Here is a 144,179-nt window from a genome sequence, read left to right as displayed (position 1 = left end):
CTCAGCGGGTCTGTGCTCACAAAGTCGCCAGTGTGATGTGTTCTGGTAGGAGCAGGAACATGTTTATTCAATCAATGGACGCCTTCATTTATTCATTTCCGTGCTTCATAGGAAATCTCTTGTTATCTATTTTAAAAGCGAGAGTGTAAAATGCTGATTTCCTTTCAACTGATATTGAATATTCGGCTTTGTCATCTCCCCATAAAACTGCAAAAAAACGACATGTACTTTTCAGTAGAAATTATTTTGTTCTTTAATTTGAGAATATTGATTGATCCGGATCAGTAGTCACTCTGTTTACTGATAAGATGAGACTGTTTGTTGTTTCAAACATTCTAAGATTGAACCATATCCCCTTCCCCCTGTTTCCTGTAACAAACCAGTTCTCCAGTTTGTTCTCTTCCGACAAACAGCCTCAATTTAAGTGGGCGAATTTCCCCCCTTTCTGGAAGTGTTGTTTCATTGAAGCAGACTTGTCGCTGTTCCCACAATAATTCGCTCTGTTTGTCTTAATCAAACTCCTCATTGCCCCTCCTCTGTCACTCCGCCTATCGTTTGTCTCTCTGCCGACAGTTACGGCAGTTCAAGTGGAGATTCATTGTGCCAAGTATTTTCAAACGTTTCGAATTGATAGGGCAAACAATAAATACAAATATATATTATTGTCTTTCATTCATGCTTTATCCCAATTTAAATTCATTAAGTTTTGACCATAGTTACTGCCCCTTCAATTGTGACATGCAACAAATCAACTGACCCACAGCCAGTTTGTCTCCTCTTCAATCCTTGTCCTTGTTATAAGAACTTCCTGCTGTGACCCTATCTCAAAGTTCCTATTTACTGCGATAGTTTTCTGCTCCTTGACTAAAAATCCAGCATTAACTCTCGACCTTAGTTAGATTTGAGTCTTGTCAATGGAGAAATCGCTGCTTTGGTCGGATCATTTTCCTCGTGTCTGTTTTAGTTACAGATGTGCTGATCCCGGGGGGAATAATATCCACGCCGGTTGCCGTTTCCATCATCCTGGGAACCCTGTTGGTTTTTGTGCTGATTGCACTAACTGTACAACAACAGAGACAGTCATCAAGAAGAGGTACCTTTAATCTTAGAGCCTCGGTGATCAGCAGTTTTCTGTGTGTGTTAAGGGGCTGTAAATTGCTCGCTGTAATGCTCGATCCCAGTTGTGAATCAGTCACCTTCTCACACTTGAAAGTACATTCTATTTTGTGGTTTTGAATGGAACAAGACAGGGGTCATTTATTCGGTGGATTTTGTTCTGTTCCTTGGAGATAGCTGTCGGGAGGAGTCCGGAATACAATGAATGAAATATATCTGTTTTACTCCTAAACAGTGAAAAATCGTAGCTTCAGTTATACGATTTCCAGACCGGGTGAACCAATTTATCAAGAAATCGATGACATTACAGCTGGAAGAGGATCGCGTGAGTCCCACCCCATGACATGTTCTGTCTGTCCAGGTGTCGCTTCCCCCCAATAAAACTCCGCTGCATTGAATGTATTTGGGACCAGTCCCGTGATATTCGGCCCTGTTCACAGGACACCTCCTTTCACGGTGAACATGGTGCTGTCTGATTGTTCAGATTATTAACTGTTGTCAGCTTCATGTTTGATGGGATTTCTATATTTCTCCCTTTCCTGTCTTTTCACAGTCCTCCTAGTTTCTAATTCTGAAGCTTTTTTTTGAGTGTTTTTCCCTACTCTCATTCAGAAGATTGTGTCGATGTACTCTGAGCAGTCACTGTGCAGTTTATCACACTCTCCTTGCCGCAGAGGGCAATGATGCTCCGTGTTGCTCCCACAGGTGGGATCACTGAGAGCACTGCGGTTTAAGAGTCCATACAATGAATATGATCACACTTATTACAAAGGCTCTGAGGTGTGAAGACTGTAAATGTATTTTTGTCTTTGTATTCTGGTATCATACTAACTAATGATGGTATTTGCTGGCGATCTGAACAGTTGACAAGATTTCTGTATGACAGCGTTTGTGTATTTGAAAGAATTTAACAGCCTTAATTTACATTAAATGTTCTTCACCGTTCTCATTTGTTTTGACAGTTTATCGATCTAATAGCGGAGAGATTGATCTGGAATATTATACCAGTTCAAGTTTACATCAAACCGACCAGAACTCGCAGAATCCTGAAGGTATGTACTACCCAGAACTGTGTAATAGTTTGTGACTGTTACATTCCGCATCTAATTACTCAGATCTGTGTAATATTTTGTAAATGTCCTTTCGTTGTGTAATTACTCAGATCATAGAATTTTACAACACAGAAGGAGACCATCCGGCCCGTCGTGTCTGTACCGGCTCTTTGAAAGAGCTGTCAAATTTAGTCCCACACCCCAGCTTTTTCCCATAACGCTGTGAATTAGTCCCCTTCACGTACATACCGAATTGCCTTTAAAAGTTCCTATGGAATCTGATTCCACCGCCCTTTCAGGTAGTGCGTTCCAGATCTGAGAGAAACAATTTCTCCTCATTTCCTCTCTAGTTCTTTTGCCAATTATTTTAAATCTGTGACCTCTGTTTACCGACCCACTTGCCAAAAGAAACAGTTTCTCCGGACTGGCTCGATCAAACCCCCTCATAATTTTGAATATCTTTATTAGTTCTCCCCTTAACCTTCTCTGCTCCAAGGAAAACAATCCCAGCTTCTCCAATCTCTTCACAAATCTGAAGTCCCTCATCCCTGATATCATCCTGATAAACCTGCTCTGTATCCTCACCAAGGCTTTACATCCTTCCTAAACTGTGGTGCCCAGATTTGTACACAATACCCCAGCTGAGGCCTAACCAGTGATTTGTAAAGGTTCAACATGACTTCCTTATTTTTTATACGATACCTCTATTTACAAAGCCAAGTATCCCATATGCTTTCTTCACCACATTATCAACTTGCTCATTATATACTAAGATCTGAGTAATATTTTGTTCGTGACATTTGGTTTGTAAATACTTAGATCTGTGTATTATCTTATAAATATGACATTCGGTGTGTAATTACTCATATCTGTGTAATATTTTGTGAATGAAATTCGATACCTTATTAATCAGATTTTGTGTAATATTTTGTAAATATTATGATCGGTGTGTAATTACTCAGATTCTGTGTAATATTTTGTAAATATTATGTTCGGTGTTTAATTACTCAGATTCTGTGTAATATTTTGTAAATATTATGTTCGGTGTGTAATTTCTCAGCTTCTGTGTAATATTTTGTGAATTTGATAATTAAGCACCAGCCACTGCTTGAAACATCGACAAAATGATACACACAGGGTGACAAAGAGCCAGGAATAACTAAAATAGTTTCTCACGCACCCAGATCCCTAAACCGGTGATGGTGATTGTTTTGCCATCAGATTGTAATAATGGCCGTGATGTCAATCAGGAATCCAGGAGCTCCACCCGATGGGTTCCCTTGAATACTTGTCAGGACGTGTGCGTCATTAATTTAGGAAAACTCTGTTTAAATGGTCTGGAAAAGACCGCCTTGCGGCTCCACCGCTGTTCTCCGCTAAAATGAACATTTCCTTTTATAGATTGGACCAGAGAGCGCCTCAGTAAACAGGATTACGATGACACTGATTCTGGCCCATTGAATGATCAGACCCCCAGCGCAGAGGGTCCTGGTAAGTTAACCCCTGGGCTCGGAGGCTGCCGACTCATTCCTTTATTTGTAAACACATTTCTGTACAATTGCACCAGCCCAATGCCAATCATTAATCGCCATTCGTACAATTGTTTTACAATTTGTGTTGAAAGTTCCCATTGGATGACTCATGCCTGTTGCCCTAAAAAGCCCGAAAATTGCTGTTGGTGATTAAGCCGACGAACACTTAACCCTGTCATACCACACTCAATTACCGGCTATCATGACAACGAAATAAGTCCAGTTTAAAGAAATAAATCAAACTCAATGTTAAAATAGCGGAGAAAGCAATTTCAATTTTTTTCGCCAATACCTGCGGCAATAATTAACGCCTACGGTTACATGTTGGTGAAAAGGTTTCTCCTGAATTCCTTATTGGATTTACTAGCCACTATTTTATATTTATGATCTCCAGTTTTTGTCTCTCCCACAAGTGGAAATCTTTTCTCTACTTCTCCCCTGTCAAAGCCTTTTATAATCTTAAATACCTCGATCAGTGGGGATATAGCATTGCATATGTGAGGTCCCGCGTTCAATTCCCAGCATCCCCAAAGGCTTTAACTTGCACGGGCTCGATGGGCCGAATGGCCTCCTATTTTGTAACCATTCTATATATCACCCCTTTGCTTTCTCTTTTCTAGGACTGAGGATTATTCCATATTGTCGATGGTCCCAAACTGCTTCCTGTAGTTTGATGATTGTGTAAAAAGGGGTTTGTGTTTTTCTCTGAAGTACGTTTTAAAACTCCTTCTCTGATTCCCAACAATCGTTTCCTTCCAGCACCAGTTCGGGGGAGTTGTGCCGATGTTGAGGGCGCGACCCCGAGCAGCACGCATTGTGACTCCTTGCTGGACAGAAGCTTCCGTCTCACACTCAGAAGGACCGCGGACCACCCCGCCACAGACTGTGAGTTCAATTCAGTAGAACGGCCCAGATAGTTAGTTCTCAGTAATCGACCGAGAGTCCATTAGTCTGTTTATTGACAGATCCCTGACCAGAAATATTCTATTATTAAAAAAGTTGGGGAGGAAAGTGCAAATTATCTTTCTGGCTTTCCACATGCAGCAATCTCAGTCTCTGTATCCCCTCCCTCTTTCTCTCCCTCTCTCTGTCTCTTGCTCTGTATCTCTGTCTGACTCTGTCTGTCTATTTATCCAGTTATATATATGTCGCTCTCTATCATCATTTCTATCTCTCTATCATCGTCTCTCTCAATCTCACTCTTCATCTATCTCCCTCCATATTTCTCTCTTTCCATCTTTCTACATCTATTTCTCTATCTCTCTACTTCTCCAGTTTGACAGAAGGATTTTCCAAACAAATCAAAAGAATAATATAGACTCAATTCTTACACTGAGACAATGGAGCAAAAGGCACTGACCCGAGGGGTCAGAAGACAAAATTCGGTCAGAGGGACTTCAACAGCTGCATATTGTTGCCAAGAAGATTGGCTGAGGCCAGGTCACCGGACTCGCTCAACAAACAGCGCAATGTTCAGAAGGTTCTTCATTTGGAAACAAAAGGGTGGTCGGTGGTCGTGAGGGATTGACAGTAACATTTCACGTCCGGGTTAAAGTTCAGCCCTGAATAGTGTAATGGAAGCGTCCCCTAGTGCGAGCTCTGAGTGAGTTCAGACAATATCAGTCCCAGTTCCAGATACAACCCAGTGAGCACTGGTCCACAGCAAAATTCAGCTTCAATTTGCACGAAACTGACAACTTTACTGAAGGATGAGTGTGGGAATAAGAAAACACCAGACTGGGGCAATGGCAGGGTTCTGTTGAGGTTGCAGTTATGTAAGGTTTTTGAGGCCGAATAAAGGCTCTGACTGTCAACCGTATTACATGTGATGAGTGAGCAGCTGATACCATCACTGATGCACACAATGGTGTCCATGTCCTGCCAACAGAAGCGTTCTCAGGTGCTTTCAAAGGGTGGGGTTTGGAAATGTTGCATGGAATCTGGGAAACACTTGGGGTCCAGACCGAGGACGTGCTCCAACATGGAGCTTGATGCCTAGGAGTGAGGAGAGTGAGATCTGTGCATTCAGGTGGAGAAATACAAAGGCCCACCGCCATCTTCTCAGGACAACTAGGGATGGGCAATAAACGCCGGCCTTGCCAGCGTCATCCCACATCCCGAGAATTAATTAAATACTGAATGCAAATGGGTGATTTGCGAAAGGTCAACATTGATAGTGGGGGGAGTGGAGTGGGGTGATTCACAACAGACCATCGTCAGAGACGTGGAGGGCGTGTGTTGGTGTCTGTGGTAGAGCAAGTTGCAGTGGTGGATGGTCCGGACATTGGAGGGATTCATAAACAAGCAGGAGAATTTCCTTTCAAAAGAAATGCGGGAAAGAAACCCGGGCACGGTCGGCCCCGGCCATAACCCAGATTGATTTGACTTTATTAGTGGACAGTTTTTAACAGTGAGGTGAGAGCTCCTGACCGGCCATCCACAATTGGAAAGATTTCCTCAGTCTTCTGTCCCATTGCCTCTTTATGCGGACAATTTGAGTTTCAATTTCATAAAAGTTATCAACTGTCTAAAATTGTCTTAAATTCATAAATTGCAAATGTCCCAGAGAATGTGAGACACATCAGTTTAAAATAAAGCCTGATCGTCACTGTCTGTATTTAGTCAATTTACAGAGTGGGAATGAGTTAATGAACTTCATTTACCAACATGTTTTCTTTTGTTTCGTGGCAGAATTTTGGTTGAAATATTCCAACCGGATGTGAATTCATCACCGGAAGTCCTAAAGTATTCGGCTCGATCATGGACGAATCTCGACTGACTGTCTCCACAGCCGTGGGTATTTTACATATTATCTCATGTTCGTTGCTAAGACAGCTTTATTTTCTGCTAAAATCCCTCCATGAAATTTGCCTTCTCAATCTATAGAATCTGATAGCGCAGAAGGAGGCCATTCGGCCCATCGTGCCTGTGCCGACTCTTTGAAAGAGCTGTCCAATTAGTCCCAATCCCCCGCTCTTTCCCCATTGCCCTGCAATTGTTTCATTTTCAAATATACAAAAAGAAAAAAAGACTTGCATTTATATAGCGCCTTACTCAACCTCCGGACGCCCCAAAGCACTTTACAACCAATGAAATACTTCTGAATTGGAGTCAATGTTGTAATATAGGAAGTGCGGCAGCCAATATGTGCACAGCAAGATCCCACAAACAGTAATGTTATAATATCAGATGATCTGTTTTCGTGATGTGGATTGAGGGATAAATATTGGCCAGGACACCAGGGATAACTCCCCTGCTCTTCTTCGAAAAAGTGCGATGAGATCTTTCACGTCCACCCGAGAGGGCAGATGGGGCATCGGTTCAACATCTCATTAAAAAGGACCGCACCTCTGGCAGTGCAGCATTCCCTCCGGACTGATCTGGGAGTGTCAGCCTAGATATTGTGCTCAATTCTCTGGAGTGGGAATGAACCCACAATCTTCTAACTCAGAGGCGAGAATGCAGCCAACCGAATCACTCCAATACATGCAATTCCCTTTTAAAAGCTACTATTGAATCTGCTTCCACCACCCTTTCAGGCAGAGCGGTCCAGGCCAGTAACAACTCCCTGTGTAAATAAAACATGTCTCCTCATCTCCTCTCTGGTTCTGTTGATAATTATCTTAAGTGTGTGCCCTTTGGTTACCGACTCTCCTGCCAGTGGAAACGGTTTATCCGGATTTACTCCCTATCAAACCCCTAACTATTCTGAGGACCTCTATCAAATCTCCCCTTAACTTTCTTTGTTCCAAGGAGAACAATCCCAGCTTCCCCAGTCTCTCCACATAACTGAATTACCTCATCCCCTGTACCATTCCAGTAAATCTCCTCTGCACCCTCTCCAAGGCCTCCACATCCTTCCTAAAATGTGGTGCCCAGAATGAGACACAATACTCCAGCTGGGGCCTCACCTGTGATTTATAAAAGTTTACCATAACTTCTTTGCTTTTTACTTTATATCTCTGTTCAATAAGGGAAGGGTCCCTTTTATTTTTAACAGGTTTATCACCTTCTTCTCTGTTACCTCCTCCAGCCTGACAACCCCAGACACCCAATTTTCCCCGCCCTCTGACTCGGATCTCTTCTAACTCTCCCTCCGTCCAATCTGCCATCAGCGCCTCGGCCTTCAGCCGGCGAGCTCCCATATTCTAGAATCACCCCGCTCCACTCCCCCGAGGATCAATTTCCCTCGGCCCGAGTTACACCCGGCTCTTTGATCAAGCTGCGTCTCATGCCTCCTCTTCCCTCTCCTTCACTCTGTGTTGCCTTTATTTCACATTCTCTTTGAAGCGCCTTGGGATTTTTTTCTACCTTAAAGGTGCCATTTAAAAAGCAAGTTATTGTTGTAAAATAAATAGATTTAATGTCTTTCTTCTATAAATAAACATGGGGAATTTTTTTAACTGATGTAATTCTGCGGAAAATGTAGTTTGAATTGAATTGTTTTATCAGCTGATGAACTTTGTATCGTTTTATGTCGCTGTTTTTACTCAAATGTTGTTAATGAAGAATATTAAAAATATCTGATGTAACAGACTGAGAACTGCGGTGCTTTGCTATTATTAAGTAAAATTGCTGTCCTCACCATTGCTTTCGTATCGGGATCATCCGTTTTAGTTACATTTTAATCAGACTATTGCGGTTCCAACAGAATCACCAACACACAAATATTCCAGTTTCTCTGAAAGCCTCATGGAACCAACGAGGGACATCGGTTTCAAAATGAAATATAACTCAATTTGGATTCTGCTTTTTGGAAAAAGTCCATCAGGACGTCACAGAAAAAAATCAGCCTGTTTGTGTCAGTCGAATCCCCATCTCACACAAGTTATTCCTGCGGCCGAGTGTGGGGTTTAAGGAAAACAGTTACCGATAATTCAAAGATTAAATGGTGCTCAGCAAAATCCAGTGGTCATTAAACATCTGCTCCTGCCCTTGATTTCTGTTAAATTTCTAACTGGCATAACGTCAATGGACAGTCATAATGTAAGAGTTCGGGTGGGAGATGAGGATCATGTGAAAGTTACGAGTGGGATGTCGAGGCTGATCAGAGCTCTGGGTGAGGATGTAGATCTGGGACCAGGATGGGGACTGCATCATACAGCAGGGATATTGAGAGAATAATGTCACCTCCTGCTGGTGTGTACTCCATCATACAGCAGGGATATTGAGAGAACAATGTCACCTTCTGCTAGTGTGTAATCCATCAGACAGCAGTGATATTTATAGAATATTGTCACCTCCTGCTGGTGTGTACTCCATCATACAGCAGTGATATTTATAGAATATTGTCACCTCCTGCTGGTGTGTACTCCATCATACAGCAGTGATATTGAGAGAACAATGTCACCTTCTGCTAGTGTGTAATCCATCATACAGCAATGATATTTATGGAATTATGTCACCTCCTGCTGGTGTGTACTCCATCATACAGCAGTGATATTTATAGAATGATGTCACGTCCTACTGGTGTGTACTTCATCATACAGCAGTGATATTTATAATATAATATCAGCCCCTGCTGGTGTGTACTCCATCACACAGCAGAGATATTTATAATATAATGTCACCTCCTGCTGGTGTGTACTCCATCATACAGCAGTGATATTTATAGAATAATGTCACCTCCTGCTGGAGTGTACTCCATCAAACAGCAGTGATATTTATAGAATATTGTCACCTCCTGCTGGTGTGTGCTCCATCGTACAGCAGTGATATTTATAGAATAATGTCACCTCCTGCAGGTATGTACTCCATCACACAGCAGAGATATTTCTAGTATAATGTTACCTCCTGCTGGTGTGTACTCCATCATACAGCAATGATATTTCTAGAATAATGTCACCTCCTGCTGGTGTGTACTCCATCATACAGCAATGATATTTACAGAATAATGTCACCTCCTGCAGTTGTGTATTGCTTCATACAGCAGTGATATTTTTTAATAATGTCACCTCCTGCTGGTGTGTTCCCCATTATACAGCACTGTTATTAGTTTCATAGAATCATAGAAAGGTCACATCACGGAAGGAGGTCATTTGGCCCATCGAGTCCGCGCCAGCGCTATGGATGAGCAATCAAGCTCGTCCGACTCCCTGCCCTATCCTCGCGGCCATGCAACATTTTTCCTTGCAAGTACTTATCCAGTTCCATTTTGAAGGCCATGATTGAATCTGCCTCCACCACCCTCTCGGGCAGTGCATTCCAGATTCTAACCACTCGCTGTGTCAAAATGTTTTACCTCATGTCACCTTTGTTTCTTTTACAATCACCTTAAATCTATGTCCTCCGGTTCTTATCCCTTCCGCCAATTGGAACGTTTCTCTCTATCTACTCTGTTTAGACCCTTCATGATTTTGAATACCTCTATCAAATCTCTTCGCAACCATCTCTGTTCCAAGGAGAACAACCCCAGCTTCTCCAGTCTATCCACGTAACTATAGTCCCTCAATCCTAGAATCATTCTCGTAAATCTCTTCTGCACCCACTCTGAGGCCTTCACATCTTTCCTGAAGTGTGGTGCCCTGAGTTGGACACAATAGTCAAGTTGTGGCCGAAACAGTGTTTTATAAAGTTTCCTCATGACTTCCATACTTTTGTACTCTATGCCTCTATTTATAAGTCTCAGGATCCCATATGCTTTTTTAACCACTTTCTCAACCTGCCCTGCCACCTTCAACGATTTGTGCACTTATACCCCCAGATCTCCCTGTTTTTGTACCCATTTTTGAATTGTGCCCTCTAGTTTATATGGCCTCTCCTCCTTATTGCTACCGACATGCATCACTTCGCATTTTTCTGGGTTAAATTTCATCTGCCACGTGTCCGCCCATGCCACCGGCTGTCTATATCCTTTTGAATTCGATCACTATCCTCCGGACTGCTTACTATCCTTCCACGTTTTGTGTCATTTGCAAATTTTGAAATTGTGTCCTGTACACCAAGTCCAAGTCATTAATATATATCAGGAAAAGCAATGGTTCCAGCACCGACAACTGGGGAACACCACTGTACACTCCCCTCTAGTCCGAAAAACAACCGTTCACCACTACTCTCTGTTTCCTGTCCCTTAACCAATTCTGTATCCATGTTGCTACTGCCCCCTTTATTGACAGAATAATGTCACATCCTGCTGGTGTTTTCTGCATCATACTGCAGTGATATTAATTGATTAACGTCTCATCCTTCCAGTGTGTATTGCATCATACAGCAGCGATATTTATAGAATTACGTCACATCCTGCCGCAGTGTACTCCATCTTGCAGCAATGAGATCTATCGAATAATGTCATCTCCTGCTGGTGTGTACTCCATCATAGAGAAGTGATATTCATAGAATAATGTCTCGCCCCCCGCTGATGTGCACTGCAACACACAGCAGTGATACTCAGATAATAATGTCACCCCCTGCTGGTGTGTACTCAATCATGGAGCAGTAATATTCATAGAAAAATATCACCCCCTGCTGGTGTGCCCTCCATCTTACAGCAGTGATATTTATAGTATAATGTCACCCTCTGCTGGTGTTTACACCATTATACAACAGTGATATTCATCGAATGATGTCACACCCTGCTGGTGTGTACTCCCTCATATACTCGTGATATTAGAATCATAGAGTCATTGAAAGGTTACAGCACGGAAGGAGGCAATTCGGGTAATCGGGTCGCGCTGGCTCTATGCAAGACGAATCAAGAAAGTCGCTCTCCCCCACCCTATTCCCGTAGCCATGCAACATTTTTCCTTTCAAGTACTTATCCAGTTCCATTTTGAAGGCCATGATCGAATCTGCCTCCACCACCCCCTCGGGCAGTGCATTCCAGATCCTAATCACTCGCTGTGTTGAAAAGTTTTTCCTCATGTATCTTTTGCAAAACAACTTAAACCCATGTCCTCTGGTCCTTGACTCTTCCTCCAATGGAAACAGTTTCTCTCGACCTACTCTGTCTAGACCCTTCATGATTTTGAATGCCTCTATCAAATCTCTTCGCAACCGTCTCTGTTCCACGGAGAACAACCCCACCTCCTCCAGGCTATCTACGTCATTTAAGTCCCTCGTCCCTTGAATCGTTCGAGTACATCTCTTCTACACCCCTCTGTAAGGCGTTTACATACTTCCTAAAGTGCGGTGACGTTATCCAATAAATATCACTGCTGCATGATGGTGTAAACGCCAACAGGAGGTGACAATATTCTATAAATATCAATGATGTATGATGGTGTACACACCAGCAGGGGGTGACTTTATCCTATAAATAGCACTGCAGTATGATGCAGTAATCATGGTTGACTTTAATCTGCATATCGACTGGCCAAACCAAATTAGCAATAATACTTGTTGTGCGGGGTCCTTAAGGGAAGAGTGATTCTAACATGATAGAATTCTTCATTAAGATGGAAAATGAAGTAGTCCATTCTGAAACTAAGGTGCTAAATCTGAACAAAAGAAAGTACGAAGGTATGAGGAGTGAGTTGACTATGATAGATTGGGAAGCTTCATTAAAAGGCATGACAGTGGATAGGCAATGGCTAACATTTAGGGAATGAATGCATGAATTGAAAGAATTATACTTTCATTTCTGTCGCAAAAACGCAGAAGGAAATGCGGCCCAACCATGGCTAACAATAGAAACTAAGGATAGTATTACATCCAAAGAGGAGTCATATAAAGTTGCCAGAAAAAGGAGCAAGCCTGAGGATTGGGAATTGTTTAGAATAAAGCAATAAAGGACCAAGAGATTTATTAAGAGAGGCAAAATAGAGTATGAGCGCAAACTTGCAACGAACATAAAAGTGGACTGTAAAAAATTATACAAATATGTAAAAAGAAAAAGATTAGTGAAGACAAATGTAGGTCCCTTACAGTCAGAAACGGGAGAATTAATAATGTAGACCAGGGAAATGGCAGAGCAATTAAACAAATATTTTGGTTCTGTCTTCATGGAAGAGGACACAAAAAAATTCTCAGAAATGCTAGGGAACCAATGGACTAGTGAGAAGGAGCAATTAAAGGAAATTAGTATTAATAAAAAATAGTGCTGGAGAAATTAATGGGACTGAAAGCGAATAAATCCCCAGGACCTGAAAATCTGCATCCAAGAGTACTAAAAGGTAACCATGCAAATAGTGGATGCATTAGTTGTTTTCGTCCTAAATTCTATAGATTTTAGAACAGTTCCTGCAGATTGGAGGGTGGCAAATGTAACCCCACTTTTTAAAAAAGGAGGGAGAGAGAAAACAGGGAACTACAAACCGGTTAGCCTAACATCAGTATTAGGGAAAATGCTGGAGTCTATAATAAAGGACATGATAACAGGACACTTAGAAAAGGGATTAAACAAAGTCAGCATGGATTTATGAAAGGGAAATCATGTTTGAGAAACCTACTGGAATTTTCTGAGGATGTAACTGTTCGAATAGATTAGGGAAAATCAGTGGATGTGGTGTATTTGGATTTTCAGAAGGCGTTTGATAAAGTCCCACATAAGATGTTACTGTGCAAAGTTAAAGCACATGGGATTGGAGGTAATATACTGGCATGAATTGAAAATTGGTTAACAGATAGCAAACATAGAGTCGGAATAAATTGGTCTTTTTCCGGGTGGCAGGCAGTGGTAAGTGGGGTACCGCAGGGATCAGTGCTTGGGCCCCAGCTATTCACAACATATATCGATGATTTGGAAGAGAGAACCAAATGTTAAATTTCCAAGTTTGCTAACGACACAAAAGTACGTGGGATCGTGAGTTAAGAGGAGGATGCAAAGAGGATTCAAGGCAAATTAGACAAGTTGAGTGAGTGGGCAAATACATGGCAGATGCAGTATAATGTAGATAAATGTGAAGTTGTCCACTTCGGAAGGAAAACAGAAAGGCAGAGTATAATTTAAATGGTGATAGATTGGGAAATGTTGATGTACAAAGGGATCTGGGTATCGTTGTACATCAGCCACTGAAAGCAAACATGTAGGTGCAGCAAGCAGTTATGAAGGCAAATGGTATGTTGGCCTTCATTGCAAGAGGATTTGAATAAAGAAGCAAGGATGTCTGCAGTTTTCGTCTCCTAAGCTGAGAGGCATATACTTGCCATAGAAGGAGTGGAGCGAAGGTTCACCAGACTGTTTCCTGGGATGTCAGGACTGTCGTATGAGGAGAGATTGGGTCGACTTGGCTTGTATTGATTGCAGTTCAGAAGAATGAGAGGGGATCTCATTGAAACATATAAAATTCTGATAGGGCGAGACAGACTGGATGCAGGGAGAATGTTTCCTCTGGCTGGGGTGGTCCAGAACGAGGGGTCACAGTCTCAGGATACGGGGGAGGCTATTTAGGATTGAGATGGGGAGAAATTTCTTCACTCAGAGGGAGTTGAACCTGTGGAATTCCCTACCACAGAAGGCTGTGGAGGCCAAGTCACTGAATATGTTTAAGAAGGAGCTCGATAGATTTCTAGACTCAAAAAAGTATGAAGGGGTATGGGAAGAGAGCGGGAATATAGTATTGAGATAGAAGATCAGCCATGATTATATTGAATGATGGAGCAGGCTCGAAGGGCCGAATTGCTTGCTCCTGCTCCTTCTTTCTATGTCTCTTTGTTTCTATCAGATTCACGAAAGTAAACATGGGTCCCTTGGAGACAGAGACAGGAGAAATTATAACGGGGAATAAGTAAATGGCAGAGGCGTTTAACAAATATATTGTATATTTCTTCAAAGAAGAAGACACAAAGAACGTATCGGAAATAGTGGGGAAACTACCTTCTAATGAGAGTGAGGAACTTAAAGTATTTAAGATTAGTAATGAAAAAGTACTGTAAACATTAATGGGTCTAAAAGCCGCCAAATCTCCCGGGCCTGATTGCCTACATCATAGGGTTTTAAAAGAGGTGGCTGCAGAGATAGTGGATGTATTGATTTTGATCTTCTAGAATTCCTTGGATTCTAGAAAGGTTCCCGTGGATTGGAAGGTAGCAAATGTAACCCCGCTATTCAAGAAAGGAGGGAGAGAGAAAACAGGCCAGTTAGCCTGACAATAGTAGTCGGGAAAATGGTAGAATCTTTTAATAGGGACGTAGTAACAGGGCACTTAGGAAATCCTAATTTGATTATGCACATGTAACACGGTTTTATGAAAGGGAAATCGTGTTTGACAAATGTATTAGAGTTTTTGAGGGTGTAACTATCAGGGTACAAAAGTGAGAACCAGTGGATGTAGTATGTCTGGATTTTCAAAAGGCATTACATAAGGTGCCGCACAAGTGGCTGTTACTCAAGATTAGGGTCATGGGATTGTGAGTAATATATTAGCATGGATTGGGGATTTATTGACGGACAGTAAACAGAAAGCCGGAATAAACAGGTCATTTTCGGGTTGGCAGGTTATAACTAGTGGGGTGCCGTGGAGATCAGTGCTTGGGCCTCAGCTATTTACAATCTATTTTTATGACTTAGATGAGGGGACCGAGTGTAATGTATCCAAGTTTGCTGATGATACAAAAGTAGGTGGGAAAGTAAGCTGTGAGGAGGACGCAAAGAGGCTGCGAAGTGATACAGACAGGTTAAGTGAATGGGCGTGAAGGTGGCAAATGAAGTATGAAGAGGGGAAATGTGAGGTTATTCACTTTGTAGGAAGAATAGAAAAGCAGAATATCGTTTAAAATGTGAGAGACTACGAAATGTTGCTATTCAGAGAGATGTGTGTGTCCTTGTACACGGATTACAGAAAGTTAACATGCAGGTGCAGCAAGCAATTTGGAAAGCAATTAGTATCTTGGCCTTTATTGCGAAGTGGTTGTAGTATGGAAGTCTTGCTGCAATTATACAGGGCTTTGGTGAGACCACACCTGGAGTACTATGTACAGTTTTGATCTCCTTACCTGCGGAACAATTGCCTTAGAGTTGGTGCTAAAAAGTTTGGCTGGATTGATTCCTGGGGTGAGAGGGTTGTCCTGTGAGGAGAGATTGAGTAGAATGGGCCGATATTCTCTGGAGTTTACAATAATGAGGTGATGTCATTGAAAAGTATAAAATTATTAGAAGACTTGACAGTGTAGATGCTGAGAGGCTGTTTTCCCTAGCTGGAGACTCGAGAACTAAGGGTTATCATCTCATGATGAGGAGTCGGCCATTTAGGACAGATATGAGGAATAATTTCTTCACTGAGAGGGTTGTGAATCATTGGAATTCTGTACCCCGGAGTGCTGTGGATGCTGAGCCGTTGAGCCGTTGAATATATTCGAAACTGAGATCAATAGATATTTGGGTGCTCAGGGACTCAAGGGATATGGAGATAGGTCGAAAGTCGAGTTGAGTTCGCAGATTAGCGATGATCTCATTGACTGGCGGGGCAGATTAGAGGGGCTGAATGGCCTACTCCTGTTCCTATTAGTAAAGTTGGCCGTTGGAAAGGCAGAACTTGCCAGCTGTTCCAAAATTTACAGCCTGAACAGGGACTTGATCCTCAGATCCCGACCTGTTTTAAAAGTCTGATGTGCTAACGACTGCGTTACCCAGGCTCGCTGTGAGATTAGATCCCATTGTACAGATTCATGGTAGTACTATAAATTATTCATTGTCGATGTCGAACGAGGGTGAGGGTCCGTTTTATAAAATTCTCAACAACGTGTTTATGAGAATCCTTGCTTCTGTTGAACATGATGGAAGAAACATGGACAGTGAACTCGTGAGTTCACAATTCTTTTTGTTTGTGCCAAATATTCTGTCTTCGTTCACACTGATTAAAAGAAAACACTTTACCCAATGGCTCAAAAGCTAAACTTGTTCCACACGGGAGCTGGAAAACGCCTCTTGACCTTTCCGCCGATCAACAATTGAAAGCTGAATAATTTCACCCGATACACCGTGACACCAGGCAGCAGATTTTCCTCCGGAATTTTCCCGACACGACACTTCAAACCGATGAATACCCACTTCACGGAAAGAAGAATTGTGTGTTTGGTTCTTTAGATTTAAAGATCTCGTGCCGGCCGCTTTACCATTTCAGCTGCCGCCAATCGCCCCCTCTTCCTCCTACAAACAATATAAATTGGAGGGCGCAATTCTAAAAGGGGTGGAGGAACAGGGGGATATGGGGATGTATGTGCACAAATCGTTGAAGGTGGCAGGGCAGGTTGAGAAAGCCATTAAAAAAGCATGCGGGGTGCTGGGCCTTATAAACTGAGGCAGAGAGTACAAAAGCAATGAAGTCATGATGAACCTTTATAAAACACTGGAGTATTGTGTCCAGCTCCAGGCACCGAACATTAGGAAGGATGTGAAGGCCTCAGAAAGAGTGCGGAGGAGATTTACTAGAATGATACCAGAGATGAGGGACTTAAATTTCGTCGATAGACTGGAGAGGCTGGGATTGTTCATCTTGGAACAGGGAAGGTTAAGAGGAGAATTGATTGAGGTGTTCAAGATCAGGAAGGGTCTAGGCAGAGTGGATAGAGAGAAACTGTTCCCTTTGGCGGAAGAGTCTAGAACCAGAGGGCATAGATTTAAGGTGATTGGCAAAAGAACCAAAGGTGATGTGCGGAGAAACTGTTTTTACACAGCGAGTGATTAGAATCTGGAATTCTCTGCCAGAGCGGGTGGTGGAGGCAGATTCAATCATGGCCTTCAAAATGGCAATGTGTAAGTAATTGAAACGAAAAAATGTGCAAGGCTACGGGGATAGGGCGGGGCAGTGGGACGAGCTGGATTGCTCATGCATAGAGCTGGCACGGACTCGATGGGCCGAATGGCCTCCTTCATTTCTGTAACCTTCTATGATTTTATACAGTAAAATGGCACCTGCTATTGCAACACAGTAGGCCAGAGGAGACTCAGTGCCCACATGGGAACACGAAGAAGTCGATGTGTTATGGAATATACTGTTTGAACTTTGAACTCTGGTCAAAATGTTCAGAAGCAAAAGGCTCAACTACTTTAGGTGAGGTTGAAACTCACAACCTCGGCATTTCTCGAGAGTATAATTGTTGTAGAAATAACGCGCGCTGACCGATTGCGCCACCAGAGCCGCGCACGGTCTGTGTCACCAGTGCTCCCATCAAACACCTTCCTCGTCGGTCTCTCAATTATCGCTTAGTGATGTTTTCCACACAGAAGCCTCCAACCAAGAGGCGCTTCGTTAAACATCCGCAGTGACCTTTAAAAGCCGTGGAATCTGAAATAAAACTCCAGAAGATAAGAACATTTAATTATATTATTAGTGACTTAAGGACAATCATGGTACTTCAAGGAGGATTTGGGGAAAGTGGGAGCTGAAACTAAGAAACTCTCTCTGGGCTGTCGGTTACTGAAGAGATGGGCGTTATTTCATTTCAAAATCGAGACTCTGATCTTTCTGATGGGGAAGTGTGACAGAAGATTGTGGTTAGTGGCAGTTGCCGGTGAGATCTAGAGGAGAGGGAGAAAAGACAAAGTCACAGCTGTGACAGCTCAAGTGCTCTGCTTATCTGTAATATTTAAAAAGTAATGTACAATACAGGACAAACCGATTTGGTATCGGTTATCAAAAATATTAAAAGACACGGGGTCAAATGGGGATTTGTGAAGAGGGAACAGATTTAACCGCCAGACCGAAATCATTCCACATGAATCTGAAGCGTCTTGCGGAAAACGGCAGTGCGAACTGTTATGTTCCTGTCATGACTTGAAAGACCCTCCAATTACCGACACTATCTTTGAACGAGTTGTGCAGCCAAACCGCGATTGAAGCCGCTTTGAATTTGTCAAACGTGCAGGTGACGATATTGGGGTTGATACGGGTCGATTTCAATTATTTGAAATCTCACCATCTGACCCGAAGATTGACCGCAGAATAGAGTTTTTCCTGTAAGTCCTGAATTGAAGGGAAAGGCGCAACAAGCAGGTCGGAGAAATGAAGAGCAGAAAATGTGGATGAAACGTGCACGAGTGAAAATCCCTGTATGTTGGAAGACTCAGTCCCCAGTGGTGGAGAGGATTGGGATTTCAAGCTGTTTCACAGCTCACACACACACCACTGGCTCATTTAATCACGATGTGGAGATGCCGGTGATGGACTGGGGTGGACAAATGTAAAGAATCTTACAACACCAGGTTATAGTCCAACAAATTTATTTTAAAATCACAAGCTTTCGGAGATTATCCCCTTCGTAAGATTCCTTACATTCATTTAATCACCTTCAACAACTCGATTACATCATCACTTAATCTTCAATACACAAGGAAATACAAACCTTGTCTGTGCAACCTGTCCAGCATAACTTAACTATTTTAGCCCCGGTATCGTTCTGGTGAATCTGCGCTGCACCCCCTCCAAGGCCAATATATCCTCCCTGAGGTGTGGTGCTCAGAACTGAATGCAGGACTCTAAATGTGGTCTCAGCAGAGTTGATATAACTGGAACATAACTTCCACCCCTTTGAATTCCAGCTCCATTGAGATAAAGGCCAACATTCCATTAGCCTTTTGGGTTATTTTTTGTAAATGTCCACTGACTTTTAGTGATTTCTGCACTTGGGCCTTTAAACATCTTTCCACCTCCACAGTTCCTAGTTTCTCACCAGTTAGAAAATATTCTAACCTATCTTGCTTCGGTCCAAAGTTCATACTTCCCCATATTGAAAGATTGAACAGACTGGGGCTCTTTTCCATCGGAGAGAGAAGGCTGAGGGCTGACCTCATACTGGACTTCAAGATTATGCAAGGGTTTGATAGGTCAGATGTGGATAAGGTGTTTGAACTTTTGGTGGTGAGGATTCCAAAACATGGGGCCATAAATAAAAGATTGTCACTAAGTAATCCAATATGGCATTCAAGAGAACCATATATACCCAGAGACTCGTTAGAATGTGCAACTCGCTACCTCAAGAAGTAGTTCAGACGAAAAGCATGGATGCGTTTACGGGGAAGCTAGATAAACACATGGAGGAGAAAGGAATATAAGGGTTTGCTCATAAGGTTAGATGAAGAGGGGTTCGAGAAGGTTCGTCTGCAGCATAAACACCGGCATAGTCCAGTTGGGCCGAATTGTCTGTTTCTGCGATGTACATTCTATGTAATTCTATGTAAGTTCCATCTGCCACAGTTTTACCAACTCACTTAATCTATCAGTTTCCATTATAAGTTTATGCTCCGACCTGCACTACTCACTGTGCCACCTAACTTGGTGTCGTCGACAAACTTGGATATACGGCTCTCATTCATTCATCTACGTCATTTATGCATATAGTAAAAAGCTGATGCCCCGGTACAGATCCCTGGGGGACACCACTAATCACATCCTGTCAATTTGAGCACAGATCCTTTATCACTACTCTCTGTCTCCTACCTCCTAACCAACTCCCCACCCATGTCAATGGGTTGTTTTAATTTCCATGTGCTCCCATTTGTGTTAACAATCTCTTATGTGGCACCTCATCGAATGCCTCTGGAAGTCAATATACATATAACACCCAGAGACACTCCATTATCTACCACGTTATTATATCTTCAAAAAGTTCAACTAGTTTCGTTGGACTTGACTTCGCCTTTACAAATCCATGCTGGCTCTCTCTGATCAACGCACTGATGGACACACAAAGATAAACACAGCCTGAAACGCCGGCAGTATCTGGATTCACAGGGAAACGGGCAAGCGAAATTGACAAAGATGGAACAGTCTGAACCCCCAACAGAATGTGGCGTGTGTCTGATAGATATTAAAGAGAAGAGGTTAAAAGCAATACCAGGAATTGGCTCCGTGGCTTAGTTGGTTAAAGCGCCTGTCTAGTAAACTGGAGGTCCTGGGTTCAACTCCCAGCGGCGCCTTTATGTAATTTATACTGTATGCGAAAACACACAGTGCGGTGTTTGTCCTTGTTCAGGAGCAAACACAGAACTGATCAGCATGCCTCTTCAAAAATGCCCTTTCATTCCACAAATAGACCTCTCATGGAATGTGACCGGAACACGTCAATGGAAGGACACCTTCTTGTCTCTGGGCTGGTTGAGGTCGGGGAACAATTCTCGATTCCAGAGTCACAGCCCGGAGATGCCTGAATTTAACCCTAGACTTGTGATTTTGACTTTTGCAAAGAGAGGAATGAAGTCCCCAAATCACTCCACCTGAATCTCAAGCACCTGCTGAAGAAGTTCAGTTTAAACAATCAGGACTTCAAAGGCACCTCAATGACCTGCACGTTCATTGAACGAGCTTTGCTTACAATTGCATTCGACCTTGAAACCGCTCTGGGCATTCATCTCACTGAAGCAGAGTGTGTCCGCTTTGTATCTGTGAGCATGTCGGTGACGAGGTTCGCTTTGATATTGGTCGCTTCCAATTTTAAAATTTCACCAAGCGTCAGGGAAAAGAAACCGAGAATCGAATTGTCCCTGTAAGTGATGAAGTGAAGGGATTGGTGCTCCAAGCAGACTTTGAAAATGCGCAGTGCAGTCGCTCAGGAGTTCCAAATCCACCCTCTCGCCACTGGGCGATTATATTAACTGAACTTTACTCTGGCCCAGTGTCACCGCGCTGAAATCGAGTATTTCTCCGGCACGTTTCTCTTAACTTCATAGTTGCTGATTTCAGAGTGAAGACCGGCTCGTTTGATTTTCACTCCTGCAAGCTTCAACCATTCATTTTGGACTGACAGTTGACAACTGTTATATTGGTCACTGCAACCTCAAAGTTCAGCTGAGTAAATTATTGGTTTCGTCGGTAAATTCTTCAACTGTCTCGTGGTGCTATCGGTTAACGCGAAGGTTTGATGGTTTGAGCCCTAATTTTATTTTCTCTAAGGTTTCATCGCCTCCAAGTTCCAGGGTTTCAATGTGTGTTTTGTCTGCAAGAAAATGTACCGTGATCATCGCCGGCTGAGCAGGGCTGATATTCCACCATTTACCCTGCGGTCGGAGAGCAGGCACATCAATCATATAAATGAATGGAACATTGGCTTCACGGAAATCACAATTCATAACCCATTTATTTTAAGCGGGTTTATTTTAAATGAGTTAACGCCTGCCTTAAATGGTCGATTCAGGACTGTCACACAAAGAGGTTAAATCTTCAGAGAATAATTACCACAGTCATTTTTAGACTGGATGCCGCACGGCCACTTTGCTATCAGTGAACAGAGACAAGAAAGACCAAAGTGCTGTTTGCCCCTCTCAGTGTGGCCCTGAAGGACTGTGTCCAGGTTGAAGTTCTGTTCCCACCGGACGATCCTGCCCCCAGATTGTCCTTTCTGAGCTCCGGTCAGGTGATGCTAAACACTCAGGTGGGAAAGACCAAAATCTACAACAAGATGTTTAAAACAAAGCTGATTTATTCAACAGATATCCAGAAAATTAAACTCCAGCCCAGTTATAGGGGTTATTAACATCAGAAGAAACAAACCCGAAATGTCAGAATGAAAATGGTTCAGTTCTGGATGGGATTAACAGCAGAATCTAACTCCTGCAGTCACTTTTGAACTCCCTGGTGTCTCAGCACGTGTGATGACTGAGTGATTCCCTTCCCACACACGGAATCATGGAATCATAGAAAGTTACAGAACAGAAGGAAGCCATTCGGCCTATCGTGCCTGTGCCGGCCGAAAAAGAGCTATCCAACTTAATCCCACTTTCCAACACTTGGTCCATAGCCCTGTTGGTTTCGGCACTTCAAATGCACATCCAAGTACTTTTTAAATGAGTTGAGGTTTTCTGCCTCGACCACCCTTTCAGACAGTGAGTTCCAGACCCCTAACAACCTGTCCGCTTTTGTGTATCCTGTTACTTTTTCACTGCTATCCGGAAGTCTATAAACAACTCCCACCAAAGTCTTGTATTCTATTCTGTTACTCATTTCCACGCAAAGCCTTTCTACTGCGTGCTCACCTTTACTGATATCTCTTCTTTCCAATGCAGTAATAGTATTCCTCATCAATATCGCTACTACACCGCCTTTTCCAATGTCCCTATCCTTTCCAAACGGCTTATAACTTGAAATATTTATCTCACAGTCATGCCCAGTTTGTCGTCAGGTCTCAGTGATGAGCACTACGTCATGCACTATAAGCTTAATTTACGCTTCTAATTCACTTGTTTTATTTCTTATGCTACGTACATTAGTGTATAGAACATTTAATTGGGCATTAGAACTTGTCCGACCTTTATGCCCTGATGTTGTGTTTAACATACTTGGTAAATAAGGTTGGTGAGCTGCAGACACAAGTGGTAACATGGGATTATGTTATAGTGTCGACCTGGCTCAAACAAGCGGAGGAGTGGCCACTTGGATATTCCAGGCGACAACGTATTCAGGAAAGGCAGGGGAAAAAAGGAGGGGGGGCGGGGCTAGAGGGGAGCAGGCACTATTGATCAAAAATACTGTTACAGCGGTAGAAAGGGTCGCCCTGCTTAAGGGTTCAAAGGCAGAATCTATTTGTTTAGAATTAAGGAACAATTGAGGAGCTATTACGCTGCTGGATGCATTCTATAGGGGACCAAATAGTGGGAAGGAGATAGAGGAGCAAATTGGCAGGTAAATTAGAGAAAGATGCAATAATTTTAGAGTAGTGATAAAAGGGAACTTCATTTATCCGAATATAGACTGGGAAATAGCAGTGTAAAAGTCAAAGAGGGCGAGCAATTCCTGAAATGTGTCCAAGAGAAATTTCTTAATCCGTATGTTTTCAGCCCAACGAGGAAGGAAGCAGTGCTGGATTTATTTAGGGGAAAGAAGTGGGGCAAGTGGAGCATGATTCTCTGGGGGAGCATTTGCAGCAGATTTAGTGTAGTTATGGAAAATGCAAGGAAAAATCAGGTATGAAAATACTCAACTGGGAAGAGCGAATTTCAGCGAGTTGAAAAGGGATCGGGTCCAGGTGGATTGGAATCAAAAATTGGCAGGTAAAACAGTAAATGAGCAATGGGAGGCTTTGAGTGAGGAGATAGTTCGGGTACAGACTGGATACATTCTTACTCGGGGAATGGTTGGGCATGGAAAACTAGAGCTCCCAGGATGAGAACAGAGTATTTGAGACAGCATTTTGTACATTCTGAATACCAATGTCCGGACAGGTGTGCCCGCGGTTATCAACCACAACCTCGTCAACTCCACGCTGACAGATAAAAAGCGGCCACATTCTGCTTCAGTGAGATGAAATCCGAGAGCGGTTTCAAGGTCAATTGCAATTGCGATTGCGAGCAGAATGCATTCAGAAGACGTGAGATCATTGAGATTCCTCCAAACACCCTGCCAGTTTGAACAGCAGCTCAAGATCAAAAGTCGGGGGGAAAAATGAGGGCTCGTCCGGGATTTGAACCCGGGATCACTCACATATTTCAAACAACAAACCCGAAGCGAGAATCATACCCCGAGACCAACGAGCCCGCTTGAAAAAAAAAGCAACAAGTAGTAGTTTCTGAGTATCAGCGGCCACTTTCCTCAAATCTCCCTTAAAGTACCGTAAATAATAATGTGTCCGTACATTAGTGAAGAATTATAAAGCCAATTTCTTCCTGTTGGGTTTTGTTTAGGGCTCCTGACGCTGATAAAGATGATTGGGGACAGTTGATGAGTTAACGGGTGTAACGGTGCAGATACTTCGGTGTAAGGGCGCAGATACTCCGGTGTGAGGGTGCAGACACTCCGCTGAAAAGGTGCAGATGCTCGGATTTAAGGGTGCAGATCCTCCGGTGTAAGGGTGCAGTTATTCTGGTGTAAGGGTGCAAATACTCGGATTTAAGGGTGCAGATACTCGGATGCAGGGATTTGTTGCCGCGACTGTAATGCGGCTTCGAATTGTTGTTCGTTTCCGAGGCAGCGCTGCAGGATCCTTTCATGATCTCTCCCAAATCAACTGAAACCCAACGGAATGTGAATACAATTTTGCGTTTCCAATATAAAAGGGAGTGACATTCATTGTGGAAACAGTCTGGTGTCGCTCACTGCAGAAATATCCATGTCAGAGTGAAGCGGCTCTCCTGCAACCTTCGGACCTTGTCTGTCCAGAAGAATTCTGATTTCCGCGAAGCCAATCACAGGTTGAATGGTGGAAAATCGGCCGTGTTCAGCTGGCCATCGAAACCGGGCATTTTGTTTTGCAGCCAAAACAAACATCAGAAACCAGGAAATACGAGACCATGAATATTAAAGTAAGAATTACCCTATCGTCCCTGGGTGGGCTCAAACCACCAACTTTTCAATTAACAACCGAACGCGCTAACCGATTGCGCCACAGAGACCACATACGCACTTGGAATTGAACCACTGATTCAACGAGCTAAAAATTCAGGTTGCATCGATCAATTTCACCTTTCTCGACGATCAGTTCACTTTTCCTAAATAAAGGGTGTGAAGCTTGCACGAGTGAAAATCTGTGCTCTATTATTCCTGAACATTAAACTCACCTTGCCATTAAACACCTGTGTGTTGGAAGACTCAGTCCCCTCGTGGTCGAGAGGATTGATTTCTCGAGCTGTGATTCGCCATTCTCTATTCCAGTAATATTCAGGTTTGCTGAAAATGAGATGAGATGAAATGAGCAGGTCAAACGAGCAGGTCTGTGAAACGACATTGATTTTACAAAGTTGTCTCTTGCACTTACAGTGAAGCGGACGGCAGTTTTCACTTTTAAACTAGTAACTATGATGTTAAGAAAAAAATGTAGCCGAGAAATACTCGATTTCAGCGCGGTGACACTGGGTCAGAGTAAAGTTCAGTTCATGTGATTGCCGAGTGGCGAGAGGGTGGAAAGGCGAACAAAACTAATTCAAAGAAAGTGCAGGTCATTGAGGTGCCTTTAAATTCCTGATTGTTTGCACTGAGCTTCCTCCCAAAGCGTTTGAGATTCACGTGGAGCGATTTCGGGACTTATTTTCCCTCTTCTCAATAGTTTCATCTGGAGATCAAGATCAAATGTCGAGGGCAGAATGAGGCGCCTTCCTGAAATTTGGGAAGTAGGGAAGCAGACTTTAGAACGAGGTTCTGTTTATTGAGAAAAAGCAGATAAAGCATTCATTCCGGAACGATCCAGAATCCTATCAGCTCTAAAAGTAACGGTTACCCGTGATTTGAACATTCTGGTGACGCAATGGTAATGTGGATAGAAGCAGGAACTGGAAAAGTGAAAATTGATGGATTAAGTGAGTGGCCAAAACTGCGACAAAATCGAGTTCAATGTTGGGGAGAGCGAAGTCATCCACTTTAAATCTAAGAAAGGTAAATCAGAGTATTTTCTAAATGGTGAGAAACTAGGAAATGTGGAGGAGCAGAGAGATTTCGGGGTCCATGTCCAGGAACCGCTACCAACTGGCGTACAGGTACAAAAATTAATTACAATGCTGAATGGACTGTTAGTACGTCCGGTTAGCTCATTTGCTTAAAGTGAATCACGGATTTGATTCTTGTAATTTACTTAATTTATTCCTGGTTTTTGTAACTTTTAAAATCGAAGCTTTGCAAATAAAATCCACGGACAAATTCACGGAGACAGTTCTTGAATAACATCCATTGTAACTTTGCCCCTGGGCCGGAGAAATAAATCTTTCTTCTTTGGCCTTTTTCATAATTGATTATATGGCGCAATGGATAGCGTTTTAGACTTCTCCTTGGTTTGTTTGAGAAAACCTTTAAAGATTGTGGGTTTGAATCCTACCAGAGTTGGATTTTCGTTTCGGGTTGTGTTATTAGGGCGCTGGGAAATGAAACTTTGCAGCAAAACCGCAACAGGGTCATTAATGTCCGTCACGGATGTGAAACCGCCCCCGACACTTCATCTTACACAAGTGGCTCCAGTGACGCTCGAATTAATGATTGGATTGACGAAACACTCTCAAGAAGGAGACTCGACATCTGCTCTAACAGAAAGTCAATCTGCTGGTCTTCCTGCTCTGTCAGACTGCATGTTCCTTCAGACAGGTTTCTAACTGGACACATGCATCCTGCTGCCGTGCGAATATTGGTGCTTGAGGGGTAGAATTGTTGCTTGCAGTAATTCTATTCCTGTAAAACTAGCTCCTGAAGTGTAGGATGGAAAGTATCCTGGCTGAGCGGTCAAAGGCACTGGTTTAAAGCTCCAGTAAAATCCCACGATTTGGAGATGGATCAAAATCATAGTTTGCGTCTCCAAAACCGCAGCCTCTCTCCTGTAAACAAGTAATACTAAACATCTCATCTGCTATTGCAAACAGCGTACTCCGGAGGAATCACATGGCAATACAAATAAGTAGATGCATTTTGGAACACACCAATTGGACCTTCAACTCCGGTCGAAATGTTCACCGGTAAAAGGTTTGTTTAATCTAGCTGAGACTCGAGTTAACAACCTGGCATTTTCCGACCTCATATATTGATCGATTGTGCCTTTGGAGCCCGGTCACTCTGATCACCTGTCCCACTCTGCTGGAAAGAATCTTGAGGTGAGTGGTCCTTACCTGTGCAAACGTGTCCTATCACCGTGATGAAACTAATATCTGCACTTTCACTTTCAGCTTCTTTCACGTCCTCTGCTCTGACGCACTACATTCGGGTTTTCTGTGAACAGGTCGAAATGAACTTTGCCAAAAATTCTGTCAGTGGTTAAATTTGAACCCAGAAACACCCCAGACATTGGATCCACGCGCCTTTGACCACCAGCTCACGCTTCCAAAAAACATGGCCACTGTTTAAAGGTCTGTTTAATGCTCAAATAAATGAATTGGAGCTAATTGACCACATTTACCCCGTGCTGGGGTTGTTCCCCTTGAAGCAGAGAAGGTTCAGAGGAAATTTGATAGAAATGTTCAAAGTCATGAAGGGTTTAGATAATGTAAATAGAGAGAAGCTGTTTTCATTGGCGGAAGGGTCGAGAACCAGAAGAAACAGATTTGAGGTGATTGGCAAAAGAACCAAAGGCAACATGAGGAAAAACATTTTTACGCAGCGAATACTTATAATCTGGAATGCGCTGCCTGAAAGGGTGGTGGAAGCAGATTCAATCGTGGCTTTTAAAAAGGAATTTGATAAATACTTGAAGGGGAAAAAATAACGGGCCACGGGGAAAGGGCCAAACTGAGTTGCTGTTGCAAAAGGCCGGCACGGATTCGATAGATCGAATGGCCTCCTTCTGTACTGTGTCCATTCTATGATTCTACAATAATTATTATTTTACAAAGAGTGAACTGCCCAACCGAAAAATACTGTCCCTCTGGAAAGCAGAGAGACACTTTACCGCCGTGTAAAATGCGATGACCCCGACGTGCTTCGAACACGCATCCTTCTGATCGAGAGTTACACGCGCTACCGTTGCGCCAGGAGGCTCACACCGAAAGGTTGCATCCGAATCCACAAGAGGGAGATCAGTGCCGACCGCTGCAGGGACTCACAGAGACGGAAGCAGCAACAGCAACAGCGCAGGAGCCCCGCTCTCTCATCCAGCCGCTGCCCGGTCCCGGCCTGAGCCCTGTCTGGGAGCCGCCTGCCGCTCTCTCTTTTACTGAACGGGACTGACCCAGTATCAGCTCACACACAGAGTCAGGAATCCCACTCCTGGCAGATTCACTTCTTTAAACCTTCTTTAGATTCAGTTAATTATGATTTAATTCAATCCTGATCTGCCCTCCCCTCTGTCAGTTCAGGACTTTATTTAAACCGATACTTGGAGTTCTGTTTTACAGGGTGCCGGCTGTTTAAGCATTTCTCAGTCCCACTACTCCCATTAATAACACTTTTTGCTGCTAACCTCTGCTTAATACAAAGTGCCCAGGAATGAGGAAATTTCGCCTGGGGACTGGGGAACTGACTCGGATTCGGCTCAACCCTCAAATCCCCAAAGTTATTGTCACTGCTGCTGCACAGGATTAAAGGAAGGGACCGATCCAGAAGCTGCTTAAAATTATTACTGGCAAATCAGGGCAAAAGGCAAAAGATACAGTCTGCTTCTCTGTCTGTCTATCTGCCTGTCTACCTGTATATCCGTCTGAATGCGTCTCTGCCTTATTCTCAGGCTTTTTGATTGCTGGCTGCAGGCCTCCCTCCTCGACTGAATTACGAAGTACCGGACCGTGTGTCGGAATGAATGACTTTGACTGACCGACTGTCTGCCTTTTTATGGACCCGCATGGCCACATTTCTGAGTTCCTGCCTTCGCTTTGTGTCTCGGGCCTGTTTCTGTATCTCAGGATGAAAATACACACACAACATTCACACACCGACTTTGACCACTGAACGCATCTTTCCTCTGCTGCAGTGTGTACCAACTACAAGATGCACTGCACCAACTCGCCAAGGCTTCTTCAACAGCATCTACCACCTGGAATGACAAGGACTGCAGGCTCATGTGAACACCACCATATGCACATTCCGCTCCAAGTCACACACTATCCCGACTTGGAAATGTATCGTCATTCCTTCATCGTCGCTGGGTTAAATCCTAGAACTCCCAACCTAACAGCACTGTGGGAGAACATTCACCACACGGGCTGCTGCGGTTCAAGGAGGCGGCTCACCACAACCGTCTCCAGGGCAATTCGGGATGGGCAATAAATGCTGGTCTCGCCAGCGACGCCTAAATCCCATGAATTAACATCTTAGTTCCTTAGTTAGTTCCTTCAGGTTTTTTCCTTTGTACCTTGTGAAATTTTGATCATTGAGATGTTTGTGAGGGAAAGCGTAAGAGGATTGCCGGCGTTTCGTGTGGGACAGAAGTGATGTTGTCTAACGGAGAAGCGACACAGTGCTATGAACTGAGCAAAGGTTTCTCTAGTTCAGCGGTCGACACGTTCGCCTCACACGCGAAAAGTCCCCGGTTAGAACCCAGGCGGTAACGTTATTTGGGAAGTTATCCTGATGACCGTCCAGGGCTGAGCTTCACCTGTGAAAATGTTTGTTCCTGTTAAATTTAACAACGGCTCTATCACAGTCCTGGTGTCATAAACACTGAACATTTTTAACCAGACTCTTAAAATACTGTCCGGGAAATGAGAACGGATGAAAGTTCGTAACATGCAAAGAACAAAGTTTCGCTGTCACTCGTTAACCATGCTAATATTTCCACCGGTCGGCAGCAGAAACTTATCGGTTCATTAATGAAGATTACCGTTATTCATCTTTCACAGAGAATCATCGGTTTCGTGTATTCAATTCGGAATGTTCATAATTGTTTTGTGAAAATTATTTCCTTGATCGAGAATCGAACCCGCAGCACGAAAACGAAACCATTACATCGTAAACTCAAGCTGCCAGCCAGCAAATTAAGTAACGCAAAAATTTCGGGAGATGAATCCCTGAATCTCTCTGCTCCTCCATACTCCCGAACTTCTCTCCATTTAGAAAATACTCTGATCTATCTTAGTTTCTCAGTGGATTATATCACACTTCCCCGCATTGAACTCCATCTGTCACAGTTTTGCCCTCTCAGTTAATCATCAATGGCCCTTTGCTACTTTCTGCTCCCATCTACACTATTTACTGCGCCAACTATCTTGCTGATATAAGGGTGAAAACTGCCCTCCGCTTCACTGTAAGTGCAAAGAGGCAACTTTGTCGATGCCGTGTAGTGTTACAGAACGGCAGGTTGGACCTGCTCGTTTCATCTCATCTCATTTTCTGGTAACGGGAATATTACTGAAATAGAACCTGGTCAAATAACAGTTCAAAAAACCAGTTCTCTCTACCACTGGGGACTGAGCCTTCAAACATACAGGCAGTTATGAGTCTAATGCTCAGAAATAATACAGCACAAATCTTCACTCGTGCAAGCTGCACACCCTTTATTTTAGAAAAGTAAACTGATGGTGGACAGCTGCTGTATTGGTCGCTGCAACCTCAAGCTTTAGCGCGGTGAATTAATGGTTTAGTACAAAGCACATAGTGTCTCTGTGGTGTAATCGGTCAGTGCGTTCGGCTTTTAATTGAAAGGTTGGTGGTTTAAGCCCGACCAGGATAACTTTTACCTCGGGATTTATTGCCTCACAGCGTCAGGTTTTCAATGTGTGTTTTGTCTGCAAGAAAATGCACGGTAAAAATTGCCAGCGGAGCACGGCTGATATTCCAGCATTGACCCGACGGTCCGATAGCAGGCACATACCAAAAATTTAAAAATCCGAGATTGGCTACACGGAACTCAGAATTCTTCTTCACAGACAAGGTCCGAAGCGAGGACTCAATGGTTGCCGGAGAGATGGTTCACTCAGATATGGATATTTGTGCAATGAGCGAGACCAGACTGCTACCTTGTTTCCACAATGAATGTCACTCCTTTTTTTGGAAAAGCAACATGGTTTGTACATTCCGACCGGTTTCAGTTGATTTGTGAGCGATCATTAAAGGCCCCTGCAGCGCTGTCTCGGCGAAAAACAGTTCTAAGCCGCATTTCAGACGGACAACAAAGCCATCAGTTTCCCGCTGTTCCCCAGCTCCCAAATTGAGAGAGGCTGCGAGAGCAGGATTTATGGAGATCCGGAGGGAGTGAAATTTTATTTGGGCTTCAGTGGGAAATCCAGTGAAAGTGAATAAGAGTTCCAGGATTTGAACCAGTGAAACTCCCTGAGCGGGAATCAGATCCAAAAAGCAACTGGCAACAGAGCCGTGCAGCCAATGTAAAATTTCGCTGCTACCCAGCAGATCAGCCATCCTTCCGGAACACTGTGCCCATCCAATCTCGCTTTCTTGTACAATGTACGATATACAGCGATATCAGATTCAACACTAATTATTTCAAGTGAACAATATTTTCCGCTGTTCACCAATTCGTTTTGAATGTACGACTTGCATTATAATGATGAGTTTGCAGAATGAATTGCTCTGAAGCTACATAGATGTGGAGACATTGGCTAAGAACTCATCAGCTGGGTTGTAACTTTACTTTTCCTACCGTCTCAGCCTGCTGGTGTTGCAGGTTAGATCAGCCTTCGCCATTCAAGGGAGTCTGAGAATTCTATCAGGGGACAAAGCAGAGAGACAAGAGACAGAGTCAGGGACGGATACAGAGATGCAAGTAAATAAACAAAGAATATAAATGCCAGGTTCTGCAAACTAGCAGAATTTAAGATGCTGATTGGGAGATATTCCTTCTCGTGTCTTGAAATCTTGCAAGTGAACATTGGGCGGCCGCCACGGTGGAATGTCTCTCCTGCTTTGAAAAAGGTAAATGGGGTCAATTAGATCCAGTTTATTCATTTGTACATTGAACAGATCGTTAAACCGTAACTCACCGAGTAAAATTCAAACCTGTGCAAGAAAGCCCCAGTGGGGTATGAGACTCACGCTTCAAACACTGGGCCATCGCAGCTGTACACAGCAGTTCTTGCACAGCTGTCGGTCAGACTGCGTAGGGTTATCACAGTACCTCCGTCAGACTGCATATGCTTTCAAACAGGATTCCAAATGGACACATGCAACAAATGGCCATGCGAGGATTGGTGGTATTGGCGTTGAATTCTTGCCAGCTTAACATGCGACTCGAGCTTGATACCTGGCCAATGCAGGATCGTTTTACATTCTGCACCAATGAGGAACACGGGAACAGGAGTGGGCCATTTCGCCCATCGAGTCTGTTCCGCTATTCAGTCCGTAAAAAGCAGGACAAATCGAATCCGGCCAATTGCCGCACCATCAGTCTGCTCTCAATCATCAGCAAAGTGATGGAAGGTGTCGTCGACAGTGCTATCAAGCGGCACGAACCCACCAATAACCTATTAATCGATGCTCAGTTTGGGTTCCAACAGGACAAACAGGCTCGAGATCTTATGACAGCCTTGGTCCAACCATGGACAAAAGAGCTGAATTCCAGAGGTGAGGTGAAAGTGACTGCCTTGACAGCAAGGCAGCATTTGACCGAGTGTGACATCAAGAAGCCCGAGTAAATTTGAAGTCAATGGGAATCAGGGAGAAAACTCTCCAGTGGCTGGAGTCATACCGAGCACAAAGGAAGATGGTAGAGTTTGTTGGAGGCCAATCATCTCATCCCCAGGACATTGCTGCAGGAGTTCCTCAGGGCAGTGTCCTTGGCCCAACCATCTTCAGCTGCTTCATCAATGACCTTCCCTCCATCATAACGTCAGAAATGGGGATGTTCGCTGATGATTGCAGAGTGTTCAGTTCCATTCGCAACCCCTCAGAAAATGAAGCAGTCCGAGCCTGCATGCAGCAAGACCTGGACAACATCCAGGCTTGGGCTCATAAGTGGGAAGTAATATTCGCGACAGACAAGTGCCAGTCAAGTGACTTTCTAACAACCTCGCCTTGACTTTCAACGAGATTACCATGGCAGAATCACTCAAACCAACATCCTGGGGGTGACAACATATCAGAAACTTAACTGGACCAACCACATAAATACTCTGGCGACAAGAACAGGTCAGCGGCTGGTTATTCTGTGGCGAGTGAATCACCTCTTCATTCTCCAAAGCCTTTCCACCATCGACAAGGCAGAAGTCAGGAGTGTGATGGAATAATCTCCACTTGCCTGGATGGGTACTGCTCCAACAACACTCAAGAAGCTCTACACCATCCAGGACAATGCAGCCCACTTGATTGGCACCCCATCCACCACCCTAAACATTCACTCCCTTCACCACCGGTGCACAGTGGCTACAGTGTGTACCATCCACAGGGTGGACTGCAGCAACTCGCCAAGGCTTCTTCGACAGCACCTCCCTGCTGGACTCCACTAGTCACATCCTGCCACTGTGAGTACCTACCCATTATCCCTACTCTCTGTCGCATTTCGCTCAGCCAACTTCCGAACCAAGTCCGTACTTTTCCTTCGATTCCATGGGCTTCTATCTTAGCTAACAGTCTTTTATGAGGGACCTTATCAAATGCCTTCTGGAAGTCCATATAAATAACATCCATTGACAGTCCCTTGTCCACTACTTTAGTCACCTCTTCAAAAAAATTCAATCAGGTTTGTCAGGCACGACCTACCTTTCACAAATCCATGCTGGCTCTCTCTGATTAACTGTAAATTCTCGAGGTGTTCAGTCACCCTATCCTTAATTATAGACTCCAGCATTTTCCCCACAACAACCCTAGTTTGTGTAATCTCTCCTCATAATTTAGCGCTTGGAATCCAGATACCATTCTGGTAAATCTATGCTTCACTCCCTCCAAGGCCAATATATCGCTCCGAAGGTGCTCAGAACTGATCACAGTACTCCAGGTTTGGTCCAAACAGGAACTTTGTATAGCAGAAGCATGACTTCCAACCCCTTGTATTCTCACCCTCCAGATATAAAGGCCAACATTCCATTTGACTTTTTCCTGTACCTGTCCATGACAGTTTAATGATGTATGTACATAGACCCCAAAGTCCCTTTGGACCTCAAGAGTTTCGAGCAATTCACCATTTATAAAGTATTCTGATGTAACATTTTTCGGTCCAAAGTGGATGGCCTCACACTTGCCAACATTGAAATCCATTTGCCACAGTTTTACTCATTCATTGAATCCAGTAATATCTCTCTGTGATCTCATTCTTCCATCCACACTGCTTCCAATTCTGTCATCGGCAAACTTGGACATGTGATTCTCGATCCCGTCATCAAATATCAATCAGACCGCTCAAACACGGGTAAATTCACATTCATCTTCAATCTCCACATCATCTTGAGACATTTTATTTACTCCGCGTGTGCTGCGCCTTGGAAACTTCCACAGTCTGTCCTCTGGAGTTCAAATCTCATAACTGCAAAGATGTCAAAATCCAATCGGTGACTTCTCACTCAGAAACAGTGATATAAAAGGGCTCGTCCGGGATTTGAACCCGGAACCTCTCGCATATTCACGTAGTTGAAACACCCGAAGCGAGAATCATACCCCTAGACCAACGAGCCACTTGACAAACAGCCAGTCTAACATTTCATCACCGTCTTCAGCAGATTGGCCATCCTTTCAAACCGCTTCTGTCCATCCAACCTCGTTTTCTATTCCGATGTGCAGCAATATCAAGTTGTACACTAACTATTTCCAGTCACCAATATTATTCTCTCTTTACTAAATTCGTTTCCAATGAACGAATTGTTTTATCAAATAAGACTTTTCAGAATTAGTTAATCTGAAGCTACATTGACATCTGTCTCGGCATCGTCATAGAATATAAGTTACCATCAGTGTACTTCATTTATAACGCGGTTTTCTTTCACTGTGAGGGCGAAGAGACATAAATGTGGAGACATTAGCTCCGAATTTATCAGCTGGGTTGCACCATTACTTTTCCTACCGTCTCGGTCTTTTTTTCCTTTACCTTTCCCTGCTGGTGTTGCAGGTTCGATCAGCCTTTACCGTTCCTGGATGCCTGAGAAGTCCATCAGGGGACAACATAGAGACAAGAGACAAGGAGAGATAGAGAGATTCATGGAAATAAAGTCGCTTATAAATGGGTGGTTCTGCAAAGTAGCAGAATTTTAGTTGCAGATTGGGCAAGATTCTTTCTTGTGTATTTGAATTTTGCAAGAGTACATTGGGCACCCAATTAAAAGCGCCGGCCACGCTCGAGTATCTCTCATGCACTGAGAGAGATAAATGAAGTGAGTTAGATCCAGTTCATTCATTTGAGCATTGAACGGATCTTTAAACAATAATTCAGCGAGCAGAAATCAAACCTGCGAAGGAAAACTCCATTTGATCTTGAATTTAACGCTTCAACCACTCGGTGATCGCAGCGGCACATGGCAGTACTTGCATGGCTGTCGATGTCACTTTAAACTGCCAGTTGCTTCAAACGATGCCCGATAGACCGGCGTTGTCTTGTAGCTTTCCCAGCAGCTTCATTTGATTCGGTGGGTCAAGTTTGGGAAATTGAATGATTTTCAGCGGCAGCTTGTGGTAGTATATTACCTCATTTTCATTACCGGTAATGAACCACTGCAGCCACTGCAGAATTCGGTGCCACCCACAGCCGATCGGCCATCCTTTCAGACCTCTTCTATCCATCCAATCACGTTTTCTATTCCGATGTAGAGAAATGTCGAGTTGCACACTAACTATTTCCTCCGTTCTCTTTCGCTAACATATCACTGAACCAAACTTCACAAGTCACTCAGGAAAAATAATTCAGTTCAAAATCATTAGCTTCCGAAGGACCTGCGAGGACAGACTGACCAAACCTGTGTTCAGTCGTGAAGCTTGTGGGTGTGTTGTGATCCGAAGGGACAGAGACAGGCCTGCGACACAGAGCGAAGGCAGGAACTCAGAAATGTGGCCATAAATGGGCAGGCAGTCAGTCACAGTCACTGATTCTGACACACGGCCCGGTATTGGTTCAGTCAGTCGGGGAGCGAGGCCTGCAGCCAGCAAACAAAAAGCCTGGACTGAGAATAAGGCAGAGCGCCAATCAGACGGATAGACAGACAGACATCTGACTCAACGTCAAAACGCAGCGTGATCGAATCACGTTGCGGTGATATCATTTTCACAGCAGCTCAGGGTCCTGCCCACAGGTTTTATAGCGGGGCAGTGTTTTATGGATTGGCTGTTGATTGTTAGTAAAATATTATTGATCGGAATTTAATTTGTTACATTAAAGTGCTCTTTGTTTGTTAAATTTGATCTACATCCTCGACAGTATATACAGAAACAAGTAACAATGTTTAAGGGATGTGGTTTATTCAATATTCGTTGCAAAACCCTGTCAGCTGGTGTAAAAATAAACACAAACTACCCAACAGGCGGGTAAGCCCATAAAGCTAAAATACATACGTGGCTGGTTAGCTCAGTTGGTTAGAGCGTGGTGCTAATAACGCCAAGGTCGCGGGTTCGATCCCCGTACGGGCCATAAAGTTCCTATTGCAATGCGTTGGTAACTTTTAAAAGTTTGGCAGACTTTGGAAACAAGCGAATCCACACAAAATGTCATGAGGTCAATTTTTTGGAGTAACATCAATTAATATGTTTTCTGATCTATCTTTTTGAGGTCCAAAGTGGACGGCCTCAAACTTGCTTACGTTGAAATCCATTTGCCGCAGTTTTGCCCATTCACTTAATCTAGTAATATCTCTTTGTAATCTCATTCTTCCATCCACACTGCTTATAATTCTGTCCATCTTTGTGTCATCGGCAAACTTGGATATGTGGTTCTCGATCCCGTCATCCAATATCAATGAGACCGCCTAAATTGGGGTAAATTCACATTCAGCTTCAATCTCCACATCATCTTGAGACATTTTATTTACTCCGTGTGTGTTGCGCCTTGGAAACTTCTGCACTTTGTCCTCTGGAGCTCAAATACAATTCAATTCGAACAACTGCAAAGATGTCAGAATGCAATTGGTGACTTTTCACTAAAATGCAGTGAGATAACAGGGCTCGTCCGGGATTTGAACCCGGGAACTCTCGCATATTCTATTAGAAATACGCCCTAAGCGAGAATCATACAACGAGACCAACGAGCCGCTTGCGGGAAAGCCCTGCAGCCGGTCTAAAATTTCACCATAGTCTTCAGCCGATCGGCTATCCTTTCCAACCGCTTCTGTCCACCCAATCTCGTTTTCTATTCCTTTCTACAGCAATATCAAGTTGTAGACTACCTATTTCCAGTCACCAATATTAGCCTCTCTTTACTAAATTCGTTTACAATGTACGACTTGTTTTTTCAAATAATACTTTTCAGAATTAATTAATCTGAAGCTACAATGGCATCTGTCTCGGCATCGTCAGAGTGTACAAGCTACCATAAGTATATTTTACTCACATTGCTGTTTTCTTTCACTGTGAGGGCGAAGAGACAAAAATGTGGAGACATTAGCTACGAATTTATCAGCTGAGTTGCAACTTTACTTTTCCGACCATCTCAGTCTTTTTTTCCTTTACCTTTCCCTGCTGGTGTTGCAGGTCAGATCAGCCTTTACCGTTCCAGGAAGCCTGAGAAGACCATCAGGGGACAACATAGAGATAAGAGACAAGGAGAGATAGAGAGATTCATGTAAATAAAGTCGCTTATAAATGGGTGGTTCTGCAAAGTAGCAGAATTTTAGTTGCAGATTGGGCAAGATTCTTTCTTGTGTATTTGAATTTTGCAAGAGTACGTTGGGCACCGAATTCAAAGCGCCGGCCACGCTCGAGTATCTCTCATGCTCTGAGAGAGATAAATGAAGTGAGTTAGATCCAGTTCATTCATTTGAGCATTGAACGGATCTTTCAACAATAATTCAGCGAGCAGAAATCAAACCTGCGAAGGAAAACTCCATTTGATCTTGAATTTAACGCTTCAACCACTCGGCGATCGCAGCGGCACATGGCAGTACTTGCATGGCTGTAGATGCCACTTTACACTGCCAGTTGCTTCAAACGATGCCCGATAGACCGGCGTTGTCTTGTAGCTTTCCCACGAGCTTCATTTGATTCGGTGGGTCAAGTTTGGGAAATTGAACGATTTGCACCGGCAGCTTGTGGTAGTATATTACTTCATTTTCATTACCGGTAATGAACCACTGCAGCCACTGCAGAATTCGGTGCCACCCACAGCCGATCAGCCATCCTTTCAGTCCTCTTCTATCCATCCAATCACGTTTTCTATTCCGATGTAGAGAAATGTCGAGTTGCACACTAACTATTTCCTCCGTTCTCTTTCGCAAACATATCACTGAACAAAACTTCACAAGTCACTCAGGAAAAATAATTCAGTTCAAAATCATTAGCGTCCGAAGGACCTGCGAGGACAGACTGACCAAACCTGCGTTCAGTCGTGAAGCTTGTGGGTGTGTTGTGATCCTGAGGGACAGAGACAGGCCTGCGACACAGAGCGATTTGGAACTCAGAAATGTGGCCATAAATGGGCAGACAGTCAGTCACAGTCATTGATTCTGACACACGGCCCTGTAGTTGTTCAGTCAGTCGGGGAGCGAGGCCTGCAGCCAGCAAACAAAAAGCCTGGCCTGAGAATAAGGCAGAGACCCAATCAGACGGATAGACAGACAGACATCTGACTCAACGTCAAAACGCAGCGTGATCGAATCACGTTGCGGTGATATCATTTTCACAGTAGCTCAGGGTCCTGCCCACAGGTTTTATAGCGGGGCAGTGTTTTATGGATGGGTTGTTGATTGTTAGTAAAATATTATTGATCGGAATTTAATTTGTTACATTAAAGTGCTCTTTGTTTGTTAAATTTGATCTACATCCTCGACAGTATATACAGAAACAAGTAACAATGTTTAAGGGATGTGGTTTATTCAATATTCGTTGTAAAACCCTGTCAGCTGGTGTAAAAATAAACACAAACTACCCAACACGCGGGTAAGCCCATAAAGTTAAGATGTCTGCATGACTGGTTCGCTCAGTTGGTTAGAGCGTGGTGCTCATCACGCCAAGGTCGCGGGATCGATCGCCGGAAGGGCCATAAGGTTCCTATTGCAATATTTTGGTAACTTTTAAAAGTTTGGCAGACTTGAGAAACAAGCGAATCCACACAAAATGTCATGAGGTCAATTTTTTGAGTAACATCCATTAATATGTTTTCTGATCTATCTTTTTGAGTTCCAAAGTGGACGGCCTCAAACTTGCTTACGTTGAAATCCATTTGCCGCAGTTTTGCCCATTCACTTAATCGAGTAATATCTCTCTGTAATCTCATTCTTCCATCCACACTGCTTATAATTCTGTCTATCTTTGTGTCATCGGCAAACTTGGATATGTGGTTCTCGATCCCGTCATCTAATATCAATGAGACCGCCTAAATTGGGGTAAATTCACATTCAGCTTCAATCTCCACATGATCTTGAGACATTTTATTTACTCTGTGTGTGTTGCGCCTTGGAAACTTCTGCACTTTGTCCTCTGGAGCTCAAATATAATTCAATTCGAACAACTGCAAAGATGTCAGAATCCAATTGGTGACTTTTCACTAAAATGCAGTGAGATAACAGGGCTAGTCCGGGATTTGAACCCGGGACCTCTCGCATATTCCATTAGAAAAACGCCCAAAGCGAGAATCATACCCCCGAGACCAACGTGCCGCTTATTAGAAAGCCCTGCAGCCGGTCTAAAATTTCACCATAGTCTTCAGCCGATCGGCTATCCTTTCCAACCGCTTCTGTCCACCCAATCTCGTTTTCTATTCCAAAATACAGCAATATCAAGTTGTACACGACCTATTTCCAGTCACCAATATTAGCCTCTCTTTACTAAATTCGTTTACAATGTACGACTTGTTTTTTCAAATAATACTTTTCAGAATTAGTTAATCAGAAGCTGCATTGGCATCTGTCTCGGCATCGTCAGAGTGTACAAGCTACCATAAGTATATTTTACTCACATTGCTGTTTTCTTTCACTGTGAGGGCGAAGAGACAAAAATGTGGAGACATTAGCTACGAATTTATCAGCTGGGTTGCACCTTTACTTTTCCGACCGTCTCAGTCTTTTTTTCCTTTACCTTTCCCTGCTGGTGTTGCAGGTTAGATCAGCCTTTACCGTTCCAGGAAGCCTGAGAAGTCCATCAGGGGACAACATAGAGACAAGAGACAAGGAGAGATAGTGAGATTCATGTAAATAAAGTCGCTTATAAATGGGTGGTTCTGCAAAGTAGCAGAATTTTAGTTGCAGATTGGGCAAGATTCTTTCTTGTGTATTTGAATTTTGCAAGAGTACATTGGGCACCCAATTAAAAGCGCCGGCCACGCTCGAGTATCTCTCATGCTCTGAGAGAGATAAATGAAGTGAGTTAGATCCAGTTCATTCATTTTAGCATTGAACGGATCTTTAAACAATAATTCAGCGAGCAGAAATCAAACCTGCGAAGGAAAACTCCATTTGATCTTGAATTTAACGCTTCAACCACTCGGCGATCGCAGCGGCACATGGCAGTACTTGCATGGCTGTAGATGCTACTTTAAACTGCCAGTTGCTTCAAACGATGCCCGATAGACCGGCGTTGTCTTGTAGCTTTCCCATCAGCTTCATTTGATTCGGTGGGTCAAGTTTGGGAAATTGAATGATTTTCACCGGCAGCTTGTGGTAGTATATTACCTCATTTTCATTACCGGTAATGAACCACTGCAGCCACTGCAGAATTCGGTGCCACCCACAGCCGATCGGCCATCCTTTCAGACCTCTTCTATCCATCCAATCACGTTTTCTATTCCGATGTAGAGAAATGTCGAGTTGCACACTAACTATTTCCTCCGTTCTCTTTCGCAAACATATCACTGAACCAAACTTCACAAGTCACTCAGGAAAAATAATTCAGTTCAAAATCATTAGCTTCCGAAGGACCTGCGAGGACAGACTGACCAAACCTGCGTTCAGTCGTGAAGCTTGTGGGTGTGTTGTGATCCTAAGGGACAGAGACAGGCCTGCGACACAGAGCGAAGGCAGGAACTCAGAAATGTGGCCATAAATGGGCAGACAGTCAGTCACAGTCATTGATTCTGACACACGGCCCGGTAGTTGTTCAGTCAGTCGGGGAGCGAGGCCTGCAGCCAGCAAACAAAAAGCCTGGCCTGAGAATAAGGCCGAGACCCAATCAGACGGATAAACAGACAGACAGATAGACAGACAGACATCTGACTAAACGTCAAAACGCAGCGTGATCGAATCACGTTGCGGTGATATCATTTTCACAGCAGCTCAGGGTCCTGCCCACAGGTTTTATAGCGGGGCAGTGTTTTATGGATGGGCTGTTGATTGTTAGTGAAATAATATTGATCGGAATTTAATTTGTTACATTAAAGTGCTCTTTGTTTGTTAATTTTGATCGACTTCCTCGACAGTATATACAGAAACAAGTAACAATGTTTAAGGGATGTGGTTTATTCAATATTCGTTGTAAAACCCTGTCAGCTGGTGTAAAAATAAACACAAACTGCCCAACACGCGGGTAAGCCCATAAAGCTAAGATGTATACATGGCCGGTTAGCTCAGTTGGTTAGAGCGTGGTGCTAATAACGCCAAGGTCGCGGGTTCGATCCCCGTACGGGCCATAAAGTTCCAATTGCAATATTTTGGTAACTTTTAAAAGTTTGGCAGACTTGAGAAACAAGCGAATCCACACAAAATGTCATGAGGTCAATTTTTTGGAGTAACATCCATTAATATGTTTTCTGATCTATCTTTTTGAGGTCCAAAGTGGACAGCCTCAAACTTGTTTACGTTGAAATCCATTTGCCGCAGTTTTGCCCATTCACTTAATCGAGTAATATCTCTCTGTAATCTCATTCTTCCATCCACACTGCTTATAATTCTGTCTATCTTTGTGTCATCGGCAAACTTGGATATGTGGTTCTCGATCCCGTCATCTAATATCAATGAGACCGCCTAAATTGGGGTAAATTCACATTCAGCTTCAATCTCCACATCATCTTGAGACATTTTTTTTACTCCGTGTGTGTTGCGCCTTGGAAACTTCTGCACTTTGTCCTCTGGAGCTCAAATATAATTCAATTCGAACAACTGCAAAGATGTCAGAATCCAATTGGTGACTTTTCACTAAAAAGCAGGAAGATAACAGGGCTCGTCCGGGATTTGAACCCGGCACCTCTCGCATATTCCATTGGAAAAACGCCCAAAGCGAGAATCATACCCCGAGACCAACGAGCCGCTTGCTAGAAAGCCCTGCAGCCGGTCTAAAATTTCACCATAGTCTTCAGCCGATCGGCTATCCTTTCCAACCGCTTCTGTCCACCCAATCTCGTTTTCTATTCCAAAATACAGCAATATTAAAAGTTGTACACGACCTATTTCCAGTCACCAATATTAGCCTCTCTTTACTAAATTCGTTTACAATGTACGTCTTGTTTTTTCAAATAATACATTTCAGAATTAGTTAATCTGAAGCGACATTGGCATCTGTCTCGGCATCGTCAGAGTATACAAGCTACCATAAGTATATTTTACTCACATTGCTGTTTTCTTTCACTGTGAGGGCGAAGAGACAAAAATATGGAGACATTAGCTACGAATTTATCAGATGGGTTGCACCTTTACTTTTCCGACCGTCTCAGTCTTTTTTTCCTTTACCTTTCCCTGCTGGTGTTGCAGGTTAGATCAGCCTTTACCGTTCCAGGAAGCCTGAGAAGTCCATCAGGGGACAACATAGAGACAAGAGACAAGGAGAGATAGAGAGATTCATGTAAATAAAGTCGCTTATAAATGGGTGGTTCTGCAAAGTAGCAGAATTTTAGTTGCAGATTGCGCAACATGCTTTCTTGTGTATTTGAATTTTGCAAGAGTACATTGGGCACCCAATTAAAAGCGCCGGCCACGCTCGAGTATCTCTCATGCTCTGAGAGAGATAAATGAAGTGAGTTAGATCCAGTTCATTCATTTGAGCATTGAACGGATCTTTAAACAATAATTCAGCGAGCAGAAATCAAACCTGCGAAGGAAAACTCCATTTGATCTTGAATTTAACGCTTCAACCACTCGGCGATCGCAGCGGCACATGGCAGTACTTGCATGGCTGTAGATGCTACTTTAAACTGCCAGTTGCTTCAAACGATGCCCGATAGACCGGCGTTGTCTTGTAGCTTTCCCAGCAGCTTCATTTGATTCGGTGGGTCAAGTTTGGGAAATTGAATGATTTTCACCGGCAGCTTGTGGTAGTATATTACCTCATTTTCATTACCGGTAATGAACCACTGCAGCCACTGCAGAATTCGGTGCCACCCACAGCCGATCGGCCATCCTTTCAGACCTCTTCTATCCATCCAATCACGTTTTCTATTCCGATGTCGAGAAATGACGAGTTGCACACTAACTATTTCCTCCGTTCTCTTTCGCAAACATATCACTGAACCAAACTTCACAAGTCACTCAGGAAAAATAATTCAGTTCAAAATCATTGGCTTCCGAAGGACCTGCGAGGACAGACTGACCAAACCTGCGTTCAGTCGTGAAGCTTGTGGGTGTGTTGTGATCCTAAGGGACAGAGACAGGCCTGCGACACAGAGCGAAGGCAGGAACTCAGAAATGTGGCCATAAATGGGCAGAGAGTCAGTCACAGTCTTTGATTCGGACACACGGCCCGGTAGTTGTTCAGTCAGTCGGGGAGCGAGGCCTGCAGCCAGCAAACAAAAAGCCTGGCCTGAGAATAAGGCCGAGACCCAATCAGACGGATAAACAGACAGACAGATAGACAGACAGACATCTGACTCAACGTCAAAACGCAGCGTGATCGAATCACGTTGCGGTGATATCATTTTCACAGTCGCTCAGGGTCCTGCCCACAGGTTTTATAGCGGGGCAGTGTTTTATGGATGGGCTGTTCATTGTTTGTAAAATAATATTGATCGGAATTTAATTTGTTACATTAAAGTGCTCTTTGTTTGTTAATTTTGATCTACATCCTCGACAATGTGTACAGAAACAAGTAACAATGTTTAAGGGATGTGGTGTTATCAACATTCGTCCAAAAACCGTGTTCGCCGGTGTTAAAATAAACACAAACTACCCAACACGTGGGTAAGCCCATAAAGCTAAGATGTATACATGGCCGGTCAGCTCAGTTGGTTAGAGCGTGGTGCTAATAACGCCAAGGTCGCGGGTTCGATCCCCGAATTGCCCATAAGGGTCTTATTGCAATATTTCGGTAACTTTTAAAAGTTTGGCAGACTTCAGAAACAAGCGATTCCACACAAAATGTCACAAGGTTAATTTTTTGGAGTGACATCCATTAATATGTTTTCTGATCTATCTTTTTGAGGTCCAAAGTGGACGGCCTCAAACTTGCTTACGTTGAAATCCATTTGCCGCAGTTTTGCCCATTCACTTAATCTAGTAATATCTCTCTGTGATCTCATTCTTCCATCTGCACTGCTTATAATTCTGTCTATCTTTGTGTCATCTCTCTCTATGTTGGCGGAATCAATAATGAGGGGTTTTAATCTTGAAATTGGAGACAGACCAATCCGGCAAGAAATCAGGAATTACTTTAGCATACAAAATACGGCCGAAAGCTGGAACTCTCTCGGCCAAAAGGATGTGGATTGTGGCTCAATTCAAATTTTCAAGACTGATATTGGTAGATCATTTCTCGGTTTGGGTTCCAAGGGATTTGTGTCCAAGGCGGGGAAGGAGAGTTGAGTTGCAGATCACGTCATGATCGAATTGAATGGCACAGCAGGAAGAGGGGCTGAATGGCCCTCTCCTGTTCCGATGTTCCTTTTCAGCTCAGCGTGGTGCTGAATGACGTGCAAAAGGCATCAGACTGACTCCAGAATGAAAATCAGGTGCACAGAAGGAGAAACCCTGAGATTGCAGAACGAACTGAACCCCTGCAGCAAAGCCAACAGCTGTCTCTCCACAATAATAGAATGGGAAAAATTTTAGCAACCAGCCCGGCTAGCTCAGTCGGTAGAGCATGAGACTCTTTATCTCAGGGTCGTGGGTTCGAGCCCCACGTTGGGCGATTTGTGTTCTATTTTTCACAATGGGTAATAAAATTTTCAAATTGCAACCTCTTTTCTCGAGTTCATGAAATCCAGTTAAAAAACAGACACAACACTGAGCTGTGTGAAATGAAACCTTGAGCGTTGCCAAATATCCAGTCCCTCCCGATTCGACCTTCTCATTCCCTCCAGATGGGACACGGCAGATTATCGGTTCAATCGGCTTCATTTATTGCTGTTATCAAAAATGTTGAAGGTTAGAAATTGTAATATTTAGAAGATGATATCTCTGGATCCATTAGCCTCTCTGATACATCCTGAGCCCCCCTTACCCTCTTTGATTCTCGCTGAGCTCCTTAACTTCTCTGATACACTCTGTCTCTGACCTCAGAGAGTCCATGATCATCTTTGAACCTTGTCAGTGTTCTTTCCCTTCTCGCATACCCACTGAGTGCCCCTTACACAGATCTGCCCTGAGCCCCCTTACACTCTCTCAGACTCGGCAGTCCTTCACCTCTCTCAGTTCTTAATGTACTCTCCGATGCCCTCTGACAGTCCCTTCCCTTCTCTGAGCCCCCTGACACTTTCTGATGACATCTGACTATCCCTTCCCCGCTCTGAGATCCCCTTGCACTCTCTGATACCCTCTGACAGTCCCTTCCCCTCTCTGAGATCCCCTTGCCCCGATGGATCGCCACTAAGAAGCCATTAGGCTCCCTGATACCTTCTCAGAAACCATTACCCTCCCTGATATCCAAGTGCGATGTAATTTTACAGGTGGATCGACCGGTCTGTGTTAAGGATGAGATCCAGAATTTGTTCGGTCGCTGCTACTTCGGACTCTCGGAATCTGAGAGCTCTATCGGCGATCGGTACCGATCTGCTACTATAAACTGGGTGTGGGTGTATGAGCGCGCTGTTGCTTTATAAACCGAATGAGTTTATATATGAGAGCGATGTTAATATATGAACTGTGGGTGTATATATATGAGTGCGATGTTTATATATGAACTGTGGGTGAGTATATATGAATGCGATGTTTATATGTGAACTGTGAGTGAGTAGAAATGAGCCACAGCAATGTGGTCGATTCTTAATTGCCCTCTGAAAAGGCCAAGCAAGCCACTCAGTTGTAAAATCTCGCCAATAAAAGTCATAATAAGAATAAAACCGGACGGACCACCCGGCATCGGACCACTAGGCACCGGACACGACAAAGGCAAACCAAGCCCAGTCGACCCTGCAAAGTCCTCCTCACTAACATCTGGGGACTTGTGCCAAAATTGCGAGAGCTGTCCCACTGACTAGTCAAGCAACAGCCTGACATAGCCATACTTACAGAATCATACCTTTCAGCCAACGTCCAAGATTCTTCCATCACCATCCCTGTGCATGTCCTGTCCCACCGGCAGGACAGACCGACCAGAGGTGGCGGTGCAGTGATATACAGTCAGGAGGGAGTGGCCCTGGGAGTCCTCAACATTGACTCTGGACCCCAGGAAATCTCATGGCATCAGGTCAAACAAGTGCAAGAAAAGCTCCTGCAGATTACCACCAACCGCCCTCCCTCAGCTGATGTATCAATCCTCCTCCATGTTGAACACCACTTGGGGGAAGCACTGAGGGTAGCAAGGGCACAGGATGTACTCAAGATGGAGGACTTTAATGTCCATCACCAAGAGTGGCTCGGTCGTATCACTGCTGACTGAGCTGGCCGAGGCCCGAAGGACATAGCTGCCAGACTGGAACTGCGGCAGATGGTGAGAGAACCAACACGAGGGGAAAAGTTACTTGACCTCGTCGTCACCAATCTACCTGTCGCAAATGCATCTGTCCATGACAGTATTGGTAGGAGTGACCACCGCACAGTCCTCGTGGAGATGAAGTCCCGTCTTCGCACTGAGGATACCATCCAACGTGTTGTGTGGCACTATCAGCGTGCTAAATGGGATAGATTCAGAACAGGTCTAGCAGCTCAAAACTGGGCATCCATGAGGTGTTGCGGGCCATCAACAGCAGCAGAATCGTATTCCAGCATAATCTGTAATATCTTGGCCCGGCATATTCCTCACTCTACCATTAATAAACAAGCCAGGGGATCAACCCTGGTTCAATGTGGAGTGCATAAGAGCATGCCAGGAACAGCACCAGGCGTACCTAAAAATTAGGTTCCAAACTAGTGAAGCTACAATTCAGGACTACATGCATGCTAAACAGCGGAAGCAACATGCCATAGACAGAGCTCAGCGAATCCACAACCAACGGATCACATTAAAGCTCTGCAGTCCTGCCACATCCAGTCGTGAATGGTGGTGGACAATTAAACAACTAACGGGAGGAGGAGGCTGTGTAAACATCCCCATCCTCAATGATGGCAGAATCCAGCACGTAAGTGCAAAAGACAAGGCTGAAGCGCTTGCAACCATCTTCAGGAAGAAGTGCCGAATGGATGATCCATCTCAGCTTCCTCCCGATATCTCCACCATCACAGAAGCCAGTCTTCAGCCAATTCGAATCACTCCACGTGATATCAAGAAACGGCTGAGTGCACTGGATACAGCAAAGGCTATGGGCCCCAACAACATCCCAGCTGTAGTGCTGAAGACTTGTGCTCCAGAACGAGCTGCGCCTCTAGCCAAACTGTTCCAGTACAGCTACAACACTGGCATCTACCCGACAACGAGGAAAATTGCCCAGGTATGTCCTGTCCACAAAAAGCAGGACAAATCAAATCCGGCCAATTACCGCCCCATCAGTCTACTCTCAATCATCAACAAAGTGATGGAAGGTGTCGTCGACAGTGCTATCAAGCGGCACTTACTCACCAATAACCTGCTCACCGATGCTCTGTTTGGGGTCCGCCAGCACCACTCGGCTGCAGACCTCATTACAGCCTTGGTCCAAACATGGACAAAAGAGCTGAATTCCAGAGGTGAGGTGAGAGTGACTGCCCTTCATTTCAAGGCAACATTTGACCGAGTGCGGCACCAAGTAGCTCCAGTAAAATTGAAATCAATGGGAATCAGGGGGTAAACTCTCCAGTGGCTGGTGTCATACTTAGCAAAAAGGAAGATTGTAGTGGTTGTTGGAGGCCAAACATCTCAGCCCCAGGACATTGCTGCAGGAGTTCCTCAGGGCAGTGTCCTCGGCCCAACCATCTTCAGCTGCTTCATCAATGACCTCCCCTCCATCATAAGTTCAGAAATGGGGATGTTCGCTGATGATTGCAAAGTGTTCAGTTCCATTCGTAACCCCTCAAATAACGAAGCAGTCCGAGCCGGCATGCAGCAAGACCTGGACAACACCCAGGCTTGGGCTCATCAGTGGCATGTAACATTGGCGCCAGACAAGGGCCAGGCAATGACCATCTCCTACAAGCGACAGTCTAACCACCTGCCCTTGACATTCAACGGCATTACCATCGCCGAATCACCCACCATCAACATCCTGGGGCTCACCATTGACCAGAAACTTAACTGGACCATCCATATAAATACTGTGGCTGCAAGAGCAGGTCAGAGGCTAGATATTCTGCGGCGAGTGACTCACCTCCTGAACCCCCAAAGCCTTTCTACCATCTGCAAGTCACAAGTCAGGAGTGTGATGGAATACTCTCCACTCGCCTGGATGAGTGCAGCTCAACAACACATAAGAAGCTCGACACCATCCAGGACAAAGCAGCCCGCTTGATTGGCACCCCATCCACCACCCTAAACATTCACTCCCTTCACCACCGGCGCACAGTGGCTGCAGTGTTTACCATCCACAGGATGCAGTGCAGCAACTCGCCAAGGCTTCTTCGACAGCACCTCCCAAACCCGCGACCTCGACCACCTAGCAGGACAAGGGCAGCAGGCACATGGGAACAAGACCACCTGCACGTTCCCCGCCAAGTCACACACCATCCCGACTTGGAAATATATCGCCGTTCCTTCATCGTCGCTGGTTCAAAATCCTGGAACTCCCTTCCTAACAGCACTGTGGGAGAAGCTTCTCCGCACGGACTGCAGCAGTTCTGGAAGGCCAATTAGGGATGGGCAATAAATGCTGGCCTCGCCAGCGACGCCCACATCGCATGCACGAATAAAAAAAATGCGATTTTAATATATAAGCTGTAGGTGACTATCAATGAATGCGCTATTTATATATGAGCTGTGGGTGAGTGTATATGAATGCAATGTTTAGATATGAACTGTGGGTGTTTATATATGCGTGCGATGTTTATATATGAAATGTGGGTATGTATATATGAGTGCGATGTTGATATCTGGACTGTGGATTTGTATATGTGGGTGCGATGTTTATATATGAACTGTCGTTGTATATATAGGTGTGCGATGTTTAAATATGAACTGTGGGTGAGTGTATTTGAGTGAGATGTTTATATACGAACAGTGGATGTGTATATATGAGTGCAGTATTGACATATGAACTGTGGGTGTGCATATATGAGTGCGATGTTTATATATGAACTGTGGGTATGTATATATGAGTGCGATGTTTATATATGAACTGTGGGTGTGTATATATGAGTGCGATGTTTGTATATGAACTGTGGGTATGTATATATGAGTGCGATGTTTATATATGAACTGTGGGTGTGTATATATGAGTGTGATGTTTATATATGAACTGTGGATGTATATATATGAGTGCAGTATTGACATATGAACTGTGGGTGTGTTTTATGAGTGTGATGTTTATATATGAACTGTGGGAGTGTATATATGAGTGCGATGTTTATATATGAGCTGTGGGAGTCTATATATGAGTGTGATGTTTATATATGAACTGTGGATGTATATATATATGAGTGCAGTATTGACATATGAACTGTGGGTGTGTTTTATGAGTGTGATGTTTATATATGAACTGTGAGTGTGTATATATAAGTTCGATGTTTATATATGAACTGTTGTGTGTCTGTGAGTGCGGTGTTTATATCTTGAACAGTGGATGTGTATATATGAGTGTGGTGTTTATCTATGGACTGTGGTTGGTTATTTAGTTTCTTCTTCTTTGGGTCGATTCTCGCATTTATTTGCAGTGAAATTTTATCCCCGACACTGAAGGATTGGGGATGGAACAGAGAGACATCAAGGATGGGAAATATTTATATCGTCTGCATTTGGTTTTTATTTCTCTGTTCCCTTCTGCCTTTTCCTCTTGGTTTTTCCTCTCTCGGTGCCGGGTGACCATTTGATTTGATGCATTTGTTCTAAACTGATCCTTTTTCCACATCTCGGGGCGGTCAGACCCGCTCTGTCTTTCTGTTGTTGCTGATGATCATTAATGGGAACAGGCCGCGAGTTAAACGTTTCTCTGCAAACCGGAGAAAGAAAAAGAAAAAGAAAGACTTGTTTCTCCGGCCCAGGGGTAAAGTTACAATGGATGTTATTCAATAAAATTGTCCCGTGAATTTGTCTGTGGATCTGATTGTAAAGCTTGGATTTTAAAATTACGAAAACCCAAAACAAAGGCCCTTATCAGCCCATACAGGAATCAAACCCGCGATCACGACATTGTGGCATGTTTTACTCCAGCAAGCTGTGCAACCAGTCTCCTAAAATGCAGTCTGAAAAGCGTTTCACATGCAAAACAAATCATTATTAAACTTGTGACTGTCACTCGGTAACCACGTTAGCGTCTCTTTCAGTCTGCAACAGAATGTTATAGGTTGGTTAATGGTGTTTACAGAAATATTCCTCTTTTCGTCGAGTTTATTTGGTTTCATGCAATTAATTATAGAGGTGTGAACGCCGAATCATAACCACGAGCCCACCAGGCACCTGTACGGACAGTTCACCCAATCCGGTTACTTTGATGATCTGCCCTACTCTGCTAGAAAAACAATAGGATGAACAGCCCTTGCCTGTGAAAAGGTGTCCTCTCCCCTTGATCAAACTAATATCTGCAATTGATGAACTGGAGTGAATTGCGCTCGAAGCAGATCTGGAAAATGCGCAATGCAGCCGCACAGGAATTCCAAATCCACTCTCCGTGGAGGAAAAGGAGTGACAGAAACAGAAGGAGATGCCACGTGAAAGATTTGGACCCGGACCTGCTGCATGAGACTTTAAATGTTGTCAGCCTTTAACTGTAGCTCACAGTGTCAGAACAGTCATTGTTATCATTTGCCTTTAAGGTATCTTCTTGTACTGCATCTCTTCAATATCCCCGGGTTGTTACAGCACTGCTTTCTTCAAATTAAATCCCATTGTGAAAACATACACGATTTCAAACCAAAGCGAGGTGTGTGAGATTGGAAGGAGAGTGTGAGTGGGGATCATGGGCTCGTGCGTGCGTGCATTTTGGAAATGGAAACAGAGACATCCGCTGCTTGTGGGAGTATTTCACCTCACTTTTCCATTTCACGCTCAGGCCTACCCACACTCGGTACTGACATGGCCTGAACAAGTCTTTCGTGTCCTCACAGAAAATGCCACTCTGTTCGAGCAGTTTGTCCGGACTGGGCTGCAATGAGGTAGGACACTGGGAGTATTCAATTAATGAAATCAGTACTTCAAACAGAAAACATTCTTCACTAACTCATCCTGATACATTAGGGTCTCCATACTTGAATTATTGTTCCATTCATTGGAACTTGGGAACATGAGTAGGCCATTCAGCCCCTCGAGCGTCCAGGTTAATACATCCTTCCTGAGGTGGGTGCCCGGAACTGAATGCAATCCTCCAGATGGGGTCTCGCTAGAGCTCTGTGCAGCTGTAACATAACATCCACCCCTTGTTTTCCAGCCCTCTTGAGATAAACGGGGAGAGTGAGAGCTCAAGAGAGAAAGCGAGAGTGAGCAAATGGGAGCGAGAGAGAGGACTATGCCTTGCACAAACCATCGCTGTGTCGATTTCTCAGGAGCGCTATGAATCCCCACTGAGCTGTTGAATAACTTACTGCACCGCAGCAAAAGTTCCCAAGCAGCATATGGGTAACGTGAAATAACCTAATCGATAGCCGATTTCTGGTAGCACGTGGGACTTCTTCAAATCACTGCAAAGGTTGTGTGTCCGAATCTCACCATCGTTGAATTTTAGTTCAGGGTTCGGTGATTTCGGCGCCGAGAAGTGAAATTTTGCAGCAAAACCGCAACAGGATCATTAATGCCCGTCAAGGAAGGGAAATAACCCCCTCCACTTCCTCTGATACAAGTGGCTCCAGTCCCACCCGAATTTATAATGCTTAATCCTCTCTGAGCTGGATTGGTGAAACACTCTCAAGATGGAGGCTCATCATCTGTTCACCGCAAAAGTCAATCTGCTGGACTTCCGGCTCTGTCAGACTGCATGTTCCTTCAGACAGGTTTCCAACTGGACACATTCATCCTGCTGCCTGTGAGCATTGGTGCTTGAGGGGTAGAATTCTTGCTTGCAGTAATTCTATTCCTGTGAAAGTAGCTCCTGAAGATCGCAAGATGGAAAGTATCGTGACTGAGCGGTCGAACGCGCAGGGTGAAAGCTCAAGCTAAATCCCATAATTTGTAGATTGATCAAAATCATAGTTTGCGGCTCCAATACCGCAGCCTCCCTCCTGTAAACTAATAACACTAAATATCTCATCTGATATTGCAACAAGAGGAACCACGTGGCGATACAAATAATTGATGCATTTTGGAACACTCAATTATACGTTCAGCTCCGTTCGAAATGTTCACACGGAAAAGGATTCGTTGCTCTCGGTGAGACTCGACTAACAACCTCGCCATTTCCCGACCCTGTACGGTCATATAAGGACCGCGCACTGACTGATTGCACTGCTAGAGCCCGGTCACTTTGATCACCTCTCCTACTCTGCTGCAAAGAATCTTAAGGTGAGAGACCCTTACCTGTGGAAACGTGTCCTGTCCCCGTGATGAAAATAATATCTGCACTTTCACTTTCAGCTTCTTTCACATCCTCTGCTCCATCGCACTATAATCGGGTTTTCTGTGAACAGATCAAAATAAACTTTGGCAGAAATTCTAACAGCAGTGGGATTCAAACCCACGCCACCATAGAAATTAAATTTAACAACTTCGACCGCGAGGCCGCGCTACCATAATGTCACAGTAATGTTTAAAGAGCTGTTTAATGCTCCAATAAATGAATTGAAGCTAATTGACCGCATTTACCCCGTGCTCGGGTTGTTCTTAGATCAGAGAACGTTAAGAGGTGATTTGATCGAAGTGTTCAAAATCATGAAGGGTTGGAATAAATAAATAAATAGAAACTGTTCCCATTGGCGGAAGGGTCGAGAACCAGAGGACACAGATTTAAGGTGATTGGCAAAAGAACCAAAGGCGATATGAGGAAACATTTCTTTCCCCAGCGAGGAGTTATAATCTGGAATGCGCTGATTGAAAGGCGGCTTTCAAAAAGGAATTGGATAAATACTTGAAGGGAAATAAATTCAGGGCTAACGGGAAGGAGCGGGGGAATGGGACTATCTTGATTGCTTTAACAACGAGCCGGCACGAGCTCGATGGGACGAATGGCCTCCTTCTCTGCTGTAACCATTTTATGATTCTATGATTCTGTTTATAATCTTTATTTTCTTTGCATGCATTTCTCTATCTCTCCCTGTCTCTGTCTCTTGTGTTGTCCTCTGATGGACTTCTCAGGCTTCCTTAAACGGCGATGCCTGATCGATCCTGCAACACCAGCAGAGAAGGTTAAAGAAAGGTTGAGACGGTAGGAAAAGTAAAGGTGCAACCCAGCTGCTGCAGTCAATGTCTACACATTAAGATCTCTTCGCTCTCACAGTGAAACTACGCATCAATTTGTTTAAAGTGTTCTTATGGTATAGTGTATATTATCACCATGCCGAGACAGACGGCAATTATATCAAAGAATCATAGAATCATTAAAATTTACGTTAGCGGAGGCCATTCGGCCCATCATGTTTGTACCGGCCGGAAAATAGATATCCAGCATCAACCGACTTACCAGCGTTTAGTCCGTAGTCTTGTAGGTTACGGCTCTTCAAGTGCATATTGATGTGCTTTTTAAACCCGATTGGTGTTTCTGCTTCTCCCAACCTCTCAGGCAGTGAGTTCCAGACCCTCACCACCCGCTGGGTGGAAAAAAAATCCCCTCTGCTCCACTCTAATCCTTCTACCAATTACCTTAAATCTATGACCCTTTTTATTGAACTCTCTGAGACGTGAATCAGGTCCTTCCTATCCACTCTATCGAGGCCCGTGATAATTTTATACACCTCAATTAAATCTCGCCTCAGCCTCGTCGGTTCCAGAGAAAACAACCTCAGCCGATCCAATCTATCCTCATAGCCAAAATTCTCCACTCTTCGCAACATCGTCGTAAATCTCTGTACCATTTCTAGCGTAGTCCCATCTTTCCTGTAATGTGGTGACCAAAACTGTACGCAATACTCCAGCTATGGACGAACTAGTGTTTTATTCAGTTCCAGAATAACCTCCCTGCTCTTACATTCTATGCCTCGGCTAATAAAGCAAAGTATCCTTTATACCTTTTTAACCACCTTAACCAACTCTCCTCTTCCCTTCAGGGATCTGTGGACATGCACTCCAAGGTCCCTCTTTTTAACGACACCTCTCAGTATCCTCCAAAGCAATGTAGTTTCCGAGCAACTAATTCTGAAACGTCTTGCTTGATAATATAAGTCGTAGAGACGAAACCAATTCAGTGAAGGGAAACTAATATTGGTGACTGGAAATAGTTAGTGTACAACTTGATATTGCTGTATACCGGAATAGAAAACGAGATTGGATGGACAGAAGATGTCTGAAAGGGTAGCCGATCGGCTATGGGTGACAGCGAAACTTTACACTGGCTGCATGATGTAAGTAACAGCGTCTGGCTGGTTTAGATGTATGATTCTTGTTTCGGGGGCTTTGTTTGATTAATATCCGAGAAGTCCCGGGCTCAAATCCCCGATGGGCTCTTGCTGTTCCGCTACGTTGAGTGTAAAATTCACCAATTGGCTTCTGACATCTTTTCAGTGTTCCTGTTGGTAGGATTAAAGTGCATGTTTGAGCTCCAGAGGACAGAGTGCTGAAGTTTCCAAAGTGCAACACATGTGAAGTAAATAAAATGTCTCAAGATGATGCAGAGATTGATGCTGAATTTGAATCTCCCCCTCTTCAGGCGGTCTCATTGATTTTAGATGACGGGATAGAGAGCGACATATGGAAGTTTGCCGATGACACCAAAATGGGCAGCGTTATAAGCAGTGCAGATTGTATAGGAATTGGAACACAGGAACTGGAGTAGGCCATTCAGCCCCTCGTGCCTGCTCCGCCATTTGATAAGATCATGGCTGATCTGTGATCTAACTCCATATACCTGCCTTTGGCCCATATCCCTTAATACTATCGCGACAGAGGTGATGTTCAGGCAATGACATCAGCAAGTGCAAGTCGGCATGTACATGAAATGGAAAGTGAGGTAAAATACGACCACAAGCTGCTGATGGACATGTTCCCGTTTCCAAAATTCACGCACCGAATGCAGCTCCTGTGAAAGCTGCAAGGGCACGAAGGTCCATCGGGAATCATTTGAAGCAACTGACAGTTTAAAGTGGCATCTCCTGCTGCTTCTTTGGGGAGTGAGAGAGAGGCACTGTCGGTATTTGCGTACAGTTTGATTTTGCACAGAACTGCACAGAGGAACAGCAAATATAACGGGGCTGTGAGATGTTCTATATTATTCATATTTAGCCACAGGAATATTCGCAGTCAGAAGCTGAAAAGAAGGAGAGATAAGAGGCCTGAGAATAAACACAGAGCTGAATGAATCATGAAAGAGCGAAAGAAAAACTAATGTCATCATTTCCACTTTCTCTCGTGCGCAATCTCGGGAGTTCCCCAATGGCTTCGTGGTGAGAATTCGGTCCTCTCACCGCCGCGAGGTTCGATTCCCAGTTAGGGAATTAACTTTAAAAAGAGTTAGGAACTTATAAAATTGATTACATGAAGCTAATTAAATCCTGTTCGTCGTTGAATCCCTGTTTTGATCACCATGAATCAATCGATAACTTTCTATTCCAGACTGAAGGCGATGTTGACGTGGTTACCGAGAGACAGTCAAAACTTTAATAAGATTTTATGCTTTGAATGTGATGATTTTTTTTCATTTTATAGACTGCATCTTAAGAGTGGGATTTAAAACGCAGTGGATTCGTTGTTAAATTTAACATTAACTGGCAATTGTCGCTGTTTATCACAGGGACGCCCGAACTGGTTCTCCGATCAAGGTGAAAGGAACGCAACGAGGAACATCTGATACAACAGGAGAGGCATCGGGCTATGACAAAAATCCCCACCGTTTTGCTTTTCCAAAATAAAGGGTGTGAAATTTATTCTCTGAACATAGGAACAGTCTGGTCTCACTCACTACAGAAATCTCCATGTCACAGCGAACCAGCTCTCCTGCTGCGAATGCGGCCTCCCTTCGGGCCTTTCGGGGGCTTGTCTGTCAAGGAGAATTGTAATTACCGTGAAGCCAATGTTCCATTCCTTTATATGATTCATGTGCCTGATTCCCGACCGCAGGGTAAATGGTGGAATATCAGCCCTGCACAGCTGGCAATGATTCCGGTACATTTTCTTGATTCCAAAACATGCGTTGAAACCCTGGAACTTTGAGACGATGAATCCTGAGGAAAAATAAAATAAGGGCTCGAACAATCAAACTTTCACGCTAACGGATAACACCGCCGAGAACAGGTGAAGAGATCACCTGCTAAACCAATAATTCACTGGGCTAAACTTTGAGATTGCAGCGACCAATATAACAACTGTCTGCAGTCAGTGAAAAATGAATGATTAAAGCTTGTCGGAGTGAAAATCCAACCAGCCAGTCTTCACTCTTGAACCAGCAACTATGAAGAAAAACATGCCGGAGAAATACTCGATTTCAGTGCGGCGACACTGGGCCAGAGTAAAGTTCATTCAATATGATTGCCGAGTGGCTGGAGGGTGGATTTGGAACTCCTGACCGATTGCACCACGCATTTTCCAGATCTGCTTGGATCACCAATCCCTTCAGCTCATCACTTAGAGGGACAACTCGATTCTCGGTTTCTTTTTCCTGACGATTGATGAAATTTTACAAATTGGAAGCGATCAATATCAAATGTAAAGACGCCACCGACATGCTCACAGATGCAAAGCGGCCACACTCTGCTTCAATGAGATGAAAGTCAAGAGCGATTTCACGGTCGAATGCAATGGCTAACACAATTCATTCAACGAAAGTTCAGGTCGTTGAGGTGCCTTTAAAGTCCTGATTGTTTCTATTGGACTTCTTCCCAAAGCATTTGAGATTCACGTGAGACGATTTGGCGACGTTATTTTCTTTTGTGCAAGAGTTTCAACTGCAGTTCAAGATCAAAATTCCTGGGACGACAGTTGTTCACAATTTATCGGTGCTGGGACCACTGTTGTTCACAATTTATAGGTGCTGGGACCAAGGTTGTTCACAATTTATCGATGCTGGCACAACTGTTGTTCACAATTTATCGGTGCTGGGACCACTTTTGTTCAAAATTTACATTCATGATTTGGACACGGGAATCGGAAGTACAATTTCAAAACTTGGGGACGACACCTAATTGCGAGCTGTAGTTAATACAAAGAAAAATGCGAATAATAAAGGAAGACATTAGTAAATTCGCAGAATGGGCGTGTAAATGGCAAATTAATTGCAATATTTGTTATGTACTCCCTTGCCTTTTTGCCCCCCCCCCCCCCCACTAAATGCATTACCTCACATTTCTTCAGATTGAATTGCATTTGCCACTTTTCTTTCCACCTGTCTGCTCTATGGATATCTTCCTGCAGTCGACAGCTTTCCTCCTCACTCTCAACCACAGGAACAATTTTTGTATCATCTGCAAATTTCTTCATCATGCCCCCTACATTTCAGTCTAAATCAATGATCTGTACCATGAAAAGCAGGGACCAAGTACGAAGCCGCATGGAACCCCACTCGAAACAGCCTTCCAGTCACAAAAGCACCCGTCGATCACAACCGCTTGCTTCCTGCTACTCAGCCAATTTTAGATTCAACTAGCCAATGTCCTTTGCATCCAATGGGCTTTTACATTTTTGACAAATCTGCCCTGTAGGACTTTGTCAAAAGCCTCGTTAAAATCCATGTTGATTTCATCAATCGCGATACCCTCATCGATCCTCATTGATACCTCCTCAAATAATTCAATTCAAACGACCATCCCTTAACAAATCCACGCTGACTGTCCTTGATTAATCCGTGCCTTTCTAAATGACGATTCATACTTCAGCTCGAGTTCAGGCCGACTGGCCTGTATTTACTCGATCTATCCCTGTCTCCCTTTTTCAACAATGGTACAACGTTAGCAATCCTCAAATCCTCCTGCACGACGCCTTTTGCCAGGGTGGATTGGAAAATGATGGTCAGAGCCTCCGCTATTTCCTTCCTTGCTTCTGTTAACATCCTGGGATATATTTCATGTGGGCCTGCAGATTCAGGTCGAGCGATTTGAGGACTTCTTTTTCCTCTTTGCAAACGTTTGTCCCGCAGGTCAAGATCACAAGTCTTGTTCCAAATTAGGATGTCTTCCGGCTTTGAACCTCAAATCGTGAATTATACCCCGATCCCAATGAGCCCAGAAACAAGAACGTGTCCTTAAATTAATGTGTTACAGACACATTCTCTGAGAGGTCTGTCTGTGGAATTAAAGGGCGTTTTTGAACAGTCATTCTGTTATCCGTTTCCTCCTGAAACCTGAACAAATACGAACACCACATTGTTATTTTGTCGCTTTATTCCATAAATTAGGTAAAATAACGAGCTGCACAAGGCACTGCTGGGAGTTGAACCCAGGATCTCCTGTTTACTAGACAGATACTTTAACCAACTAAGCCACAGCGCCAATTGATGACATGGGGCCCCCACCTCCTCACTAATATCTATCAGCGACACTTCAATGTTGGGGGTTCAGGCCGTTTTGTCTCTGTCCATTTCGCTTGTCCGTTCACCTGTGCATCCCGACACTGACTGCATTTCTCGCTGAGTTTATCTTTGTGCATCCTTCAGTGCGTTGATACATGGATGATTATGTGTGATTGTATTTGTGACATTAAATAAATCAGGGCTTCAGACAATTCTCGCTCTGACATTGGAGAACTATTGAGCCGAACTTTACAGCGGAGTGTTGTTTATTGTGGTGCTGAAACTAAAAAAATCGTAAGAGGAGCAAAAAGGGAAAAGGAGAAAAACTTATGATTTAAAATGAGGACAACTCTCAAGGTTTTTACGAGTATATTAAGAGAAAGAAGGGAGGCTGAGAGTAATGTGGGCTGCTTAAAGACAGATGGAGGTGATATTGTAATTGAAAATCAGGAAATGTCAGAGTTGCTAAATTTTTACTTTGCATCGGTCGTCACAGAAATGGATGACGCTATCATACCAGAGACACGAGGAAAACTGTTAATAAATCAAGGGGATTCAGTACAAGTAAAATGATGGCAATGGAGAAAATGAGGAGGCGAAAGATAGACAAATCTCCAGGAGCTGATGGTTTCCACCCCAGGGGATGAAATGGAACAGGTGAGGAAATTGTACATGCTTTAGTCATGATCGATCAAAACTCTCTTGATTTAGGAATTGTTATTTAACGAAGCGCATCTTGATTGGAGGCTTGTGTTTGAGAAAGATCTCGAAGTGATAATTGAGAACAATTTTACAACACCAAGTTATAGTCCAACAAATTTATTTGAAATTTGGAATTTAAAATAAATTTGTTGGACTATAACTTGGTGTTGTAAAATTGTTTACAATTGTCAACCCCAGTCCATCACCGGCATCTCCACATCATAATAATTGAGAGTCCGAAAATAAAGCTGTTTGGCAGGAGCGCTGATGCTGTCGGTTGTTCGCTGCTCTCGTGTTGCACAATTGTTAAGCGTGCGTTACTTATTTATAGCAGTATGGGCTCCAGAAATGACCAGGTTGTGAGTTCGAGCGTCTTATAAAACAATCAAATCTTTTACTCCGAACATTTTGATCGGAGTTCAAGGTAGAAATGGTATCTTCCATAACGCAACTTGTTAACAACCAGTCGTTTTTACAATACGCTCTTGTGGGAATTTGGGTTCCTCTGGCCTACCGTCTTTCAATAGCAAGTGCCAGTTTACTTGTTCACAGGGGGAGAGGGGGCTTTTAGCGGCAGCTCATATGGCAAAGGGGCCGGTACAAGATCTTTAAATCTAAAGAACCAAACACACAATTCTTCTTTTCTTTAATCCGATATTCATCGGTTGGAAGTTTCGTGTTGGGAAAATTTGGAAGAGAAATATGCTGCCTGGTTTCACTGTGTCACGGGTGAAATTATTCAGCTTTCAGATGTTAATACGATGAAAGGTCGAGATGCCTTTTCCAACTCCCGTGTGGGACAAGTTCAGCTTTTGAGCCGCTGGGTAAAGTGCTATTTTAATTGCTGCTAACGAATGACACGACATTTGGCACAAACAAGAAGAATTGTAAACTCACGAGTTCACTGTTCATGTTTCTTACATCTTGTTCAACAGAAACAAGGATTCTCCTCAACACGTTGCTGAGAATTTTATCAAACGGACCTCACCCTCGTTCGACGACTGCAGGGATAATTCAGAGATCTCCCATGAATATGTACGATGGGAGCTTATGTGGTATCGAGCCTGGGTAGCTCAGTCTGTAGAGTATCAGACTTTTAAAGTGGGCAGTGAGCTGAAGGTCCAGCGTTTAACTCCCTGGCCAGGCTCCAAATTTCGGAACAGCTGGCAAGCTGTGACTTTGTAGGGGGAACTGAGATGTGTTGTCAAAGTTTCGATAGTATCTTGTTTCCCAGGGATGGGCAGTAATGCGCCGTCTGAGGCGGTTCCCGATCAGGAATTCAACTTTACTGTATTAGTTCACTGTATTAATTTCGCAAAACTCATTCAACTCTGTAAAAAAGACGAATACTTGTTCAAATCGCCATTGATCAACCAGTAACTTTCTGTTTCCGGCTGAAAGAAATGCTGACTTTTTTATGCGTAAATTCACCAGGCCGAATTTAGGGAGGTCAGAGGAGAAGTGAAAAAGGAAATGAGAGGCAAAGAGAAATATGACGATAGACTGACGGCCAACATAAAAGGGAATCCAAAAGACTTCGACAGGCATGCAAACAGTAAACGGGTAGTCAGAGGAGGGGTGATGCCGATTCGGCACGAAAAAGGAGGTCTACTCATGGAGGCAGAGGGGATTGCCTGGGTACCAAATGAATACTTTGCATCTATCTTTACCAAGAAGCTGCTGCCAGAGTCTCAGCAAAGGAAGTTATCGTTGAGATTATGGATGGTCTAAAAATTGCTAAGGAAGAGGCACTTGAACGGCTGGCTGTACTTAAAGTAGATAAGCCACCCGGTCCGGATGGGATGCATGCTCAGTTGCTGAGGGAAGTAAGGGTGGAAATTGCGGAGGTACTGGCTATAATCTACCAACATCCTTAGATATGTGGGTGGTGCCAGAGGACTAGAAAATTGCAAAGGTTACACCCTTGTCCAAAAAAGGGTGTACGGCTAAACCCAGCAATTATAGGCCAGTCAGTTTAACCTCGGTGGTGGGGAAACGTTTAGAAACGATAACCCGGGACAGAATTAACAGCCACTTGGACGAGGGTGGATTGATTAGGGAAAGGCAGCACGGATTTGTTAAAGGCAAATCGTGGTTAACTGACCTGTTAGAGTTTTTTGATGAGGTAACAGAGAGGATAGATGAGGGCAATTCAGTTGATGTGGTGTATAAGGACTTTCAAAAGGTGTTTGCTAAAGTGCCGCATGGTGGGCTTCTCATCAAGATTGCGGCCCATGGAATAAACGGGGCAGAAACAACATAAATGCAGAATTGACGAACAGAAGGAAACAGATTACTGGTGAACTGTTGTTTTTCGAACTGGCGAGAGGTGTACAGTGGCGTTCCCCAGGGATCAGTGCTGGGACCACTGCTTTTCTTGATATATATTAATGACTTGGACTTGAGTGCACAGAGCACAATTTCAAAATTTGCAGGTGAAACAAAACTTGGAAGGGTAGCAAACAGTGATAAGAATAGTGATAGACTTCAAAGGATATGGACAGGCTGGTGGCATGGGCGGAGACGGGGTAGATGAAATTTAACGCAAAAAAATGCGAAGTGATACATTTCGGTCGGAAAAACGAGGAGAGGCAAAATAAACTCCAGGGCACAAATGTAAAAGCGGTAGAGGAACAAAGAGGGGTTTATGTGTACAAATCGTTGAATGTGGCAGGGCAGGTTGAGAAAGCGGTTAAAAAGCATACGGCATCTTGGGCTTTAGAAATAGATGTATAGAGTACAAAAGTATAAAAGTATAGAAGTCAGGATGAAACTTTATAACACACTGGTTCGAACACAACTGAAATTTTGTGTGGGGTTCTGGACACCGCACTTCAGGAAAGATGTGAAGGCCTTCGAGGGGGTGCAGAAAAAAAATACTATCATAATTCCAGGGATAAGGGACTTTACTTACGTGGATAGAACGGAGAATCTGAGGTTATTCTCCTTGGAACAGAGACGGTTTTGTCGAGATTTGATAGAGGTATTCAAAATCATGAAGGATCGAGGCATGGAAGATGGAGAGAAACTGTTCCAATTGGCGGAAGGGTCAAGAACCAGAGGACAGAGATTTAAAGTTATTGGCAAAATAACCAAAGGTGACATGAGGAAAAACTTTTTTACACAGCGAGAGGTTCGGATCTGGAATGCACTGCCCGAGGGTATAATGGAGGCAGATTCAATCGTGGCCTTCAAAGGGGAGCTGGATAAGTACTTGAAAGGAAAAAAAAATGCAGGGCTTCGGGGAAAGGCGGGGGAGTGGTTCCAGCTGGATTGCTCTTGCAGAGATCTCGCACGGACTCGATGGTGCGAATGGCCTCTTTCCGTGCTATCAACTTTCTATGATTCAATTCTATGTGTAGGTTGCAATACAAAGGGAACAGAGCGTGCCATAAATCGGCACGACTCTCAGTATCCTCACAAGCAATGTATTTTAAGAGCAACTAATTCTGAAACGTCTTACTTGATAACTCAAGTCGTGCACTCGAAAGCAATTTGGTAAAGAGAGACTAATATTGGTGACTGGAAATAGTTAGTGCACAACTTGATATTGCTGTCCACCCGAACAGAAAACGAGATTGAATGGATCGAAGTGGTCTGAAAGCATGGTCGATCGGCTGTGAGACGCAACCAACTTTCACACTGGCTGCACAACTAAAGTAACAGCGGCTCGTTGGTCTAGGGGTATGATTCTCGCTTCGGGAGTTTCATTGAGTGATATGCGAGAAGTTCCGGGTTCAAATCCCGGATGAGCTCTCATGTGTTTCTCCTTTTAGTGAAAAGTCACCAATTGTCTTCTCACATCTTTTCAGTTTTGCTGTTGGTGGAACTGAATTATATCCAGAGGATGTTTGAGCTCCAGTGGACTAAATGCCGAAGTTTCGTGGACGCAATACACATGAAGCAAATAAAATGTCTCAAGAAGATGAGGAGATTGAAACTCAATTTCGATTTTTCCCAATTCAGGCGGATATTAGATGACGGGATAGAAAGCCACATATCCAAGTTTGCCGATGACACCAAGATGGGCAGCATTGTAAGCAGTGCAGATGAAAGCATAAAATTACAGAGAGGCATTAATATAATAAATGGATGTGCAAAATTGTGGCAAATCGATATGAATTTCGTCAATGTGAGGTCATCCACTTTGGACCTAAAAGGATAAATCAGCGTACTTTCTAAATGGTGAAAAGCTCGAAACAGTGGAGGTCCAAAAAGACTGAGGTGTCCATGAACATACATCATTAAAATGTCATGGACAGGGACAAAAATAATCAAAAAGGTTAATGGAATGTTGGTCTTTGTATCCAGAGGACTAGAATACAAGGGGATAGGCATTATGATACAGTTATACAAAGCTCTGGTTGGACCACACCTGGAGTATTGCCTTCGGTTCTGGGCAACGCACCTTAGGAAGGATATATTGGCTATGAAGGGAGTGCAGCGTCTATTTACTAGAATGTTACCTGGACTCCAAAGTTGAAATTACGCGGAGAGATTACATAAACTCGGGTTTGCCTCGAATTCAGTAGATTAAGTGCAGATTTGATCGAACATGTCAAAATATTAAGGAGAACTGATGGGGTAACTAGAAAAAAAAAGATTTCCGCCCGTTAGCGTGTCTAGGACTCGGGGACGCAGCCTAAATATTAGGGTCAGGACTTTCAGGAGTGAAGTTGGGAAACACCTCTGCAAGCAAAGGGAGGGAGAAGTTTGGAATTCTCTTCCGCAAACTGCAGTTGATGCGAGCTCAATTGTTAATTTTAAAACTAGAAATTGATAGATTTTTGTTAACCAAAGGCGTTAAGGGATATGGGGCTAAGGCGATAATATGCAGTTACGTTACATATCAACCGGGATTTCACTGAATTGCGCATCAGGCTCGAGGGGCGAAATAGTATACTTTTGCTCCTCACTGTTACAGAATGATCCTGCATTGTATCGGGAATCGAACCAAGGTCTCCAGCGTAACAAGTAAGAATTCGACCCCAAGCACCATCAATGCGCGCGTTTGTAACAGCAGCATGTGTCCATTTGGAATCCGATCTGAATGAACATGCCGTTTACAGCTGCGGTGGCCGAGTGTTTAAAGCGTTGGACTCAAAATTCAATTGAGGTTTTCCTGCCCAGGTTTGAATTCTGCTCGCAGAGCTACTGTTTAAAGATCACTTCAGTGCTGAAATAGATTAATTGGAGTTCATTTTCCGCATTTATCTCCCTCCAAGAATGAGAGATTCTCCAGCGTGGCCGGTGCTTTTCATTAGTGTCAGATCTTCTCTTGCAAGATTTCAAGACCAGAGAAGGAATCTCTCCCAGTCTGTAACTTAAATTCTGGTAGTTTGCAAAACCAGACATTTATACTCTTTATTTTCTTTGCATGCATCTCTCTTTCTCTCCCTGTCTCTGTCTCTTGTCTCTCTGTGTTGTCCCCGATGGACTTCTCAGGCTTCCTTGAACGGCGATGGCTGATCTAACCGGCAACAATAGCAGAGAAGGGTAAAGAAAAAAAAAGACTGAGACAGTAGGAAAAGGAAAGGTACAACCCAGCTGATAAATTCATAGCTAATGTTTCCACATTCATGGCTGTTCGCTCTCATAGTGAATGAAAGCGGCAATTTGAGTAAAGTATACTTATCGTAGAGTGTAAACTATGACGATGCCGAGACAGACGACAATGTCGTTTCAGAGCAATTCATTCTGTAAAGTATTACTTGATAATAAAAGTCGTAGATTCAAAACGATTTTGATAAAGAGAGACTAATATTGTTGATTTGAAATAATTAGTGTAGAACCTGAAATTGCTCCACACGGTATATCGTACAAGAAAGCGAGTTTGAATGGCCATGATGTTCTGAAAGGATGGCGGATCGGCTGCGTGGCAGCGAAATTTTACACTGGCTGCACGGCTCTGTTGCCAGTTGATCTTTGGATCTGATTCTCGCTCAGGGAGTTTTACTGGCTCAAATCCCGGATGACCCCTGATGTGTCCCCGTTTTTGCTCAAAAATCACCAATTGGCTTCTCACATCTTATCAGCGATGCAAAAGGCAGGTTTGACTTATCTCCAGCAGAGCATGTTTGAACACCAGAGGGCAGAATGCAGAGGGTATGTCCACGAAAGACACGTGGACGAAATGAAGATAATCTTTCAAGAAGTTGTCCAGATTGAAGCCGGCACATGAATTTCATGTGCCGGCTTCAATCTGTACAACTTCTTGAAAGATTATCTTCAGCATGGACTTCAGCAAAGCATTTGACAAGGTACCGCATGGTAAGTTGTTACATAAGGTTAAATCTCATGGGATCCAAGGTGAGGTAGCCAATTGGATACAAAATTGGCTTGACGACAGAAGACAGAGGGTGGTTGTAGAGGGTTGTTTTTCAAACTGGATGCCTGTGTCCAGCGGTGTGCCTCAGGGATCGGTGCTGGGTCCGCTGTTATTTGTTATTTATATTAATGATTTGGATGAGAATTTAGGAGGCATGGTTAGTAAGTTTGCAGATGACACCAAGATTGGTGGCATTGTGGACAGTGAAGAAGGTTATCTGGGATTGCAACGGGATCTTGATCAATTGGGCCAGTGGGCCGATGAATGGCAGATGGAGTTTAATTTAGATAAATGTGAGGTGATGCATTTTGGTAGATCGAATCGGGCCAGGACCTACTCCGTTAATGGTAGGGCGTTGGGGAGAGTTATAGAACAAAGAGATCTGGGAGTACAGATTCATAGCTCCTTGAAAGTGGAGTCACAGGTGGATAGGGTGGTGAAGAAGGCATTCGGCATGCTTGGTTTCATTGGTCAGAACATTGAATGCAGGAGTTGGGATGTCTTGTTGAAGTTGTACAGGGCATTGGTGAGGCCACACTTGGAGTACTGTGTACAGTTCTGGTCACCCTATTATAGAAAGGATATTATTAAACTAGAAAGAGTGCAGAAAAGATTTACTAGGATGCTACCGGGACTTGATGGTTTGACTTACAGGGAGAGGTTCGACAGACTGGGAATTTTTCCCTGGAGAGTAGGAGGTTAAGGGGTGATCTTATCGAAGTCTATAAAATAATGAGGGGCATAGATAAGGTCGATAGTCAAAATCTTTTCCCAAAGGTAGGGGAGTCTATAACGAGGGGGCATAGATTTAAGGTGAGAGGGGAGAGATACAAAAGGGTCCAGAGGGGCAATTTTTTCACTCAAAGGGTGGTGAGTGTCTGGAACGAGCTGCCAGAGGCAATAGTAGAGGCGGGTACAATTTTGTCTTTTAAAAAGCATTTGGACAGTTACATGGGTAAGATGGGTATAGAGGGATATGGGCCAAATGCAGGCAATTGGGACTAGCTTAGTGGTATAAACTGGGCGACATGGACATGTTGGGCCGAAGGGCCTGTTTCCATGTTGTAACTTCTATGATTCTATGATTCTATGAATTTATCCCAATTCAGGCGATCTCATGGGTACAGATGCAAAAGTTAAAGGAAGCTGCATTGGCCTGGAACCAAACCCCTGGATTCGCCGTCGGCAGGCGAGGGTTCGACCCTGAACCACCAATCCACACACGGCTGCAGGCTGCACGTGTCGCGTTGGATACAAGTCTGGAACATGCGGTCTGGCAGAGTTCCTGTGATGAGCCTGCGCAGTCGACAACCGCGTGCTACCTGTGGGTGACCAAACGAGTGGGTTAAGCATGGCCTTGAAATTCACTGAGATTCGAAATCACTTCACACCGCCACTGTAAAATGGTTAAATCAATAAGAGCTGTAGTTACCAGGCAGTATTTACTTCTCTCAGAAATAAAGTTATAAACCAGCCTTACCTCCACCTCTAAGATTTCACGACATGCGAAGAATTTCCTTTAAGATGCAGCTTAAATTCTGTTCAATCACACAATTGGAGATTTATACTATTTTTCTTTTCATGTATCTCTCTATCTCTGCGTTTCTTCACTTTCTGTGTTGCTCCCTAATGGACTTATCAAGCTTCCTTCAACGGCCAGGTCTGGAAACCCCGGATGGGAAAAGGCTGTCGGATCTTCGTCCAATTGTTGGATTTCGACGGAATGAGTTTTGCTATTTTCCGTCTCCGTTTGCGGAAAATATAAACCCAGATGGGATTTCCCCTCCTCGGGTCCGGTCACCTTCGGGTAATGGGAATGAACCCGATCGATCACTCGGTCTTAATATCTGTATTCTCATTGTTTAACAATAAAATTACTGGGTTACAGTTATTTTCAGGACACATTTTAGAAATTAATACATAACAGACATATTCGAAAACTAGAAGCACGTGGGATTAAAGGGTCGGTGGTAACGTGGGCAAGTAATAGGCTGAGGGATGGGAGGCAGAGGTTAGTAGTGAACGGATGTTTTTCTGACTGGGGAGAAATATGCAGTGGAATCCCCCAGGGGTCGGCATCAGGACTATTGCTTTTCATGTTATATTTCAATGACTTGGATGTGGGAATAGGGAGTACAATTTCAAAGTTTGCGGATGATACAAAACTTGGCAACGGAGTAAATAGTGACGAAGATAATAGCAGACTTCAGGAGGACACAGACAGACTGGTGAAACGGTCAGTCACGTGACAGATTTAACGCCTATCAGTGTGAAGTGATGCACTTTTGCATGAAGAACATGGAGAGGCAGTATAATCTAAATGGAACAATTTATGGGGGTTCCAAGAGCAGAGGGACCTGGGAGTTCATATTCATAAAACAGGGCAAGTTGATAAGGCGGTTAAGAAAGCGTATGGGATACTTGGCTTTGTAAATAGGGGCATTGAATACAAAAAAGGAAATCATACCAATCCTTACAAATCAGTGGTTAGGCCTCAGCTGAAGTATATTGTACAGGTCTGGGCACTGCACTTTAGGATAAAAAGGCATTGAAGAGGATTCAGAGCAGGTTGACCTGGATGATACCAGTGATGAGGGACTTCGGTTATATGGAGAGATTGGAGAAGCTGGGATTGTTCTCCTTACAGCAGAGATGGTTAACGGGAGACCTAATAGAGATATTCAAAATAGTGAGGGGTTTTGAAAGAGCAAGTAGGGAGAAACTGTTTCCGTCTGGCAAGTGGGTCGGTAACCAGAGATCACAGATTTAAAATAATTGGGAAAAGAACGAGAGGGGAATTGAGGAGAATTTTTTTCACACAGAAGGTTGATAAGATCTGGAACACACTTTCTGAAAGGGTGGTGGAAGCAGATTCCATGGGATCATTCAAAAGGCAATTGGCATAATTGAAGAGGACTAATTTGCAGCATTATTGGGAAAAATCTGGGGTGTGGGTCTAATTTGGACAGGTCTTCGAAAAAGCAGACACTGGCACGACGGCCAAATGGCCTCCTTCTGTGCTGTAAGATTCTATGATTCTATGATTACCTTCTGAATCATTGCAATTGATGCTATTCAGCGTTGAGCAACCAAGAAAATTATAACCGTGATATTCGGATTCTCCATTCCCTTATGAATATCGCAGCTTATAATGTCCAGGCGGGGGTGGGTCTGAATGGGGGATAGAGTGCGGAGATTGGAATGGAAGTCCAGCAGAATGAACTTGGCCTCATCAGTTTTTGTTACTTTTCCAACCAGTTGCCCGAAGCAGGCGGTGAACCTTCTTCCCGAGAGAGGATCGTCATTTCAGTTCAGAAGGAAAAAGGTATCAAGAAAATCGGGTAAAACGCACACAGAATGATCCGGGACTGACAGCACATCCCTTTTAAACAGACACAGACACGGAATAATCCGGGACTTACAGGACGTCCCTTTTTAACAGACACAGACACGGAATGATCCGGGACTTACAGCACATCCCTTTTTAACAGACACAGAAACTGAATGATCCGGACATAAATTATCATGATGGTACATACGTTTCTCATAGGTTGAACATTAGATTTACTCTTTTTACAATGACACCACTGTACAATCTGATACTTCGCGACCTTACAATCTCAACACCAACCTGGAAGGAACTGTTGCTGATTTCAGCAAATAATGCAAAACCCTCTGTCTGCCGTTTCGAGAAGGATGGGACTTTGACCAGACCTTCTGTGTGGATTGAAGGAGAGAAACAAAACTTAAACACAATAACGACGAGGATGGGACTCAAACCCACGCGTGCACAGCACAATGGATTAACAGTCCATCGCCTTAACCTCTCGGTCACCTCGTCGCACGCAAAAATATGCGAAAGCCCCTTTATTCAAAATTAAAATACTGGCTATGTTGCCAACCTGAAATCAAAACTGTAAATGTGCATATCCTCAGCAGGTCAGGCAGAATCTTTAAACATAGAAACAGAGTTAACGTTTCAGGTCGATGGCCATCACATGATTATTCCAACTCACTCAACTTGCGCCTTATAGATGGTTGAACGGCTTTTGGAAATTAGAAGGTGATTCACTCGCCGCACAATATCCAGCCTCTGAACTGCTTTTGTAACCATAGTATTCATGTGGCTGGTCCAGTTAAGTTTCTGGTTAATGATAACCAATAGTATGTTAATGGTGGGGGATTCGGCGATGTTAATACCGAATCCCCACAGAAGAGATTTACTGTAAAAATTCCAGGGCTGAGGGGCATAAGTTTCATGGATAGATTGGAGAAGCTGGGGTTGTTCTGCTTGGAACAGAGACGGTTCCGAGGAGATTTAATAGAGGTATTCAAAATGATGAAGGATCTCGACAGAGTAGAAAGAGATAAACTGTTCCTATTGGTGGAAGGTTCAAGGACCAGATAACATAGATTTAAGGTGTTTGGCAAAAGAACCAAAGGTGGCATGAGGAAAAACTTTTCTACACAGCGAGTGTTTAGGGTCTGGAATGCACCGCCCGAGGGGGTGGTGGGGGCAGATTCAATAATTGTCTTCAATAAGGAACTGGATAAGTATTTGAAACGAAAGAAAATACAGGGCAACAGGGAAAGGTTGGGGGAGTGGGTCTGTCTGGATTGCACTTGCAGAGAGCCGGCACGGACTCGATGTGCCGAATGGCCTCTTTTCGTGCTGTGACCTTTCTTTGATTCAATTCTATTTGTCGGAGGCGATGCAAAGCGACCGGAGCGTGACGTAAATCGACCTGCTCATGTACATTCTCTGATAATAAATCTTAGTGTGATGCAAAGAAGAAATTCATAATTATGGTCCATATCTTTTATATTATGCTGACGAAAAAGAGGTACTCGGTTCACCAGGCCGCCATTGTGCACATTGGTTGAAACTTCACCTCGATCACCCCTTACACTCCCAACACCTCCGTGTAAGATACAGTTGGGTGGTAATCCAGACTTTGCTGAATTGTTCAAACACGTGTAAACCAGCAATGCGGAAAAGCACTTCTTACCAATGAAGGGTTTTTGGTGAGGCGGCCAAAATGAAAAGCTCTACAAATTTTGGCAGCAGTGCGATTCGCACCTACATAATTCAGAAATGGAAGTCAGCATCTTAGACAACAAAACTACTCACACACACGGCAAACCATTCAGTTCGGATGACAAAAGTCATCAAGCAGAAACATTACCTCTGGTTCTTTCTCCACAGGCGCTGCCTGACCTGCTCAGCGTTTTCAGCATTTTCTGTTCTCATTCCTGTGATTTCACAATGGCCATTTTCCTGAAAACACCCAATTTGACCCAAGGACAAAGCTCCAACTTCACTTTCCCCACGCGCTTAAAGTCTGCGGTTTCGGAACAAAATCACCTCCGCGACGAACATTCAAAGGACCTTTCGCTCACGGCCAATCTCCTGTAATCGACACTTTTTCACCATTGCCGCTCTTTTCATTTCTCCTCATTCCTTTACAATCGGACATTTACACAGACCTATTACGATCAAGCGGAACATTTCCGACTTTCCTGCACCGCCCAGATTGCTAAAAGTGCAGCTTTCATCCGTCTTTCGCAGCTATGTCGCGCCGGCCGTCTCTACCGCAAATCAACTGCTCGGGGAAAAGCGCGAACGACCATGGAAACAAAACCCAGTTCTTCTGTTAACATCCCCCGTGTCACAAGATACCCCATGGAAATTTCACGGAAAAGTATGCGCTCTCCTTCCGAATGCCAGCCCTGCTTTCTTTGAGCTTGTCTCTGGAGCATGTGCCCCCGAGAAACAGCGGTCGATGCAGTGCAAACTTAAAGGTGTAAGAATGTGAAAGTGAATGTTAGAGTAGGCAAGGCCGCAGGAAAGTCTCAATGAAATGGACCATGATTGTGGAACGAAGAAAAAGCTGGAGGCAGCGGCGGGTCTGAATTTTGGATCATCCAACAGAGACACATGAGAGAACAAAAACAGGATACAGACAAAGGTGCTGGCGCAGAAAGAAAAAGCACGAAATAAGAGGAATGAAATGATAGTGAAAGAAAGAATGGGAGAGAGGGAGGTGAAAGGAAGAAAGAGAGAAAGAAAGATAGAAGGGAGAGACAAAATCAAGCGTGCAATACTCAGCCCGCAAATGGGCGCTGCTCCCAATCGGCGACACTTCGCCCCACAGACCCTCATCCCATTCATACCGTCCTACAATACACTGTCAATGCTGTGCAGTGAAACAGAGAGTTTAAAGGTAGAAAGACACTCACACCGTCCTACAATACACTTTCAATGCTGTGCAGAGAGACAGAGAGTTTAAAGGTATAGAGATACTCACTTTTTTTTTCAAAAGTAGCACATCCCAGGAATAAGAGAGAGCGTGGGTTTGCTCTCCTGGTGTAGCTGAGGCTTGTCAGTCAAGAGTCCCCTCCTCCCAGTATTGGCTGTGGAGGAAGTACAGTGTAGATTTAATGGAATACCTTCAGCCTGACCGAGGTTATTCTGACTGGCCAGTAATTACTCGATCGATCTCTTTCTCCCTTTTAAACAACGGTACATCTTTAGCAGTCCTCCAATCCTTCGGCATCACACCTGTAGCCAGGGAGGATTGGAAAACGATGGTCAGAGCCTCCGCTATTTCCTTCCTTGCTTCTATTAACAGCTTGGGATATATTTCGTCAGGGCCCGGGGATTCAGGTGGAGTGACTTGGGAACTTTCATTTTCCAGTTTGCAAAAGTTTGCACCGCTGGTCAAGATCACAAGTCTCGGTCAGAATTAGGACTACTTCCGGGTTTAAACTTCAAATCGTGAATTATACCCCGACCCCAACGAGACCAGAAACAAGAACGTGTTACAGACACATTCAATGAGAGGTCTGTCTGAATAATGAAAGTGCGTTTTTGAGCAGTCATCTTGATATCTGTTCCGGCCTGAAACCTGAACAAATCCAAACACCACAGTGTTATTTTGTCGCTTAATTCCACAAATTAGGTGAAAATAATAAGTTGCATAAGGCACTGCTGGGAGTTGAACCCAGGATCCCCTGTTTACTAGACAGATGCTTTAACCAGCTAAGCCACAGCGCCAATTGGTAACAACTTGTTCACACCTCCTCTCAATAACATCTATCAGCGACACGTTATTGTCTGTTCGGGGTTCAGACCATTTGAATTTGTCGATTTCGCTTGTCCGTTTCCCTGTGCATCCCGATACTTGCTGCATTTTTTCGCTGTGTTTATCTTTGTGTATCCATCAGTGCATTGATACACCGATGATTATGTGTGCTTGTGTTTGTTACATTAAATAAATTAGGGGATCAGACAATTCTCTCTCTGACAGTAAATAACTAATGAGCCGAACTTTATTGCAAAGTATTATTTCTTGCGGTGCTGAAACTAAAAACCGGAAGAGGAACAATCAGGGAAAAGGAGAAAAACCTGTGAGGGAAAATGAGGCCAACAATCAAGATTTTTACCAGGACAGGAAGAGAAAGAAGGGTGACGAAGAGTAATGTGGACCCTTTAAAGACAGATGGAGGTGATATTGTAATTGAATATCAGGAAATAGCAGAATTGCTAAATATTTACTTCACAGAGAAGGATGAGGATAACATACCAGAGACACGAGGACAACTGTAAATAAATCATGGGGATTCAGTACAAGTAAAATAATGGCAATGGAGAAAATAATTAGATTAAAGATAGACAAATCTCCAGGACCTAATCGTTACCACCCGAGGGGACGAAGAGGAATAGGCGAGGAAATTGTACATGATTTCGTCATGATCGTTCAAAATATCTTGATTCAGGAATTGGTCCTTTGATTGAAACATTGTCAATGTCACTCCATTATTTAGGATGGGTAGCAGAGATGAAGTTGGAAATTATAGACCCATTAGTCTGACGTCCGTGGTGGGGACGGTACCAGTATTCGTTATTAAGGAAGGAATGCCTGAGCACTTGGATAAATATGAAGTAATCAGAGAGAACCAGCATGGATTTATAAAGGGTAAGTCAAGTCCAACAATGCGAGTTGAACTTTTTGAAGATATATCTAACGTGGTAGATAATGGAGTGTGTATGGATGTTATATAATATTGAATTCCAGAAGGATTCTATAAGGTACCACAGAAGATACTGTTAACATAAATGGGAGCGCGTAGAATTTAAAGCAACCAATCGAAACGGGTTGGGAGTTGGTTCGAAGGTGCATAAATGACGGAGACGACGGAATAGACTGCCGCATATTCTGGCGATTTGGAGGAGGGGACCGAGTGTAACGCATCAAAGTTTGCAGATGATACAAAGATGGGAGGGAAAGTAGAGAGTGAGGAGGACATAAAAAACCTACAAGGGGATATCAACAGGCTGGGTGAGTGGGCGGAGATTTGGCAGATGCAATGCAATATTGGAAAATGTGAGGTGATGCACTTTGGCAGAAAAACTCAGAAAGCAAGTTATTATCTTAATGGTGAGAAACTGGAAAGTACTGCAGTACAAAGAGATCTGGGAGTCCTCGTGCAAGAAAGTCAAAAAGTTAGTATGCAGGTGCAGCAGGTGATCAAGAAGGCCAACGGAATGTTGGCTTTTATTGCTAGGGGGATTGACTATAAAAACAGGTAGGTATTGCTGCAGTTATATAAGGTATTGGTGAGACCGCACCTGGAATACTGCATACAGTTTTGGTCTCCATACTTAAGAAAAGACATACTTGCTCTCGAGGCGGTACAAATGAGGTTCACTCGGTTAATCCCGGGGATGAGGGGGGTGGACATATGAGGAGAGGTTGAGTAGATTGGGACTCTACTCATTGGAGTTCAGAAGAATGAGAGGCGATCTTATTGAAACATATAAGATTGTGAAGGGGCTTGATCGGGTGGATGCGGTAAGAATGTTCCCAAGGATGGGTGAAACTAGAACTAGGTGGCATAATCTTAGAATAAGGGGCTGCTCTTTCAAAACTGAGAGGAGGAGAAACTTCTTCACTCAGAGGATAGTAGGTCTGTGGAATTTGCTGCCCCAGGAAGCTGTGGAAGCTACATCATTAAATAAATTTAAAACAGAAATTGACAGTTACCTAGAAGTAAAGGGAATTAGGGGTTACGGTGAACGGGCAGGAAATTGGACATGAATTTAGATGTGAGGTTAGGATCGGATCAGCCATGATCTTATTGAATGGCGGAGCAGGCTGGAGGGGCCGATTGGCCTACTCCTGCTCCTATTTCTTATGTTCTTCTGTTCTTCTATCCACGTTTGTCGCTGACACCAAGTTAGGTGTCACAGTGAATATTGTAAATGGAAGCATAGGGAAACTGAAAGATTAAGTGAGTTGGCAAAATTGCGGCAGATGGAGTTACATAGAATTACAAAGAATGTACATCACGGAAACAGGCAATTCGGCCCAACTCGATTCTGCCGGTGTTTATGCTGCAGACAAGCCTCCGCCAACCCCTCCTCATCTAACCGTATGTGCAGACCCTTATATTCCTTTCTCCTCCATGTGTTTATCTCGCGTCGCCGTCAACGAATCCATGCTATTCGCCTAAACTACTCCTTGTGGGAGCGAATTGCACATTCTAACCACTCTCTGGGTGAATGTGTTCCTCTTGAATGCCATATTGAATTAAATAGTGACTACCTTATAATCATGGCCCCAATGATTTGGAGTCCCCGCATTCACAAGTGCAAACACCTTATCTACGTCTAACCTATCAAACCCTTGCGTAATCTTAAAGTTCGATATCAGGTCACCCCTCAGCCTTCTCTTGCCCATTTTGAAAGTTTGAACAGAGCCCCAGTCTGTTCAAACTTTCAAAATGGGCAAGTGTGAGCTCATCTACTTTGGACTGAAGTAAGATAGATCAGAGTATTTTCTAAATGGTGAGAATCTAGGAACTGTGGAGGAGCAGAGAGATTTAGGGGTCCAAGTACAGAAATCGCTAAAAGCCAGTGGAATGTTAGAAAAATTAATTTAAATGTCTCATGGCATGTTGGCCTTTATTTCATGGAAACCGGGATTCAAAGGGGGAAGTATGTTACAGATAGAAATCCCTGCTGAGACCCCATTTAAAGTATTGCATTCAGTTCTGGGCACCACCTCTCAGGAATGAAATATTGGCCTTGGAGGGGGTGCAGCGCAGATTCACCAGAATGATACCGGGGCTAAAATGGTTAAATTATGAGGACAGGTTATGCGGAGGTCGGTCCTCATTTTTCTCTTATGAATCCGGCCCCGTCCGTTTACTGTTGACGGGAGCGCGTCTGATGCTAAGTCAGTCAGAATCGGATGCAAATCACATAACCGGCACAGCGGCTCAGGGACTGGCGACTGGTTTTACATTGAGTCTTTTTTAAGGGATAGGCTGTACATTGTTTGTATAATAATAATAATAAGTTTGATACAATTAAGGTTTTTTTTCGGTTATTTCCCATTTCCACCCTCACCAGTTTGACATAGTAACAGGTAACAATGTTTAAGGGATGTGATGTCCAGTGTTGGTGGAATCAGTGTAATTTAACTTGATACATTGAAGAATCTCTTGTCTATCCCAGGCTTTTACCTTATGTTTAGACCCTCACCTAGTTTAAAATCGGTCACTCACTGATATAAATAAACCAATAACAACCCCGAAACCTCAGCGGGTATATTTGTTCCGATAATTAGTGACGGTCGCAATTTCCATTGAAATTACAATCGGCAAATCCCAGAGGCTGTTTCGGGTTTGACAAACTGTGAAACAGATTGTTTTAAAAGCCGAAAAAAGGGAAAACCTGGTGGTAGATATAAAGTTTTAAACATTATCTCTTTCTGTTTCAGATTTACAATTTCTCTTTGTGTGTTGCTGACAGGAGCGGCTATAATGGAGCCCAGTGACTGGTTCATGAGCTGCACTGAGACATCGGCCTGTGTTACAGACTGGCTCGTTGGACCTGCTCATTTCGACTCATCTCATTGTCAGCAACGGGAAATTATTGAAATTGAGGCTGGTGAATAACTGCTCGAAATACCAATCCTCTCCACCACTGGGGACTGAATCTTCCGACAAACAGGGATTTTCAATCGTGCAAGTTTCATTCACCTATTCTGCTCTTCGTTTCCCTGATCTGATTGGTGCGCCTTTCCCTTCAATTCAGGACTGATAGGAAAAACTCGATTTTACAGTCGATTTTCGGGTCATGACCTATAGTGATATTTCAAATAATTGAAATCGACCTTTATCAATCACAATATCGTCACCTACACGTTTGACAAACGCAAAGCGGCTTCAATCACGGTTTTGCTGACACAACTCGTTCAAAGATACTGTCGGTAATTGGTGGGTCTTTCAAGTCATGACACGAACGTAACGGTTCGCACTGCCGTTTTCCCCAAGACACTTCAGATTCATGTGGAATGATTTCGCTTTGGGGGTTAAAACCATTCCCTCTTCACAAATCCGCGTTTGACCCCGTGTCTTTTAATATTTTTGATAAGCGATACCAAATCGTTTTGCCCCGTAGTGTACATTACTTTTTAAATATTACAGATAAGCGGAGCACTTGAGCTGTCACAGCTGTGACTTTCACTTTTCTCCCTCTCCTCTCGATCTCACCGGCAACTGTCACGAACCACAATCTTCTGTCACACTTCTCCATCAGAAAGTTCCGAGCCTCGGTTTTCAAATGAAATAACGCCCATCTCTTCAATCAACGACAGCCCAGGGAGAGTTTCCCAGTTTCGTCTCACACTTTCCCCAAATCCTCCTGAAAGTTCCATCAAAAATTGTCCCTAAGTTAATAAAAATATAATTAAAAGTTCTTATCTTCTCGGGTTTTGTTTCAGATTCCAGGGCTTTTAAAGGTCATTGCGGATATTTATTGAAGCGCATCTTGATTGGAGGCTTCTTGGAGAAATTGGAGAAAGATCACGAAGCTCTTGAAGCGCAAGCGGTCAGCGTGCGGCACTTTTATCAGCTTCAGAAATGCCCAGGTTGTGAGTTTCAGCCTCACCGAGAACAGACGAACATTTTACTCCGAACATTTTGACCGGAGTTCAAGGTACAACTGGTCTGTACCATAACGCATCTACTTCTTAGTGTTCCCATGTGGGCCCTTGGGTTCCTCTGGCCTACCATCTTGCAATAGCAGGTGCCAGTTTGCTTGTTTATAGTGGGAGAGGGGGGCTATAAGCGGCAGTTGATGTGCCAAAGGGCCCGGTCCGAGATCTTGAAATCTAAAGAACCAAACACACAATTCTTTTTTTCGTTTAGCAGATATTCATCGGGTGGAAGTTTAGTGTGGGGAAAATTTGGAAGGGAAATCTGCTGCCTGGTGTCACTGTGTAACGGGTGAAATTATTCAGCTTACAGATGTCGAGAGGCCGTTTCCAGCTCCCGTGTGGGACAAGTTTAGCTTTTGAGCCACTGGGTAAAGTGTTATTTTAATTGGTGCTAACGAATGACAAGACATTTGGCAAAAACAAGAAGAATTGTAAACTCACGAGTTCACTGCCCATGTTTCTTGCATCATGTTCAACAGGAACAAGGATTCTCCTCAACACGTTACTGAAAAATTTATAAAAGGGATCTTCACCTCAGTTCGACGTCTACGAAGGATAATTCAGAGTCCTACCATAAATCTGTATAATGGATCGCTTTTTAATGATGAGCCTGGGTAGCTCAGTCGGTAGACTACTGGACTTCGTTAAAGTGGCCAGTGAGTTGAGTGTGCAGAATTCAAATCCTTGTTCAGACAATGAACGTTGAAACAGCTGGCGAGTTCTGTGTTTGCAGCGAAGTAAGAACACTGTGGGACAGATGATGCCTGCGATGTGTTGTCAAAGCTTCGGTGGGAAATTGTTTCCCAGGGATGGGCAGTATTGCGCTGTCTGAGGCGGCATTTGCGGCCTTCCGCCAGCAACCTGTCATTGGAGGGAGCGGGGCCGGACAGGCGGCCTGAATGTCGTTGCTGTCGTGGCCTCACTCAATCCGGGAACTGGGGAATATCGAACATCGAAAAACGGATGTGTTTGTTGCCGCGGCTGCAACGCTGTTTCGAACTGTCGTTATTAACCGAGGCAGCTCTTCAGGGTCCTTCAATGATCTCTCACAAATCAACTAAAACCAGTTGCAAAGAGTCGCTTTGAGAGGGGATTTCTGCACAGTCAGGGCAGGAAACTGGAGTGAGGGAGAGACATTTTCGGTATCCGTGTAATGTTTGAGTGTGTGTAGAACTGGACAGAGAAAGGAAAATATACCGGATCTGTATTTTATTCATATTTCACCACAGAGTGATTTCTTGTGTTTTTTCATATTTATTGATTTTTAGTGGATTCCGTTTTGAAAATGTTTCCGCCCGGTTTCGAACCGGGGACCTTTCGCGTGTGAGGCGAACGTGATAACCACTACACTACGGAAACTCTGCTGTTCAAATGCTTGCAGGAAATGCTCGGAAGATAGTTGCCTTCTCCAAATGTTCTCAGTGCTGGGAGACGGGGCCGGTTCCCCTTCAGGGAATTAAATTTTACAAAATAGTTTGTTGTATCAATTTTGCAAAACTCATCAAACTCAATAAAAAGACAAATAGTTGTTCAAATCGCCATTATATCAACCAATAACTTTCTGTTTCAGACTGACGGAAACCCAACATGTTTTTCATTCATTCATTCACCAGGCTGAATATAGAAAGTTCAGAAGGGAAGTGAAAAAGGAAATGAGGGGCAAAGAGAGAGTGTGAGAATAAACTGGCGGCCAACATAAACTGGCATGTAAACATTAAACGGGCAGTAGGAGCCGTACTCTGAAAAAGGACCATAAAGGAGAGCTATTCATGGAGGCAGAGGAGATGGCCGAGATCCGATATAAATACTTTGTATACGTCTTCACCAAGGAAGAAGATGCTGCCAGAGTTTCAGTAAAGTTAAATACAGTTGAGATACTGAATGGGCTAAACATTGATAAAGAAGAGGTACTCGGAAGGCTAGCTGTACTTAAAGTGGATAAGTCACCCGGTCCGGATGGGATGCATCGTAGGCTGCTGAGGGAATAAGGGTGGAAATAGCAGGAGGTACTGACCATAATCTTACAAACATCCACAGATACGGGGGTGGTGCTAGAGGACTGGAGAATTGCAAACGTTACATTCTTGTTCAAAAAAGGTTGTAAGGATAAAGCCAGCATCTATATGCCAGTCAGTTTAACCTCAATGGTGGGGGAACTTTTAGAAACGATAATCCGGGACAGAATTAACAGACACTTGGACGACTGTGGATTGATTAGGGAAAGCCGGCATGGGTTTGTTAAAGGCAAATCGTGTTTAACTAACATGATAGAGTTTTTTGTTGAGTTAACAGAGAGGGTAGATGAAGGCAACGCAGTTGATGTGGTGCATATGGACTTTCAAAAGGTGTTTGATAAATTGCAGCACGGTAGGCTTATCAGTAAGATTGAGGTCCATGGATTAAAGGGGGCAGTAGAAACATGGATGCAGAATTGGCTAAGGGACAGGAAGCAGAGAGTACTGGTGATTGGTTGCTTTTTGGACTGGAGGGAGGTGTCCAATCGTGTTCCCCAGGTGTCAATGCTGGGACCACTGCTTTTCTTGATTTATATTAATGACTTGGACTTGCTTGTACAGGGCACAATTTCAAAATTTGAAGATGACACAAAACTTGGAAGGGTAGTGAACAGTGTGAAGGATGGTGACAGACTTCAAGAGGTTATATATTGGCCTGTGTCATGGGCGGACAAGTGGCAGATGAAATTTAACACAAAAAATGCGACATGATACATTTCGGTAGGAAGAACCAGGAGAGGCAATATAAACTAAAGGGCGCAACTCCAAAATGGGTATAGGCCCAGAGAGATCTGGTGGTTTATGTGCACAAATCGTTGAAGGCTTCAGAGCAGGTTGAGAATGCGGTTGAAAAGGTATACGGGATCCTGGACTTCATAAATAGAGGCATCGAGTAAAAAAGTATGGAAGTCATGATGAACCTTTACAAAACACTGTTTCGGCCACAACTATGGTATTGTGTCCGGTTCTGTGCACCGCAGTTCAGGAAAGATGTGAAGGCCTTACAGAGGGTGCAGGAGAGATTTACTAGAATGATTGCAGGGATGAGGGAATTTAGTTACTTGGACAGACTGGAGAAGCTGGGGTTGTTCTCGTTGGAACAGAGAAGGTTGCGGGGAGATTTGATAGAGGAATTCAAAATCATGATGGGTCTAGACAGAATAGATAGAGAGAAACTGTTCCCAATGTTAGAAGGGTCGAGAACCAGAGGACATAGATTTCAGGTGATTGGCAAAAGAGCCAAAGGTGACATGAGGAAAAACGTTTTTAAATAGCGAATGGTTAGAATCTGGAATGCACTGCCTGAGGGGGTGGTGAAGGCAGATTCAAAGGCAACTGGATAAGTGCTTGAAAGGAAAAAAAATGCAGGGCTACAGGGAAAGGGCGGGAGAGTGAGACTAGCTGGATTACGATTGAGTGGAGGCGAATGGCCTCCTTCCGTGCTGTAAACATTCTACGATTCTATGAGATTTGAGCGTCGCTGGCAAGGCCAGCATTTATTTGCCATCCCTAATTGTGCTTGAGAAGGTGGTGGTGATCCAGCTCCTTGAACCGCTAAAGTCCGTGCGGTGAAGGTTCTCCCACAGTGCTGTTAGGAAGGGAGTTCCAGGATTTTGAACCAGCGACAATGAAGGTACGGCGATATATTTCCTAGGCAGGATGGTGTGTGACTTGGAGGGGAACATGCAGGTGGTGTTGTTCCTATGTGCCATATGCCCTTGACTTTCTCGGTGATAGAGTTCGCGGATTTAGGTGGTGCTGTCGATGAAGCCTTGGCGAATTGCTGCAGTGCATCCTGTAGATGGTACACACTGCAGCCACGGTGCGCTGGTGGTGAAGGGGGTGAATGTTTAGGGTGGTGGATGGGGTGCCAATCAAGCGGGCTGCTTTGTCCTGGATGATGTCGAGCTTCTTGATTGAAGCTGGAGCTGCACACATCCAGGCAAGTGAAGGGTATTCCGTCACACTCCTGACTTGTACATTGTAGATAGTAGAAAGACTTTGGGGAGTCAGGAGATGAGTCACTCGCCGCACAATACCCGGCATCTGACCTGCTCTTGTCGCCACGGTATTTATGTAGCTGGTCCAGTTAAGTTTCTGGTCAATGGTGATCCCAAGGCTGTTGATGGCGGGGAATTCGGCGATGGTAATGCCGTTGAATGTCAAGGGGAGTTGGTTAGGTTTTCTCTTGTTAGAGTTGGTCATTGCCTGGCATTGAATGTTACTTGCCACTCATCAGCCCAAGGCTGAATGTTGTCCAGGTTTTGCTGCACGCGGGCACGTACTGCTTCATTAGTAGAGGGATTGCGAATGGAAATGTACACTGTGCAATCATCAGCGAACATCCCCATTTCTGACCTTATGATGGAGGAAAGGCTATTGATAAAGCAGCTGACGATGGTTGGGCGTCGGACACTGCCCTGAGGAACTCCTGCAGTGATGTCCTGGGGCGGAGATGATTTGCCTCCAACAACCACTACCATCTTACTTGGCGCCAGGTAAGATTCCAGCCACTGGAGAGTTTTCCCCCTGATTCCCGTTGACTTCAAATTTCCTAGGGCTCCTTGAAGACACATCGGTCAAAGGGTGCCTTGATGTCAAGGGCAGTTACTCTCACCTCACCTCCGGAATTTAGCTCTTTTGTCCAGGTTTGGACCAAGGCTGTAATGAGGTCTGTCGCCGAGTGGTCCTGGCGAAACCCAAACTGAGCATCGGTGAGCAGGTTATTGGTGAGTTAGTGCCGCTTGATAGCACTGTCGACGACACCTTCCATCACTTTGCTGATGATTGAGTGCAGACTGATGGGGTAATAATTTGCCGGATTGGCTTTTTCCAGCCTATTATGAACAGGACATCCCTGAACAATGCTCCACTTTGTTGGCTTTCCACCTTGGTTAACAAGTGACAGTCTAAACTTAAATGAGTTTGCTGTGTTTTCCCTGTGTTGAATTGTCACCCGTTCTCATTTTACAGGCGGTATTTTAGGACTTGGTTAAAAATGTTCCGTGCTTGTGATACAAGTAGTCTGGATTCCACCTTAGTAATACAGAAGGGCAACGGCTGCTCCACTCTATCATACAACCCCAACTAGTGCCGCCTCAGTTAAAGTACATTAACTAGTGCCCCCCACTCTTGTACAACCTCAAGTGAGTAGATACAAAGAGTGTGTGTTTGTTTGACTGTGATGTTTATGCAACAGCAGCCGCCATTCTTTCCGTTGCTATGGAAATTTTGTTCGAGACGAAAATCGAATCCCACCCTGACAGTCCTGAAGCATCAATGTCCGGACTCAGTGCACTCGGCCATGCTCTATGTCAGTGTTGTCCAAGAGAAATTACTGACTAGCCGCAGGTGTGGCTATGGTGGCATTGTTGAAGTCACATGAACGAATTTTAGCAGAAAACATCTTGCACGCGCACAATATACAGTGAGATGTACTTCACCTGTGTATATTTAACAACAAACATCTCCCACCATTCATTAACCGAGGAAGTAAAGGACTCACAACGATCAAAAACATTCGCACTCTGCTTTTCACCATTTTATCAACAACACACAAAAAGTTTAAAGTCCACATGCGAATATGAGTATTGAGACCATAGGCCTAAAGACCGTGTCCATGACTCATTTTTATTTAATAATCGCAATTGCAATGAGCCACATCTGGATTTCCATTTCGCCAGATGAGTCTCGTGGCAAAGGAATTGGAACAACTGGTCAATGCCACAATGGATTGATTCCACGGGCCGTGTTCTGATGACCCCAAACACTACACATTCTTACAACCAATAAAAACAAACCTGTCGGGGACGGATGTCGGGTTGGTTTTCTGGAAGTAGCAAATCAACTGTGCAGAAAAAAAAACACCTCCAGCCTAAGGCACAAGAAAGAATTTCGTACAAGCAAAGGACTGAATGTGAAGATTGAGGATTCAAAACCACAACACCAGGGAAACTGCGATCTGAATACAGCGACCTCAACCGCTGGCTCATCCTGACTCCAGAATCTCTAATTTACTGACCCCGATTTTCTCAGTGAGGCCCAATGGCAGTTTCACTCTCTCTGATTCTCGCTAAAACCTGCTGGAAGGCCGAGTGATCAGTATATAAACTCCCCGGAGTTTCCTCTGCCTGTGCTCGGTGTATGGGGACGTTTGGTCGGGCCGTGGTATCCAGTTTCCAGGGAAGGGCAATAATTCTCGGTCTGAGACTGCATTCGCTGCTTTCCATCGGCAGCCGGTGATTGGAGAGGGCAGGGCGGACAGGCGGCCTGAATGGTGCTGCTGTCAGGGTCTCGCTCACTCCGGGAGCTGGGGAACAGCAAAAAACTGATGGGATTGTTGCTGCTTCTGAGATGCGGCTCAGAACTGTTGTTGTTAACGGAGGCAGCGCTGCAGGATCCTTTAATGATCCCTCACAAATCAACTGAAACTTGTCGGAATGTGAATACCATTTTACTTTTCCAAAGTAAAGGGAGTGACATTCATCACGGAAAAATGGGAAACAGTTTGCCTCTCGCTCACTGCAGAAATATCCACGTCACAGCGAGACAGCTCTCCGGCAAACCGTGAGCATTCTCTTCGGATCTGGTCTGTCAAGAAGAATTCTGATTACCTTGAAGCCAATCTCGGTTTTTTATTTATTGTTCGTGTGCCTGCTCTCCGACCGCAGGCGAAATGTTGGAATATCAGCCGTGCTCAGCTGATAGCAGCACTTTAGAAACCCGGCAATGCGAGACAATGAATGTTAAGGTAACAGTCACCCTCTGTGAGTGGAATTGAACCACCAACCATTATTAATTAACAGGAACCAATTGCGCTATAGAAACACGACGTCTTGCGCACTGAACCATTAATTCACCGAGCGAAAGCTTCAGCTTGTCGTGATCAATGTAACAGCTGTCTTACCATCAGTTTACTTTTCCAAAATAAAGGGTGTGCAGCTTGCACGAGTGAAAATCTGTGCTGTGTTATTTCTGAACTTCAAACTCCCCTTGCCCCGAAATGTCTGTATGTCTGTATGTTGGAAGACTCAGTCACCCAATGATAGACAACATTGATTTTTCGAGCTGTTATTCACCATCCTTTATTTCAGTAACGTTCTGGTTTGCTGAAAATGAGATGAGTTGAAATGAGAAGGTCCAACGAGCCGGTGTCTACAAAGTTGTCTCTTGCACTTCCAGTGAAACGGACGGCAGTTTTCTCTTTTAAACCAGTGGTTATGATGTTAATGTGCCCGAGAAAGACTGGATTACAGCGGGTGACTCTGGGCCAGAGTAAAGTTCAATTAAAATTTATGATTGCCGAGTGGCTGGACGGTGGATTTATCCCATTTTGAACTCGGTGAAGTTACAAATCTAACGACAAGAGTTTGGGCTGGAGACGGAATAGACTAAATAAGCAAATTTAATTACGCTGATTCCATAAACATTGCACACCACAGCCCTTAAAAATTGAGACCTGTTTCTATATAAAACTGGAGAGGGTCTAAAGAGAAAGTAACAGAAAAAGCCATTCATTGTATGACACTGAATTATGCTGATTACACAAACTTTGCTCACCACACCCTCCAAACATTGATACCTGTTTCTATGTAAAACTGGAGAAGGTGTAAATAGAAAGTTACAGAAAAAACAACATTGAGGTATCAAATTTAATTACACTGATTCCACAAACATTGCTCAGCACATCCCTTAAATACTGATATCTGTTTCTATATAAAACTGGAAAGGGTCGAAACAGAAAGTAACAGAAAAAAAACATTGATGTATGAAATGTAATTTTGCTTTACTGCGCAAATGCTGAACAGCCAATCCCTCAAACGCTGTCCCGACATAAAATCAGTCGCAGAGCCCTGAGCCGCAGTGAAAATGCTGCGACCCAACGTAATTCAAACACTTAGTCTTCGGATCTGAAGTCAGATGCTGCAGTTCTGCCACCAGCTCCACAGGAAACTTGTGGATCCGAAATCCATATGGATGGCGATCGGTACTGACCACCACCGCGCTTCTGGGAGTGCAGGGGACGAAAGCAGCAGCCAACCACACTTCCTCACCAAAAGCGCAGGAATCCTACTCCTGAGAGATTCACTTCTTTAAACGTTGTTTGGATTCAGTGAATTGCGATATAATTCAATCTTTAATTGCCCTCCGCTCTGTCAGTTCAGGATTTTATTTAAACCGATAATTGGAGTTCTGTTTTACAGAGTGCCGGTTGTTTAAGCATTTCTCAGTCCCACTATTACCATTAATAACAATTTTTGCTTGCTAACTTCTGTTTGATACAAAGCACCGGTCCTGTGAAATTGATCAGCGGTTGCACCAGGTTACTGGTGTGATAAACACTGAGCATTTTTAAAAATACTTACCGTGTTGCGGTTTCTGTATTATCGCGATTATCACGTTTGCCTCACACGCAAAAAGCCCCCGATTCGATCCCGGGCAGAATTTTTTCATTATATTGGAACTTGCTCCAGATGTACCTCCAGGGGCGAGTTTCTTCTCCTGTGTTGATAGGTCGACAATTGGCTGTTCCTGTTCAATTTAACAACGGCTGCACCAAACTCCTGGTCTCATACACACTGAACATTTCCAAACAGTCTCCTAAAATGCAGTCGGAAAATCGTTTCAAATACAAAACAAATCATTATTAAACTAGTGAGTGTCATTCGGTAACCATGTTGGGGTTTCTTTCAGTCTGCAACAAAATGTTATAGGTTAGTTAATGGTGTTTACAGAAATATTCCTCTGTTCGTAGAGTTTATTTGGTTTCATGTAATTAATTATATCAGTGTAAGCGCCGAATCATAACCACGAGCCCACCAGGCACCTGTACGGACAGTTCACCCAATCCGGTTACTTTGATCATCTGCCCTAATCTGGCAGAAAAACAATAGGATGAACAGCCCTTGCCTGTGAAAAGGTGTCCTCTCCCCTTAATCAAACTAATATCTGCAATTGATGGACTGGAGCGAATTGCGCTCGAAGCAGATCTGGAAAATGCGCAATGCAGCCGCACAGGAATTCCAAATGAAGTCTCCGTGGAGGAAATGGAGTGACAGAAGCAGAAGGAGATGCCACGTGAAAGATTTGGACCCGGACCTGCTGCATGAGATTTTAAATGTTGTCAGCCTTTAACTGTAGCTCACAGTGTGAGAACAGTCATTATTATCATTAGCCTTTTATGTATCTTCTTGCACTGCATCTCCTCAATAGCCCCGGGTTATCACAGCATCGCTTTCTGCAAATTAAATCCCAGTGTGAAAACATATACGATTTCAAACCTAAGCAAAGTGTTTGAGATTGGAAGGAGAGTGCGAGTGGGGATCATGGGCCTGGGGGGCAGTGAGATCATCTCTGAATGCTAAGATATTCCGCAAAGCAAAGAAGCAGGGAGATGAGACATTTGCGTCTATTTTTCCCGGTATGTGCAAAATCCATCCCTTCTCAATGGCCAGCACCATCCTTTCCCTCTCCCTGCTGACCAGGTCAAGATGGGTTTCATGTATTCGCTGTGTTTGCATCAAGCATCTAATTCAACTGGCAGCTGGAGGTGCAGAGGAAGCAGGAAGGAAAGAAGATTCAGAAACAGGAGATTCCACGTGAAACGGGCCGAATCTTGTGTGTGCCAGTTGCTTCAAATGATCCACGGCAGCCCTGCGTCGCCTCACAGATTTCCCAGGAGCTGCATCGATTCGGCCCGTGCGTGTGTGTATTTTGGAAATGGAAACAGGGCCACCCGCTGCATGTGGGAGTATTTCACCTCAATTTTCCATTTCACGCGCAGGCCTATCCGCACTCGGTACTGTCATGGCCTGAACACGTCTTTCGTGTTCTCACACAAAATGCCACTTTTGCGAACAGCTTGTCTGGACTGGACTGCACTGAGCTGGGACACTGGGAGCATTCAATGAATGAAATCAGCACTTCAAACAGAAAACATTCTTCACTCACTCATCCTGATACATTCGGGTCTCCATACTTGAATTATTCTTTCATTTATTGGAACATAGGAACATGAGTAGGCCATTCAGCCCCTCGAACATCCAGGTTCATACATCCTTCCTGAGGTGGGGTGCCCAGAATTGAATGCTGTCCTCCAGATGGGGTCTTGCCAGAGCTCTGTGCAGCTTTAACATAACTTCTACCCCTTAGTATTCCAGCGCTCATGAGATAAACGGGGAGAGTGAGAGCTCAAGATGGAAAGCGAGAGTGAGCAAATGGGAGAGAGAGAGAGGACTATGCATTGCACAAACCGTCGCTGTGTCGCTTTCTCAGGAGCTGCTTTGAATCTCCACTGAGCTTTTGAACCACTTACTGCACCGCAGCAAAAGTTCCAAAGCAGCATATGGGTAACGTGAAATAACCTAATCGATAGCCGATTTGTGGCGCCATGGGTACCACGTGGGACTTCTTCTAATCACTGCAAAAGTTGTGTGTCCAAATCTCACCATCGTTGAATTTTAGCTCAGGGTTCGGTGATTTCGGCGCTGGGAAGTGAAATTTTGCATCAAAACCTCAACAGGATCATTAATGCCCTTCAAGGAAGGGAAACAACCCCCTACACTTCCTCTTATACAAGTGGCTCCAGTCCCACCCGAATTTATAATGCTTAATCCACTCTGAGCTGGATTGGCGAAACACTCTCAAGAAGGAGGCTCATCATCTGCTCACCGCAAAAGTCAATCTGCTGGACTTCCGGTTCTATCAGACTGCATGTTCCATCAGACAGGTTTCCAACTGGACAAATGCATCCGGCTGCCGTGCAAGCATTGGTGCTTGAGGGGTGGAATTCTTGCTTGCAGTAATTCTATGCTGTAGAAGTAGCTCCTGAAGATCGCAAGATGGAAATTATCGTGGCTGAGCGGTCTAACGCGCTGGTTTAAAGCTCAAGCTAAATCCCATAATTTACAGATGGATCAAAATCATAGTGCGTGGCTCCAATACCGCAGTCTACCTCCTGTAAACTGATAACACTAAATATCACATCTGCTATTGCAACAAGAGGAACCACGTGGCGAGACAAATAATTGATGCATTTTGGAACACCTCAATTATTCCTTTTTCTCCGTTCGAAATGTTCAAAAGGAAAAAGATTCGTTTATCTAGGTGAGACTCAACTAACAACCTCGCCATTTCCCGACCCTGTACAGTCATATAAGGACGACGCACTGACTGATTGCGCCGCTAGAGCCCGGTCACTCTGATCAACTGTCCCACTCTGCTGGAAAGAATCTTAAGGTGAGAGACGCTTACCTGTGGAAACGTGTCCTGTCCCCTTGATGAAAATAATATCTGCATTTCACTTTTAGCTTCTTTCACATCCTCTGCTCCATCGCACGACAATCGGGTTTTCTGTGAACAGATCAAAATAAACATTGCCAGAAATTCTAGCATCAGTGGGATTCAAACCCACGCCTCCATAGAAATTTGATGGAACACTTTAGACCGCGAGGCCACGCTACCATAATGTCACAGTAACGTTTAAAGAGCTGTTTAATGCTCAAATTAATGAATTGAAGCTGATTGATCGCATTTACCCCGTGCTGGGGTTGTTCTCCTTCGAGCAGAGAACGTTAAGAGGAGATTTGATAGAAGTGTTCAAAGTCATGAAGGGTTTAGATAAAGTAAATAAAGAGAACCTGTTCCCATTGGCGGAAGGATCGAGAACCAGAGGACACAGATTTACGGTGATTGGCAAAAGAACAAAAGGTGACATGAGGAAACACTTCTTTACCCAGCGAGTAGTTATAATCTGGAATGCGCTGCCTGAAAGGATGGTGGAAGCAGATTCAATCGTGGGTTTTAAAAAGGAATTCGATAAATACTTGAAGGCATAAAAATATCGAGCGACCGGAAGGAGCGGGGGAATGGGACGAACTGGATTGCTCTTGAAATGACCCGGCACGGGCTCGATGGGCCGAATAGCCTCCTTCTGTTCTGTAACCATTTTATGATTGTATGATTCTATTGAAAACCTTTATTTTCTTTGCATGCATTTCTCTTTCTCTCCCTATCTCTGTCTCTTGTGTTGTTGCCTGATGGGCTTTTTAGGCTTCTAATGAGACCCTAATGTATCAGGATGAGTGAGTGAAGATTTTTTTCTGTTTGAAGTACTGATTTCATTAATTGAATACTCCCAGTGTCCCAGCTCAGTGCAGTCCAGTCCAGACAAGCTGCTCGCAAAAGTGGCATTTTCTGTGAGTACACGAAAGACGTGTTCAGGCCATGACAGTACCGAGTGCGGGTAGGCCTGAGCGTGAAATGGAACAGCGACGGCTGATCGAACCTGCAACACCAGCAGAGAAGATTAAAGAAAGACTGAGACGGGAGGAAAATTGAAGGTGTAACCCAGCTGCTGCAGCCAATGTCTACACATTTATGTATCGTCGCTCTCACAGTGAATCAAATCACCAATTTGATTAAAGTATTCTTATGGTAGAGTGTATGTTATCACCATGCCGAGACAGACGGCAATCATATCAGAGAATCAGACATTCTGAAAAATTTACGCCAGTGGAGGCCATTCCGCCGATCGTGTTTGTACCGGCCGGAAAAGAGGTATCCAGCATCGCCCGACTTACCAGCGTTTGGTCCGTAGTCTTGTCGGTTATGGCTCTTCAAGTGCATATTGAAGTGCTTTTTAAATCCGATGAGGGTTTCTGCTTCTCCCACCCTCTCAGGCAGTGAGTTCCAGACCCCCACCACCCGCTGGGTGGAACAAAATCCCCTCTGCTCCACTCTAATCCTCGACCAATTACCCTAAATCGATGCGCCCTATTTATTGACCTCCCTGCTAAGTGAAACAGGTCCTTCCTTTCCACTCTATCCAGGCCCGTCATAATTTTGTACACCTCAATTAAATCTCCCCTCAGCCTCCTCGGTTCCAGAGAAAACACCCTCAGCCTATCCAATCTATTCTCATAGCTAAAATTCTCCAGTCCACTAAACATCGTCGTAAATCACATCTGTACCATTTCTCGTGCAGTCGCATCTTTCCTGTAATGTGGTGACCACAACTGTATGCAATACTCCAGCTGTGGCCTAACTAGTGTTATATTCATTTCAAGAACAACCTCACTGCTCTTACATTCTATGCCTGGGCAACACATGTAAAGTAAATAAAATGTCTCAAGATGATGAAGAGATTGATGCTGAATGTGAATTTCCCCAAGGTCAGGCGGTCTAATTGATATTGGATAACGGGATAGAGAACGACAGATCGAAGTTTGCCGATGGACCCAAAATGGGAAGCGATGTTAGCAGTGTAGATGAAAGCATAACATTCCAGATAGACATTAATATAATAAATGAATGGACAAAACCGTGGCAAATGGATTTCAATTTTGGCAAGTGTGAGGTCATCCACTTTGGACTTCACAAAGATAGATCAGAATACTTTACAAAAGGTGAAAAATTCGAAACTGTGGAGTTCCAAAGGAACTTAGGTTTTCCCTGTACATAGATCAATAACATGTCATGGACAGGTACAGGAAATAATTAAAAAGGATAATGGAATGGTGGCCTATATATTTAGAGGACGAGAATACAAGGGAATAGACATTATTCTACAGCTACAAAAAGCGCTGGTTGGACCACACCTGGAGTACTGTGTTCAGTTCTGGGCACCGCACCTGAGGAAGGATATTCTGTCCTTGGAGGGAGTGCAGTGTAGATTTACTAGAATGATGCCTGGGCCCGATGCGTTAAATTACGAGAAGAGATTACACAAACTATGGTTGTATTCCCTGCAATTTAGTAGATGTAAAGGCTGATGTGATCGAAATTATCAAGATATTATTAGGAACTGATGGGGTAGTTAGAAAGAAACTATTTCCGCTCGTTGGGGTGTCGAGGACTTGGGGGCATAGCCGAAACATCAGAGTCAGGACTTTCAGGAGTGAAGTTAGGACACACTTCTACAAGCAAAGGGAGGTAGAAGTGTGGAAATCTCTTCCACAAACGGCAGTTGATGCGAGCTCCATTGTTAATTTCAAACCCGGATTTATATATTTTTGTTAACCAAAGGTATTAAGAGATATGGGAGGAAAGCGGGGACAGGGAGTTCGGTTACAACTCATTGAGCAACGGAACAGGCTGGAAGGATCAAATACCAAACTCCTGTTCCGAAGTTCCTCCTTGGTGCAGAATGCAAAACGATCGTGCATTGGCCGGGAATCGAACCCGGGTCTCCCGCGTGGCAGGCGAGAATTCTACCCCTGAACCACCAATGCTGGCTTGTGTAGAATTTGCATGTTTCTAAATGGAATCCTGTCTGAACTAACATGCCGTTTCCAGCTGCGATGGACGAGTGGTTGAAGCTGTTGTCTCAAAACCCCAATGGAGTTTTCCTGCCTTGGTTTGAATTCGGCTCGCAGTGCTCCGGTTTAAAGATCTCTTCAATGCTCAAATACATAAATTGGAATTAATTGACCGCATTTACCTCTGTCCCAGCATGAGAGATACTTCAACGTGGCCGGTACTTTTAATTGGGCGTCCAATTTTCTCTTCCAAGATTTCAAGACCGAGAAGCAATATTTCCCAATCTGTAACTTAAATTCCGCTAGTTTTCAAAACCTGACATTTATACTCTTTATTTTCTTTGCATGCATCTCTCTATCTTTCCCTGTCTCTGTCTCTTGTCTCTCTGTGTGACCCCTGATGGACTTCTCAGGCTTCCTTGAACGGCAAAGGCTGACCGAACCTGCAACACCAGCAGAGCAGGGGAAAAAAATGGGCTGAGACGGTAGGAAAATAAAGGTGCAACCCAGCTGCTGTAACAAATGATTACACACTTATGTCTCTGCTCTCACAGTGAAACAAAGCACCAACTTGATTAAAGTATACTTATGGGAGAGTGGATGTTATCACGATGCCGAGACAGACGGCAATCATATCATCGAATCCTAGAAAGTTAGGCCACAGAAGGAAACCATTCTGCACATCGTGCTTGTGCCGGCCGAAAAAATCGATACCGAGCCGCATCTCACTATCCAGCGTTTGATACCTAATACTTTTAGTAACGGATCTTAACATGCATATTGAAGTTTTTTATTTTTTCAATGCGATGAAGGTTTCTGCATCTCCCACCCTTTCGCGCAGAAATTTCCCGACCCCCACCGTCCACTGGGTGGGAAAAAAATCTTCCTCTCCCCTCTAATCCTTCTACCAATTACCTTAGATCGATGTACCCTGATTATTGACCTCCCTGCTAAGGGAAATAGGTCCTTGCTATCCACTCAATCTCGGGCCGTCATAATTTTGTACACCTCAATAAAATCTGCCAACAGCCTCCTCATCTACAAAGCAAACAACCTCATCCTATCCAATCTAATCTCATAGCTAAAATTATCATGTTCTGGCAACAGTGTCGTAAATCTCCCCTGTACCATCTTTAGTGCAATCACATCTTTCCTGTAATGTGGTGACCACAACTATATGTTGCTTTCTTGCTGAGGCTGAACCATTGTTTTATAAATTTCTACCATAACCTCCATGCTTTTACATTCTATGCGTCAGCTAATAAAGGAGAATATCCTGTATGCCTTTTTAACCACTTTAACTACGTGTCCTCTTACCTTCAGGAATCTGTGGACATGCACTCCAAGGTCCCTCTTTTCATCGACACCTCTCAGTATCCTCCAAAGCAATGTAGTTTCAGAGCAACTAATTCTGAAACGTCTTGCTTGATAATAAAAGTCGCACAGACGAAACCGAATTAGTAAAGGGAAACTAATATTGGCGACAGGAAATAGTTAGTGCACAGCTTGATATTAGTGCACACCGGAATGGAAAACGAGATTGGATGCACAGAAGAGGTCTGAAAGGATAGCCGATCGGCTTTGGAAGACAACGAAACTTGTCACTGGCTGCACAAAGCAAGTAACAGCGCCTGGTTGATCCAAATGCATGATTCTCGCTTTGAGGCTTTAGTTAATTGAAGTCCGAGAAGTTCCGCGTTCAAATCCCGGATGAGCCTTGCTGTTCCACAACTTTGAGTGAAGAGACACCAATTGGCTTCTGACATCTTCTCAGTATTGCTGTTGGTAGGATTGAATTACATGCAGAGCATGTTTGAGCTCCAGAAGACAGAGTGCTGAGTTTCCCAAGGCGCAACACATGTAAAGTAAATAAAATGTCTCTGGATGATGAAGAGATTGATGCTGAATGTGAATTCCCCCAGTTCAGGCGTTCTCATTAATATTAGATGACGGGTTCGAGAACGACATATCGAAGTTTGTGGATGGCTCCAAAATGAGCAGCGTTGTGAGCAGTGCAGATGAAAGCATAACAATCCAGAGAGACATTAATATAATAAATGAATGGCCAAAACCGTGGCAAATGGATTTCAATTTTGGCAAGTGTGAGGTCATCCACTTTGGACTTCACAATGATAGATCAGAATACTTTACAAAAGGTGAATAATTCGAAACTCTGAAGTTCCACAGGAACTTAGGTGTCCATGTACATAGATCAATAACATGTCATGGGCAGGTACAGGAAATAATCAAAAATTCTAATGGAATGGTGGCCTGTATATTTAGAGGATGAGAATACAAGGGAATAGACATTATGCTACATCTACACAAAGCTCTGGTTGGAACACACCTGGAGTGCTGTGTTCAGTTCTGGGCACCGCACCTTAGGATGGATATACCGTCCTTGGAGGGAGTGCAGTGTAGATTTACTAGAATGATACCTGGACTCTAAGCCTTAAATTACGAGGAGAGATTACACAAACTATGGTTGTATTCCTTGCAATTTAGTAGATTAAAGGCTGATATGATCGAAATTATCAAGATATCAAGAGGAACTGATGGGGTAGTTACAAAGAAACTATTTCCGCTCGTTGAGGTGTCTTGGACTTGTGTCATCGCCTAAACATTAGAGTCAGGACTTTCGGGAGTGAAGTTAGGACACACTTCCACAAGCAAAGGGAGGTAGAAGTGTGGAAGTCTCTTCCACAAACGGCAGTTGATGTAAGCTCAATTGTTAATTTCAAACCCGTGATTTATAGATTTTTGTTAACCAAACGTATTGAGAACTATGGGACGAAGGCGGGTCCAGGGACTTCGGTCACAACTCAGCCATGATCTCATTGAGTTGCGGAACAGGCTGGAAGGACCAAAAACCACAATCTTGTTCCGAAGTTCCTCCTTGGTGCAGAATGCAAAATAATCGTGCATTGGCCGGGAATCGAACCCGGGTCTCCCGCGTGGCAGGCGAGAATTCTACTCCTGAACCACCAATGCTAACTTGTACAGAAATTGCATGTTTCTGAATGGAATCCTGTTTGAACGAACATGCCGTTTACAGCTGGGATGGCCGAGAGGTTGAAGCGGTGGTCTCAAAACTCCGATGTGGTTTTCCTGCCTAGTTTTGAATTCTGCTCGAAGCGCTCCTCTTCAAAGATCTCTTCAATGCTCAAATATATTAAATGGAATTAATTGACCACATTTACCTCTCTCCCAGATGCTTCAACGTGGCCGGTGCTTTTAATCGGGCGTCCAATCTTCTCTTCTAAGATTTCAAGACCCGAGAAGGAATCTCTCCCAATTTGTAACTTAAATTCTTCTAGTTTGCAAAACCTGACATTTATACTCTTTATTTGATTTGCATGCATATCTCTATCTTTCCCTGTCTCTGTCTCATGTCTCTCTGTGTGTCCCTTGCTGGACTTCTCAGGCTTCCTTGAACGGCGAAGGCTGATCTAACCTGCAACACCAGCAGAGAAGGCTGGAGAAGAGGACTGAGACGGTAGGAAAAGTAAAGGTGCAACTGAGTTGCAGCAGCCAATGTCTACACACTTATGTCTCTTCGCTCTCACAGTGAAACAAAGCACCAATTTGATTAAAGTATACTTATGGTAGAGTGTATATTATCGCGATGCCGAGACAGACGGCAATCATATCATCGAATCATAGAAAGTTAGGCCACTGAAGGAAGCCATTCTGCACATCTTGCCTGTGCTTACCGAAAAATCGGTACCGAGCCTCATCTCACTTTCCAGCGTTTGGTCACTAATCTTGTAGGTTACGGATCTTCACGTGCATGTTGAAGTTTTTATTTTTCAATGCGATGAGGGTTTCCTCCTCTCCCACCCTTTCAGGCAGTGATTTCCCGACCCCCACCGCTCACTGGCTGGGAATTAAATCTTCCGCTCCCCTCTAATCCTTCGACCAATTATCTTAGATCTGTGTACCCTGATTATTGACCTCCCTGCTAAGGGAAATAGGTTCTTGCTATCCACTCTATCTAGGCCCGTCATAATTTTATACACCTTAATTAAATCTCCCAAAAGCCTCATCAGTTCCAAAGCAAACAACCCCAGCCTATCCAATCTATCCTCATCGTTAAAATTCTCCAGTTCTGGCAACGTTGTCGTAAATGTCCTCTGTACCCTCTCGAGTGCAATCACACCTATCCTGTAATGTGTGACCACAACTGTACGCAGTATTCTGGCTGTGGCCTAACTATTGTTTCATACATTTCTTCCATAACCTCCCTGCTCTTTGATTCTATGCCTCGCAAATAAAGGAGAGTATCCTTTGTGACTTCACAACCACCTTATCCACCTGTTCTACTACCTTCTGTGATCTGTGGACATACACTCCAACGTTCCACTGTTCATCTGCACCTCTCAGTCTCCTCCCAAGCAATGTAGTTTCAGAGCAACTAGTTCTGAAACGTCTTACTTCATAATTCTAATCGTACAGTCGAAACCAATTTGGTAAAGGGAGACTAATATTGGTCACTGGAAGTCGTTAATGAACAACTTGATATTGCTGTGCACCAGAATAGAAAACGAGATTGGATGGACAGAAGAGGTCTGAAAGGATGGCCGATCGGCAGTGGGAGGCAGCGCACATTTTAACTGGTGTACGATTTCAATGTCAGCGGTTCGTGGGTCTCGGGGTATGATTCTCGCTTAGAGCTTTTGCGTTAAATGATATACGTGAGATCTCAGTTTCAAATTCCGCACGATCTTTCCTATCTCAGTGCTTTTCGTGAAAAGTCAGCAATTCGCTTCCGACATCATTTCGGTGTTGCTGTTGGGAGAATTGATTTTTTTCCAGAGAATATTTGAGCTCCAGAGGACAGGGTGTGGAAGTTTCCAAGGCGCAACACACGTGAAGGAGCGGGTGAGTGGGACGAACTGGATCGCTCTTACAATGAGCCGGCACGGGCTCAATGGACCGAATAGCCTCCTTCTGTGTTGTTACCATTTTATGACTGTATGATTCTATGTATTCTCTTTATTTTCTTTGCATGCATTTCTTTATCTCTCCCTGTCTCTGTCTCTTGTATTGTCCCCTGATGGACTTCTCAGGCTTCCTGAAACGGCGATGCCTGATCGAATCTGCAACACCAGCAGAGAAGGTCAATAAGAAATAGGAGCAGGAGTCGGCCAATCGGCCCCTCGAGCCTGCTCCGCCATTCAATAAGATCATGGCTGATCTGATCCTAATCTCAAATCTAAATTCATGTCCAATTTCCTGCCCGCTCCCCGTAACCCCTAATTCCCTTTACTTCAAGGAAACTGTCGATTTCCGTTTTAAATTTATTTAATGATGTAGCTTCCACAGCTTCCTGGTGCAGCAAATTCCACAGATCTACTACCCTCTGAGTGAAGAAGTTTCTCCTCATCTCAGTTTTGAAAAAGCAGCCCCTTATTCAAAGATTATGCCCCCTAGTTCTAGTTTCACCGATCCTTGGGAACATCTTTACCGCATCCACCCGATCAAGCCCCTTCACAATCTTATATGTTTCAATAAGATCGCCTCTCATTCTTCTGAACTCCAATGAGTAGAGTCCCAATCTACTCAACCTCTCCTCATATGTCCACCCCCTCATCCCCGGGATTAACCGAGTGAACATTCGTTGTACCGCCTCGAGAGCAAGTATGTATTTTCTTAAGTATGGAGAACAAAACGGTATGCAGTATTCCAGGTGCGGTCTCATCAATACCTTATATAACTGCAGCAATACCTCCCTGTTTTTATATTCTATCCCCAGAGCAATAAAAGCCATCATTCCGTTGGCCTTCTTGATCACCTGCTGCACCTGCATACTAACGTTTTGATTTTCTTGCACGAGGACCCCCAGATCCCTTTGTACTGCAGTACTTTCCAGTTTCTCGCCTTTAAGATAATAACTTGCTCTCTGATTTTTCCTGCCAAAGTGCATAGCCTCACATTTTCCAATATTGTATTGCATCTGCCAAATCTCCGCCCGCTCACCCAGCCTGTCTATATCCCCCTGTCGGTTTTTTATGTCTTCCTCCCTCTCCACTTTCCCTCCCATCTTTGTATCATCTGCAAACTTTGATATGTTACACTTGGTCCCCTCCTCCAAATCGTTAATATAGATTGGAAAGAGTTGGGGACCCAGCACCGACCCCTGCGGAACACCACTGGCTACTGGTTGCCAGTCCGAGAATGAACTGTTTATCCCAACTCTCTGCTTCCTGTTAGATAACCAATCCTCCACCCATGCCAGAATATTACCCCCAATCCAGTGATTCTTTATCTTGAGCAATAATCTTTTATGTGGCACCTTGTCGAATGCCTTCTGGAAGTTTAAATACACTACGTCCACTGGTTCCCCTTTATCCACCCTGCACGTTATGTCCTCAAAGAACTCAAGCAAATTTGTCAGACATGACTTCCCCGTCGTAAAGCCATGCTGACTTTGTCCTATTAAATTATGTTTATCCAAATGTTCCACTACTGTCTCCTTAATAATAGATTCCAAAATTTTACCCACCACAGATGTTAGGCTAACTGGTCTATAATTTCCAGCCTTCTGCCGACTACCCTTTTTAAATAAGGGTGTTGCATTTGCAGTTTTCCAATCTGCCGGGAACTTTGCCGAGTCCAGAGAATTTTGGAAAATTATTACCAAAGCATCCACAATCCCAACTGTCACTTCCCTCAAGACCCTCGGATGTAAGCCATCAAGTCCAGGGGATTTATCCGCCTTCAGTCCCATTATTTTACTGAGTACCAATTCCTTAGTGATTTTAATCGTATTTAGCTCCTCCCCCCCTCGAGCCCCCTGTTTGTCCAGTGTTGGGATATTCTTAGTGTCCTCTACCGTAAATATTGAAACAAAATATTTGTTCAGCATTTTTGCCGTTTCCATGTTCTCATCCTCGAAAGGGACCGACGTTTACCTTTGCCACCCTTTTTTCTTTTTATATAACTATAGAAACTCTTGCTATCTGCTTTTATATTTTTTGCTAATTTATTTTCATAATCTATCTTCCCTTTCATAATCAATCCTTTAGTTACTTTTTGCTGTCTTTTGAAGTCTTCCCAATCTTCTATCCTCCCACTAAGTTTGGCTACCTTATATGTCCTTGTTTTTAGTCGGATACTGTCCTTAATTTCTTTACTTAGCCACGGATGGCTGTCATTTCTTTTACACCCTTTTTTCCTCAGTGGAATATATATTTTTTGAAAGTTGTAAAATAACTCCTAGAATGAACACCATTGCTCATGTACCGTCTTACCCTTTAATCTATTTTCCCAGTCCACTTTAATCAATTCCGCTCTCATACCATCATAGTCTCCTTTATTCAAGCTCAGTACGCTTGTTTGAGAACCAATCTTCTCACCCTCTAATTCGATATGGAATGTAACCATGTTATGGTCACTCATTCCAAGGCGATCCTTAACTAGGACATTAATAATTAATCCTGGCTCATTACACAGGACCAGGTCCAAGGTTGCTTGGCCCCTTGTTGGATCAGTTACGTACTGCTCAAGAAATCCATCCCTAATACACTCAATAAACTCTTCCTCAAGGCTGCCCTGCCCAATTTGATTTGTCCAGTTAATAAAGAAAGATTGAGACAGTAGGAAAATAAAAAGTGCAACCCCGCTGCTGCAGCCAATGTCTTCACATTAATGTTTTCTTCGTTCACTGGATGTGGGCGTCGCTGGCGAGGCCGGCATTTATTGCCCATCCCTAATTGCCCCTTGAGAATGTGGTGGTGAGCCGACTTCTTGAACCGCTGCAGTCCGTGTGGTGAAGGTTCTCCCAAAGTGCTGTTAGGAATGGAATTCCAGGATTTTGACCAAGCGACGATAAACGAACGGCGATATATTTCCAAGTCGGGATGGTGTGTGACTTGGAGGGGAACGTGCAGGTGGTTTTGTTCCCATGTGCCTGCTGCTCTTGTCCTTCTCGATGGTAGAGGTCGTCGGTTTAGGAGGTGCTGTCGAAGAAGCCTTGGCGAGTTGCTGCAGTGTATCCCGTGGATGGTACACACTGCAGCCACTGTGCGCAGGTGGTGAAGGGAGTGAATGTTTAGGGTGGTGGCTAGGGTGCCATTCAAGGGGGCTGCTTTGTCCTGGATGGTGTCGAGCTTCTTGAGTGTTGTTGGAGCTACACTCATCCAGGCAAGGGGAGAGTATTCCATTATACTCCAGACCTTAGCCTTGTAGACGGCGGAAAGGCTTTGGGGAGTCAGGAGGTGAGTCACTCTCCGCAGAATACCCAGCATCTCGTCGCCACAGCATTTACATGGCTGGTCCAGTAAATTTTCTGGTCAATAGTGACCGCCAGGATGTTAATGGTGGGGGATTCGGCGATGGCAATGCCGTTGAACGTCAAGGGGAGGTGGCTGGACTCTCTCTTGTTGCAGATGCTCATTGCCAGGCACTTGTCTGGCGCGAATATTACTTGCCACTTGTCATCCCAAGCCTGGATGTTGTCCAGGTCTTTCTGCATGCGGGCTCGGACTGCTTCGTTATTTGAGGGGTTGCGAATGGAACTGAACACTGTGCAATCATCAGCGAACATCCCCATTTCTGACCTTATGATGGCGGGAAGGTCATTGATGAAGCAGCTGAAGATGGTTGGGCCTGGGACACTGCCCTGAGGAACTCCTGCAGCAATGACCTGGGGCTGAGATGATTGGCCTCCAACAACCACTACCATCTTCCTTTGTGTTAGCCACTGGAGACTTTTCCCCTGATTCCCATTGACTTCAATTTTACTAGGGCTTCTTCGTGTCACACTCGGTCAAATGCTGCCTTGATGTCAAGGGCAGTCACTCTCACCTCACCTCTGGAATTCAGCTCTTTTGTCCATGTTTGGACCAAGACTGTAATGAGGTCTGGGGCCGAGTGGTCCTGGCGGAATCAAACTGAGCATCGGTGAGCAGGTTATTGGTGAGTAATTGCCGATTGATAGCACTGTCAACGACACCTTCCATCACTTTGCTGATGATTGAGAGTCGACTGATGGGGCAGTAATTGGCCAGATTGTATTTGTCCTGCTTTTTGTTGACAGGACATACCTGGGCAATTTTCCACATTGTCGGGTCGGTGCCAGTGTTGTAGCTGTACTGAAACAGCTTGGCTAGAGGCGCAGCTAGTTCTGGAGCACAAGACCTCAGTCCTACCGCCGGAATGTTGTCGGGGCCCATAGCCTTTGATGTATCCAGTGCATTTAGCCGTTTCTTGATATCACGTGGAGTGAATCGAATTGTTTGATGACTGGCTGCGATGAATATTGGGAGGAGGCCGTGATGGATTCATCCACTTGGCACTTCTGGCTGCAAACGCTGACAGCCTTGTCTTTTGCACTCACGTGCTGGACTCGTCCATTACTTAAGGATGGGGATGTCTACAGAGTTCACAGAGCCTCCTCCTCCCGTTAGTTGTTTAATTGTCCACTACCATTCACGATTGGCTGTGGCAGGACTTCAGAGCTTTGATCTGATCCGTTGGTTGTGGATTCGCTTTGCTCTAATCTACAGCATGTTTAGCCCTGAGTTGTAGCTTCACCAGGTTGGCACCTCATTTTTAGGTACGCCTGGTGCTGCTTCTGGCATGCTCTTCCACACTCCTCATTGCACCCGGATTGATTCCCTGGCTTGTTGGCAGAGTGAGGAATATGCCGGGCGAAGAAGTTACAGATTGTGCTGGAATACAATTATGCTGCTGCAGGATGGCCACACAGCACCTCATGGAATGCCCAGTTTTGAGCTGCTGGATCTGTTCTGAATCTATCCCATTTAGCACGGTGGTATTGCCACACAACACGTTGGATGGTATCCTCAGTGCGAAGACAGGACTTCGTCTCCACGAGGACTGTGCAGTGGTCACTCCTACCAATACTGTCATGGACAGATGCATTTGCTACACGTCGATTGGTGAGGACGAGGTCAAGTTGGTTTTTCCCTCGTGTTGATTCATTCACCATCTACAGTCGGCCCAATCTTGCAGCAATGCCCTTCAGGCCTCGGCGAGTAGTGGTGCTACCGAGCCACCTTTGGTGATGAGCATTGAAGTCCCCCAGCTACCCTCAGTGCTTCCTCCAAGTGGTGTTCAACATGGAGGAGGACTGATATCAGCTGCTGAGGGCTTGTCAGTAGGTGGTTTCACTTACCCATGTTTGACCTGATGCCATGAGGTCCACAGTCAATGTTGAGCACTCCCATCCTGACTGCATATCACTGTACCGCCACTGTCTGGTCCGTCTGTCCTGCCAGTGGGACAGGACATACCCAGGGATGGTGATGGAAGAGTCTGCGGATTTTGGCTGAAAGGTATGATTCTGTGAGTATGGCTATGTCAGGCTGTTGCTTGACAAGTCTGTGGGATAGCTCTCCCAATTTTGGCACAAGTCCCCAGATGTTCGTGAGGAGGACTTTGCAGACTCGACTGGGCTTGGTTTGAGCCTTTGTCGTGTGCGGTGCCCAGTGGCCCGTCCGGTTTTATTAAGACTTTTTTGTTAATCGAGATTTTACAACTGAGTGGTTTGCCAGGCCATTTTAGAGGGCAATAAGGAATGAGCTTCATTGGTCGCTGTGGGTCTGGAGTCACATAGAGGCCAGACTGGGTAAGGAAGGCAGGTTTCCTTCCCTGAAGGGCATGAGTAAACCAGATGGGTTTTTACAACAATCCGGTAGTTTCATGGCCACCATTACTGAGACTGGTATTTTAATTCCAACTTTTATTTTTCATGAATTGAATTTCTCCAGCTGTCATGGCGGGATTATGAACTCGTGACCCCGGATTCTGAGTCCAGGTCTCTGGCTTATTAGCCACTTAACATAACCACTATGCTACTGTATCTCTTCGCGCTCCACTAAGTTACTCTCTTTTCATTTCTCTTATTTCCTGCTTTTTCTTTCTGCCTCCAGCACCTTTGTCTGTATTCTGTTTTTGTTCTCTCATGTGTCTCTGCTGGATGATCCAAAATTCAGACCTGTCGCTTCTTCCAGCATTTTCTTCCTTCCACAATCATCGTCCATTTCATTGAGACTTTCCTGCGGCCTTGCCAACTCTAACATTCACTTTCACATTCTTACGCCTTTAAGTTTGCTCCACATCGACCGCTGTTTCTCGGGGGCACATGTCCCGCTCGCACCAATGTTCATTTGTGCCTTGAAACCAATCGATACATTTTGATCTGCGTGACTGTTCCATAGACAAGCACTAAGAAAGCAGGGCAGGCATTCGGAAGGACAGCGGCATACTTTTCCGTGAAATTTCCATGGGGTAACTTGTGACACGGGGGATGTTAACTGAAGAACTGGGTTTTGTTTCCATGGTCATTGGCGCTTTTCCCCGAGCAGTTGATGTGCGGGAGAGACGGGCGGCGCGACATAGCTGCGAATGACGGCTGAAAGGTGCACTTTTGGCAATCTGGGCGGTGCAGTCAGGTCGGAAATGTTCCGCTTGATCTTAATAGGTCTGTGGAAATGTCCGATTGAAAAGGAATGTGGAGAAATGAGAAGAGCGGGAATGGTGAAAAAGTGTCGATTACAGGAGGTTGGCCGTGAGCGAAAGGTCCTTTGAATGTCCGGCGCGGAGGGGATTTTGTTCAGAAACGACAGACTTTAAAGCGCGTGGGGAAAGTGAAGTGCGAGCTTTGTCCTTGGGTGAAATTGGGTGTTTTCAGGAAAACAGCCATTGTGAAATCACAAAAATGAAAACAGAAAATGCTTGAAACACTCAGCAGGTCAGGCAGCGCCTGTGGAGAAAGAACCAGAGGTAAGGTTTCAGCTCTCTAAACTTTTTCATCAGCAGTGGATGTACTGGTAGGTAGGAGAGCATCTTAACTCTCTCAGATGCTGGATTCAATTTTTCGATTATGTAGGTTCGAATCCCATCTCTGTCACAATTCGTCGAGCTGTTTATTTTGGCCGCCTCACCTAAAAATCTTCTTTCCAAAGAAGTGCGTTTCCCCATTGCTGGCTTACATCTGTTTGCACAAATCAGCAAAGTCTGAATTGCCACCCAAAATGTTTCTTGCACGGAGGTGTTGGGAGTGAAAGGGGTGATCCAGGTGATGTTTCAATCAAAGTGCGCAATGGCCCCCTGGTAAACGAAGTATCTCTTATGGTGAGCATAAGATGAAAGATATGTACCATAATTATGTATTTCTTCTTTGCATCACACTAGGATTTATTATCAGGGAATGGACATGAGCAGGTCGATTTACGTCACGCGCCGGTCACTTTGCATCGCCCCCGACACACAGAATAGAATCATAGAAAGGTTACAGCATGGAAAGAGGCCATTCGGCACATCGAGTCCGTACCGGCTCTCTGCAAGAACAATCCAGCTAGACCCCACCGCCCCACCCCGCCCTTTCCCTCCAGCCCTGTATTTTTTTTTTCGTTTCAAATACTTATCCACTTCCCTGTTGAAGGCCATGTTTGAATCTGCCTCCACCACCCCCTCGGGCAGTGCATTCCAGATCCTAAACAATCGCTGTGTAAAAAACTTTTTCCTCATGTCACCTTTGGCTCTTTTGCCAAACAACTTAAATCGATGTCCTCTGGTCATTGACCCTTCCACCAATAGGAACAGTTTCACTCTCTCTACTCTGTCCAGACCCTTCATGATTTTGAATACCTCGATTAAATCTCCTCGCAACCGTCTCTATTCCAAGGAGAACAACCCCAGCTTCTCCAATCTATCCATGAAACTAAAGCCCCTCATTCCCGGAATCTTTCCAGGAATCCCCCACCATCATCATCCTGGTGGTCATCATGAACCAGAAAGCTAACTGGACTCGCCACCAAAATACTGTGGCGACAAGAGCAGGTCAGAGGCTGGATATTCTGCGCCCAGTAACTCACCTCCTGACTCCCCAAAGCCATCTCCTCAGCTGCAAGGCGCAAGTCAGGATTGTAATTGAATACTCATGTGATGGTCATCTACATGAAATGTTTACTCTGTTTCTATATCTAAAGATTCTGCCTGACCTGCTGAGGATAACCAGCATTCACTGTTTTGATTTCAGTTTGGCAACATAGCCAGTATTTTCATTTTGAATAAAGGAGCTTTCGCAAGTTTGCGCATGTGACGAGGTGGCCGAGCGGTTAAGGCGATGGACTGCTAATCAATTGGACTCTGCACGCGTGGGTTCGAATCCATTCCTCGTCGATGTTGTTTCTTTCATTCAGTCCATCCAGAAAGTCTGGTCAAGTCCTTAACTTCTCGAAACGGCAAACGGAGGTTTTTGCGTTGAAATCAGCAACAGTTCCGACCAAGAAGGTGTTGAGATTGTAAGGTCGCATATAATCAAAGTGCACAGTGGTGTCATTGTAAAACGAGTAAATCTTATGGTCAACGGAAGAGAAACTTATGTACCATAATTATGATTTATGTCCGGATCATTCCGAATCTGTGTCTGTTTAAAAGGGATGTGCTGTAAGTCCCGCATCATTCCGTGTCTGTGTATGTTTAAAAGGGATGTGCCGTAAGTCCCGGATCATTCCGTGTCTGTGTCCGTTTAAAAGGGATGTGCTGTCAGTCCCAGATCATTCCGTGTCTGTGTCTGTTGAAAAGGGATGTGCTGTCAGTCCCGGATCTTTCCGTGTCTGTGTCTGTTTAAAAGGGATGTGCTGTCAGTCCCGGATCATTCCGTGTCTGTGTCTGTTTAAAAGGGATGTGCTGTCAGTCCCGGATCATTCCGTGTCTGTGTCTGTTTAAAAGGGATGTGCTGTCAGTCCCGGATCTTTCCGTGTCTGCCTCTTTTTGAAAAGGATGTGCTGTTAGTCCTGGATCCTTCCGTGTCTCTATCGGTTGAAAAGGGATGTACTGTAAGTCCCGGATCATTCCGTGTCTGTGTCTGTTTGAAAGGGATGTGCTGTCAGTCCCGGATCATTCCGTGTCTGTGTCGGTTTAAAAGAGATGTGCTCTCAGTCCCGGATCATTCCGTATCTGTTTCACCCGATTTTCTTAATACCTTTTCTCTTCTGAACTGAAATGACGATCCTCTCTCGAGAAGAAGGTTCACCGCCTGCTGTTGAGATCAAATTCATCCTGCTGGGCTTCCATTCCAATCTCCGCACTCTATCCCCCATTCAGTCCCACCCCCGCCTGGACATTATAATCTGCGATATTCATAAGGGAATGGAGAAGCCGAATATCATGGTTATAATTTTCTTGGCTCCACAACACAGAATATTGTCAATTCCAACGATTCAGATGGATTCATAGAATCATAGAATCTTACAGTATTGGAGAAGGCCATTCGGCCATCGTACCTGTGCCGGCTATTTTTCGAAGCCCTGTCCAAATTAGACCCACACCCCAGATTTTCCCCATAACCCTGCAAATTAGTCCTCCTCAAGTACATGTCCAATTGCCTTTTGAATGATCCTGTGGAATCTGCTTCCACCACCCTTTCAGGAAGTGCGTTCCTGATCTTAACAAACCCTCTGTGTGAAAAAAAATCTCTTAGATTTCTCTCTAGTTATTTTGCCAAATATTTTAAATCTTTGCTTACTGACCCAGTTGCCAAGGAAACAGCTTCTCCCTGCTTGCTATTTCAAAACACCTCATTATTCTGAATACCTCAATACGGTCTCCCGTTAACCATCTCTGCTGTAAGGAGACTAATCCCAGCTTCTCCCATCTCTCCAAATAACTGAAGTCCCTCCTCCCTGGTACCATCCTGGCCAACCTGCTCTGAATCCTCTTCAATCCCTTTTCATCCTTCGTATAGTATGGTGCCCAGAAGTGAACAATACATTCCAGCTGAGGCCTAACCAGTGATTTGTAAAGGTTTAGTGTGATTTCCTTGTATTTAAATTCAATGCCCCCATTTACAAAGCCAAATATCCCATACGCTTTTTTAACTACCTTATCAACTTGCCCTGTTTTGTGAATATGCTCCCCCAGTTCCCTCTGCTCTTGCAACTCCACATAAATTGTTCCATTTAGATTATACTGCCTCTTCTTGTTCTTCTTCCAAAAGTGCATCACTTCACACTGATCGGCGTTAAATCTGTCACGTGACTGCCCATTTCCCCAGTCTGTCCATGTCCTCCTGAAGTCTGCTGCTATCTTCCTCACTATTTTCTACGTTGCCAAGTTTTGTATCATCCGCAAACTTCGAAACTGTACTCCCTATTCCTACATCCAAATTATGTATATATAACAAGAAAAGCAATAGTCCTGGTACCGACCCCTGGGGGATCCCACTGCATATTTCTCTCCAGTCAGAAAAACATCCGTTCACCACGACTCCCTGCCTCCTATCCTTTAGCTAATTACGTGCTCACGTTACCACCGGTCCTTTAATCCCACGTGCTTCTAGTTTTCGAATTAGTCTGTTATGTGTTAATTTCTAAAATGTGTCCTCAAAATAACTGTAACCCCGTAATTTTATTCTGAAGCAATGAGAATACGGATATTCAGACCGAGTGATGGATTGGGTTCATTCCCATTACCCGCAGGTGACGGGACCCGAGGAGATGAAATCCCATCTGGGTTTATATTTTCTGAAAACGGAGACGGAAAATCGCAAAGCTCATCCCGTCGAAACACGACAATTGAATTGAAGATCCGACAGTCTGGAAACCTGGGCGTTCCAAAAACCCGTCTGGAACGCCCAGGTTTCCAGACCTGGCCGTTCAAAGAAGCCGTATAAGTCCATCAGGGGGAAAGACATGGAGAGAAGAAACGCAGACAGAGAGAGAGATACATGCAAAGAAAAATAGTATAAATCTCCAAATTATGTGATTGAGCAGAATTTAAGGTACAGCTTAAAGGCAATTTGTCGCATGTCGTGAAATCTTAGAGGTGGACATACGGCTGGATTATATTGTTATTTCTTGGAGAAATAAGCACTGCTTGGTAATTACAGCTCTGATTTATTTAACCATTTTTACAGTTGCGGTGTAAGCAGACCTTAGTCAATTCTGCATTCATATTGTTACTGCCCCCTTTATTCCATGGGCCGCAATCTTGATGATAAGCCGACCATGCGGCACTTTATCAAACGCCTTTTGAAAGCCCATATACACCACATCAACCGAATTGCCCTCATCGACCCTCTCTGCTACCTCATCAACAAACTCTTACAGGTTAGTTGAACGCAATTTGCCTTTAACAATTCCGTGCTGGCTTTCCCTAATCAATTCACCCTCGTCCAAGTGACTGTTAATTCTGTCCCGGATTATCGTTTCTAAAAATTTCCCCACTACTGAGGTTAAATTGACTGGCTTACAATTGATGCTTTTATCCGTATAACCTTTTTTGAACTAGAGTGTAACCTCTGCAATTCTCCAGTCCTCTGGCACCACCCACATATCCAAGGATGTTGGTAGATTATGGCCAGTACCTCCGCAATTTCCACCCTTACTTCCCTCAGCAACTTCGCATGCATCCCATCCGGACCTGGTGGTTTATTTACCTTAAGTACAGCCAGCCGTTCAAGTGCCTCTTCTTTATCAATTTTCGACCATCCAGTATCTCAACGACACCTTCCTTTGCTGAGACTCTGGCAGCATCTTCTTCCTTGGTAAAGATAGATGCAAAGTACTCATTTGGTACCTATGCCATTCCCTCTGCCTCCATGAGTAGATCTCCTTTATCGTGCCTAATCGTACTCACCCCTCCTCTTACTACCCGTTCACTGTTTACATGCCTGTCGAAGACTATTGGATTCCCTTTTATGTTGGCCGTCAGTCTATAGTCATATTTCTCTTTGCTTCTCATTTCCTTTTTCGCTTCCCCTCTGAGCTCCCTAAATTCGGCCTGGTGAATGAGCGTATAAAAAAAGTTAGCATTTCTTTCAGCCGGAAACAGAAAGTTAGTGGTTGATTAATGGCGATTTGAACAAGTATTAGTCTTTTTTACAGAGTTTAATGACTTTTGCGAAATTAATACAGTGAACTAATACAGTAAAGTTGAATTCCTGATCGGGAACCGCCTCAGACAGCGCATTACTGCCCATCCCTGGGAAACAAGATCCGACCGAAACTTTGACAACACATCGCAGGTCCCGCTGCAAAGTCACAGCTTGCCAGCTGTTCCGAAATTTGGAGCCTGGAAAGGGAGTTAAACGCTGGACCTCCAGCTCAATACCCACTTTAAAAGTCTAATACTCTACTGACTGAGCTACCCAGGCTCGATACTACATAAGCTCCCATCGGACATATTCATGGGAGGTCTCTGAATTATCCCTGCAGCCGTCGAGCAAGGGTGAGGTCCGTTTGATAAAATTCTCAGTATTGTGTTGAGGAGAATCCTTGTTCCTGTTGAACATGATGTAAGAAACATGGACAGTGAACTCGTGAGTTTACAATTCTTCTTGTTTGTGCCAAATGTCTTGTCATTCGTTAGCAGCAATTAAAATAGCACTTTCCCCAGCGGCTCAAAAGCTGAACTTGTCCCACACGGGAGCTGGAAAAGGCCTCTCGACCTTTCAGCGTATTAACATCTGTAAGCTGAATAATTTCACCCGTGAAACAGTGACATCAGGCAGCATATTTCTCTTCCAAATTTTCCCAACACGAAACTTCCAACCGATGAATATCGGCTTAACGAAAAGAATAATTGTTTGTTTGGTTCTTTAGATTTAAAGATCTTGTACCGGCCCCTTTGCCATATGAGCTGCCGCTAAAAGTCCCCTCTCCCCTATGAACAACTAAACTGGCACGTGCTATTGCAAGACGGTCGGCCAGAGGAACTCAAGAGCCCACATGGGAACACTAAGTAGTAGAAGCGTTATGGAACATACCAGTTGTACCTTGAACTCCGGTCAAAATGTTCGGAGTGAAAGGTTTGATTGTTTTAGAAGACGATCTAACTCACAACCTGGTCATTTCTGGAGCCCATACTGCTATAAATAAGTAATGCATGGTTAACAATTGTGCAACACGAGAGCAGCGAACAACCGACAGCATCAGCGCTCCTGCCAAACAGCTTCATTTTCCATATCTCAATTATCACTTCGAGATCTTTCTCAAACAGAAGCCTCCAATCAAGATGCGCTTCGTTAAATAACAATTCCTAAATCAAGAGAGTTTTGATCGATCATGACTAAAGCATGTACAATTTCCTCACCTGTTCCTTTTAATCCCCTGGGGTGGTAACCATCAGGTCCTGGAGATTTGTCGATCTTTAGCCTAATTATTTTCTCCATTGCCATTATTTTACTTATACGAATCCCATTGATTTATTAACAGTTTTCCTCTTATCTCTGCCATGTTAGCCTCATCCTTTTCTGTGATGACCGATGCAAAGTAAAAATTTAGCAACTCTGCCATTTCCTGATTTTCAATTACAATATCACCTCCATCTGTCTTTAAGTGCCCCACACGACTCTAAGCCTCCCTTCTTTCTCTTAATATACTTGTAAAAACCTTGAGAGTTCTCCTCATTTACCCTCACAAGTTTTTCTCCTGTTCCTTTTTTGCTCCTCTCACGATTTTTTAGTATCATCACCACAATAAACAACACTTCGCTGTAAAGTTCGGCTCAATAGTTCTCCAATGTCAGAGCGAGAATTGCCTGAAGCCCTGATTTATTTAATGTCACAAATACAATCACACATAGTCATCCATGTATCAACGCACTGAAGGATACACAAATATAAACACAGCGAGAAATGCAGTCAGTGCAGGGATGCACAGGTCAACGGACAAGCGAAATGGACAGAGACAAAACGGCCTGAACCCCCAACAGTGAAGTGTCGCTGATAGATATTAGTGAGGAGGTGGGGGTCATATGTCATCAATTGGCGCTGTGGCTTAGTTGGTTAAAGCATCTGTCTAGTAAACAGGAGATCCTGGGTTCAACTCCCAGCAATGCCTTGTGTAGCTTATTATTTTACTTAATTTATGGAATAAAGCGACAAAATAACATTGTGGTGTTCGTATTTGTTCAGGTTTCAGGAGGAAACGGATAACAGAATGACTGTTCAAAAACGCCCTTTCATTCCACAGACAGACCTCTCAGAGAATGTGTCTGTAACACGTTAATTTGAGGACACGTTCTTGTTTCTAGGCTCGTTGGGATCGGGGTATAATTCACGATTTGAGGTTCAAAGCCGGAAGACATCCTAATTTGGACCAAGACTTGTGATCTTGACCTGCGGGACAAACGTTTGCAAAGAGGAAAAAGAAGTCCTCAAATCGCTCGACCTGAATCTGCATGCCCAGATGAAATATATCCCAGGATGTTAACAGAAGCAAGGAAGGAAATAGCGGAGGCTCTGACCATCATTTTCCAACCCACCCTGGCAAAAGGTGTCGTGCAGGAGGATTTGATGATTGCTAACGTTGTACCATTGTTGAAAAAGGGAGACAGGGATAGATCGAGTAAATACAGGCCAGTCAGCCTAAACTCGAGCTGAAGTATGAATCGTCATTTAGAAAGGCACGGATTAATCAAGGACAGTCAGCGTGGATTTGTTCAGGGAAGGTCGTTTGAATTGAATTATTTGAGGAGGTATCAAGGAGGATCGATGAGGGTATCGCGATTGATGGAGTCAACATGGATTTTAACGAGGCTTTTGACAAAGTCCTACAGGGCAGATTTGTTAAAAATGTAAAAGCCCATTGGATCCAAGGGACATTGGCAAGTTGAATCCAAAATTGGCTGAGTAGCAGGAAGCAAGCGGTTGTGGTCGACGGGTGCTTTTGTGATTGGAAGGCTGTTTCGAGTGGGGTTCCATGCGGCTTCGTACTAGGTCCCTGCTTTTCATGGTACAGATCATTGATTTAGACTGAAATGTAGGGGGCATGATGAAGAAATTTGCAGATGATACAAAAATTGTTCCTGTGGTTGATAGTGAGGAGGAAAGCTGTCGACTGCAGGAAGATATCCATAGAGCAGACAGGTGGAAAGAGAAGTGGCAAATGCAATTCAATCTGAAGAAATGTGAGGTAATGCATTTAGTCGGGGGGGGGGGCAAAAAGGCAAGGGAGTATATAATAAATATTGCAATTAATTTGCCATTTACATGCCCATTCTGCAAATTAACTAATGTCTTCCTTTATTATTCGCATTTTTCTTTGTATTAACTACAGCTCGCAATTCGGTGTCGTCCCTAAGTTTTGAAATTGTACTTCCAATTCCCGTGTCCAAATCATGAATGTAAATTTTGAACAAAAGTGGTCCCAGCACCGATAAATTGTGAACAACAGTGGTCCCACCACTGATAAAGTGTTAACAACAGTGGTCCCATCACTGATATATTGTGAACAACAGTTGTGCCAGCATCGATAAATTGTGAACAACCGTGGTCCCAGCACCGATCAATTGTGAACAACTGTCGACCCAGGAATTTTGATCTTGAACTGCAGTTGAAACTTTTGCACAAAAGAAAATAACGTCCCCAAATCGTCCCACGTGAATCTCAAATGCTTTGGGAAGAAGTCCAACAGAAACAATCAGGACTTTAAAGGCACCTCAACGACCTGAACTTTCGTTGAATGAATTGTGTTAGCCATTGCATTCGACCGTGAAATCGCTCTTGACTTTCATCTCATTGAAGCAGAGTGTGGCCGCTTTGCATCTGTGAGCATGTCGGTGGCGTCTTTACATTTGATATTGATCGCTTCCAATTTGTAAAATTTCATCAATCGTTCCTTGGAGCAGAGGAGGCTGAGGGGGGACATGATTGAGGTGTACAAAATTATGAGGGGCACAGATAGGATGGATACTAAGGAGCTTTTTCCCTTCGTTGAGGGTTCTATAACAAGGGGACATAGATTCAAGGTAAAAGGCGGGAGGTTTAGAGGGGATTTGAGACAGAACTTTTTCACCCAGAGGGTGGTTGGAGTCTGGAACTCACTGCCTGAAAGGGTTGTGGAGGCAGGAACCCTCACAACATTCAAGAAGCATTTGGATGAGCACTTGAAATGCCATAGCATACAAGGCTACGGACCAAATGCTGGAATATGGGATTAGAGTGGACAGGGCTGATGGCCGGCGCGGACACGATGGGCCGAAGGGCCTCTATCCGTGCTGTATAACTCTATGACTCTATGAAAAAGAAACCGAGAATCGAGTTGTCCCTCTTAGTGATGAGCTGAAGGGATTGTTGATCCAAGCAGATCTGGAAAATGCGTGGTGCAATCGGTCAGGAGTTCCAAATCCACCCTCCAGCCACTCGGCAATTATATTGAATGAGCTTTACTCTGGCCCAGTGTCACCGCACTGAAATCGAGTATTTCTCCGGCATGTTTTTCTTCATAGTTGCTGGTTTAAGAGCGAAGACCGGCTGGTTGGATTTTCACTCCTACAAGCTTTAATCATTCATTTTTCACTGACTGCAGACAGTTGTTATATTGGTCGCTGCAATCTCAAAGTTTAGCCCAGTGAATTATTGGTTTAGCAGGTGATCTCTTCACCTGTTCTCGGCGGTGTTATCCGTTAGCGTGAAAGTTTGATTGTTCGAGCCCTTATTTTATTTTATCCTCAGGATTCATCGCCGCAAAGTTCCAGGGTTTCAACGCATGTTTTGGAATCAAGAAAATGTACCGGAATCATTGCCAGCTGAGCAGGGCTGATATTCTACCATTTACCCTGCGGTCGGGAATCAGGCACATGAATCATATAAAGGAATGGAACATTGGCTTCACGGTAATTACAATTCTCCTTGACAGACAAGCCCCCGAAAGGCCCGAAGGGAGGCCGCATTCGCAGCAGGACAGCTGGTTCGCTGTGACATGGAGATTTCTGTAGTGAGTGAGACCAGACTGTTCCTATGTTCAGAGAATAAATTTCACACCCTTTATTTTGGAAAAGCAAAACGGTGGGGATTTTTGTCATAGCCCGATGCCTTTCGTCTTGTATCAGATGTTCCTCGTTGCGTCACTTTCATCTTGATCGGAGAACCAGTTCGGGCGCTCCTGTGATAAACAGCGACAATTGCCAGTTAATGTTAAATTTAACAACGACTCCACTGCGTTTTTAATCCCACTCTTAAGATGCAGTCTATAAAATGAAAAAAATTCATCACATTCAAAGCATAAAAATCTTATTAAAGTTTTGACTGTCTCTCGGTAACCACGTCAACATCGCCTTCAGTCTGAAATGGAAAGTTATCGATTAAGACAGGGATTCAACTACGAACAGGATTTAATTAGCATCATGTAATTAATTTAATAAGTTCATAACTCTTTTTAAAGTTAATTCCCTGACTGGGAATCGAACCTCGCGGTGGTGAGAGTACCGAATTCTCACGACCAGGCCATTGGGGAGCTCCCAAGATTGCGCACGAGACAAAGTGGAACTGATGACATTTTTTTTCTTTCGCTCTTTCATGATTCATTCAGCTCTGTGTTTATACTCAGGCCTCTTATCTCTCCTTCTTTTCAGCTTCTGACCGCGGATATTCCTGTGGCGAAATATCAATAATATAGAACATCTCACAGCCCCGGTATATTTGCTGTTTCTCTGTGCAGTTCTGTGCAAAATCAAACTGCACGCAAATACTGACAGTGCCTCTCTCTCTCCCCACAGAAGCAGCAGGAGATGCCACTTTAAACTGTCAGTTGCTTCAAACGATTCACGATGGACCTGCGTGACCTTGCAGTTTTCCAAGGAGCTGTATTCGGTGCGTGAATTTTGGAAATGGAAACATGTCCATCAGCAGCTTGTGGTCGTATTTTACCTCACTTTCCATTTCATGTACATGCCTACTTGGTGATGTCATTGCCTGAACATCACCTCTGTCGCGATATTATTTCGAACAGAAAATGCCATTTTGTGCGAGCAGATTGTCTGGCTTGAAAATGACCTGAATTACAAAGAGGCCAAGTAGGAAAGGCCGCGTTGCTCTGCTTGTTCGCAGCAAACAATTTTCAGCGTTTCCTTGGGGTTTAGTGTTTAGGATTCGGCGCTTTCATCACCACGGCAAAGGTTCGATTGTCGGTCTCAACATCCGCATATTATACACTCTACCATAAGTGTACTGTACTCAAATTGCTGATTTTTTCATTGTGAGGGGAAGAAACATAAACGTGTGGACATTAATTACGAATTCATCAGCTGGGTTGCACCTTTTCTTTTCCTACCGTCTCAGTCTTTCCATCTTTACCCTTCTCTGCTGGTGTTGCAGGTTCCATCATTCTTCGCTGTTCACGATGCCTGAGAAGTCCATCAGGAGAAAACAGGCAAAGTCAAGAGACAGAGACAGGGAGAGATTAAAACATAGAAATAAGTTGTATAAATGTCAAGTTCTGCGAACGAGCAGAATTTAGAATCGAGCTTGGGAGAGATTCCTTCACGTGTCTTGCAATTTTGCAAGAGACCATTGGGCTCCGAGTTAAAAGCGTCGTTGGCGATGGAGCACCTCTCTGAGGGAGCGAACAAGGTCCGTTCGTTCAAGTTCATATTAATTTGAACACTGAACAAACTTTACAAAGTAGCGCTGCGAATAGGATTCGAACCTGTGCAGGGAAACCCCATTGGATTTCAAGTCCAACGCCTTAACCACTCGGCCATCGCAGCTGCAAGCACCGATGCTGCACAGCTATAAATCAGAATGCGTAGGGTTATCACACGAGATCTGTGACACTTTGTTCTCTCAGACAGGTTTCCAACTGGAAACTTGCAGCTTGTTAATGTGCTGACTTTGCTGTCTCGGTGATAGAATTCTCATTTATCACGTGAGAAACCGGGGTTCGATTTCCGGTTCGTTTAGGATTATTTTCATTCTTCATTCATCCGATCGCGTGAATTGTGCGACATTCGCCCTCAGCTAAAATCTGCGCACCATTTGAGACATTTTCTATTCTCCACGTGTGTTGCGTCGAAGCTGGGTTGGAAAATCACATTGCAAGTCCAACTTCTTAATCATTGGGTCATCGCAGCTGCAAGCGACAAATCCGACACGGCTGCAGAAGAGAATGAAGAAGTTTATGACAGGAGAACTCTGAGACTGTATGTTCTTTTAGACAGGTTTCGAACTGAGCGCATGCCGCCGGCTGCTGTGTGGACTTTGTTGTTTCAGTCATAAAATTCTTGCTGTCTGCGTGGGAGGCCCGGGTTCGATCACCACCCAATAGAGGAGCATTTTTCGTTCTCCATTCATGAGGTCACGTGAATTGGGATACATTTACATTCAGCTTGAATCTGAACACCATCTTGAGACATTTTCCTTTCTCCATGTGTGTTGTCGTCGACAGAACCTCTGCATTCTGTCCTCCATGCACTGGAATTAAGACAATCCTGCCGACTACACCGCTGACAAGACGTGAGAAGCCAATTAGTGATTTTGAACTAAAAATGGTAACACCGCAGGGCTGGACCGGGACCTCTCAAATAACAATCAGCAAATCCCCAAAGCGAGAATCATACCCCAAGACCAACGAGCCACTGATAACAGAGGGGTGCAACCAATGCAGAATTCTGTGCCACCCACTGCCGATCGGCCACCATTCTGTCCATCCTATCACTTTTTCTATTCCGATGTACGGCAATGTGAAGACGTACATTAACTATTTCATATCAACAATATTAGACTCTCTTTACCACATTCGTTTCGAATGTGCGAGTTGTATTATCAAGTGAGACTTTGCAGAATTAATTGCTCTAAAGCTACATTGTTGTCTGTCTCGGCATCCGCAGATTATCCACTCTCCCACAAGTATAACAGTGACCACACTTCAAAAATACTTCATTGGTTGTAAATCGCTTTGGGAGGTCTTGAGGTCGTGAAAAGCGCTTTCTAAATACAAGACTTTGTTTTTATACTGGGCTGAAAGTACTGATGTTTTCACTATGAGGACGAAGAGACATCAAAATGTGGACATTGGCTGCGAATTCATCATCTGGGTTGGTCCTTTTCTTTTCCGACCGTCTCAGTCTTTCGATCTTTACCGTTCACTGCTGGTGTCGCAGGTTCGATGAGCTTTAGCCGTTCAACGAAGCCTGAGAAGTCCATCAGGGGAAAACACAGAGGGACAGAGACAGGGAGAGATTGAGAGATCTAAGTATAGAAAAAAAGCTTGATTATCAAGATAGCAGAATTTGAAATGAAGCTTGAGAGAGATGGACTCATACATTCATAGAATCGTTACTGCACAGAAGGAGGCCATTCGGCCCATTGAGCCTTCCCCGGCTCTCTTTAAGAGCAATCCAGTTAGTCCCATTCCCCCGTTCTTTCCCTGTCGACCCGCAAATATTTTCCTTCAAATACTTATCCAATTCCTTTTAGAAAGTCATGATTAAATCTGCTTCCACCAACCTTTCAGGCGATGCATTCCAGATTATAACTACTCGCTGATTTAAAACGTTTTTCCTCATATCGCCTTTGGTTCTTTTGTCAACCACCGTAAATCTGTATCCTCTGGTTCTCGACCCTTCCGCCAACGGGAGCAGTTTCTGTTTATTTACTTTATCTAAACCCGTCATGATTTTGAACACTTCTGTCAAATCTCCTCTCAACCTTCCTGCCCGAAGGAGAACAACCCCAGCTTCGCCAGTCTATCCACGTAACTGAAGTCCTTCATCCCTGGAACCATTCCAGTAAATCTTTTCTGCATCCTCTCTGTGGCCTTCACATCCTTCCTAAAGTGCGGTACCCAGAATTGGACACAATTCTCCAGTTGTGGATTATTGTGAAGTTTCCTTCACGCACCTTCAAATTTTGCAAGTGACCACTGGGCTCCCAATTAAAAGGCTCTGCCGCGGTGGAGGATCTGTCTGAGAGAAGGAAATGCGGCCCGTTATCTCCAGTTCATATTTATTTGAGCATTGAACAAAACTTGAAACAATAGCGCCGCGAGCAGCATTCCAATGTTTCACCGAAAGACCCTGTCCAGTTTTAGATCTAACGCCTGAACCACTCGGCCATCACAAGCAGCGAGTGCTAGTAATGCACGGCTGTAAATCAGAATGCGCAAGGTACTCAGAGGAGATTTGTGAAATTATATGTTGTTTTAAACAGGTTTCCAACTGGACACGGAGAGCCCGATACCATGCAAACGTTGCTGTTTCACTGGTAGAATTTGCACTTACCACGCGAGGGAACAGGGTTCGTATTCCCGACCAATTAAGGAGCATTTTTATTCTGCACCTCTGAGATCGCCTGAATTGGGATAAATTCACCTTCAGATTCAATCTGCAAACCGCCGTGAGGCATTTTACTCTCTCCGTGTGTCTTGCGTCGACAAACCGGATGCATTCCGGCCTCTGGACCTCAAATATGCTCGAGAATTAAATCAATCCTGCTTTCTGCAACGCTGAAAAGATGTGAGAAAGAAATAAGTGAATCTTCATTGGAAATAGTGAAACAGGAGGGTTCTGGGATTTGAACTGGGGACCTCGCACATATCAATCAGTGAAACGCCCAAAATGAAAAGCATAATCCTGGAACAAGGAGCCGTCAGTCACACAACCGGACAACCAGTCGGAAATTTCCCTGCTTCCCTCAACCGATCGCCCATTCATTCAGACCGCTTCTGTCCATCGAATCATAGAATGGTTACAGCACAGAAGGAGGCAATTCGGCTCATCGAGCCTGTGGCGGCTTTATATAAGAGCAATCCAATTAGTCCCATTCCCCGGCCCTTTCCCGGTGCTCTGTACTTTTCCCCTTCAAATTCCTTTTTTAAGTCACGATTGAATCTGCTTCCACCACCCTTTCAAGCAGCGCATTCCAGATCAGAACTATTCGCTGCGTAATTAAGTTTTTCCTCATATCGCCTTTTGTTCTTTTGCAATCACCTCAAATCTGTTTCCTCTGGTTCCCGACCATTCCGCCAATTAAAACAGCTTCTCTTTATTTACTTTATCGAAACCCTTCATGACTTTGAACACTTCTTTCAAATCTCCTCTGAACCTTCTCTGCTCTAAGGTGAACAACCCCAGCACGAGGCAAATGCGGTCAATCAGCTTGAATTAATTTGTTTGATCATTAAACAGACCTTTAAAGACTGGCCCTGTTTTGTGGAAGTCTGAGCTAATGGTTTAAATCGCTGGTTTCAATGTCTGGGGCGTTTCTCGATTCGAATTTTACCATTGACAGAATTTCTGCAAATATCCATTTTGACCTGTTCACAGAAAACCCGATTACAGTGCGATGGAGCAGAGGATGTGAAAGAAGCTGAAAGTGAAAGTGCAGATATTAGTTTCATCACGGGGACAGGACACGTTTCCACATGTAATGACGTCTCACCTTAAGATTCTTTCCAGCAGAGTGGGACAGGTGATCAGAGTGACCGGGCTCTCGCGGCGCAATCAGTCCTTATATTCGTTACAGGCTCAGGAAATGCCGGGGTTTTTAATTCGAATCTCAGCAAGATCAAACAATCCTTTTCCTTGTGAACATTTCGACCGGAGTTGAAGGTAAAATTGATGTGCTCCAAAATGCATTTAATTATCTGAATTGCCATGTGGTTCCTCCGGACTACGCGGTTGCAAGAGCAGATGAGATGTTTAATATTACTTGTTTACAGGAGGGAGGCTGCAGTTTTGTAGACACAAACTATGATTTTGATCCATCTTCAAATCGTGGGATTTAACTGGAGCTTTAAACCAGCGCCAGAGGCCGCTCAGCCAGGATACTTTCCATCTTACACTTCAGGAGCTAGTTTTACAGGAATAGAATTACTGCAAGCAAGAATTCTACCCCTGAAGCACCAATGCTCGCACGGCAGCAGGATGCATGTGTCCAGTTAGAAACTTGTCTGAAGGAACATGCAGACTGACAGAGCCGGAAGTCCAGCAGATTGACTTTCGGTCTGAGCAGATGATGAGTCTCCTTCTTGAGAGAGTTCCGCCAATCCAGCTCAGAATGGTTTAAGAATCATGAATCCGGGTGTGACTGGAGCCACTTGTGTCAGATGAAGTGCCGGGGGCAGTTTCACATCCTTGACGGACATTAATGATCCTGTTGCGGTTTTGCTGCAAAATTTCACTTCCCAGCTCCCGAACTAAAATCCAACGCCATTGCAACTCGAATCCACAACCTTTGAATGGCTTATCAAACAAAACAAGTAGAAGTCCAACACACCAGCCGTTGCGTCACAGGGTCAGTTGCCAAAAAAACCCGAATAAAAAGAAAGACGTGTTTCTCCGGTCCAGGGGCAAAGTGACAATGGATGTTATTCAAAAAACTGTCCCCTCGAATCTGTCTTCATTTTTTTTTTGTAAAGCTTCGATTTTAAAAGTTATAAAAAGCCGAAATAAATAAAGTAAATTATAAGAATCGAATCCATGATCATGGCGTTACAACACTCTAAGCAACTGAGTTAACCGGCCGTACTGACGGTCCATTAGACATTTTAATTAATTTCTGTACTGTACGCTAGTTGGTCGCGCTTTCTGTACTTGGACCCCTAAATCTCTCTGCTCCTCCACAGTTCCCAGTTTCTCACCATTGAGAAAACATTCTGATTTATCTTTCTTAGATTTAAAGTGGATGAGCTCGCTCTCCCCCACATTGAAGTATATTTGCCGCAGTTTTGCCCACTCACTGAAACTATCAATTCCCACTTTTCAACTTCCTGCTTCGATCTGCATGACTTATTGCGTCACCAGAAGGCTGCGTGTTCAAATCACGGGGTAACCGTTACTTTTCGAGCTGATCGGATTCTGGATCGTTCCGGAATGAATATTTCATCTGCTTTTTCTCAATAAACAGAACCTTGCTGTAAAGTCTGCTTCCCTGGTTCTCAAATTTCAGGAAGGCGTCTCATTCTGCCCTCGACGTTTGATCTTGACCTGCGGTTGAAACTTTTGCAAAGAGTGAAATGAAGTCCCCAAATCGCTCCACGTGAATCTCAAACGCTTTGGGAAGAAGTTCAGTGCAAACAATCAGGAATTTAAAAGCACCTCAATGACCTGCACTTTCTTGGAATGAGTTTTGTCCGCCATTGCATTCGACCGTGAAATCGCTCCCGGCTTTCATCTCACTGAAGGGAAGAGTGTGACCGTGTTACATCTGTCAGAGTGGAAGTGACGGGTTTGGGGTCGGTGTGGGTCGTTTACAACTTTTGAAATCTCACCAAACAGCAGAGAAAAAGTAACTTAGAATCAAATTGTCCCTGTCAGTGATGAATTGAAGTGAATATCGCTCCAAGCAGATCTGGAGAACTCGCAGTGCAGCCGCACAGGAGTTCCAAATCCACCTTCTCGCCACTCGGCAATCGCATGAACTGAACTTTACTCTGACCCAGTGTCACCGCACTGAAATCGAGTATCTCTCGACCACACTTTTTCTGAACATCATAATTACTGGTTTAAGAGTGAAAACTGCCGTCCGCTTCACTGTAAGTGCAAGAGACAACTTTGTAAACACCGAGTCGTGTCACAGACCTGCTCGTCGGACCTGCTCATTTCATCTCATCTCATTTTTAGCAAACCTGAATATTACTGGAATAGAGAATGGCGAATCACAGCTCGATAAATCAATCCTCTCGACCACGAGGGGACTGAATCTTCCAACATACAGGTGTTTAATGGCAAGGTGAGTTTAATGTTCAGGAATAATAGAGCACAGATTTTCACTCGTGCAAACTTCACACACTTTATTTTGGAAAAGTAAACTGATAGTGGAGAGAGGTTATATTAATCGCTGCAACCTGAATTTTTAGCTCGTTCAATCAGTGGTTCAGAATCAAACGTGTACTGTCTCTGTGGCGCAATCCGTTAGCGCGTTCGCCTATTAATCGAAAGGTTGGTTGGTCGAGCCCACCCAGGGGTGGTGGGATAACTTTTATCTTCATGGTCTCGCATTTCCTGGTTTCTGATGTTTGTTTTGGCTGCAAAACTAATGCCCGGTTTCGATCGCCAGCTGAGCACGGCCGATCTTCCACCATTGAACCTGTGATTGGCTTCGCGGAAATCTGAATTCTTCTTGACAGACAAGGCCCGAAGGTTGCAGGAGAGCCGCTTCACTCTGACATGGATATTTCTGCAGTGAGTGACGCCAGACTGTTTCCACAATGAATGTCACTCCCTTTTATTTTGGAAACGCAAAATTGTATTCACATTCCGATGGGTTGCAGTTGATTTGTGAGAGATCATGAAAGGATCCTGCAGCGCTGCCTTGAATAATAACTGTGAGGAATCTTACAACACCAGGTTATAGTCCAACAAATTTATTTTAAAATCACAAGCTTTCGGAGATTATCTCCTTCGTCAGATGAATGAATGAAAAGGTTCTCAAATCGCATATCTTATACGATGTTGGGACAGCATCACACCAATCAAAAGGTGTCGTTGTTATTCAAACAGGCCAGTCACGGAGAACAGCACGTCCCAGTACACTCGATATACATTGTGTCTTTTACACAGGCAGGCAGAAAGAAACTAAAAATGGCAGAGAGAGAGAGAGAGATTTTAAAAAACATATAAATTTTTCCCCCTTTTTGCTGGTGGGGTTACTTGTAGCGTGTAAAAGACACAATGTATATCGAGTGTACTGGGACGTGCTGTTCTCCGTGACTGGCCTGTTTGAATAACAACGACACCTTTTGATTGGTGTGATGCTGTCCCAACATCGTATAAGATATGCGATTTGAGAACCTTTTCATTCATTCATCTGACGAAGGAGATAATCTCCGAAAGCTTGTGATTTTAAAATAAATTTGTTGGACTATAACCTGTTGTTGTAAGATTCCTTACATTTGTCCACCCCAGTCCATCACCGGCATCTCCACATCTTGGATAATAACAACAGTTCTAAGCCGCATTTCAGTCGCGGCAACAAATCCTCACATCCGAGTATCTGCACCCTTAAATCCGAGTATTTGCAACCTTGCACCGGAATATCTGCACCCTTACACCGGAGTATCTGCACCTTTATATCCGAGCATCTGCACCCTCACACCGGAGTATCTGCACCGTTGCACCGGAGTATCTGCGCCCTTACAACCATTGACTCATCAACTGTCCCCAATCATCTTTATCAGCGTCAGGAGCCCTAAACAAAACCCAACAGTGAAGACATTTGCTTTATAATTCTTCACCAATGTACGGACACATTTTTATTTCCGGTCCTTTGAAGGAGATTTGGGGAAAGTGGCCGCTGATACTCAGAAACTACTGCTTGTTGCGTTTTTTTTCCCAGCGGGCTCGTTGGTCTAGGGGTATGATTCTCGCTTCGGGTTTGTTGCTTGAAATATGTGAGAGACCCCGGACGAGCCCTCATTTTTTTCCCCCCGACTTTTGATCTTGAGCTGCTGTTCAAACTGACAGGGTGTTTGGAGGTATCTCAATGATCTCACGTCCTCTGAATGCATTCTGCTTGCAATTGCAATTGACCTTGAAACCGCTCTCGGATTTCATCTCACTGAAGCAGAATGTGGCCACTTTACATCTGTCAGCGTGGAGGTGACGAGGTTGTGTTTCATAACCGCGGACACACCTGTACGGACATTGTTATTCAGAATGTACAAAATGCTGTCTCAAATACTCTGTTGTCATCCAGGGAGCTCAGATTTTCCATGCCCTATCTTTCCCCTCGTAAGAATGGAACCAGTCTGTACACGAGATATCTCCTCACTCAAAGCCTCCCATTGCTCATTTACTGTTTTACCTGCCAATCTTTGATTCCAATCCATCTGGACCCGATCCCTTTTCAACTCGCTGAAATTCGCTCTTCCCATTTGAGTATTTTCATATCTGATTTTTCCTTGCATTTTCCATAACTACACTAAACCTGCTGCAAATGCTCCCCCACTGAATCATGCTCCACTTGCCCCACTTCTTTCCCCTAAATCAATCCAACACTGCTTCCTTGCTCGTTGGGCTGAAAACATACGGATTAAGAAAGATCTCTTGTACACATTTCAGGAATTGCTCGTCCTCTTTGACTTTTACACTGCTATTTCCCAGTCTATATTAGGATAAATGAAGTTCCCTTTTATCACTACTCTAAAATTATTGCATCTTTCTGCGATTTGCCTGCCAATTTGCTCCTCTATCGCCTTCCCACTATTTGGTCGCCTATAGAATGCATCCAGAAGCGTAATAGCTCCTCAATTGTTCCTTAATTCGAAACAAATAGATTCTGCCTTTGAACCCTTAAGCATGGCGACCCTTTCTACCGCTGTAACAGTATTTTTGATCAATCGTGCCTGCTCCCCTCTAACCCCCCCCCTACCCCCCACTACATTTTTTCCCTGCCTTTCCTGAATACGTTGTAGACAGGAATATTTAAGTGGCCATTCCGCCGCTTGTTTGAGCCAGGTCTCCATTATTGACACGATAACATAATCCCATGTTACCATTTGTGTCTGCAGCTCACCAAACTTATTTATCAAGTGTGTTAAACACAACATCAGGGCATTAGGGTAGGACACGTTCCAATGCCCATTTAAATGTTCTATACACTAATGTACGTAGCATAAGTAATAAAACAAGTAAATTAGTAGCTTAAATTCAGCTTATAGTGCATAACGTAGTGCTCATCACTGAGACCTGGCTACAAACTGGGCATGTCTGGCAGATAAATATTTCAGGTTATGAGCCGTTTCGAAAGGATAGGGACATTGGAAAAGCCGGTGGAGTAGCGATATTGAGGAGGGATACTATTACTGCATTAGAAAGAAGAGATATCAGTAAAGGTGAGCACGCAGTCGCAACGCTTTGCGTAGAATTGAGTAACAGAACAGAATGCAAGACTTTCGTGGGAGTTGTTTATGGACTTCCGGATTTCAGTAAAAAAGTAACAGGATACACAAAAGCGGTAAGGGTGTTAGGGGTCTGGAACTCACTGTCTGAAAGGGTGGTCGAGGCAGAAAATCTCAACTCATTTGAAAAGTACTTGGATGTGCAACTGAAGTGCCGTAACCTACAGGGCTATGGACCAAGTGTTGGAAAGTAGGATTAAGTTGGATAGCTCTTTTTCGGCCGGCACAGACACGATAGGCCGAATGGCTTCCTTCTGTTCTGTAACTTTCGATGATTCTATGATTCCGTGTGTGGGAAGGGATTCACTCAGTCATCACACGTGCTGAGACACCAGGGAGTTCAAAAGTGACTGCAGGAGTTGGGTTCTGCTGTTAATCCCATCCAGAACTGAACCATTTTCATTCTGACATTTTGGGTTTGTTTCTTCTGATGTTAATAACCCTATAACTGGGCTGGAGATTAATATTCTGGATATCTGTTAAATAAATCTGCTTTGTTTTACACACCTTGTTGGAGATTTTGGTCTTTCCCACCTGAGTGTTTAGCATCACCTGACTGGAGCTCAGAAATGACAATCTGGGGGGAGGATCGTCCGGTGCGAACAGAACTTCAGCCTGGACACAGTCCTTCAGGGCCACACTGAGAGGGGCAAACGGCACTTCGCTCTTTCTGGTCTCTCTTCACTGACAGCAAAGTGGCCGTGCGGCATCCAGTCTAAAAATGACTGTGGCAATTATTCTATGAAGATTTAACCTGTTTGTGTGACAGTCCTCGGTCGACCATTCAAGGCAGGCGTTAAATCATTTAAAATAAAAGCGCTAAAAATAAATGGGTTATGAATTGTGATTTCCGTGAAGCCAATGTTCCATTCCTTTATCTGATTCATGTGCCTGCTCTCCGACTACAGGGTAAATGGTGGAATATCAGCCCTGCTCAGCCGGCAATGATCACGTTACATTTTCTTGCAGACAAACCACACATTGAAACCCTGGAGCTTTGAGGCGATGAATCCTTAGGGAAAATAAAATTAGGGCTCAAACCATCAAACTTTCGCGTTAACCGATAGCATTACGAGACAGGTGAAGAATTTACCTACTAAACCAATAATTCACTCAGCGAAACTTTGAGGTTGCAGTGACCAATATAACAGTTGTCTATTGTCAGTCCAAAATGAACGGTTGAAACTTGCAGGAGTGAAAATCCAACGAGCCGGTCTTCACTCTTAAATCAGCAACTATGAAGTGAAGAGAAACGTGCCGGAGAAATACTCGATTTCAGCGCGGTGACACTGGGCCAGAATAAAGTTCAGTTAATATGATCGCCCAGTGGCGAGAGGGTGGATTTGGAACTCCTGAGCGATTGCACTGCGCATTTTCCAGATCTGCTTGGAGCACCAATCACTTCAATTCATCAATTACAGGGACAATTCGATTCTCGGTTTCTTTTCCCTGACGCTTGGCGAGATCTTAAAAATTGGAAGCGATCAATATCAAAGCGAACCTCGTCACCGACAAGCTCACAGATACAAAGCGGCCATACTCTGCTTCAGTGAGATGAAAGCCCAGAGCGGTTTCAAGGTCGAATGCAATTGTAAGCAAAGCTCGTTCAATGAAAGTGCAGGGCTTTGAGGTGCATTTAAATCCTGATTGTTTGAACTGAACTTCTTCCGAAGGTGCTTGAGATTCAGGTGGAGTGATTTGGGGACTTCTTTCCACTCTTTGCAAAAGTTTGAACCGCAGGTCAAGATCAAAAGTCTCGGGTTAAATTTGGGCTTGTCCGCGCTCTGACTCTCGAATCATACCCCGACCTCAACCAGCCCAGAGACAAGAACGTGTCCTTCCATTGACGTGTTTCGGTCACATTCCATGAGAGGTCCATCTGCATAATGAAACGACATTTTTTAAGAGACATTCTGATCAGTTCTGTGTTTGCTCCTGAACAAGGACAAACACCGCACTGTCTGTTTTCGCATGTCAGATTCACTAAACATAATAAATTACATAAAGGCGCCGCTGGGAGTTGAACCCAGGATCTCCTGTTTACTAGACAGGCGCTTTAACCAACTAAGCCACGGAGCCAATTCCTGATATCGGTTTTCACTTCCTCTCATTAATATCTATCAGCCACACGTCACATTCTGTTGGGGGTTCTGACTGTTCCATCTTTGTCAATTTCGCTTGCCCGTTTCCCTGTGAATCCCACTGCTGAATGACCTCACATTTCCCCACTTTATACTTTATTTGCCAACTTCTAGCCCACTCACTTAACCTGTCTGTATCACTTTGCATCCTCTTTGCGTCCTCCTCACGGCTTACCTTCCCACCTAGTTTTGTATCGTCAGCAAACTTGGATACATTACACTCGGTCCCCTCATCTAAGTCATTAATATCGATTGTAAATAGCTGAGGCCCAAGCACTGATCTTCACGGCACATCACTGGTTACAACCTGCCAACCCGAAAATGACCTGTTTATTCCGACTTACTGTTTTCTGTACGTCAACAAATCCCCAGTACATGTTAATATATTCCCACAATCCCATGAGCCCAAATCTTGTTTAACAAACTTTTGGGTGGCACCTTATCGAATGCCTTTTGAAAATCCAAATATTCTACATCCACTGGTTCTCCCTTATCTACCCTGCAATCTACACCCTCAAAACCTCTAATAGAGTTGTCAAACACGATTTCCCTTTCATAAAACCGTGTTCCATGTGCCGAACCATATTATGATCTTCTACGTGCCCTGTTACCACGTCCCGAGTTATAGATTCTAGCATTTTTCCTCCTACTATTGTCAGGCTAATCACTTGTAGTTCCCTGTTTTCTCTCTCCCTCCTTTCTTGAATAGTGGGGTGACGTTTGTTACCTTCCAATCCATAGGGACCTTTCTAGAATCTGTAAGATACATAAAAAGGCTAATGATAACAGTGACTGTTCGGACACTGTGAGCTACAGTTAAAGGTCGCCAACATTTAAAGTGTCCGGCCGCAGATCTTTTCCAAATCATGACAGAAATGGCAAGAAAACTACACGCAGACTTCGATGAGCGGCACGACTTTCGAACAGGAGGCATTTTACAGAAGGCAAGAAAGTGCATTGTGTATCGCTCTTATGGGTTGTAAAATTGAAGAATGATGGTCTGCCGGATGTTCAGGCAGGAGCGGTGAAATTGCTCATGCTGATCAGGAGCGAGCTTTGTGCTCAGTCGGGGGAAATTGGTTGGTGCTATTTTGGTCAACACCAGGAAAGAGAAGTTCCCTGATCGAGAATCAAACATGGTGCCGCGGCGGCGAGAGCGCCGAATCCTCAGCACTGGACCACCAACGAATCTACTGCAATTTTCATTCAAGCAAGCAGACCAACGCTGCCTTTCCGACTTGTCCCTTTGAAACTCACGTCACTTTCGCCCCAGATAAGTTACTCGCACAAAATGGAATTTACTGTTCGAGCATGAAAGACTTGTTCTGACAACGACAGCGCCAAGTGCGGATCAGCAGGTACATGAAATGGACAGTGAGGGGAAATAACACCACAAACGGCTGGTGTAACTGTTTCCATTTCCAAAGCGTACGCACCGAATCAGTGCAGCTCCTTGGAAAGGTGCAAGGCAACGCAGGACTGTCATGTCTCACTTGAAGCAATTGACACACACAAGATTCTGCCATCACGAGCCATCTCCTTCTCTTTCTGTCACTACTTTATCTCCAGCTTCCTCTGCTCCTCCAGATGCCGGTGAAATAGATGTTCAAAGTAAACACAGAGACTTAACGAGAAAAAAACCTTAACTGGAAAGGAGGAGAGGGGAAGAATGATGCTGGACATTGAGAGACGATGGATTTTGCAGATACCTGGATAAATAGACACAACGACCTCATCTCCCTGCTTCTTCGGATACTGAATATCTTAATGCTCAAGAGATGGGCTCACTGCCCCAGGCTCATTATCTCCAGTCGCATCTCCCACCAATCTTGCATATGTTGCTTCGCTCTGAAGCAGGACCCCCAGATCCCTTTGTACTGCAGTACTTTCCAGTTTCTCGCCTTTAAGATAATAACTTGCTCTCTGATTTTTCCTGCCAAAGTGCATAACCTCACATTTTCCAATATTGTATTGCATCTGCCAAATCTCCGCCCACTCACCCAGCCTGTCTATATCCCCTTGTCGGTTTTTTATGTCCTCCTCACTTTCCACTTTCCCTCCCATCTTTGTATCATCTGCAAACTTTGATACGTTGCACTCGGTCCCCTCCTCCAAATCATTAATATAGATTGTAAAGAGTTGGGGACCCAGCACCGACACCTGCGGAACACCACTGGCTACTGGTTGCCAGTCCGAGAATGAACCATTTATCCCATAATCTTTTATGTTGCACCTTGTCGAATGCCTTCTGATGTGTGATTGTGTGTATCTTTGAACTCTCTGTCTCACTGTACAGGTATTTAAAGCGTAATGGAGGATAATGTGAGTGTCTCTGTATCTTAAAACCTCTGTCTCAGTGTGCCGGAATGTAAAGTGTTTTGTCTGATGATGGTGTGAGTGTCTCTGTATCGTTAAACTCTCTGTCTCACTGTGCAGGTATTTAAAGTGTATTGGAGGATGATGGTGTGAGTGTCTCTGTATCTTTAAACTCTCTGTCTCACTGTGCAGGTATTTAAAGTGTATTGGAGGATGATGGTGTGAGTGTCTCTGTATCGTTAAACTCTCTGTCTCACTGTGCAGGTATTTAAAGTGTATTGGAGGATGATGGTGTGAGTGTCTCTGTATCTTTAAACTCTATGTCTCATTGTGCAGGTATTTAAAGTGTATTGGAGGATGATGTGTGATTGAGTGTATGCTTAAACTCTATGTCTCATTGTGCAGTTATTTAAAGTGTATTGGAGGACCCGGTGAGTGTCTCTGTATCTTTAAACGCCCTGACTCACTGTGCGGGTATTTACAGTGTATTTTAGGATGGTGTGATTGTGTGTATCTTTAAACTCTCTGTAACATTGTGCAGGTATATAAATTGTGTTGGAGGATGACGTGACTGATTCTATATCCTTAAACTGTCTGTCTCACTGTGCAGGTATTTGAAGTGTATTGAAGGATGATGTGTGAGTTTGTGTATCCTGAAATGCCCTATCTCACTGCCCTGGTATTTAATGGGTATTGGCGGATGTTTTGATTGTCTCTGTATCTTAAAGCCCTCTGTCTCACTGTGCAGGTATTTCAATTGTGTTGGATGATGATGTGTGATTGAGTGTATCTTTAAACACTCTGTATCAATGCACATGTATTTAAAGTGTATTGGAAGAAGATGTGTAAATGTGTGTATCTTCTAACTCACTGTCGCACTGTGCAGGTCACAAAAGTGTATTGGAGGACGGTATGAGTGCCTCTGTATATTAAACTCTCTGTCTCACTGTGCAGGCATTTAAGGTGTATTGGAGGATGGTGTGAGTGTCCCCGTGTGTTAAACCTCTCTGTCTCAATGTGCAAGTATTTCAAGTGCATTGGAAGAGGTTGTGTGATTGTGTGTACCTTTAAGCGCCCTTTTCTCACTGTAATGGTAATTATAGTGTATTGGAGGATGATGTGTGATTGTGCGTATCTTTAATGGCCCTATCTCACTGCCATGGTATTTAAAGTGTATTGGAGGACGGTGAGACTGTCTCTGTATCTTTAAACTCTCGTCTCACTGTGCAGGTAATTAAAGTGTATTGGACAATGATGTGTAATTGTGTGTATCACTGTGCAGATAATTAAAGTGTATTGGAGTACTATGTGAGTGTCTCTATATCTTTAAACGCCCTGACTCACTGTGCAGGTATTTAAAGTGTATTTTAGGATGGTGTGAGTGCGTGTATCTTTAAACTCTCTGTCTCAATGTGCAGGTATATAAATTGTGTTGGAGGATGACGTGACTGTTTGTGTCTCCTTCGACTGTTTGTCTCACTGTGCAGGTATTTGAAGTGTATTGGAGGATGATGTGTGTGTGTGTGTGTGTGTGTGTGTGTGTGTATCCTTAAAGGCCCTGTCTCAATGCCCTGGTATTTCAATTGTATTGGAAGATATTTTGATTGCCTCTGTCTCTTTAAACTCTCTGTCTCACTGTGCAGGTATTTCAAGTGTATTGGAGGATGATGTTTGATTGTGTACATCGTTAAACGCCCTGTCTCACTGCCATGGTTTTCAAAGTGTATTGGAGGACTCTGTGAGTGTCTTTGTTGCATTAAACTCTCTTTCTCACTGTGCGGGTATCCAAAATGTATTGTAAGATGGTATGTGAGTGTTTCTGTCTCTTCAAACTCTCTGTCTCACAGTGCAGGTATTTAAATTGTATTGGAGGATGATGTGGCTTGAGAGATGGTGCAGGAGTGAGGGGATTAAATTCATGAGGCATTGGGACCGATTCTGGGAAAGGCAGAACATGTACAAGCTGGACGGGTTGCACCCAAGCAGAACCGGGACCAATATCATCATGGGGGCATTTGCTAGTTCTGTTGGGGAGGCTTCAAACTAGAATGGCAGGGGTTTTGGGAACCAAAAGGCAGGTACAGAGAAATTCAGACCAGGAAGTAGAAAAGCAGTTAATGATGTTGTTAGCGACTCAGAAAGGCAAAAGAAGCAAAGGTTAAATCGTGTTCAGCACAGAAATTTCACGGGTTTAAAGGGTATATACTTTAATGCAAGGAGTATTACAAACAAAGCAGATAGGCGAAGGACACAGATAAGAACGTGGCAGCATGATATCATTGCTCCAACGGAAACCTGGCTTAGAGAGGGGGATAATTGGCAGCTCAATATCCCTGGATATAGAGTTTTTCAGGCAGGATAGAGAGGGTGATAAAAATGGAGGGGGTAGCATTGTTGGTTAAAGAATCAATTACAGTTGTGAGAAGGGATGAAAAAGCTAAATGGATATCAATCGAGACCATGTGGGTTGAGCTAAGAAATAAAAAAGGGGCAGTCACACTACGAGGATTGTGCTATTGACCCTCGAATAGCGAAAGGGGGATAGAAGAACAAACATGTAGGCAAATTTCTAAGTGCAAAAATAAGAGGTCATTGATAGTAGGGGACTTCAACTACCCTAACATGAACTGGGATTCAAACAGTGTGAGGGGCACAGATGGCGCAAAATTCTTGATCGGTGTCCAGGAATACACTTTAAGCCAGTACGTGACAAGCCCAACAAGAGGGGATGCAATTCTAGATTTAGTCCTGGAAAATGAAGATGGGCAAGTTGGTGAAGTGACAGTGTGTGACCATATTGGGGATAGTGACCACAATTCAGTAAGTTTTAGCATTATTATGGAAAAGGACAGAGTTAAATCAGGAGTAAACGTTTTGATTTGGGGGAAGGCAAATTTTACAGAACTAAGAGGTGATTTAGCAGAAGTGGACTGGACACAAAGACTTGAGGAGAAATCAGTGGCAAGAGAGTGGGAGGCACTAAAAGTGAAATTCTACGGGTGCAATGCAGACACGTCCCCTCAAAGAAACAAGGTGGCACTGCCAAATTTAGAGCCCACTGGGTGTCTAGAAGTACATGGGGCAAGATCAAGCAGAAAAAGAAAGCTTATGACTGTCACAGAAACCTAAATACTGCAGAAAGCCTAGAGGAGTATAGAAAGTACAGGGATGACGTAAAAAAGGAAATAAGGAAAGAAAAAATAGGGCATGAAAAAATATTAGCTGGTAAGATTAAAGAAAATCCAAAGATGTTTTATCAGTACATTAACAACAAGAGGATAGCTAAGGAAAAGATGGGACCTATCAGGGATGATAAGGGTAACTTGTGTGTAAAGCAGTGGATGTGGGTAGGGTTTTAAATGAATATTTTGTCTCCGTATTCACAAAGGAAAGGGATGATCCGGACGTAGTCGTTAAAGAGGAGAGGTGTGAAATATTGGATAAGGTAAACATAACGAGAGAGGAAGTGCGACAGGGAATGGAATCCATGAAAGTTGATAAGTCACCAGGGTCGGATGGATTGTTTCCGAGGCTATTGAAGGAAACCAGGAAGCAAATAGCGGATGCTCTAAGGATCATTTTCCTATCTTCACGAGATACAGGGGAGGTACCGGAGGACTAGAAGACTGCAAACGTAGTACCATTGTTTAAAAAGGGTACGAGGGAAAGGCCGAACAATTATAGGCCGGTCAGTATTACCTCAGTGGTGGGAAATCTATTGGAATCAATACTGAGAGATAGGATAATCTGTTACTTGGAAAGGCATGGTTTCATCAGGGATAGTCAGAATGGCTTTGTTCAGTGAAGGTCATGCCTTACAAACCTGATTGAATTATTTGAGGAAGTGACAAGGAGGATTGATGAGGGTAGTGCAGTGGATGTTGTCTGCATGGATTTTAGTAAGGCATTTGAAAAGGTCCCACATGGCAGACTGGTCAGAAAGGTAAAAGCCCATGGGATGCAGGGAAATGTGGGGAACTGGATCCAACATTGGCTCAGTAACAGGAAACAAATGGTAAAAGTCGATGGATGTCTTTGCGAATGGAAATCCGTTTCCAATTGTGTGCCACAGGGCTCAGTTTTGGGTCCCTTGCTGTTTGTGGTCTATATTAATGATTTGGACTTGAATGTAGGGGGCATGATTGGCAAATTTGCGGACGACACAAAAATTGGCCTTGTAATTGATAGTGAAGAGGGTAGCTGTAGACTCCAAGACGATATCAATGGGTTGGTGGAGTGGGCAGAAAAGTGGCAAATGGAGTTCAACCCAGAGAAGTGTGAGGCAATGCACTTCGGGAGGACAAACAGTAAAAGGGAATAAGCAGTAAGCGGGAATATATTGAGAAGGGTAGAGGAAGTGAGAGACCTTGGAGTGCATGTGCACAGGTCCCTGAAGGTGGCAGTACATGCAGATAAGTTTGTGAAGAAGGCATACGGAATGCTCTCCGTTATTAGCCGAGGTATAGAATAAAAAAGCAGGGATGTAATGATGGAACTGTATAAAACACTGGTAAGGCCACAGCTGGAGTATTGTGCGTAGTTCTGGTCAGCATATTACAGGCAGGATGTAATTGCTCTGGAGAGAGTGCAGAGCAGATTGACAAGAATGTTGCCAGGGCTTGAAAATTGCAGCTACGAGGAGAGATTGGATACGCTGGAATTCTTTTATTTGGAGCAGAGGAGGTTGAGGGGAGAGTTGATTGAGGCATACAATGTTATGAATGAACTAGATAGAGTGGACAGGAAGTATCGGTTTCCCCAAGCGGAGAGTTCAAGAACTAGATGGCATAGATTTAAGCTAATTGGCGGAAGGAGTAAAGGGGACATGACGAAAAACTTTTTTACCCAGAGGGTGGTGGGTGTATGGAATTCTCTGCCCGAATTGGTGGTAGAGGCTGGGGCCCTCAACTCTTTAAAAATTACCTGGACCTGCACCTAAAGTGCTGTAAGCTGCAGGGCTGAGGACCGGTTGCTGGAAGGTGGGATGAAAATGGGGACCTGGTTGTTCTTTGAGCCGGCGCAGACACGATGGGCCGAATGGCCCCCTTCTGTGCTGTATCTTTTCGATGGGTTCTATGGTTCTATGGAAATGAGGGAAGGAGGGTGGGTAGCTGACGAATTAGTGGACGGTGGGTTGGGTGGGGTTCACTTTTCCATTGGCCGAAGTTGTCTTCTTGTGGCGAGTGGACAGGTGGAGGAGATCTCTTCACCTCAGACAGCTGGAACAGCCCAGGCTCAGTACTCCACAGGATGGGTTTTGCAGCAAAACTTCGGCCAGGCAATGGGGGTGTTTATTAAATATGATTCACGCTCCCTCTTTAGGCCTTGTTGTGTCTTATTTCCTCCACCTTCCCCTCTTCAAACTCTTCCCAGTTCTTTTCTTTTCAGTCCTAAGCAAAAAAGTCCAAGAGAAGATCCAGAAAATTGTCCCAAACGCAGACCTCTACTTCCACCTCCTGTGATGCGTATACCGATACATCCACCCCCATGCAATCGAGGTTATGATGAATCTGAATGAGTCAGTCAATCGCCCTCCTTCCAGGTAGATGTAGTTTGCCTCTATCCTTTCTCTCCCCCCTCCCCTCTACTCCAAACGTGAGAGCCAAAAGCCAACTCTCCTTAAACCCATCTCTTTGACCGAGCTTTTGGTGACCCCTCCTAATATCTCCTTCCTTGGTTCATATTTTCCCTCGACCCACCCTGAATCCCCTCAGGATGTTATTTCCACGTTTTAGGCGTTGTATTATACAAGTATTTGTTGCTGTTGTAATAACTAGGCCTGAATAGCTGCACGCAGTATTTGGGCAGGTGGTGGCAACAGAATCTGGTTGAATTCGGACTGATATCTTGGTGTCAAGATGCCTTTAACCCTTTCAATGACAGCATCCCTGCTCTGGCCAATTGTTTAACATTTCACTCACACGCTAAATCTCAAGAAATACTGAATATTAAAAATGGTACTGGGAAATTCGGAGTTGCCTGAGTAATGTAATTTTAATAGAATATAGTTCATCGATTTAAATATCGTACTAAAACATTACGCAACCTCCTCCTCAGCTTTCTTCCATATTCTTTAATTAATCTGTTAATCTCCTTCATTTTTTTGTGTCTGTACCATCCATTTTAGGCCACAATGATTTAAATTTGTACCTAATTGGTTGCTTCAGCTGAGCAATCAATAAGCTGATTGGCAGCTTTCGAAAAGAGCTGGGATTGGTGGGGATAATTTCTTTGTTTGATATCAGAATGGGTTGCTGTGTGGATAGAGCGCTTGCTGAACTGCTCGGGTTAAGAAGGGTTATTACAGGGAAGGAGAGTGGTGCAGGATGCGTAAAGCAGATATAAGCCTCATATAAGTACTGGGAAACTTTGCTCAATTTAGGTTTGGGTGTTAAAGAAAAAAGTTTCAGGCCTCTTACTCCCCCCTCAAAATAATACCATTGAGATCAGGTTTTGGAGCAACTTCCTTGCTTTTGTATTAATAAATCCCAGTGTCCCGTATGATTTTTTAACAGCCTTCTCAACTTGTCCTTCCACCTTCAAAGATTAGTCCACATACTGCTCTAGGCCTCTCTTTTCCTGCACCCACTTTGAAATTGTCCCATTTAGTTGATATTTCCTTTCCTCATTGCCCCGACCAAACTGCATCACTTCACACTTCTCCATGTCAAATTTCAGCTGCCCATCTGTCTGCCCATTTCCCCAGTCTGTCGATGTCCCCCTGAATCTGATACTATCCTCGACATTGTTGACTACATTTCCGAGTTTCGTATTGTGCAAACTTTGAACAGATTCGGAAAATAGAAGTGCATGGGATTAAATGGACGTGGTTATTTGATCACATTATTGGCTAAGGGATAAGGTGCAGACAGTAATGGATATTGTTCTGACTGGAGAGAAGCAGTGGGGTTCCCCAAGCATCGGTATTAGGAAAATTGTTTTTCTTGTTACATAGAAATAACCTGCACTTGTGTTTCAGTCGTACAATTTTGAAGTTTGCGTGTAACACAAAACTTGGCAACGTAGTAAATAGTGAGGAGGATAGTGGCAGGCATCATGAGGACACAGAAAGACTGATGAAATGGGCAGACACATGGCAGATGCAATTTAATAATGTTAAGTGATGCACTTTGGGAGTAATAAAATGGCGAGGCAGTATAATCTAGATGGGACGATTTTTAGGGGGGGAACAAGAGCAGTGGGACCGGGGTGGGGTGATATTCCAAATCTTTGAAGGTGGGTGGGTAAGTTGATTTGGCAGTTAAGAAAGCGTATCGGATTTTTGGCTTTGTAACTAGAGGAAGACTGTAAAAAAAAGAAAGGCAAGCTAAGCCTTTATAAATCACTGGTTAGGCCTCAGTTGGAGTATTGTGTCCAATTCTGTGCACATCACTTTAGGAAGGATTTCAAGGCCTTGGAGAGAGTACAGAGGAGTACAGACTAGAGAAGCTGTGGTTGTTCTCTTTGGAGCACAGAAGGTTAAAGGGGAGCAAAACAAAGGCATTCAACATGATGAAGGGTCTTGATATAGCAAGTAGGTAGGAGCTGTTTCCTCTGGCAAGTGGGTCAGTAACAAAAGGTCACAGATTTCAAATAATTGGCAAAAGAACTAGAGGGGAAAAGAGGAGATTTTTTTCACCAGCTGAAAGGGCGATGGAAACAAGTGCCGGAGGATGTTTGAAAAGGCGATTGGAAATGTAGTCGAAGCCAACAAATTGCTGGGTTCGGGTTGTGGGAGTAAATTAGACGGCTCTTTCAATGAACAGGCGCAGGCACGAAGACGCCGAATAGCCAACAGCTTTGCTGTTAAAATCGAAGATTCCATTAATATATGATCACCTCTACACCCGCCCCATTAACACAATGACCACCGACACCTACAGTCCCGGGATCTCCTCTACCTCATGCCCCCTTAACCAGCTGATCACCGACACCTACAGTCCCGGGTTCTCCTCCACCTCATGACCCATTAACACACTGATCGCCGACACCTACAGTCCTGGGATCTCCTTTACCTCATGACCCATTATCACACTGATCACCGACACCTACATTACCGGGATCTCCTCTGCCTCACGCCCTCTTAACAAGCTGATCACCGACACCTACAGTCCAGGGATCTCCTCTACCTCCCGTCCCTTAACAAGCTGATCACCGACACCTACAGTCCCGGGATCTCCTCTACCTCCCGCCCCATCAACACACTGATCACTGACACCTACAGTCCTGGGTTCTCCTCCACCTGATGACCCATTAACACACTAATCACTGACACCGACAGACCGGGATCTCCTCTACCTCCCGCCCCATTAACACACAGATCACTGACACCTACAGTCCCGGGATCTGCTCTACCACCCGCCCCTTTTAACACACTGATCACTGACATCTACAGTCCCGGGATCTCCTTTACCTCCCGCCCCATTAAGACACTGATCACTGACATCTACAGTCCAGGGATCTGCTCTACCTCCCGCCCCATTAAGACACTGATCACGGACACCTACAGTCCCGGGACCTCCTCTACCTCCCGCCCCATTAACACACTGATCACGGACACCTACAGTCCCGGGATCTCCTCTACCTCCCGCCCCGTTAACACACTGATCACCGACACCGACAGTCCTGAACTCTCCTCTACCTCCCCCCACCCCCGCCCCATTAACACATTGATCACAGCATGTAAAAAACAAAAAGATTAGTGAAGACAAATGTGGATACCTTACAGTCAGAAACAGGAGAATTTGTAATGGGGAGCAAGGAAATGGCAGGGTAATTAAACATATACTTTCGTTATGTCTTCACGGAAGAGGACACCAATAACTTCCCAGAAATGCTAGGGAACGAAGGGACGAGTGAAAAGAAGGAATTAAAGGAAATGAGTATTTGTAAAAAAAATAGTGCTGGTGAAATTAATGGGACTGAAAGCCGATAAATCCCCAGGGCCTGATAACCTGCGTTCCACAGTACTAAAAGAGGTAGCCGTGGAAATAATGGATGCATTAGTTGTCATATTCCAAAACTCTATATATTTTGGAACAGTTCCTGCGGATTTGAGGGTGGAAAATGTAACCCCACTATTTAATAAAGGAGGGAGAGAAAGCAGGGAACAACAGACCGGTTAGTCTAACGTCAGTAGTAGGGAAAATGCTCGAGTCTATTATAAAGGATGTGATAACAGGACAGTTAAAACATGTCAACGGGATTAGACAAAGTCAACATAGATTTATGAAAGGGAAATCATGTTTGACAAACATCCTGGAGTTTTTTGAGGATGTAAGAGGTAGAACACATACGGGAGAACCAGTGGATGTCGTCTATTTGGATTTTCAGAAGGCCTTTGATAAAGTCCAAAATAAGAGATTATTGTCCAAAATTATAGCACATGGGATTGGTGGTAATATATTGGCATGGATTGATAATTGGTTAACAGACAGGAAACAGTGAGCATGAATATATGGGTCTTTTTCGGTGTGGCAGGCAGTGACTAGTGGGGTACCGCAGAAATCAGTGCTTGGACCCCAACTATTCACAATATATATATATCAATGATTTGGATGAGGGAACCAAATGTAATATTTCCAAGTTTGCTAACGACAGAAAACTAGGTGGGATCGTGAGTTGTGAGGAGGATGCAAAGAAGCTTCAACGCGATTTAGACAAGTTGAGTGAGTGGGCAAATACATTGCAAATGCAGTATAATGTGGATAAATGTGAAGGAAGTAAAGACAGAAAGGCTGAGTATTATTGAAATGGTAATAGATTGGGAAATATTGATGTACAAAGGGACCTGGGTGTCCTTGTACAACAGTCACTGAGAGCAAATATGCAGGTGCAGCAAGCATTTGGGAAGGCAAATGGGATTTTGGCCTTCATTGCAAAAGAATTTGAGTATCGGAGCGAGGATGTCTGACTGCAGTTATACAGGGCCTTGGTGAGACCACACTTGGAATATAGTGTGTAGTTTTGGTCTCCTTACTTAAGAAAGGTTATACTTGCCACAGAGGGAATGTAACGAAGGTTCACCAGACTGACTCCTGGGATGGCAGGACTGTCAAATGAGGAGAGAATGAGTCGACTTGGCCTGTATTCACTCGAGTTTAGAAGAATGAGAGGGGATCTCATTGAAACATATAAAATTCTGACAGGGCTAGACAGACTGGATGCAGGGAGGATGTTTCCCCTGGCTGGTGGGTACAGAAGGAGGGGTCACAGTCTCAGGATACAGGGTAGGACATTTAGGACTGAGATGAGGAGAAATTATTCAACGTGAGGGTGGTGAACCTGTGGAATTATCTACCGCAGAAGGCTGTGGAGCCAAGTCACTGTATAGATTTAAGAAGGAGCTAAATAGATTTCTAGACAGAAAAGGCATCAAGGGGTATGGAGAGAGAGCGGGAAATTGGTATTGAAATAGATATTGAGATCAGCCATGGTCATATTGAATGGCGGAGCAGGCTCAAAGGGCCGAAAGGCCAACTCCTGCTTCTATTTTCTATGTTTCTATGTTTCTCCCGACCCATTCACACACTGATCACCGACACCTGCGGTCCTGGGATCTCCTCTACCGCCCTCCCTATTAACACAATAATCACCGGGACCTACAGTCCCGGGATCTCGTTTATCTCCCGCCCCATTAACAGACTGACTACCGACACCAACAGTACCGGGATCTCCTCTTCCTCTGACCCCATTAACACATTGATCACCGACACCTACAGTCATGGGATCTCCTCTCCCTCCCGCCACACTCACACAAGGCCACACTTGGAATACTGTGTACAGTTCTGGTCACCCTACTATAGAAAGGATATTATTAAACTAGAAAGAGTGCAGAAAAGATTTACTAGGATGCTACCGGGACTTGATGGTTTGACTTACAGGGAGAGGTTAGATAGACTGGGACTTTTTTCCCTGGAGAGTAGAAGGTTAAGGGGTGATCTTATAGAAGTCTATAAAATAATGAGGGGCATAGATAAGGTAGATTGTCAAAATCTTTTCCCAAAGGTAGGGGAGTCTATAACGAGGGGGCATGGATTTAAAGGTGAGAGGGGAGAAATACAAAAGGGTCCAGAGGGGCAATTTTTTCACTTAAAGGGTGTTGAGTGTCTGGAACGAGCTGCCGGAGGCAGTAGTAGAGGCGGGTACAATTGTGTATTTTAAAAAGCATTTGGACAGTTACATGGGTAAGATGGGTATAGAGGGATATGGGCCAAATGCAGGCTATTGGGACTATCTCAGTGATATAAACTGGGAGACATGGACATGTTGGGCCGAAGGACCTGTTTCCATGTTGTAAACTTCTATGATTCTATTGACCACCGACACCGACAGTCCTGTGATCTCCTCGACCTCCCACCCATTCACACTCTGGTCACCGTCAGCGTGTATTGCTGTTTACTTAATTACCTTTTAATTTATCCCATATGGACAAACATTTCTTGCGCTAGGTGACCACATATTATTTTAGAACTTGTCCTTGCATGTGATACACACTTTGACAAGATCTGTAAAATGAGTGCATCAATAGCCTCCGGTTATAAACGTTTCAGTGATTACATAAACACCCAGTGTTTGCAGCACCGCAGCCTGTCGGAATAACACCGATCTAACTCTGCAGTCTTCCGATCTTCGCACTATTTAATTAATTTAACAATTACAGTAAAGGGATATTTCACCACGTTCTTCAACTGCTCTCTGAATTTCGCCTGGGTCACGGCATAAATACAGGTGTTTGTGCAGCAACTCAGGAGCTGGAGCATAAATCCCAGTTCTTGTACAAGTGGATGTAGAATTACAGACGAAGAATCCAAATACAACAATCGTCGATTAATAGAATACAACATGAACACCACCCATAACACGATAAAGTTTCCTGATATAACAAACAGTAAAATCATTGATTTCCTGCGACTCTCCATCTCTGGGTCTCTGGGGCTCTCCCCACTGCTGTGACCCCGGAGTCTCCTGCGGGCTCTGCTGGCCACTAAAATGTGCCTGACTGTGAAAACATTGAGGAACACAATCAGAATAAATGGGACACACGGGGTGAGGATATAATGAAGGAGTTCGATTACTGCCCATACCGGGGATGTTGAAACACCCGTTACATCAAAGCAAAACCAAGGGTTATTGGAAAGCAGATATTGACCTTCGAACATAAAGTACCAGAAAATATTCTTTAAACAGCTCAGCACACTCACTGTTCCTAAAACCAGAGGTGCCGTTTTCTTGGTGCAATCTTTAGTTTTCAGCTTCTGGCAACAAATGGCCACAAAACGATCAAAGGTGAATGTGACGGTGAACCAGACAGAACAGTCCGTGACTGCATAAAGCAGAACAGCGTGGATATTACACACGGGAAAGTGGTCTAGAAAAGAGAACTGTGAACGATAAATATTTGGAATCTGCCTCAATAACAGATCGATGATAATGACCAGTAGATCCGCCGCTGCCATGGACACCAGGTAGCGAATGACACATTTGGAGAGACCGCACTTCCCACGAGACAGGATCATAATTGTCAATAAATTAACTATAAGGAAGCGAAATAAAGATTGAAATTCTAGATCAAGCTGTGACACTCTGTAAACAATAATAAAATCTCTGGAACCAACTATAAATACGAGTAAAGTCTCTGGATCCCCTGAAAATATTATTGCAGTCTCTGGATCGCCTGTGAATATTGGTACGGTCTCTGGATCCCCTGTAAACATTAGTACACTCTCTGGATCCCCTGTAAATATTAGTACAGACTCTGGATCCCCTGTAAATATCAGTACAGCCTCTGGATCCCCTGTAAATAATAGTAAAATCTTTGGATCCACTGTAAATAATTGCACAATATCTGGATTGTCTGTAAATATTAGTATGGTTTGTGGACCTCTTGTAATATTTGTACCATCTCAGGATGCCCTGTAAATATTTGTATCATCTCAGGACGCCCTCTAAATATTAATACGATCTCTAGCACACTTTAATATTAGTACCGTCACGGGACACCGTGTAAAAAAAAGTACAGCCTCTGGACCACGTGTAAATATATGCAACGTCTCTGGAACATGTGTAAAAAGTAGCACCGTCTATGGAACATGTGTAAATATTAGAACCGTCTCTGGAACATGTGAAAATATTAGAATCGTCTCTGGACCACGTGTAAATATTAGCACCGTCTCTGGGACATGTGTATATATTAGAATCGTCTCTGGACCACGTGTAAATATTAGCACCGTCTCTGGGACATGTGTAATTATTAGCACCATCTCTGGACCACGTGTAAATATTAGCACCGTCTCTGCAACATGTGTAAATATTAGAACCGTCTCTGGACCACGTGTATATATTATTACCGTCTCTGGGTCCCCTGTAATTATTTGTACAGGCTCGGGATCGCCTGTAATTATTAGTACAGGCTCTGGATCCCCTGTAATTATTAGTACAGGCTATGGATCCCCTGAAAATATTCCTACCGTCTCCGGATCCCCTGTAAATGTAAGTACTGTCTCTGGATTCCATGTAAGTAATAATACAGTCTCAGGACCCCCTGTAAATATTAATACAGTCTCTGGATCCCCTGTGAATATTGGAACCGTCTCTGCTTCCTCTGTAAATATTAGTACTGTCTCTGGATCGCCTGTAATTATTAGTACCATCTCTGGATCCCCTGTAAATATTAGTACTGTCTCTGGATCGCCTGTGAATATTAATACAGTCTCTGGATCCCCTGTAAATTTGGTTGTGGTCTCTGGATCCCCTCTAAATATTAGTACAATCTCTGGATCCACTATAAATTTTACGATCTCCCCTGGATCCCCTGGAAATATTAATAGCATCGCTGGACCCCTCTGTAAATCCTGACACACCCGAATGGCTTCGTAAAAACAGGCTCATGCTGGAGCTCCCTGAACATACAAACTCACTCCCAGGGACCCATCCTAAATTAAACCTATCACCTCGAAAACGCCCGTAAATATATTTCCCATCCATGTTCCCCCTATCGCTATATTTCCCATTCCACGTTAACACTTTAATTTTTACGGTGGCTATAGAAGCTTACCGGAAACTCGAACAGCAGAGAGTATGGCACAGGGAATGAGAAGAACAGGAATACAGTGGAACACGTTTTATAGAATTAACATTTGGATCTAGAGACTTACCAGGAACACCGACAGCAGCGAGGAGGGGATAGTAAATAATAAGAACAGTAATACAGTGGAACACGGTTTATGGAATTAATAGTTGGATATTGAGACTTACCAGGAACACCGACAGTAGCGAGGAGCGGATAGTATATTAGTTGTATACTCCGAAGCATAAAATATGTCCGCCCCACAAATGACATTGAACCATAATATGCAAACAGATATTGAAACACCCAGAATGAACTGTCCCAATCGATCGTTCTAAGATTCCGACCCATTTCTGCAACAGTCCAGTCTATTGTTCCAAGATTCCGACACATTGCTGTCACATTCCAATCGATTGTTCTAAGATTCCAACCCATTTCTGTAACATTCCAATCTAATGTTCCCAGGTTCCGATCTATTCTCTCCCTCTCTGCAGGGCCGCTAATCCCTGTTAGTGCCGGAGGTGATGCTCCCACTGACACTATGGGATAACACATTGAATGTAGTCGTTTATTTATAGCACAGGAAAACATTCCAGTGAGACAATTAGGGCCCATGGAGACTGACATTAATTTCAGTCACTGAACAAACAGAGTCGGTTAGCAACTTTAAACTGAACGAATATGACATCAAAACATATATTTAATCAAATATTACACAGATGGAAAGCCCAAAGCCCAGATTATTATATTAATAAATATATGGAACAACAGAAACTATGAGACCCGCGGTCTGGCAGCATTGAAGCTGGATTATTGCTTCTGGCTTCTGGTACAATTGTACTTGATTGTTGAAGCTTCCTATACTTGGATAGAGTTGCTACAGTACATA

The 144,179-nt window shown here is 44.0% G+C and overlaps 2 protein-coding genes and 16 non-coding genes across 18 annotated transcripts in view; 7 read left to right on the top strand and 11 right to left on the bottom strand.

Annotated features, from left to right (window-relative positions):
• LOC137318788 (scavenger receptor cysteine-rich type 1 protein M130-like) overlaps positions 1-8,139 on the top strand; it is a 10,102-nt gene extending 1,963 nt beyond the window's left edge. Inside the window, exons 4-11 of the mRNA XM_067981436.1 lie at positions 1-45; positions 965-1,093; positions 1,352-1,441; positions 2,079-2,168; positions 3,570-3,659; positions 4,460-4,585; positions 6,392-6,493; positions 6,587-8,139. The exon at positions 1-45 is cut by the window's left edge and continues 264 nt beyond it. Of these exons, the coding sequence (XP_067837537.1) occupies positions 1-45; positions 965-1,093; positions 1,352-1,441; positions 2,079-2,168; positions 3,570-3,659; positions 4,460-4,585; positions 6,392-6,393 (572 nt within the window). The 3' untranslated portion in view covers positions 6,394-6,493; positions 6,587-8,139. The remainder of the gene's footprint in view (positions 46-964; positions 1,094-1,351; positions 1,442-2,078; positions 2,169-3,569; positions 3,660-4,459; positions 4,586-6,391; positions 6,494-6,586) is intronic.
• A 12,279-nt stretch (positions 8,140-20,418) lies between these two features.
• Positions 20,419-20,492, top strand: trnat-agu (transfer RNA threonine (anticodon AGU)). Its single transcript has one exon. It is a non-coding gene; the product is annotated as a tRNA-Thr (tRNA).
• A 4,330-nt stretch (positions 20,493-24,822) lies between these two features.
• trnan-guu (transfer RNA asparagine (anticodon GUU)) lies at positions 24,823-24,896 on the bottom strand. The gene has a single exon. It is a non-coding gene; the product is annotated as a tRNA-Asn (tRNA).
• Positions 24,897-34,375: 9,479 nt separating this feature from the next.
• Positions 34,376-34,466, bottom strand: trnap-cgg (transfer RNA proline (anticodon CGG)). The gene is given in 2 exon segments: positions 34,376-34,411; positions 34,431-34,466. It is a non-coding gene; the product is annotated as a tRNA-Pro (tRNA).
• A 1,866-nt stretch (positions 34,467-36,332) lies between these two features.
• On the top strand, positions 36,333-36,406 carry trnai-aau (transfer RNA isoleucine (anticodon AAU)). The gene has a single exon. It is a non-coding gene; the product is annotated as a tRNA-Ile (tRNA).
• Positions 36,407-41,474: 5,068 nt separating this feature from the next.
• On the top strand, positions 41,475-41,548 carry trnai-aau (transfer RNA isoleucine (anticodon AAU)). The gene has a single exon. It is a non-coding gene; the product is annotated as a tRNA-Ile (tRNA).
• A 2,508-nt stretch (positions 41,549-44,056) lies between these two features.
• trnai-aau (transfer RNA isoleucine (anticodon AAU)) lies at positions 44,057-44,130 on the top strand. Its single transcript has one exon. It is a non-coding gene; the product is annotated as a tRNA-Ile (tRNA).
• Positions 44,131-44,900: 770 nt separating this feature from the next.
• On the top strand, positions 44,901-44,973 carry trnak-cuu (transfer RNA lysine (anticodon CUU)). The gene has a single exon. It is a non-coding gene; the product is annotated as a tRNA-Lys (tRNA).
• Positions 44,974-58,767: 13,794 nt separating this feature from the next.
• Positions 58,768-58,841, bottom strand: trnat-agu (transfer RNA threonine (anticodon AGU)). The gene has a single exon. It is a non-coding gene; the product is annotated as a tRNA-Thr (tRNA).
• A 10,809-nt stretch (positions 58,842-69,650) lies between these two features.
• Positions 69,651-69,732, bottom strand: trnan-guu (transfer RNA asparagine (anticodon GUU)). The gene has a single exon. It is a non-coding gene; the product is annotated as a tRNA-Asn (tRNA).
• A 3,142-nt stretch (positions 69,733-72,874) lies between these two features.
• On the bottom strand, positions 72,875-72,948 carry trnat-agu (transfer RNA threonine (anticodon AGU)). The gene has a single exon. It is a non-coding gene; the product is annotated as a tRNA-Thr (tRNA).
• A 6,237-nt stretch (positions 72,949-79,185) lies between these two features.
• Positions 79,186-79,258, bottom strand: trnav-cac (transfer RNA valine (anticodon CAC)). Its single transcript has one exon. It is a non-coding gene; the product is annotated as a tRNA-Val (tRNA).
• A 12,815-nt stretch (positions 79,259-92,073) lies between these two features.
• trnag-gcc (transfer RNA glycine (anticodon GCC)) lies at positions 92,074-92,144 on the bottom strand. Its single transcript has one exon. It is a non-coding gene; the product is annotated as a tRNA-Gly (tRNA).
• A 2,947-nt stretch (positions 92,145-95,091) lies between these two features.
• Positions 95,092-95,162, bottom strand: trnag-gcc (transfer RNA glycine (anticodon GCC)). Its single transcript has one exon. It is a non-coding gene; the product is annotated as a tRNA-Gly (tRNA).
• Positions 95,163-110,912: 15,750 nt separating this feature from the next.
• On the top strand, positions 110,913-110,986 carry trnat-agu (transfer RNA threonine (anticodon AGU)). The gene has a single exon. It is a non-coding gene; the product is annotated as a tRNA-Thr (tRNA).
• A 4,566-nt stretch (positions 110,987-115,552) lies between these two features.
• Positions 115,553-115,634, bottom strand: trnas-uga (transfer RNA serine (anticodon UGA)). Its single transcript has one exon. It is a non-coding gene; the product is annotated as a tRNA-Ser (tRNA).
• Positions 115,635-126,770: 11,136 nt separating this feature from the next.
• On the bottom strand, positions 126,771-126,844 carry trnat-agu (transfer RNA threonine (anticodon AGU)). The gene has a single exon. It is a non-coding gene; the product is annotated as a tRNA-Thr (tRNA).
• Positions 126,845-140,858: 14,014 nt separating this feature from the next.
• On the bottom strand, positions 140,859-143,725 carry LOC137318791 (probable G-protein coupled receptor 139). The gene is made up of 2 exons (XM_067981437.1): positions 143,479-143,725; positions 140,859-141,757 (listed from the first exon to the last, which is right to left on the bottom strand). Exons 1-2 carry the CDS (start codon positions 143,723-143,725, stop codon positions 140,859-140,861), a joined length of 1,146 nt encoding a protein of 381 aa, XP_067837538.1.
• Between the last annotated feature and the right edge of the window lie 454 nt (positions 143,726-144,179).

This window comes from Heptranchias perlo, unplaced genomic scaffold (assembly GCF_035084215.1).
Source record: "Heptranchias perlo isolate sHepPer1 unplaced genomic scaffold, sHepPer1.hap1 HAP1_SCAFFOLD_73, whole genome shotgun sequence".
Classification (NCBI taxonomy): Eukaryota; Metazoa; Chordata; class Chondrichthyes; order Hexanchiformes; family Hexanchidae; genus Heptranchias; species Heptranchias perlo.
This window is presented reverse-complemented; position numbering and strand designations above follow the sequence as displayed.

Excerpts from the sequence above, each read along its gene's own strand:
- LOC137318791 (XM_067981437.1), bottom strand. The coding sequence starts at position 143,725 with ATGGGTTGGAATCTTAGAACAATCGATTGGAATGTGACAGCAATGTGT. Across the intron at positions 141,758-143,478 it reads CGCTACTGTCGGTGTTCCTG|TTAATTTATTGACAATTATG; the intron begins GTAAGTCTCAAT and ends GCTTCCTTATAG.